At 41.4% G+C, this 132,359-nt stretch overlaps 1 protein-coding gene across 2 annotated transcripts; it reads left to right on the plus strand.

Annotated features, from left to right (window-relative positions):
• The first annotated feature begins 58,603 nt into the window (after positions 1 to 58,603).
• On the plus strand, positions 58,604 to 108,785 carry LOC108276159 (teashirt homolog 2). 2 transcript variants are annotated; one of them, XM_017487592.3, is made up of 2 exons: positions 58,604 to 59,152; positions 104,927 to 108,785. In XM_017487592.3, exons 1-2 carry the CDS (start codon positions 59,113 to 59,115, stop codon positions 107,950 to 107,952), a joined length of 3,066 nt encoding a protein of 1,021 aa, XP_017343081.1. In that variant the 5' UTR covers positions 58,604 to 59,112; the 3' UTR covers positions 107,953 to 108,785. The 2 variants fall into 2 exon arrangements, with proteins under 2 accessions (XP_017343081.1, XP_047016205.1); XM_047160249.2 differs by lacking the exon at positions 58,604 to 59,152 and adding an exon at positions 90,278 to 91,279.
• Positions 108,786 to 132,359: the final 23,574 nt, after the last annotated feature.

Genomic DNA, 132,359 nt, shown 5'->3' on the forward strand with positions numbered 1-132,359 from the left:
TAGGAGCGACTTACCAAAGTGTTTTGTTACCTGGAAAGCATATCCTTATGCTAGTGCAGCTGATGCCAACTAGCCAAGGCACTGCTAGAAACAATAAATGTTGCTGATAAACTCTAAGTTAAACTTTATGTTAAATATTCAGTTTGTCCCTCTGGGGGACCCCTTACAAATTCTACAGAACAACAACAACTGTCTTTCACAGTCTGAAAGGGTTTTGAATATAACCTTTTATGGAGCTAAAATCCTTTAACAATCCTATGAACCCTTGGGAAGTGCTGTTTTCTTCGAAGAGTGCGTTAATATACAGATTAGAAAAATCTAACCAATAGGAACACAGCAAGTAGGGATTTAGCTGAATTTAGTTTAAATTTGAATCAACTATTCATATATACAGTATGTAATGTACTACGGATGCACCGATGCCAATACTGGCATTACTGTGCTCATTAACTCATTAAAAAAAAATGCTCAGATACCAACATGTGCTAGCATGATACTATATGGCGTAAGCCAAGTGAACAGGACACATGAAATGACAATGATCTGGATGTATTTCACAATTAATGATAACAAGCATAGCAAAACAGTGTGCAAAAAAACGTCTAGAGGGAAAAACTCATGAAACATCTACATACAATGCAATACAATACAATACAAGTAACCTGATAAAACATCTTCAACTTAAAACCCAGCATGAGAAATGCATTGCTAGCAGCACACAGCAGCAGGTAACTCTTCAAACAATGCAAGGTGAGTGAAAATAATAACAGCTCTTACCCAGAATGGAGTTCCTGAAGACAAGAACATGCTTTACTTACAGCTGTACAGAAGTGTTTGTATTTTTTTTAAGGAAACAAAACCTGCTCTTCTCCACAACCCTACTCAATAAGAGGTAGCTAATTTACGTTCCCCACTGAAACTGCTGGAATGGCGATTCCTATTCATTTGTTTGCGCTATAGATCAAAGACGTTTCGGTTTGCGATCAAAAGATGGATATGAGATGGAGGATTTCAGCATTTACGTCCTGTTATTTACATCTATTAAAAAAAAACAACATAAAACCTTTTGTATCAGACCACCCAATTTTTAGGTGAGCAAAAGTACAGGAAAAGATAACTCTTGTTGAAGTAAATTAAAGTAAATAACACTTATATTGTAATATTTGGTTGCATATTCCTTGCTTACAATAACGGCATCAATCCTGCGACTCACTGGCATCGGCAAATTGTTGGTTTCTTCTTTTGTGATGATTTCCAGGTTTTTACCACAGCCTCGTTCAGTTGTTGTTCGTTTCAGGGGGTTTTTCCCTTCAGTCTCCTCTTCGGGAGGTGGAATGCTGTTCAGTCGGGTTAAGGTCTGGTGATTGACTAAAGCCTTCCACGTTTTCCCCTTGATAAAGTCCTTCGTTGAGTTGGCAGTATGTTTTGGATCATTGTCTTGCTGCATGTTATAATGAACGAGCCTTGTAGTCTAACTGCATGAACACACATCTACACACTTTTCATGGCCTCTGTGTAAACCTTGAAAACATGAACAGAACTAAATAAAGTGTTCTGCGATGTCCCTGATTGATTACTACTAAGTAGGCTACCCATTTTGGTATCAGTACCAAAACACATGCGCTCATACTCTATCTGGGGCGAAAATAAATGGTATCAGTGTATCCCTAATATTAACCATTAATATGCAAATACACAAGTTTTACAGTATCACTGTAATGATAATAGTACCTCTGTTTATTTTTTCACTCATGTAAACTCTCTCAGATATGAAGTATTTAACTTGTGTTAAGTGAAGCTTATATAATCATATTATGGGGGGGGGAACCCAGAAACCTGCTGTTTTCGACAGTTACCGTAAAAATTTTTGTGTAGACAATTTAATACTGGCCTTAAATCTGACTTAACATGAATACAACCATTACAACATTCAGAAAATGTCTTTATTATAAAATATGATATATTTTGTATCATGCGCTAGTGAGGACCATACTGGAACATATTCAAGTCAACTTTACTAGCGCTAAGGTTACGCACCACTTCCTTTACCTGTACCTAAGAGACTCCAAAGAGTTATAGCTCTGTAAAGGACGTACACGCATTAACTCCCATGTGATAAAGCCATATCATCATATAGTAAACTCAACTGTCCTGATAGCCATTAAAAGGTCAACAGCATGATATACCCTATGGTTCCTCAGTCCACAAAGGAGACAGCAGCCAAGACCTTAAAACAAACCTAAACCCTTCTTCCATTCACGATGAGTGTAATTAGTCTCTTCTGACATGACAAGTGGAACGGTTTTCAGGTTAGCCCTAGTTCCCATCACCACTTCTCTCCACTGGAATGTAAAGTACAAATACAGACAGCCTCTCATGGGAAGTGTAGAGCAGTAAATTTTGCACAAGTGCAGCACATGCACACACACACACACTTTTCAAATAAGAGTCTTTCTCTCATCACTCACCGTTTCCCAGGTGGACACCCACACTGTCCAGAACTGAGCTGATAAGTCACCTTGGAGCTATGTAGCTTCTACATACAGCGGGCGTTCTACGTTAACCAATTGCATCATTGCTATCACTGACTGCATCCCAAGCTGATTTAGTGATCTCATGTGATTTCCGGCTGGCAGGTGAAAGTGCTACATGTCATCACTTATCTCAGAACGGCAGTTTCGTATGTCGTCATTTTGCACATAGCACATGAAGCCTGCGCGCTTTATTTTTGGCAGTTTATAGTAGAGGCCTACTAGTAAATTTCATTCATCACCTAAATTAATTATTTAAGTTTTCTGTATTCTGATTTTTTTTCCTCTCTGAAGCTGATGTGATTCCTCAATTTAAAAGGAGTCTGTCTATCCATCCATCTTCTATACTATCCTTTTCAGGGTCACGGGGAAACCTGGAGTCTATCCCAGGGAGCATGGGGCACAAGACGGGGTACACACTGGAAAGGGTGCCAATCCATCGCAGGGCACAATCACACACACACTCACACACCCATTCATACACTACGGACACTTTGGACATGCCAATCAGCCTACCATGCATGTCTTTGGACTGGTGGAGGAAACCGGAGTACCCGGAGGAAACCCCCGCAGCACGGGGAGAACATGCAAACTCCACACACACAGGGTCACGGTGGGAATCGAACCCCCGACCCTGGAGGTGTGAGGCGAACGTGCTAACCTCTAACCCACTGTGCGCAAAAGGAGTCTAAATATGGATTTTTAATTTTAATTTTTTTTTTTTACAACTTACACAGAACTGAAAAGCAGTAATCCCGATAAATGTACTGTATCTGTGGAATAAAATGTGTATAACACTAGTCCAGACATGTCCCCGTCATCCTGAATGAAAGACCGATTCTCAGATAAAGAACATTTGCCTTTTCATTTCCACATCAACCATCGGCTATGGAAATGCAACCTGCATTTTAGAGCCTAGGCAACCTTTCTTCGTGTCATAAGCTACATATGAACTACAATTTTGCATGGCTTCAGATAGCATATTGTGCCTCAGCACTCCAGAACCTTAGGGCACCAATAAAACCATGCTATCAGAGGCCATCAGAGTGAGTGTCATTCTGATTTATGTACATGAGATGGGCCTCTTGTTTTGCTGACAGCAAGATTGCAAACAATGCGCTCGGTCTCAGCAGCTTGTCAGCTAGATGGAGTTGAAAGGAAGAAAAAAAAAAAAAAAACCATCAAGCTCTCATCTATAAGAAATAATATCTCATTTTAAATAATTCTAAAACACAGATTAAGTTACAGTGTAACTAACTCTGCGATTATGTAGGAACTTGATTACCGGAAATCCGGACCTATATACTAAATCCTCATGTGAGTGTCATGAGCATAATACTCTTAATTAACATAACCATTATGAAAGACCTGAATTTTGAATGCATTGTAAGCTGAAATGGTTTATCTGGAGGAACAGTGAAGTCTTAGATAATCTTATGTACAGTATACTATTGATGCACGAGAAGATAATTGAGGTTTATAGACTTAATTCCAGTACTTGTACTGCTTGATTATATGTATCCGAGCTCTGATAAGACTTCATTGAAATTTACAACAAGTAATCTCCTACCATATGGACTCACCAAATGGAGATCACAGACTGGCAAAAGCAATCAGCTTTTTAATTAACAGAATTAACAGTGCGATGTTAAACTATAATGACAGCAATAAAAACACTTGATGTGACAATGGCAGCGCCGAGAAAACCATCCATAACTGTTATTTTCCTTTCACAGGCGAGAGTGACAATAGACTTGAGCAGACGCGCCTGAGCCCACAACACTCACCCACGAGTCGCTGGCTGATATTGACATTGTTCGCAGGGGCAATAAAACTAGGACCGAGACATTTTGTTTACATTGATGTTAGCGGGCTTTGTTCTGCTCCGACGCTTTGACGTTGTCTTTGTCGTCGTACAATCACGCTTTTGTAGACTTGTTCATCAACTCTCTCCCCGATCATGGTTCTGCCTTCTCCATAATCATCAGACGTGTTCATTGTTATTACTGACAGACAAAAAAGAGATTGGCAAATCACTGATGCAGATCATGTACATATTGTTGCATATACTAGGGCACACAGTATATCTACAATTCTTTTCCATTCATGTCTATATCTATTGTGTGCATTTTGTTTCTGTCCGGACGACATGGTCATTGACCTACTATGAACTACGCCACTGTAAAGCAGCACCAAAGCTGACAGGGCAAGGTTACCTAATCCCTTCTCTTTATACGTGTCATTAATCAATTAAGGAAGACCTGACAATCTGATTGGCTGCAAGAAGTCACTGAAAGCACTACACTGACCCTGTCTACACACACACACACACAAAACTTCATATGCACACACACACACCGTTTTTTGTGACATACACATCTACCACAAAGGGTAATAAAGTATGGCCGCTGACCGCCGCAGCACACAAAAGAAAAGTCGAATTATGAGAAGTAATGAAAAGACATCAATACGAATTCAGCGGAGACTCGTTTCATTCTGTTTTCGACAGCGCTTTTCACTCTGTAATTTTCTGTAAATGTTAACATCGCCAGGCCTGCCTATTGATTCTATTATTTTTGACCTTGCATTAGTGTCGGGCTAATCTCGCATGCCATACAATTTCATTTCGCAGACAGAAATGCTTGTGGACCCTGAGGGTGAGTGAGACACAGGTTGTGGCACCCTTGGGAATTGTAAGTGCACACACAGCCAAGCAAACTATTTGAGTTGATGCTTCTTAGGTGAGTAAGCAGCCATGGAAGTTAGATTACTTCTTAAACCCCCCCCCCCCCCCCCCCCCCTCTTCCTTTTTTTTTTTTTTAAAGTGCCGTGTTGGGTAAATGGCGTATCATTCAAAGATAAATGCTGGCATTCCCTGGCCAGATATTGTTTTTTTGTTTTTTTTCCTCGACTCCCCTCAGTATAGAAGGTGAGGAGGGTAGTTATTTAGGAAAATCAAAGGCCTTCTCCAGTGTATCATTTAGCAGGACCTATTTCTGAGAATGAGCTGGAGAAGTTGCCACAGTCTATCATTCTCTCAATGTGATTTATGAATTTTTATTAGGTTTGAGGGATCCTATGAGCTCAAAGCAAAGAGTGAAGCATTTATTCAAACACCTTATCATCATCATCATCATCATCATCATCATTATGACACTTGTTATTATTTGACCATTTTAACATGCTAATCCTTTTCTGTTTATTAATAATCATTATTATAATACAAGAGACTTAGGATTTTCCAATAAAAGGGAAATGTGTTATTTAACAAACGTTTATGGCAGTTTAATCAATGAAGCTCTTTAGCTAATTGCTACAGTACTATATGTATAAAAAAGTTGGACGGGGATTTACGAGGACCAAATATCTGCATCTGTATTTGCATCTGTGGAAATATCCATATCTGCATTGTATTTAAGTCTGAAGAGGCATGACTTCTTTTTTTTTTTTTTTTTTGCCCATGACATTTTCCAACAAGTAATAAATTTAGTTGGTTCTAGTTCCGAAAATATAAACAAGCCGGTTGTCGAATTTTAACCACTGTGATCCTAACCAGGCAGGGTGGATTAATGTATGTTTCTTTGTTCGGCTAGCTTCATATCTGACCGGTCGCTCACAAGTAAAAACCTTCCACTCGTGACTTTTCTCATTCACAACAAAAAAATTATATCTTAGCAAGTGATAATATCTTGAATCTAGTCATATTTATACACCGTTTCGTATTGTAAGATTACAATAAACTAAAAAGGGGTGCACGGTGGCTTAGTGGTTAGCATGTTCGCCTCACACCTCCAGGGTTGGGGGTTCGATTCCCACCGTGGCCCTGTGTGTGTGGAGTTTGCATGTTCTCCCTGTGCTGTGGGGGTTTTCTCTGGGTACTCCGGTTTCCTCCCCCAGTCCAAAGACATGCATGGTAGGCTGATTGGCGTGTCCAAAGTGTCTGTAGTATGAATGAGTCTGTATGTGATTGTGCCCTGTGATGGATTGGCACCCTGTCCAGGGTGTACCCTGCCTTGTGCCCCATGCTCCCTGGGATAGACTCCAAGTTTCCCTGTGACCCTGAAGAAGGATAAAGTGGTATAGAAGATGGATGGATGGAATAAACTAAAAAATAGATTTATTAAGGCTATTCCTAGACAGATTTATACTATATTTAAGTTTTCATTTTTTCTCATTCTAATGGAAAATAGAATAGAAATAATAGGAAATGCTAGATCGCTTTGACTAGATTCAAGATATTTTAATTGGCTAAGATGTCATTTTTTGCAGTGCTTGCAACATGTGGGATCCCTGTCCAGATGTTCTGTGAACCTTTCTGGCAAGCTGTCTAAAAAAATTGGTATCTGTATTTGTATATTTTTTGGAACACATTATCTGTTCATTCTGAATAATGTGTTCATATTCGGTTACACATCACTAATCTGCATCACTAACTACAAACTCCATTCCGAAAAACTTGGGACAGTATAGAAAATGCAAAAAAAGAGGGCCATTTGAGAATTCAGTTCACCCTGTACTATATTGAAAATACATTATTAACACATTATTTGATGTTTAACTTTGTTAATTTAATTTATTTTTGAAAATATACACTCGTTTCAAATCTGATGACTGCAACACACTCCAAAAAAGTTGGGACAGTCGACTGTTTACCGTTGTGTAACGTCACCTTTTCTTTTACTAACACTTATCAAGCGTTTGGACGCTGAGTGAAGACACCAGCTACTTATGTTTAGCGAGTGGAATTTTCCCCCTTTCATCCATTATGCATTTCTTCAGCTGTGTAACTGTACGGGATCTTCATTACCTTATTTTGCGCTTCATAATGCGCCACGCGTTCTCAATCAGAGACGGGTCAGGACTGCAGCAGGCCATGCTAGCACCCGCACTCTCTGCTTACACAGCCATGCGCTTGTAATCTGGGCAGAATGTGGTTTGGCGTTGTTCTGCTCTGGATGACAGCATCCGTTGCTCCAAAACGTGTACATATCTTTCTGCATTAATGCTGCCCTCACAGATGTGCAAGTTACCCATACCATGGGCACTGACATGCCCACATACCATGTGCACTGAGACGCCCCCATTCCATGTGCACTGACACGCCCCCATTCCATGACAGACTCTGGCTTTTGGACCTGATGCTGATAACACCTTTTCCTCTGTGCCACTGTCCATCTCAGATGAGAACGAGCCCAGAGAAGTGGGCGGAGCTTCTAGACAGTGTTGATGTATGACATCTGCTTTGCATAGTAAAGCCTTAACTTGCATCTGTGGATGCAGCGGCGAATAGTGTTGACTGCCAAAGGTTTTCTAAAGTTTTCCCGAGCCCATCAGGATCTCCATTACAGACTCATGACGGTTTTTAAGACAATTATGTGTGAGGGATCGGAGACCACGTGCATTCAGAAGTGGTTTGATCGGATTCCTTGAATCTTTTTATTATATTGTGCGCTGTAGAAGGTGAAATGCCCGATTACCTCACCAGTTTCACATCACCTTCTCATTTCAACTTGTCACATCACTATTAGTCCTAAAGAGCCCTGACCTCAACTCCATTGAACACCTTTGGGATGAGTTGGAATGCTGCCTGCACAACAGACCTCCTCACCCAATACCAGTACCTGCCCTCGCTAATGCTCTCGTGTCTGAATGAGCACAAATCCCCACAGCCACTCTCTAAAATCTAGTGTAAAGCCTTCGCAGAAGAGTGGAAGTAATTATAATAACAAAGGGGGGGACTAAATATGGAATGGGATGTTCAAAAAGCATGTTCAGGTGTCCACAAACCTTTGGATATACGTAGTGTACATTACAAGTAAGACACAGGAAAAAAAAGTTATTTGCTAGTGTGATTATGCAATTGGGATGACTGGGCAAAGATATGTATTTCGTACTGTTTTGTGTAGTAGTGTGTTATAATTAGGTTCTGTGAATGGGTAATCCAATGGGTAATCTAGTCCAGAATGTATTTTATGGTCATTAAAAAAAAAAAGATGCATTAGATACATGAAGATGCATTAGGTAAAAATGTATTCCGATGTGTTGTTTTTCTGTCTTTTTTTATCCGAGGTGAGAAAACAGGAAGAAGATGTGGGTGACCTCCTTACTAATCTTGATTCTCGCTGTTCTGAGTTTCGTAATCATGCTGAGGGGCAAAAAAAAAAAAAAAAAAGCAGGATATTGCGATAGGATTAAAAGGATTTTGTTCAGGGGATGAAAACTGTTTGACAACAATATGAATTTACTAGCTTCCCAATTTATAGTTCTTTGGAAATCTTTGGAAATTAATTGATGAGATTCCCAATTAATAGTTCTTTGGATCTTTGATAATGTGTGGAATCTTTAAAAAATATATCTTAAAAAAAAAAAAAAATATATATATATATATATATATATATATATATATATATATATATATATATATATATATATTCCTAATATAGCATGTTTATAACTTTTAGTGTGCATAAATTTCCCGCTTTCTGTCACTCAGACGTGTGATTTCGGCATGCCATTTTTGTTTAATAATCTTCTAACAATCCTTCGACGTGGCTGCACATTCCAGAAGCTTCAAAGCATGAAAACAGCTGGCTTTGAGCAGCCCAACTGTCAGGGTCTCCTTCGCTGTCCGTGATGGATATATCAAACCAGTGAGCTGGAAGTGGACGACTCAATCTTCACCATCAACCACCATCACACACCCTTCGCTTCCCTGCATAATTCATACAGCTCTTACTGCATACTGTTTTGCTCTATTATTGTTACCGTTTTCATTTCCTTTCCACAATCCACATCGTGTTTTAAATGCTTATATCTTTCATCAATTTGTACTCTCTTTATATGTTGGCTGGGTCTGAGTTCAGCTGTATTTGTGTATTGGTATGGGGACATGCTGGGAATATTTCATTTTTCACATGGTCCATTATGAAGGCAGAAAGCTTTTTCACCCTCCGTAGCTTAAAAAAAGTACTGTAGATCTCTTCAAACCGTACTAAGACGCTGCACATGAGCGGCATCAACGTAACGGGAATGGGTTAAATATTTCAATGTTGTAATAGAAGCATTAAAGGTCTGACATTTAATTCAGAAAGTGGTCTTTTTCGTCGCAAGACGGACTTGCTCCATTGCTTCTCAAATAATTCGTCCCATCCTAAGGACAGACCAATCAGTTTAATATGAGGCTCTCATATGCTTGTAAATTGTGTACATCTAAAGGTTATATGTAACCCTACAAATATTTTCTGCAGATAAATGAATGAAAACAGAGGAATGGAATTGCAAGGCTGGGTGAAAAGCATTCTCTGTGGTGCGAGAGAATGGAGTGACTGACATGCATTTAGTTGATTTGCCGTTGGCAATGAGAAAATGCTTTTGAAATGAAGAGCATCTGTCCAATCCCTTTCAAAACGCTCATGCATCTCAGCATGCCAGATTTCTGCTTACTGTGGCATGCAATGCAACCACGGTTCCTCTGCTCAAATGGGTTTTCCGTTACTGAAGATCTTATTGTCATATTCGGTCAGAGACTACATGGTGCAAAATGTTAGTCGCTGCATAAATCATCTCAATTTGGCTGATCTGGTAGTGAGAAAGGTGCTACATGCAATTCGTCACAGAGTACACACATATCATTTCTGCTTGCTTTCTGTATATTGATTTTTCTTCTCGAGATGTGAGGCCCTCCTCCTAAAGCGATTCTCAAAGAGATCCAGTATTTTAAAGCACAGGTTTATCTTTTTTGCCAAAATATGTTCATAGTGGTAGTCCAGACACACCCATTCATTCGGAATCAAGGAACGATTCCCAGTCAAGAAACATTTACCTTGTTTTATTCCGTGTCACATCCCACATCCTGGGCCTGGTACCTTCCTCATCCTGAGTCTGGTACCCTGTACATACGGACTATGAGGAGTCTCAACGGGACGGCTGGTGTGATAAATAAATGAGCAGATGAGTGTCTTCTTGATGAGTGAGAGAGTGTACCAGACACATTTTTGATTTTGTAATTCATCTGGCAGCTGTGAATGTTAATTAAATCAGAACGTCAGCTACTTTACAAGACGAGACACAAACCGACGTTTAGCTTTGCAACGCAGCATGGCCAGCAGTGTAGCTCACGTGCCGCACTGGGCCCTTACAGAACATGTCTGGAATCTGCACTGGCACTCCTCTCCTGTCCGCTGTTGTTCCTCCCGTGGAGCAATGACATCAGGTCTCTGGCACAATGCAAGGGCCTTTTTGATCGGCTTCCGCCACTCATCAGTAGTGTGTGTATGTGTGTGTGTTTGAACATGGCTGTGTGCCCTGTCTCACTGTCAGACCTCATGGCAGACAGAGAAGCTTCGCAAGCACCATTCAGGAACACAATTGAAAAGAAATACCCCTGTAATTATATAGCGAACAAAGCCTCTCTATGGAAAGGCAACACAAAGGAGTATCAATGGCAGATCAGACAGAGTGAGAAGACTCAGGGTGGAGGCCTTGCTGAATAGTGCAAGAGAGACATGGTGGAACAAAAATAACAATCAAGCAGCAATGTCGTGGTTGAGTCATGGGTGTTACCCAATGACGGAATCAGTGCCAGCAAAACAGTTAATCGGGACTGGAGTTTCTCTTTGCCCTTTTCGCTTTTTTTTTTTTTTTTTTTTGGTTGGGGGGTGGGGGAGGTGGGGGTGTACATATTTAGTTCCTCTCAGAATTAATTAACGATTCTCAAGGCAATTTGGATGATATTTCCTTATTCCCACAAATTCTTTAAGAAGCTTAATTTGCACCTCCCTAAACAGTTGCACCCCTCAATGCAAAAAAAAAAAAAAAAAGGCATCTTATTGACTGAAAATATCTACAATATATTAAAATTGATCTAGTATAATCTTTTAGAAGATTACAATAAACCATATATGATCATTAAACCCATTTGCTAATATCAAGCATGAATAGTTTTTTTTTTTTTTTTTATCATCTTAAGGTCCCTGTGAAGCGCCTTGAAATGTGTAGCATTATTCAATGTATTGACGTAATTTCCAATGAAAAAAGAAGTCAGGGTAGGACATATCAAGTGGCTCCTCCCCTTTTTTAAATAGCAAATAGCGTTCAGCTTACCTCACAGCCAGGAAAATAATAACTGTTGGGGCTGGGACTCTTCAGATTCTAGACAGCATTTGATTGGACAGAAAATCTGACGAGAAGCCAAAGTGCAGAATGATGTCATCAAAATTGCTGCGTGTATTGATAGTAGAAAGAGGCTGTACATTTTGAATGCATATAATCTTCTAAATGCAAATGGTATCATTGTATTTGAGCTTATAGGTAACCTCAAGACTAACATATTCTTATTTAAAGCCACAAAACTTCCATTTTTATTTCATAGGGACTTTATTTAAAGAAAGCAGTAAAATATGTGCTAATAGTTTAGGGAAACTATAAAGCTTGAAATGTGTAAAAGAATCTAAATTTTAGTAATCTAAAATCTAAAAATAGTCTTTTATTAGATTTTTTTTTAAATCATAAACATTAGATACATTTACAGTCTGGATAATCTCACCTGGATACTGTCAATTTATACCTAAGAAGTGATCACCCTTTCAAAATGCTTAGTACTTTTTGACCAGTATACATTGTATACATTTTAGAAGTACTGAAGTAGAGTAATGATTTATAATCCCAATGTCTGGTGTCAGGCAGAAGAGGTTGCGTTCCATTTTGTGTCTCAAGGTTTTTCCTGGGAGTATTTCCATGCCTCTATCACCTCTGGATTTCTCCTTAGAGATCTGAATCTACATCCAGATTAAATATCTGGCTCTTAAATATTCCTCTGTACTCATGATTACCCAAACACAAGAAAAAATCCATACATATGACTAGGATCATCCTTGCTTTCTGTCTCAGTTCCGTATTCACCTTGTTGCATTTTACAGCCCCCCAACTGAGGTCAGGGTAACATGTACCAAGTCGTTCTACTAATCTTCTTTGTCATTCATAAAATTTACACTACATCTCCCTGCTGGAGGCATGTCATTTTCCTTCCTGCCTTTAGCTGTCACTACACATGGGTAATTACTCAGAGGGTTTGAACAGGCCCTCGATTATTTATGGAGTTGGATGTCTAAAAAAAAAAAAAAAAAAAAAATACATATACACTGCTTTGAATGATTTTATATTTGTAATAATGGAAGGAAATGACGGCCCAAAAGTTCAAGATGATGTGAAGGCTCTCACTGGCTGTAGTAATTATCAGAAAAGATTGCGTTCTAGTGGTTCAAAGGAGTCATATGCATGCATAATCTCAGAGACAGGGTAGAAAACTGCAAACTGCAAATAGTTCTCACTGACATCATGAAGAATATGCTGTAATATTGTAACAAGGCTATTCCCCAAGTAATGAATCCAAGAGCAGAGGCAGCAAAAGGCAAGGAGGCAGAGATAATCCACAATAAAGTCTTTAATGACAAAAAGAACAACAATAAAGAAAAGAAAAAGCAAAGAGACACAAAAGCCCAAACCATGAACTACACAGACTTAGCTTGCAGCAGGCAACAGGTAACGTTGATATAAGACTAAATAATTAGGCATAGTCCAATGCTGCTTAAATAGGGAAAACCCCAGGTGTAACAAATCAGGCCTAATGAGTAGCAGAGTTCAGCATGAGTCTGGAGAGAGCTGCAGTCCATTGCAGTCCAGTGAGGAGTTCTTAAAGGAGTCCCCCCTCTAGGAACGGCTCCTGATATTCCCTTGATGGAGTCTTTGGGTGGGGTGAAAGGCCGTAATGACTGTCGGGTCCAGAATGTCTCAAGCAGGCACCCATGGGTGCTCCTCAGGGCTGTAACCCTCCCAGTTGACCAGATAATGCATCTTTCCATGGACACGCCATGAATTCACCAGCCTGCACATGTTGTAAGCAGGTCATCCATTGATGCTAGCTGGGGCCAGTCTACAAGCTAGGGACAAAGAAGAACACACAACAGGCTTTAATCGCGAGACATGAAATGTAGGGTGGCTCTTCATGGACCTGGGAAGAAGCAGCCAGTAAGATACAGGGTTTATCTTTCTGAGAATCTTAAAAAGGCCAATGTAACGTGGCACCAGTTTGCAAGACTCCACCCGCAGAGGAAGATCCCTGGTTGTGAGTCACATGCTCTGGCCTAGGTGAAACGTTAATCCCAACCCCCAGTATCGGTTCGCCTGGTTCCGCTGTTGCTGAGTAGCTTTCAGAAGAGCTGCCCAGGCCTTCTTCCAAGTCCTTCAGCAGCGGTGAACCAGATGACCAGCAGCAGGAACACATACCTACGGCTCCGGGAACAAAAGAGGAAGGAAGCCGTACTGGCACTTGAATGGGGACATGCCTTGGGAAGAGTGATAAAGAGTGTTCTGTGCAAACTCTGCCAGACTAATCAAGAGTTCCACGTTGTTTAATTGTCTGCTGTCAAACATCCCAAAGTCTTTTCTATCTCCTGATTAACCCTTTCTGTCTGCCAATTAGACTGGGGATGAAAGCCAGATGATAGTCTGATGTCAGACCCGATAAGGCAGCCGAACACCTTCCAGAACGGGGAGGTGAACTGAGACACTCTGTTTGAGACCATATACTGTGGTAAGCCGTGAATTCTAAACATTTGCTGCAGTACGAGCTCTGCAGTCTGGCTTGTTGTGGGAAGTTTGGTTAATGGTAAGAGATGACATGCTTTAGAAAATCTATCCACCACCAGAATGACTGTATTACCTTGGCACTCAGGCAAACCTATGACATAGTCCAGGGATATGTGTGACCAAATACGTTTAGGGATTGGCAGAGGGTGCAGTACTCCTTGAGGTTGAGTTCTAGGCTCTTTGTTCTGGACGCGCACCGTACAAGCAGCAATGAACTCCCAGACGTCCTCATGTAGCTTTGGCCACCAAAACCTCCTCCGGATGAGCTTTTAGGTTCTAGTGGCCCCAGGGTGGTCCGAAGAAAGGGAAGCATGCGCCCACTGAAACACATCAGAGCGTAGTCAGTTAGGCAAAGAGACAAAGAAAAGTCCAGGTGGACCATTACCTGGCTCAGGTTGCTGCCACTGGGCCATTTTAATGGCAGCTTCAATGCCCCACTGGATGACTGCTACTATTCTGGAGGTGGGTAGGATGAGTTCCGGTCTGAACTCCTCCTCTAGGGAATCAAACTGCCTGGAGAGTGCATCTGGCTTTGAATTCTTGGAACTTGGGTGATAAGAGAGGACAAAGTCAAACCATTTAAAAAATAGTGCCCAGTGTGATTGGTGGGAATTTAGTCTCTTGGCCTCCTGAATGTAGGCAAGTGTTCTGTGGTCTGTCCAGATGAGAAATTGATGCTTAGCCCCCTCCAACCAATGCCTCCATTCCTCCAGCGCCACCTTGACTGCCAAAAGCTCCCAGTTGCCGATGTCGTAATTCCTCTCTGCTGCTGTTAATCGATGAGACACACGGGTGGAGCCTGTTGTCCACCCTGACTCTTTGGGACAGAATTGCTCCTACATCCGCATCAGAAGCATCCACCTCTACCACAAAGGGCAACTCTGGGTCAGGAAGGGTTAAGAAAGGAGCCAACTTGAAGTTGTCTTAGCTTCTTAAATGCTTGGTTGGCCTTTTCCATCCACATGAATGCCCAGGCCAACTTTTGGGTGAGAGCGGAGAGAGATTCTGCAACAGAGATGAAGTTCCATGTAAACCTTCTATAAAAATTGCCAACCCAAGAAAGCGTTGTACCTACTTCACTGAATGGGTCCATCCCTGCACAGCATACACTTTCCCAGGGTCCATCTGGAGGCTGCCCTTGGAAACAATGAAGCCAAGAAATGGGACTGAGGACACATGAAAGTCGCTTTTCTCCAGAGTGATGAAGAAGCTGTGTTTAATTATCTGAGATAGAACCTGTTGGACATGTTGACAATGTTCTTCGTAGTTATGTGAGCAAATGAGGATGTCATCAAGATAGACAAAAATGAACCTGTTCAGCATGTCCCACAGGCCGTCACTGATGAATGTCTAGAAGATGGCTGGGGCATTGACTACGCTAAAGGGCATTACGCTGTACTCATAGTGGACAGTTGGCATTTTGAATGCCATGTTCTGCTCATCCTCCTCTCAAATCCTGACCAGATGGTAGGAATTATGGAGATCTAGCTTGGTGAAGATGGTGGCACCCTGCAGGATCTCAAAGGCAGTGGCAGGGGGTAGCGATTCTTAATGATGAAGCTGTTGAGGCCGCTGTAGTCGATGCAGGACCTGAGGTCACCGTCCTTATTCTCAATGAAAAAAAACCCTGCTCCAGCAGGTGAGGTCGAGGGATGAATGAACCCATTATCCAAGGCCTCCTTAATATACTTCCCCATAGCAGCCCTCTCTGGGGCAGAGAGGGAGTAAATTCTACCCCTCGACGGGCATGCTCCAGGGATCAAGTCTTTTGCGCAGTCATATGGCCTATACGGAGGAAGAAAGGTGGCTCAGGACTTGCTGAAGACCTCTACAAGTTCTGCGTACTCTGGGGGAACTCTAGACTGTGGAACTTGAGATGGCTTGGAGTGAAGGACTGGGAACTTGTAGTTGGGAAACTTGAGTTGACCCCCAATTTCAAACTGAAGGGATGGAGTTCAGTGACTGATCTGTCCCAACCCCAGAGGTATGCCATCTAGGGCATGATGGTTAGAGGTCTCTGGAGGGGCACTGACAGAATGCCCCAATGCCTGGCTACACCTAAGTCCAAGAAATTTACAGCAGCACCAGAGTCAACGAAAGCGCCAATCTGGTGATGCCGGTTCTCTTGGAGGATGGTGGCGTTCAGGTTCCCCCCTTGAGTCTGGAGACAGGCTCCCCCTGCCAACCAGGAGGGGCATCACAGTCCAGTGAGGAGTTCTTACAAGTATGATACCTATTAAGCTTTTTTTTCTTTAAAAAAAAAAATATTTCAGCAAGACTTCTCAAAATTTAATTAACTGGGAAAATGAAGTGGGTACCAATATCTATGAAGTGTGTTTTTGTTAGTCATTAAGCTTTATAACTACTTTTAATTCTTTAGAATTTGCTACCAATTCTTAGTAAGCAATTACATAAACCATTTTTAAATATGTCGATTATGATGAACACTTTTTTTATTAGGTCCATGGGGTATGCTGTTATAGGAAAATAATCATTGTTGCAGTGGTTTGATACAAATGTTGATTATTTTCCATGAACAGCACATCTCAAAGTGTTTTATTCCTCTTATACTTCAGCAAATTGCCAATGAGTAAAATCTTTTATAAATAAACAATGTCATATTGTTTTTAAAGTAGTGGAATGCCTGCAATTAGTTCCTGTTATACCTTACCTGCATCACTTTTTTTCTCTCATTAAATTAATGTTTAAAAATGATGCACCTTGTCATGTCATCAAGGAACCACAAACCCCTCCATCCTGAAGACTTTCCAGTGTAAGAAAACTTGAAGTTTTTCTTCTGATTGTTATAAAGCACCAGCCATTTTCTGTATTGCTTATCCTACACAGGGTCATGGGGCACCCTGGACTGGGTGCCAGCCCATCGCAGGGCATAATCGCACACACGTTCACACAGTACCGACAATTTTGAAATGTCAATCAGCCTACAATGCATGTCTAGGACTAGGGGGAGGAAACCCCCAAAGCACATGGAGAACAAGAAAACTCTTCTTACAAATGACAAAATGCTTACAAAGCTTCATAGCAAACAGCTGTAAGCACATCCATAAAGCTTTTGAATGAAAGCTTTGAAGGAAGTGCTGAACAGTTTATAGATTTATTTATCTGATTTTTTTTGTTTACACATATAGCTTATACTTAGACTTAACCGTGACCAAAATCATGATTTAGAAAGTCTCAAAATAATGTTCCATGTAGATCTATAGTTGCCAAGTGTTTTGTGTAGTGTGAGAAGTGAGAACATGGGGCTTTCTGTGCTTCTAGGCGAAACAGGTTTCACTACATCATACTCACATCATTTTATGGCTCTCCCTCGCACAGTTGTGCCTGTGACTGACCTAGTCACTTTTTCCTTTGGAACAATTTCTGGACCTGTCAGTCACTGAGCCACTCACACAATTACACCCATCATCAAAAGTTTAGCTCTGCAGACAGGCTGAAGGTCATGGAAGGAGGCCTTGGATTCCCGGCACATCCATTCATAGCCAGACAGTTGGTAGCAACTCAGATATAATTTGTTGTATTTGATGGGACATAAAAAAGGTAAAAAAAAAAAAAAAAAAAAAAAAAAGTTTGGATAAAAAATTATGTGGCTTGTAAAGCTAACGGTGCTGCGTAGATGCTTCTGAAAATGGAAAGAAATCACATTTTTCCTTTTGTAATTTTCCTAAGTAAAATCTACAGATAGATTCACCCAGATACTCAATGCACAGATACATTTAATTTATTATTAGCTATGCCATCATCTGGCTGGCTCTCTATGTGACTATTTAAATGCAACTGTCCACATTAATGCTTCAATGTCCTACGACATCAACTAAACATCAGAAAGAATTGCGGAGCAATGATGGACAATATGGCCCTATACCATTATCTGAATTGTGATGGCTCATTTGTACTACGCTTATCCTTATCCAGGCCAACAGATGGCCTTGCACATGTATCGGCATTGCGACAAAAGCTATCTCCTTTTGATAGGGCTGGAAATAAATGAACCATGGGAAGAGATATCCCCTTTCTCATACGCACACCGCTGAGCCATTAAACTCTCTTTACTGCCATCACACTCTCTCTGCTGCTGATACAAAATTAAAGTGTGGTGACAGGTGATCGAGTATAAGCTTTCTGTATACAGTGATATGTGGCAAGGGTCAAGAATACAGGGTCTGAGGGCTGAAGGATGGAAAGGGAGGAAATCTAACCAATCGTGTGAGGTGCCAGTAATCTCCAGAGAGGCTAAGGTACTTAAGAGAAATCATCCATGACATATCGGTTTGTTGGTGGAACCTTTCAGGAGACGCAAAATTCATTTCAACGACTTCCATGAAGGAACTTGTGTCTGTAATGTAACGTGCAGAGGGGCTAGGCGAGGTACTTCTGTCTCTCTGAATCCCACAGTGAGCCAAGAAATGGTTATGAATTTACAATTAGCTTGATCTTAACAACTTCTCAAGGCCTGAGACAGTATCCCACTAAAGGCCATGTGTGTGAAACCGTGAATTTCCTGCGACAGCCGCTGATACCCAAGGAACTATATTTAGGGAGGATAACTAGTACTGCGTGGTGTAATCTGACATTTGGACCACGAGGGAGTCCTACTGCATCGCTCGCAAATGACAGTGTCACTGTTGGTTTGCGTCCCCTACGGAATAGGTTAAAGAGAACAAAACATGTTTTTGCAGTGGAGTGCCGGGCTCGGGAAGACAGATATAATAAAACTCTATTTGATTGCATGGGTATGATCTGACTGAGGCTATCACTGGTGAGCAAGCCCCTTGAGGCCAGGCTCAGAGAGAGACAAGGAGACAGAGAGAGAAAGAGAGAGAGAGAGAGAGAGAGAGAGAGAGAGGTATTGAGGTAATAGTTGGCCTGAAGAAGGACAAAACACAGTGCTCTGAGTGACTGACCTGCTCTTGATGGCTGTTGCTTGCAGTCGACATGGCACTTCCCTGCTGCATTGCTGATTCCCTCAGCCTCAAAGAAGACTCACACACGGCAAAGTGCACCTTTGGCTTTACTCTGACAGACAGAGAGAAAACTCTTTAGCATTGCTGAGAGTTCACTTATCAAGAGGACCATAGGAAAGCTATGTTAGTCTCAAGCAATTTCATGCATTTTTTGTGCATTTGATTTTCTTGTAATGATTGTTGTGTCCTGTCTACAACAACAAACCATGATGATACTGCATAACCCTAGGAGACTGTTCATTAACCTGTCAAACATTAAGTCTGTTCACTTGGCATGCTTCTCCCTTCGGTCTTAGGTGTGCAACCAAGGTGATCAGGCCTGCGTCAGCGCACACCTGCCGGTTCCCTGAGGAGAAAACAGAGAGGTTGAACAACAATGTTGAATGAGTTTTATTGGCAGCTCCTTCAATCATGCAAAGATCAAAGATCAAAGCCCCAGGAAAGCATCAGAAAACCCAAGAAGCCAAGGGTGTGCTCCACAGTCTTTGAATTTAACTCACTCACCCACGATGATCAAAGTGCAGATGAATGTTGCCCAATACATTTTGTTCAGCTGGAGGAAAGCAATTCGAAGCTTGACAGTAAATCACCGTTGAGCAACAAGTCTATCTTCTTATTCGACTTTCTTACAAACTGTTTACCTGCCTGTCAGCAATTAGGAGAACTCCCAGCCGTCTCCTAGAGAAAGCATTTCGAACTGTGTACATGTTTTTTTTTTTTTAATTTATTTTTATGCAGAGCAATTCATATACGGTGGTATAAAATACATTCGACAAGGCTGGAGTGTACGCATGGAAAGTTTAGGGATTTGTAACAGGCACATATTGCACTTTATCCTGTGTTTGAATTATTTCTCATGGGTGAACATAATGGCGATATAAATCTCTCTGTGTGTGCAATTACTAAGACTGGCATGGTCTATTCCCCACCGGGTGATCGCCTGCGAACAGTGACATATTACCAGCCGGCCAGCTATGGTCATTAAGACCTGATATGGGACTTACGGCCAGTCTTTAAACACGAGATGGTATTACAGAGATTTGAATACAGGCAAAATGGCACAAAGGAGTCTGTCCTGGCGCAATGTAATGAAGTGTGATGGAGAGGCGTGAGGGATGAAGTGTTATTTTTGGCCCTGATCAATTTAACAATGAGCAAAATGAGTCTCAATTGCTCGCCCTAACTGTCACTCCTGTGTCTGAGTGTCATCATGGCCTGCTTATAATGGTGCAAGGCAACTGTAAGCAGCCAGGCGCAAAATGGCGGGCCTCGTCACATTGTTTTGACACATGAGATGTCCAATACGCCACTGTAATTGACATACCTTTCAAATGGCCCCAAGGTTTGACATATTTAAAATAATGTAACAATGAAATAGCCCATTATATAAGACGGCTGGCTTAACTACACATGCTTTAAATAGATGTTGTTAGAGTGGAAATCATTTTTCGCTTGGAAAAATGGGCTTCACTCATTACCATAGCGACTGTCAATCTCCATATCATACATATGGTCTTATTAGGACTGTGGTAAACATGATGGAATCATTGCATAAGTTGAGCTCTATGCTATTTATTATAAGCAGTGAATGTGACTAAATATGTGAATCATTTCAACAAAGACACCAGATCGTGTTGTTGCCACCACCAAATGGATTATTTAACCTTTACTTGACATTGTTCCATTTTTGCAAGAGAGCCCTGGCAATGATTCGATCTTAAAATATGACTTTGTTTTTGTTTTTTTTCATAAATACGGTTTGATTGGAAGCAATTAAAAATACAATGCATTTTTCCCCCCCTCCTACTTGGCTTGCATATTGGTGACTTGCCGTTCATTGCATATGGCTTGCCATCTGGCTTGTCACAAAACTGGAACGAGTAGCATAGCTGCCCTGTCCACTCTGTAACAGGAAGACATTTTTTCAGCTCATGTACCATTTAAAATCTTCATGAATGGTCAGAATGTAACATTCTACCTTTTTTTTTTTTTTAATTACCAGTTATTTCTTAGTATTGTTTTTACATTTCAGTGACAACTTTTAATTATTTTATTACCCCTTTAAATCCCACTTAAAAATCACAATTAGGTGAAAGTCCATTAAAGAAACATTTCCGATCCTCCCCCAGTGGAATGAGCTTGGTTAGCATCATGCTAATTTCCACTGGCAATTAGGCGTCCGTTCCCGAATGTTTCAGTGAGTGAGACTAAGGAGCTTAAACAGGAGATGTGTTCATCGGCAAGTGCAAAATAGAGCTTTTGCCTCATCACATTAGTGCCAGTCCCTTAAAGTGACTGTTTATCATGAGGTAGTGCGCAAGGTTTTAATGAGCTCTCTGCCTGTACTAGTATAATTCCAATTAGTCCGCTCTTTTCCTACACTGACATGATTACAGTGTGAAGCCATCATTGTTTTGCATTCAGCATTAAGAGTGAAGCCTTTGCTGTCTGAATCTGTTTCTCCCAGCCAGGCACCTGACAGAAATATTATACCTTCTTCAACATAATGGTGCATACTGGTTCATTAATACAGGGGAGGCATTTCAATTCCCCAGCTTCACACCTTATAATAGATGTGATCGAGAAATCATATTCAATCCGCAATCGCTGACAGCATGAAGATGAGCACATTGCTGAGAATTAAAACTGTTTTACCTCATCGAGGTATGTTCATCTGTCTATTTATATATACGGTGCCCTCCAGTGATATTGGCACCCTCGGTAAATATGAGCAAAGACGTCTGTGAAAAATTGTCCTTATTGTTTAACCTTTTGATCTTTTGTTCACAAAAAAAAAAATCCACAAAAATACTCTGCACTCATGGATATCAAACAATTGCAAACAAAACACAGGTTTATCAAAAAAAAAAACAACAACAACAACTTTGTTAAATATAGGTGTGCAACAATTATTGGCACCCTTTTAGTCAATACTTTGTGCTAGCTCCTTTTACCAAGATAACAGTTCTGAGTCTTCTCCTATAACGCCTGATGAGGTCGGAGAATACATGGCGAGGGATCTGAGAGCGTTCCTCCATACAGACTCTCTCCAGATCCTTCACATTTCGAGGTCCACACTGCTGGACTCTCCTGTTCAGTTCTGTCAGGGGACTGAGATGGCCATGGCAGGACATTGATTTTGTGCTCAGTATAACAAGACATAAGATATCGGAACAAAATTGAGCTCCATGTGAAGAAAAGTACTGCATGTATATGTGTATCATGTGTATCATGAATATCATCTAAACCCTCTCGTACTACTTCTCACTTATATATGTATATCATGGCACGTAAAGATAACATTTTTAAATGACTGTATATATGTAAAAACTCTGTTTCATCTATGAGACTTCTACTGTATAAACACTGATTTTAAAACAAAATAATTGCTGGAGATCATCAGATCACTTCTGTGCCATTAGATGCCATTAGATCTCTTTCCAGGCAGCTATTACAGCCATTCTGGCTAGTACATCTTGATGTGTGTAAGTTATTTTTGATCAAAAATGCACACAAGAGGGAAATCAGTCATTAGCAGAAGCCATTTCAGCTGTCATCTTGTTTGGACAGCTTGCAGCTTCCACCTCATGACAGCGCAACTCTCGAGGAAATGGGTGTGCGCCTTTTCTGATGTGTTTTGCAGTGACATTCAACAAAGAGCAGAATTCTGCTGGCGTATTGACTCAGTTTTAATCACATAACTGCTCTGAGGGAGTCTCATGCTTCAGTGTGCAGGTGTACTGCTATAATCAACTGCATTATACGCCACTACACGCTCAGAGACAGACAGACAGACAGATAGATAGATAGATAGATAGATAGATAGATAGATAGATAGACAGACTGACTGACAGACAGACAGACAGCTAAGTAGATAGATAGATAGATAGATAGATAGATAGATAGATAGATAGATAGATAGATATACAGACAGACAGACAGCTAAGATAGATAGACAGACAGCTAAGAAGACAGACAGACAGACAGACAGTTAAGATAGATAGATAGACAGACAGTTAAGATAGATAGATAGATAGATAGACAGACAGACAGACAGACAGCTAAGAAGATAGATAGACAGACAGACAGTTAAGATAGATAGATAGATAGACAGACAGACAGCTAAGTGGATAGATAGACAGACAGACAGACAGCTAAGAAGATAGATAGATAGATAGATAGATAGATAGATAGATAGATAGATAGATAGATAGATAGATAGACATGAAATATGCCTGTTTCTCAGATTCCAGTAAAAACAAAGGCGTATGTGTGACTCAAAACAGACATTCATGTAGGAAGAAAAAAAAAGAACACACCACAGAATTTACCCATGATTTATTCTACAATTCAGACTGCTACAAAGGATAGAGCAATGACAAAAAAAAGGATAATCTAGAAGAAAACCCTTAAAAGAATCAATTTGGCAAGGTGTCTGGAAATTTGACTTTCCCCATGATTGCGGCTGTCTCGCGGCAGAGTGGGATGACTGTCTTTCTTCCTCCCTGACAGGCAGACCGAGGCCAAATTGACAGTTCTTTAAAGCGCCTGACAAAAAGCAGCATTAATTAAGCCATTGCTGGACTTTAATTGTGTTAAGGAATAGAGAAAAAAAATCTAATATGAGAAAAGGTTACCAAGTCCGCTCTGGTGTCAGATTTTCTACTTTCTATGAATATTAATGGGCTTAATGAAGACAATCTCGCCCTCATCTCTCCATTGTTCTGTATTCAGGTGCCAGGCGTCAGGAACCCATGATTTGTTGTTAAAGAACAACTATGAAATATGTCATAGGGAGATGACGGCCACACCTTTATTAGGCATTTATAAAAACGTGTTTCTCAATGATAGTGAGCCAGAGATTCTCGCTTGTGTGTTTTATTTATATATTTTCAACGAGACAGGAGTGTTATTGGATGGCGCGGAAGATTTACAGGCATCTCAACGCACTGTGATTTTGCCATTCAATTTAAAATGGCAAAGCATGCAATCAAAATGGGATTCTAATTTTATCGTATCCATTGGAGAACAATTAGATAGGAGCCTACGCAAATGGCAGCTATTATGGGTCATTGAATGTTTTTTTTGCAGGAGTCTCCTGGGCAGTACTGGAAAGATCTTTCAAATGAAACAAAAACAAGACTATTAGAATTCTGACTGAGGGCCCTGATCAAGCATCGCAAGTTTACTGATGTGCAGCTAAGAGCGGTATTCTTTAATTACAAAAGATATTTATACACCGGAAATACATTCTACACAAACGTGACACTGTGAAAAAATCACCAGTGGAGAAAATAATCAGTGCAAAGCGAATTAAACTGTTAAATTATATCCTGATCCTAGACTTCTTTTTTTTTTTTTCCTCTCTCTCTCTCTCTCTCTCTCTCTCTCTCTCTTTTTTTTTGTAAGGTAAACTTATTAGTTAGCAGCAACGTCTAAGATTCTGCAGGAATGCATAAAAACAGGTCCCGGAAGCACATTTCATTACATGGGATTTGGGTTCATGGTTAATTTGCCCAGATTTATTGCGCCGAAGTCGTCCAGGACAGCCATGCATGAGAGCTTCAAGTGATTTGTGGGTAACATTTAGAGGAGGATGCTGCCAAGTGACCTAGTACCATCTGAGAGCCCTGAATAACCTTCACAGTCTGTTAACGTTCTCTGAATACGCTTCCAAAGCGAGTAGGAAACAACTTTTCAGTCACAAATATTTTCATGTCTATATCTAATGCGTGAAAAATATATACTGTAGAAATCTACCTAGCTGTATAGAGATATGCGTGAGAATAATACTTTTAAATGTAGTTTAAAATGTAGTTTTATGGTAGTCATGTGTTGGTGGTTGGATGTGAAGTATACAATTTTATTCCGCAGTGCTATTGAGCTCTTGATTCTGATTTTGATGAATTTTCTCTAACAGCTTATAATAGTTCCTGCTGCAAGGTGTATGTATGTTAAAGAGCTCGTTCTAATACATTATCACTTCTATAGTAAGAATGTACACAGGGAATTGTATGGTGGTCCCTCCTCATAAACAGAATTAAAAATGTGTGTAGTGGTTAATATGATGGAAGTATTCTGTAAGGAGATGTCTGGCATTTTTAAAAGTGTATGAAAAGGTATAATTTTCTATATATATATATCTGCATAAATATGACCTAATACATCATCAGATATTTCTAGCCGGGAGGCTATTGGAAAAATGATTTGTGGATGGATGAGACTAAAATAGAACTTTTTGATTAAATGAGAAGCGTTATGTTTGGAGAAAGAAAAACACTGCATTCCAGCCTTATCTCATCTGTGAAACATGCTGGTGGTAGTGTCATGGTTTGGGCCAGTTTTGCTGCATCTGGGCCAGGACGGCTTGCCATCATCGATGGAACAATGAATTCTGAATTTTTCCAGCGAATTCTAAAGGAAAATGTCAGGACATCTGTCCATGATCTGTATCTCAAGAGAGAGTGCGTCATGCAGCAAGACAACGATCCTAAACACACGAGTCATTCTAAGAAGAATAAAATTGATGATTTGGAACGGCGAAGTCAAAGTCCTGAATTTAATCCAATAGGAATGTTGTGGAAGAACCTGAGCAAGCAGTTCATGTGAGGAAACACACCGACATCCCAGAGTTGAAGCTGTTCTGTACTGAGGAACGGGCTGAAATTCCTCCAAGTCGATGTGCAGGACTGATCAACAGTTAACGGAAACGTTTATCTGCAGTTATTACTGCACGAGGAGCTCACATCAGATACTGAAAGCAAAAGGTTCACATACTTTTGCCACTCACAGATATGTAACATTGGATCCTTTTTTTCAATAAATAAATGACCAAGATGAATATTTTTGTCTTATTTGTTTAACTGGGTTCTCTTTATCTACTTTTAGGACTTGTGTGTGAAAATCTGACGATGTTTTACGTCATACTTATGCAGATATATAGAACATTCTAAAACGTCCACAAACTTTCAAGCATCCTTGTAACAGTCAAAGGTAAAACTGTAGCTTCCAGCCCTAACTGCAAGAGATCAAAAGAAAGACTTGTGATGGGAACGGTTGTTTAAAGCTGTTACAATGTAAGTGATAACATGATTTGTGGATGTTCCACAACATTAAATGTAATTCTAAATGGATCAAAAGTACACTATATGGCCAAAGGTATGTGGACACCTGACCAATCACGCTGTGGTTGTTGAACATCCCATTTCAGATTTAGTCATCCCTTGTGCAGTTATAATAACCTCTGCTCTTCTGGGAAGGCTTTCCACTAGAATGTTGAATGAGGAGGACTGGGGTGCAGTCAGCATTCCTATTAATCCCAAAGGTGTTCAGTGAGGTTGAGGTCAGGGCTCAGTGCAGGGAACTCAAGTTGTTCCACTCCAGCTTTGGCAAATCACATCTTCATGGACCGTGCTTTGTGCTCAGGCGCATCATCATGCTGGAACAGATTCGGGCCTCTTAGTTCCAGTGAAGGGAAACTGTAACGCTACAGCATGCAAAGACATCCTATACAACTGTATGCTTCCAAATTTCTGGCAACAGTTTGGGGAGAATCCACATATGGGTGTTATGGGCAGGTGTCCTAATACTTTTTGACCATGTGTGTGTGGTACTGTTGTAGGAAAAGAATCGAATCGAAAGTGGCTTTTCATCGGGCCTTATCACACCACCCTATCGTTTATTATTTTCCTATAACATTACGTAACATCGTGTTTTATTCATTAAATATTCCAACTTACGCACACTCAGAAAAAAAAATTGTTCTAATAATAATGTAAGTAACAGTTATGCGAAAGTCTGACAGTTGGCTGTGTTATCACGATTTAAAAAGAAATCATGAGTGGAATGTATCTGCAAATTATTGCATATTTAATCATCTATTGATGGAATGCATAGTTTAGTACATTTGTCGAATAATTTCAATACAAAACTTCTTGACTGATTGACTTTTAAGAAGATTTTTATATATACAGTAAATATAAAGATGATGGTTATAAATACGATATACTTATTGAAACTATTATAGTTACCCATGATAAAGGTTTAGTTAAAGGAAAATTGTTCCATGCGAATGTATGGCTATGCTAAAGTGCAAACGCTGGCCATTCCCGATAGCCAGACACACATGATAAGATGTCTGATGACAAGTTTCGTGTTCTGGATGCACGCTGGAGGCCCTAGAGCGACACAACACTGAGCACTCCCAAAACTTCAATATTAACTCTATGTCATAAATGCTTAGCTCATTGAAGAGACAGACATTCAAATGAACAACACCCACCCTGCTCATCTAACCCCCCTCCATCTCCTCCTCCACCAGCACCACCACGACCATCATCTCAATAAGACAACCTGAGCACTTATGAAAGATGAGCTATGGCTATTTCTGGAGAATGGAGTGCTCTCTGTAGCCACAGGGCAAACCCTGAATAGCCGTGGCTGGAATTAGTTGTACAAGAAAGAGACTGGTTGATGCACTTGGGTCTTGTCATTGAAGGAGAGGCTTTTGTTCCCTAGACTCATAGATCACTGTTTGAAGGGTCTCCTCAAGGTAAAGATGGATTTGAAGCCACCAGTGTGGATAATGTGTTAAGGAATTCCAGTGAAGGAATGATAACCTAGTTTGGTTTTGTGCAGTGAGGGCAATTTGATCGATAATGTGGATTTGTGTATTACAGGGCATGTTGGCTTAGTGGTTAGCACGTTTAGGGGTTCGAATCCTGCCTCTGACCTGTTCTCCCCATGCTTCAGGGGTTTCTCTGGGTACTCGGGTTTCTTCCCCTAGTTTAAATGCTAGCATGGGTATACCCTGATAGGCTCCAGCCTCCCCCACAACCCTGTTAAGGATGATCAATGTAGATGGGTTTTTGGATTAGAAAGAGATTAAATATTTTTACATTTCCACTACATGATGGACTAGCATGTTAAAAGTATAAGAAATTATACTTAAGTGAAAGTACAGATAATGTGTCAAAGCCTTACTCGACTAAAAGTGGACGTATCCAGTCAAGTAATTGTTTCTCGCTGATAGAATTAATTTAATGTCAACTTTTTTTTTTTTTTTTTTTGCTTAAACCGTCTTCTAAAACTAAGATCTAAAAACGAACATCTTCTAATAATTTTTTTTTGAAACGACTATGTAGTTTTGCCTGAAAACATACTTCAATATAATGTCGTTTTCATTCAGTCTCTGTAGATTTGCTGGTCACATGCATACTACATATATAACTACATACGTTGAATTAATGAATTAACAAGACGCAAAATATCTTCTAAATAACCAGTATTTACCATTAACTAGTATTTTTCATTGCTGCCTAAGCTATTACGTTAGTTAAATATAGCCAATTAATGCTTCTTGCCTCAGCATGCTATTTCAAATGAGATGTTCATGCATTCTAGGGAGGAAAAGGAGATTTCACTATTTATGAATCTTTGCTTACTGCAGTGTATTGAAACATTTTACTGAGGTAGTGCCAGGGCACACATCCTCAAGTTCAACACAGCAGCCCGGTACCTTATTCATATTCCAATGCAAACGGATATCTACAGCAGTGAGTATCATGAGAAGGTCAAAGCAAACTGGCATGATTTCGGATTCTTTTCTCCTACGTTGATGAACCCGATTGAACTGAAATTAATTGATGCTAAACTGAGCATAGTGTACAGTCGCTGACTGGATGTGCGAAGAAGAGACCTTTGCGATTTGAAGGTATAAGGAATAAATACATTTTTGTCGTTGTTGCTATTTGCAGTGTTGCAGCTAAGTAAGACTACAAGTGTCAATAATACTGATGTAAAGTATAAATAATAACATGCCAAAATAAATCTTATAAAGTATAGCAATGAAGTACATTTTCAAGCAAGTATTTTCAAACCCTCCCATTTATTCCAACACAAGGACGTATTTGACAGCATTTGCTTGTGACCTTGCGATAAAATGTGAACTTAAAAATACTGCAGACTATTGTCAAAATCAGTTTCTAAAAGGGGCAAGAAAGAACAGCGTGACATTGAGGACACTATAATGAATGTCTCTTTGCCACTTCAGAGAGTGTGTAGGTGTTAAAACGCGTCTACATTTTGAAATCCTATTGCACCGGATGAATACTTCTTAGTACTCTCGACTGACAATTGATACCTCACATTTGCATCATTTTTATTGTCTTTATCACAAAATAAGGAGATTTCAAAGAGAGACAGTGGTGGGGAGAAAATAATATAATATAAATAATCAACAAAACTCGGTGACACTCTTTATACAAGAAGGTGGTGAAGAAAATAAAAATATAAAGCAGAAGGATGAAAAAAATAATAAATAAAGTCACAGAAAGACACAGGAGTGAGCTCGATTTTTCTGCGCCTTCCTGTCGAAAGTCAGTGCAGGTTGTTACTTGCTGGCCCTGCTTGCCTTCACTCCAGATTTATGACTTCCTGGTTGGCAGTTTGTTTGTTTCCTGGTCTCGACAGCAACACAGGAGGCTCGGGAGACTGAAGGCAAGGCAGATTCAGATCAGAGGCGGGCTCTAATGATGCCTCATTCTGCAGCAGGCTTTCGTCTTCCTTCCTCAAGCCTCCTGGATCTGGGATAGCTATTAACAATCCCCTTGAATTATTCACGGTGATGGATAAAACACCTCCACAATTAACGGCATGCCACACCAAACCCACCCACTCCGCCGAGGCCCAGTGGGACTGACGGCTCTCTGTGAAATATTCACACTCTTTCGAGCATTCATGCTCATTTATATACGGAGATGAAGGGCTAAAGGTGGGTGACCTACGTGGAATAGATTAAGTGACGACGCAGGGGATCGGAAGGAGGGAAAAAAACATTTCCCATTAATTCTGTATAATGAAAAATATCGACTATAGCGTGCTCATAAACAAACAGATGTTTAGCTGTTGGCCTAGTAATATAAAGTGACTCAGTTGAGATTAGTTTTGTTCCCTTGAAAATGCAATGAAAGAGTAGACTAAAAAAAAAAAAAACAAGAGTGACAGAGGCTTCACTTTCTGACAGAAACCAAAGAAAGAGAAAAAAGTGTATAATAAAACAAAGGGCATGTCACTCATTAGGGCTTTCCCTCACTGCTTCCTTTCACTGCAAGAAATCCCTACTATGGGAAAAGAAACTTTGCAAGCTTGTAAATTCCGTTTCATGGTCAGAACTTCAGTGCAAATCAGACGCCTATGCTGCACTCCCATGTAAATTACACAGAAACTTCACAAACCTTGTTTCGTTTGATATATTAATTATAAACTCCGCATGTATGCAGTATTATTTTGCTCACATTCTTAAAAGATCCTGCCCTTCGAGATGGTCTGAGTGAGACTCTGAGTGAATTTAAGGTCTTAAATCACACAGCAGGAATTCATGTTTTCTGAATGCTGTAATAAAACCATGTGTTGCGTCGAAGAGAAGGAACGTCGAACAGGCTTGATTTTCTCATGCTTAGCAACACCGTTGAAATGATCATAGAAAAGAAGCTATGTAAGGAATAAATCAGGGAGTGTTGTTAAAGGAATGTGAATTTAATGGCATGGAACATCTGCTAATCCGGTTAGCTCCTGTTATCTTTTACGTTATGACAACTATAAACAGTTCCTTCACCCGCCTCACTTTTTTCTCTTTCTTAAATGTCTCTGTCTTAAACTGTTCCCATGTCGGAAAACTTACAACTACAGCCGGATCTCGGACTGTTACAGAGTGCTGACACTGGAGACTCCTTCCAAAACTAAACTCCTTTGCAAACAAAATCTGTTTATGTGGAGTGTCTGCCATGCATGCCACTGTGAATTAGCCATTATTAGAAATGATCATGTATTAGAACATCTTCTGGCCAATCAGATTTGAGAATTCAACGGCACTGTGCTGTAATACCGTTTATTAAATCTGTATAGAATCTTAATTACTTACCTGATCAGAAATACAGGCCATAAAGGTTAGTGCAGTAAAATACCTGTGCTTCTCCAACAGTATATTTAACAATGACTTCCACACATTATTTTTCACTGTTATCTTAAGGTCACCTTAAGGGTTGTTCCATGACATATTTGGCTCAAATGAAAATGTAAGATCCAGAAGCCTTTCCAAATGCTTTGTGCATGTTGCATTAATTAATTTTTCATTTAGAAATGAGAAAAATGAATTTTCTTGGAACATTTTTCATAAAATTTCATACAATTATATATATATATATATATATATATATATATATATATATATATATATATATATATATATATATGTATACACATAAACATTTTAGATTCCCAAACATTAGTTTTCCAGCACAAAATTAAATGCTGCTGGGTTTTGCTGCAAATATAAGGAGCAAGTGCAACAGTCAACGTCTCCAGCAGAACCGTGGCTGGTTCTGCAAGAAGCTCAATAAAGCTTACAGCTCATTTCCTTATAAAACTAACTACACGTTGTTGTTTTTTTGTTTTTTTTTTCACACCAGAAATTGACTTTGTTTCATTTACTACAGTTTACTGCTCTTTAATCCATATTAGCAGAACACCAACCACTAATCTTAATCTTTACTCGAACCTTGTTGCTACTAGTCACCCATGAAGATCCTTCATTAATTATTATAATAATTAGCCCCATTTATTAAATTTTTTAATTATGAAAAGCAAGCAAAGGGAGAAATATGAGAGCTTTTTGTAGCTTAATATTTACTGTTTTATAGCCAAAAACACCTTGTTTGCATACAGTTGTATTCAATTTTAAAAACGAAAAATGAATTAATGCAATCAATGCAATTATAATATTATATATATATATATATATATATATATATATATATATATATATATGTGTGTGTGTGTGTGTGTGTGTGTGTGTGTGTGTGTGTGTATGTGTATATCTGTATGTATATCTGTATGTGTACATATATATATATATATATATATATATATATATATATATATATATATATATGTGTACACATACAGTACAGTATATATACAGTGTGTGTGTCTGTGTATGTGTGTGTGCGCATATTAATTTAGTTTGCTTGGCTTTTGAACATGCATAGACAGAAATAAGGACCAAGGAGATATTTTAAACTACATTATGCTTGCTGACAAGGGCAAGTGTGTTCAGTTTGCAAAAAAAAAAAAAATTCCACTCCCTGTTATTAGCCTCCTCCCCTGCACTGTGAGTAGTGGCGAAGTCCATATATGGGCCATTCTACACAATTTCTGTCCAAATGTGTCCCACATTTTCATGTCACTACCGAAACAGTGTACGTTTTAGTCCATCGGCTGAGACTTCACCGCATGTTTCGGTCGTGATTGTTTTAGTAGTGACCATTTTAGATACTTTTGAGCCTAGCTCAAAGATGCTAATCTAGCATGGTTAGCTAGCACAGTTCTGAACAGTTGTTCACACATAAAAACTAAATTTCATGGAATAACACCCCAAAAAAAAGTTGTTTGTTTTTTTTAATTGCAGAAAAAAAGGTGTTCGGTAGTGACGTTGCTTAGAGTCACACGCAGATTTTTCCGACTTTTGAACACCTCAAAATGAACGGACCTATCTACTCACCACGTAGCTATGAGAGAGAGCGACACAGGAATATTTCCTGATCAAAAATGCAAAAATGATTTCAATATCATTTTCATAAGTTGAAATTTAGGGGTTAGGGTTCGGCACAGCCACATCCCTATTTAAAGTACCCAATAAATGATGATTTTATATATATTACGCTTACTGATATTTTATATATTATTGTGGGGTTCAATAGATAATAGAAGGATCTTAGTAAACATCTAAGATTTGAATACTTAAATGCTTCTTATATGTGATTTTTGGTTGCGGTTTGCACCAGTTCTGCAGAATGGCCCGTATACTCTCCAGTCGTCAAGGGAAGTTGATGAGAGCAGGCTGAAAACATCTTTAGAACACAGGTATAGTAGAACCAACATCCTGGCATTCTGTATATAAGCAGGAACAGATGACTAGCAGCCCCTAATGAAGCCACTTCACTCAAGCCAAAACATTCATATGGCCCGCAATAAATGTAGAGCCAGAATCCATCTTTGTTTATTGTCTTCATTTTATGGCCTCATTTCACTTGATCTCCAAAGCCCCACCTCCATTCTTTTTTTCTTTTTTTTTTCATATGCAAATGCTAAAATTATAAGCGGAGAAGAGGATATCGTTGTATTTTATAACTGTCAACTATATTTCAGCTGAGCCAGGAGGAAGAGCGCCGGCTCTGACTATTTATTGCCATGCTTCTTTGTTCCAGGCTGGCCCAAAGGGCTTCAAATCATCTGGGAGATTGTTAGGCTTCAGTGGAAATTACAGAAATGTGTGGCCAATGGACACGGCTCCACTCCATAACAATTAATCAGGGCCTGCTGATTAATAAAGTTCATTTTTTATTCTCAATGATTCAGGGGATTATCAAAAGGACACTGTCCTTGTCATTTTGATTAACAAAGCCATCCACGTTCGGCAGCGGGATGTGGTGAAGGGAGACGCTCTCTTGTGCCCATAAAATAAATATTGAATGAGAATATTAACTCGTTAACCTTGACAACTATTTGTAATTTTCATAACAGCTAAAGTCGCAGATTCAGCACATGAGGAAAGGCATCTAAGTGTGTGTGTGTGTGTGTGTGTGTGTGTGTGTATGTGTTTGTGTTTGTGTATGTGGCGGGGGGATGTGTAGGGGTATATGGAGGGGGGCAACAACACACATACACGCAGCAAATTAGAGAGAATGAAGAATGCTACTGCATGAATCCTGTCATTTTTATGGGCTGCAATGATTAATTTGTTTGTTCAGATTCTCAATTAAGCTGGGAGGCAAAGGGAGAATTAGAAAGCTAGGGCAATGCAGTGGTGGGTTATCTTGCCTTTGCCTGAAGCCCCTGGGAAAGATAGCATAGTTTACATCTATATAGGCCCTGAGAAAGATAGCATACTTTACCTCAGCATAAACCCTGGGTCAAAAACTGCTATTCCTACAACACACACTGGGAATACGGGCTTTTGAACGATAGAGGATCAGGAAAATGATCATGCCATGCCCATAACACACAAACTACTATAAAATCCATAAAAGGATTACTTTTCTTGTCCTTTTTACTTAAAATCCAAGTAATGTAAGCTTTTTTGATCAATTCTTCGTATAGATTTTATTTTCATTAGCCTCCTCAATAACGTGAATATAAAGCTCTTAATTAATTTAAATTTCCATTTTTTGCTTGGACGCCTGATTTTGATTATTTCTTTCTTTAGTTAAATAAGAAAAGAAATATCACCCACCAGCATGGCCATTAATTATTGTGTACCACATACAGTATGGCCGTGCGTTCCTCATATATTCTTCAATCTTGCTCTTGTTACGTGATATTCTGGCCTTTCTTTCAGTGCTCTTATAGTGTAATGGAGTGACAGATGTTTCTCCAATTGCCTATGTAGCTCAGCACCTCACGAAAACCTTGAGTTTTTGGGAAATGGACAGAAGTGATTTGGGAACGGAGATCACTAATTGTGCACTTAGATTTTCTGAGAGATATTTGTCAAAGATGGATGAAATATGCCCGAATGTGACTGACAGTGACAGCCGGGGAGATATTTCAGCTATTTCGTTGCCAATTGGAAATGCTCCAAAGTCATTTTCAAGGTAGCATTAAAAAAAAAAACCTCTTGGAAACCCCAGCTGGAAAACAAGAATAATACAATATCCTATAATTCTAATGCATATCAATATTAATTCATTCATTCATTCATTTTTAGTAACCTCTTTATCTCGACTGTGCATCCGGAGCATATGCCGGGAACACTGGGTGTGATGCTGGGATACACCCTGGAAGGGACGCCAGTCCATCTGATGACACCATGCACCCAAACAATCCAACAATCTGACTACCAGCATATGTTTGGAAGGTGGAAGGAAACCAGAGACCCCAGAGGAAAACCATGTGTACACTGGAAGCTGTGATGCTGCATTTATATTATTCGTAATAAATAAATGCAGGCAAATGTACTGGTTTATAGGTACAAATTGATTAATTTTATGCTATTCAGAATTAATATTAAAAAATATTTTGGACTTCAAACTCATTTTTCCGCAGAGAAGACAATGTACTTAATGCATCAGTAGTTAGATTTAATGGTGTTCACTCATGTCTCTCGAACAGAATGTCAGTATTTGAGTCCAGGGCACAGTCAGTGCTTGTGCAGTGAAAATGCTTATTAGTCAAACATTTCCCATTGGAATAAAGCCTCCGTCAGCTTGCAGTGAAGGATAACCATACCTTGTTGACAGTCCGGTGCCCGGGTCCTGCTGGAGATCAGGTCAGCAGCGGAAAAACGTCGGCGGAGGGGGGTGGTCATAACTGATGTGTTTTCACAAACAGGCTTAAAACATAAGGCAGTGGGCCTACTGTACGTGCTGGCAATGTTTAAAGCGGGAGCTATTGTTCGGATCCTTCTAGCAGAAACAGACACAGTGTGCAGCTCGCTTGACAGAAACATAGGATGATGGAAAACAGAATGAAGAAAATCTGCACCTGATCTACACTGGCTACACAAAGGAATTGTGGCCTGCTCCAAATGACTTTCCTGTGTCTGTGTTGTTGCAGGGTTAATGATAAAACCATTCCCATACCTGGCCTCCATAACACTATTGTTCACACACAACTGTAACATCCTGTTGTGTCTAGTTCAATAGCACACCCAAAAGAGCATCTTGCAACTGCCCTGAAATACACATACATTAGGTACAATAGCTAGAGACCAATATTAAAATCCTATGATTTGATGCACATTATTTGTTTTACACAATAATTGTTTTAATGTCATTTTACACTCACTGACCACCTGCTCATTCATGCATTTACCCAATCAGACAATTATGCAGCAGCTGGGCAGTGCATTATATCATGCAGATACAGTTCAACAGCTTAAGTTTACATCAAACATCAGAATCACTCTGACTTAAGTACCTTAACCCTCACTGCTCCAGGGGTGCTATATCATGGCTGACCCTGCGCTCTGACCCCAACTTCCTAACAAACTGGGATCCGCAAAGAAAAGAATTTCACTGTGCTGTAATGTATACATGACAAGTAAAGGCTTTTTCTTTCTCTACTATTTCAAAAAGTGCTGATCTGGTTAAACATCACCTGATCTTTCTTCAATTTTCAGCTGAAGCTCTTGAGCTGTATTTGATTTTATGCCTCACGATGCTAAAACGTGATTGGCTGATCAGATAACTGCACGAATGATCAGGTCATCCCTAATAAAGTGGTTGTTGAGTGTAAACATGGACAATGCTCATATTGTATAATTTTATCAATCTGACAGTTGATTTGAGAGTGGTTTGGTATGTCTAAATATAGCAGACTTCGGGTGAGAAAATCCAAACAAAACAGATGTGAGAGTTCTTTTAACTGGGGCTCAGATGTCTGTATTATAGGCGAAGGGTTAACCGCCAGACTGGTTAATTACACATGACATGTGGTGCATGGAGACAGATGTGACAGATGATGGAGGAAGGGACAGAAGCGGTAGAGAAACATAGCCTGTGCGCTGCGGCTTCTCCTTCTGCTACACCTCTGCGAGCATTTCTCTCATGAAGACCCGGAGATGAGTGAAACCCAGCTCGTCTCTCAGGCCATGGTCTAGAGCATCTTGTGATGACACGAAAGAGCCTGGCTGAGATCCTGTCACATTGTGCCAGCTTCAAATCTCTCCTCCAGGCCTCAGCACTTTTCTTGCAAACATGGCGGCTTTGTAACAAAACTCTGACAGAGAAAGTGATACGGGCAACACGTGTAACTTGTATAATATGCAGAGTGTAGAACCTGAGGAGCTCTTTGTCTCCTTTTATTTATTTATCGCAGCTGGGTGGGGATTTAGTTTCCACATTTGAAAAAAATAATCACTAAGAGTCCCAGTCAGGAATCAGTGCAGTTGGCAGACTCTCAAAAAACACTAAAGGACACTAAAAGACTGCGCACGCATACTGTAATTGTACATTAATATTGAATTTGAACGTACTGTCCCTCATAAAATCTCCATATCCCCAGTCCATAAATGACAAAGTAACGCTATATGAATTCTAAGCATAGTTTGCGTTATATATTGAAATCTATTTAACCTCCTAGACATTCAGCTTACTATTGAGTTATTCACAGGTGCAAGTAACGACTATGTATTATTTACTAATAATAAACATATGTTATGATAAGAGTGAAGAATAAAAGTCTGGACAAATGGACAATTTAAAGAGTTAGAACAATTAAGACGGTGTTAAATTATATATATATATATATATATATATATATATATATATATATATATATATATATATATATATATATATATATATATAAACCTTTTTTGTGAAGAGAGGTATATTTAGCATTTTTAGGGAAGGAGTCTTGGGGGTATGGTGGCTTAGTGATTAGCATGTTTGCCTTGCACCTCCGGGGTGTTCACCTCCGCCCTGTTTGCATGTTCTCCCTGTACTTCGGGGGTTTCTTCCCAGTACCCCGATTTCCTCCCCAGTCCAAAGACATGCGATGTAGGTTGATTAGCATTTCCAAATTGTCCGTAGTGTCTGAATGGTTGTGCAATTGTGATCTGTGACGGGTTAGCACCCTGTCCAGGGTGTCCCATGTGCCCAGAGTTCCCCGGGATAGGCTCCAGGCTCCCTCGCGACCCTGTGTAGGATAAGCGGTATGGAACTTGCATGAATTGATGTATGGATGGATATCCGTTGTGAAAAGATGGATGGATGGATGGATGGATGGATGGATGGATGGATGGATGGATGGAAGGAGCCTCCAGTGTTAGCACTTTGTAACATTTCTTAGTAACATGACAAGCTACATTTTAGGTCAGCTGTTTATATCTGTTAAACTATAAATGAATAAAACGTACAATGTTTTATTCTCTAATAAATGAATAAAAACTGCATCGTCAAATTGCTGTTGTAGAAGAGGAGTAACATCAATTCACATTCATGCTCTTATTAAAATAAAAAGCAGTGACTAAAACTTTAACAAATAAGTACAGACTGAAGCAACATGCAACATATGTTAAAATAACTTTTCCATATGATTTGTCGAGGCAAGAACACTTTTGAGGCAAGAACAACATTTTGTTTCCTGCTTTTCTGCCCCAGAGTGCACAGGCACGATCGTAAATCTGACACATTAACTGTTAAAGACATTCTAGAAAGAGCAGAAGTGCATACGAGCATTAATAACAGCATGTCAGCATGATACGTCTATCTAGTGCAGTACTTTATCATATTGCCATTTGTGCCAGTATTGTATACTGTGGGGCTAAAGGGCAGACTTTCATGTATTTTCCTCATATATGCATCATTCAAGTGCAACTTCCAGGTGCATCAGTTCCATTAACAGGTACTGCTGTCAATTTTATATTGCCATAACGAAAAACATCCGTTCACATCACAGCTGTCATGAATTGCCGGAGGGAGCTCTGGACTTCAGTTCCCAGCAGCCACTGTATCTCTGCATCAAAGCCACATGACCACCTCCACCTGACCCTTATTCCTGTTAACGAGCACCTGTGTGTATATAATCACTGTTTGCACCGCACTCTCGGGCTTGCTTTGTTTCTGCTCTGTTGTCAGGTTACGCTCTCTCACCTCGTATTTATTGTCTCGTTTTTGTTTTGTTTTGTTTTGTTTTTTTCGTCATCTTTATTAAAACTTTAAATATGCATGTGCGTCCGTCTCCGAGTCTCCATAGCCGTGACGACAGCACATATTAGCAACACATTCCAGATTTGAGGCAGTTGGGCCTTCTTTCTGTAACTGTGACTAACCGATGCACAGCTGTTTGATTTATTTTTATTTATTTTTTTCCAGCATAAAAAAAAAAAAAACACTCTGTAAAATTCTTGAATTTGATCTTTAACTTATTAGTATTAGAGTTTTTTTGGGGGGGGGATTTTGTTTTGATTTGATTCTGTTAAATGCTTTGTTGATAAAACATTAAGTTGTAATCGCAAGTTTTTAACAATCCTCAATGATCTAAATTATGTTTGCAAATATGGAATTATGTATTTAAAATAAAATAATAGAATATTACACAATATAGACTACTATAACATTTACAATAACAACCTATTGATAATGATCAGTTAATGGCAATGGTTTCAGATTTCTTTTTTCATTCTATCAATGAAAAACAGTAACAACTTTTTTTTTTGTAAAAGAAATGAAATGAACACTTTTTGTTTGCTACCGAAATCATCAGTGCTGTGCTTAAATACCTCTCCACTTTCCCACGCCAAGTTAATAAAATGAGCTATGTCCCATCACTGCATATTTATAGGGAACATTTTCAGGGTACAGAGAGAGAGAGAATCAATTTTCCGCTCCCCGCTGATTATTTATGGCTATTCTGAGGGAGCGTGAGGAGGGAAAAATGACACGTCAGGTCTATCATATTTGGCGTAGTAGTAAAGCTGCCATAATGTAATCTCCTAGAGCCTTCTGACCCTTCCACAACCTGCCCTGCAAGCAGCCAGAGCCAACAATCGCTAATAAATGAGCCCTGGAATCCCTCCAGAATGTCAATATTATGATGATGGATGTTAATATTATTTTTGTCTGTCTTTAATGTTACTTTATCTTTGAGTACATCTGTATCTACCTGCCTGGCTGTCCAGCCGGGCCTGGCTTTGAAACGACATATTTCACAAACAGCTCAAGAAACGGTATTATGGTTAAGAAATGGATGCGTTAAAAAAAAAGAAAAAAGAAAAAGTTTGCACTAGATTCTAACTGAGCTCAAAAAGGAAGAGGGTGACAGTTACGGTTGGGTTCCCTCAATTTGATACTTCTCAGGCCAAAAGTTTGACCTTGGATGTGTTTTGTCACGCCAAAAACTGTCGTCCTCAGCACTGTGAAATGTGCTTGTCCAGATGGTTTTGTGCAGCATCACCTTGCTAATTGTCAGTGATGGCATCAAAAGGACGGAGCCAAGCTGACAACCTGGCTGAGCGATGAAGCGGAAATCCAGCAGGAAGAAACATAATAGCAATAATAATAATAATAATAATAATAATAATAATAATAATAATAATAATAATAATAATATGACCTTGCTTGTCCTAATCTCTTAGAAATCTTCAACATTAAAAAAAAAAAAATACTTTGATAGTTAAACCTTCTCTGAAAATGAAATACACCTTGTAGAAGGGTGATAGATAGAATTTAGGATTGAAAATAAGAAAATTGTCTGTTTATGTATGGACCTAATGTGCAGTAAAGCCGATCTAGTATCAGACTTCCCACACTTAAACGATTAATCTGATCCTAAATCCACGACACGGACAGGTCTCACGCTATAGAGCTGTGGGGGCGCATTGCATTGACAGAATATGTATATGAATAGACAGACTGAACTCGATGTTGTAGCAGACAGACACAATCCGAAGAAGTTACGTTTCACAACTTTGCAGTTGGACCTGCTTATGATGTTTGATATTTTAAATGCTTTAAGTCTGGTGTATCTTACTGATCTCCTAAAGCACTATAGCCCATCCGTAGCACTTCATTCATCTGATGCAGGATTGCTACTAAGGCAAATCACAGGATTATATTAATGTGCTCTTTCTAATACATTATTGTTTCTATGGTAACAACGTAGACTGGGACTTGTACAGAGGACGGTCTACATGATCAGATTTGGAAAAGGTTTGAAACTGTTCACATGATGATGCTTTCTTTGAAGAGATGTTTCTTTGGTATTTTCTGCAGTGTCAGCGCTTCCTAACAGTCAAAGATAAAGCGGTTCCTTTATGTTTTTTGACATTTTGTCTTATTAAACTCAAGGTGCTGCTATAACATAAGTGGTAACTTGTTTAGCAGACATTAAATGTACACAGCATTAAATGGAGCCACAAATGAAACTTCTCCGTGTCTCTGCAAACATAAACAGGCTTGCAAGTCACGTCCTCACACGGTACGGTATTGCAGGCTCTTTCAAAACGCAGTCTCGGTATTCTGAGTATCCTAAACAATTTCCTGGACCTTTTGAAAATACCCTTGTTATCGTACAAAGTTACTACATGACTAGCAATCTCGTTTGTGTTTGCAGAGAAGAGGAAACGTTTCACAAGGCCTGTAAGTCTGATCATACGTCACGGAAAGCACAAACTTTAAACATGAACTGGGGAACGCTCAAAAAGTTCACAAAAGAGATCAAATTATTATTTAAGTAGTGTAATATGCACAGGTCAGCGTGATTAAAATAGGTATGTTGGTGTAGAATGTTGCACAGAGAGCATTCGAGTGAAAGTTTGATATCTTGCCATGCAAAGTATGCGTATGCAAGAAACCTGTTGTGTTTTATTCTTTACCAGCTCATATTTTTTCAAGTTGGGACTTTTATCTTTTTAGCATTTTTTTTTTTAATTATTATTATTTGTATGTTGCGTACATACAGTAGTAATGGTCTTGCCAAGAACAGAATTGTTTATTAATGGTAACAGTGCACTTTGTATACTTCTGTATAATTTCTGCAGAAATAAAAGACTTTATTTTCTGTATATCTCACTTCAAATGTATGATGTACTGTATATAATAATAGATATGCAAAATATAAAAATGGCAAAATAATTTGCAGTTATATCAAATGTAGTCTTTAGAGAAAAGCAATCAAACTTACTTTTTTAACAAAAAAAAAAATATATATGAAAACACCCGGGTGTTCTCCCGGGCTCTGGGGGTTTCCTCTGGGTAGTCTGGTTTCCTCCCATGGTCCTAAGACATGAGTTGTAGGATGATTGGCATTTCCAAATTGAATGAGTGTGTGAGTGTGTATGCGATTGTACCCTGTGATGTGATGGCACCCCATCCAGGGTGACCCACGCCTTGTGCCCCAAGTCCCCTGGGATAGGCTCCAGGCTCCGTCTGGACTCTGTGTAGGATAAGCAGTATGGAAAATAGATGGATGGATGCATGGATATCCTTAGTGAAAAGTAACCCTAGCATTAAAGGGCTAACAGGAAGTAGACAGAATCTACATCTACAGAAAAGCAACATCTGGCTCATATTTTTCCATTTTCAGAATTTTGACAGGAGGCATACATTACCATCAAGATGTGACATCAGTCTACCATACGCTAGGTTTTCGTGAAATGCTGCCACTGCTGATTAGGGCTTTATTTGAAGTTTAGAGGCATGAAACAACTCATCATCATCATCATCATCATCATCATCTTGGACTTGGAAGAATGAAACCTCACACAACTCCAGCGTAAGCAAATACAACATGATCAAAACCCCAACTTCAGAACTAAGCCGAGCTCTATTTGATGTATGCAGGAGTGAAGAAATTCTCCTCGTTCATCCCTGCACCTGAGTCAGGAGCAAGCCTCTAACGGCAGCGTTGATCTGAGTGGCATGTGCTAAAGTGTATTATGGTTATAGCTGGAATAAAGGTCACATTGTCGTGCGGTACAAATCGGAGAGGACAGCTCCAGCAGACGGGCAGTGTCAAGTGTGAGAGGAAGTGAAGGAAAATCCCAGTGATCTTTCAGGTCACACAGAACACACACACATACGAGCACGCACGCTTAATCATGAACCTAAAAGAAGGAAGCTCGCATTATCAGATAATGAGGTGGCAGCTTTCTCGGACTGAAATGTGAAACCCATAAATCAGAATAAACAGCAAAAGGTTAGCATATGCTGCTTAAACATTCTGCCCAAATGGATGCCTGTGGAAGTACAGTGTTCAGTTGGGTGTTTTACAAATGAACAGAGCTATGATATTGTTTCTCCGGTGATAAAATCAGTCTATCTACAATCTTACTAATTGTTCATTAGTAAAGCACCCAACTGAACACTGTACTTCCATATTTGAATAAAATCTATTCACGCATACCAACTGTACACCTGTACCAACATGATAGATCCGACTGGTTCTTCAAATCTGGCCCTGGTTGTCTACTGTCCTGCAGAGTTTTCCTCCAACCTCAAACTCACAATTTTTACAGCAGAATGCTACTGTAGAGGACTTATTTCTGTCGAAATTTCAGGTTCGTATCTGGTCCCCCACCAGAGATATTCAACCAGAAAGTGAGGGAATTTTCTTATAAAAATGCACTTTCTTTAAAGAGAAGTCCATTTCAAACCTGAAATGCTCTGCATGCATGCTAGACTGCCTAAAAAAATTAAGACTGAGACTCGAACCCTTCCCATTATAAACTGATCCGATATGGGGAACTTTGAGTATTACGTTTGTACTTAAGTCTACGGAACAAGAATGTGCAAAATGTTTATATATGTACACGTACCTTGTAATATGCTATAGAGAGCAGTTTTTGTTCAAAGAAGCTAGGACCATCCTGAGTCGAGATATTGATGTTTCCGTAACCAGCTGTATAACTAAAACGTGTGTGTCATGACACAAGATGGCCGTCATAGTTAAACCAAGTCAAATAAAAAAAATAAATACATTGGAAAAAATGGTGGTTTTGCAATGCCCATACATAGAGGTAATCACTCAAAATAAATTGGAAAATTAAAAACCACCAACTTTTGGTTATTGGACCACTTCAGATGGAATGACCCATATCTTATATATGTGAAGTTTCTGTGCACATTTATACTGTCGGAACTGTTGAAAAAAATGATAAATGACAAACATTTTAAAACAGATATTAAAATTATTTGTCAGAAGGTATGTTACAGTAACTTACAGTTGCAGTATTTCTAGGGGGGGTAAAAAAAAAAAGATGTACAGCATGCACTTTAAGTCAGAGGGTCAGTTAAAAAAATATATCCTGTAGCAGGAAACGTGGACCGCCAGATGCAAGAGATAAAATGACTGTGTGATTAAATTTACGTTTGAAATTTGCGAACGTGTGTGGGTGTGCGTGGATTACACATGCCTGAATGACGTGGACGAGCCCAATGCAGACCAAAGCCATGTGAAAAGCAGCAACACCTGCATTGCTTATACTGGTTGTTAAGCACTAGAGTAAGATTTTGTGCAATATGCATAACCAAATGCTGGAATAATGAGCCATCTGCATGTGTGGTCCCCTCCTCTGAGATGCCAAGTACAGCACCATCTGGGACACAGCTACCAGCTGTTTTCTTTCTTATTACATGTTTATTAAAAGCTGGAGTCGTCCCCTTTAAAAAAAAAAAAAAAAAGAACGCGAAAACACTGAGGGATATGTGTGGCAGTCACCTCCTTCGCATTCAAAGGATGTGGTGCTTAATTCTTTTCTCCAACCACCTCCAAATCAAACCAGTATGTCTCCACAGAACATAAACAAACACATTTTTAAAAAAAAAATACTCCAGTGAAGGAATGGAATAAAAATATTGGGATATTGTGTGTTGATTAATTTTCTACAACAGAAGCTCTGACAGTAGTTCCAGCTGCAAGGCAAATCACAGGGTTATTTGACTCAGTTCAACTTGATTTGTATAGCGCTTTTAACAACAGACAATGGCTACGTTTACATGGACAGCAGTAATGTAATTATTGAGCTTACTCTGAGTAAGATAATAATGTGATTAAGGTGTTTACATGAGCCACTTTTAGAATACTCCTAACGGCACACGTCATTACCTCACCGCGACACGCCGTCCCTCCAGAATTTCAGGTATCGACATACAGTTGGTCTTCGTTATGGGACCGTATACAGTTTTGGGTGTTTTTATTTAATTTTTTTTACGGACGCTTTAAGTGCAGTTAATTATCTGTCATGCTGTACGTGCTAATAGACGACTGATCGAAGCCGTGGGCTGCGTCTCAAACCGCGTACTTACCGTCTATATAGTAGCCGAGATACACGTATTTCTCCTACTACAGGCCTATAGTAGGCAAGTATGCGGTTTGGGACGCAGCCGTGCTCTCTTGTTCGCTGTAAAACGTAAAACTGCCGTGTGTGATCGTGTCCTGTCGCAAAATGCGGTGAAAACTCTCACACGACGTTCATAATGTGATTAAGGTGTGTACATGTCTGTAATACACCTCCATAATGCGACTAAAACAGGAGTACTCCCCGTCTTAATTCGATTTGTGTTTACTTCGAGGATGACCTTAATCAGATTAAGGTCATTAAAAATTGCTGTTTATATGGTAGTTTCTTAATCAAAGTCTCGTCTTAATCGGTTTAACAGTGGATTATGGTTGTCCATGTAAACGCACTGAGTGTTACATTTTTGAATTTATCCTTAATAAGCAAGCCAGAGGTAACGGTGGCAAGGAAAAACTCCCTGAGACGACATGAGGAAGAAACCTGGAGAGGAACCAGACTCAAAAGGGAACCCATCCTCATCTCATTTTGTCTTAACTTTAAAAGCGAGCTCGAAAAAAAGAGTGAATGGCTGTTTCTATAATATAAGTGTATTTTTCAGACATTCCACGACGCTAAATGTAACTATTAATGGATAAAAAGTACAGCATGTCATTGATTGCCTTTGACAATAAATAAGAAATGTAATTGTTGTCAAATTGCTCTGGAGAAGGGAGAGCAGATCACTTCAGGATGTGCGCTTATAGGAAAGTTACTGCACCACATCCCCCCATTGTTGATTATTTTCCAATAACAGCATGTCCCATCATGTTTTATTGTTTTCATATTACATGTTAATGCCTTGTACTCATACAAAAGTCTGACATGTATTGCTCTTCTCTTGCCATAAGTGTATAAGATAAGCATTTTAGTGAAACACTGATCATACTGATGAAGCAAAGACGAAATACTCAGAGTAAATACGTGCATTTATTTCTTTATTACTGATATTTAGACTTTATGTTAGTAATAAAACATAATGGTGTGTCATGGTAGAGGTAAATAATGAATAACGGCATCAATGGTGTGATTCCATTACCACCACAAAAGAACATATAGATAGATGTCACAGCTACCTATAGAAAATGAAATACTTCTGACCAATCAGTGCTGAGGTATAATAAGATCCCTAATTTCCAAGTTACACAAACCATCCGACCACAATCCAATGAGAATAGTTATGGTGATGGAGTTGGCCGTTTATGCATAGCCAGCTGCTGTCAGATCCAAACATTCTTGATGAACTCTGGCAGAAGTGCACACTAACCTCTGCAACTGTCAACAAATTTCAAAAAGGCCGAGCCGGACGCGGCAGCCTAGCTTCCTGGCTCTTGATGGACATGACGGAGAGGTTCCGGAAGCATCTATCAGCATCCGCGTCCACACACACAAGTAGACAGGTCAGCTCTGGACAGACACTGACAAACCTGAGGTTGGACACACTGTCGCTGTGGAACATGCCGGTGCCAAAGCAATGAGTGACGGGTCAAGGCCTTACCTTAGTGCAGCTTGTGCAGAGAGAGAGACAGAGAGAGAGAGAGAGAGAGAGAGAGAGAGAGAGAGAGAGAGAGAGAGAGAGAGAGAGAGGACGGGAAAGGAAATGTGTGTTTGTGACACACATGCACATACACATTCAAGACAACGCACATTGGTATCAAAGAGAGTGTCTCAATCGCCCATTACTACCCAGACTACACATCGTGGAACAGCTCTGTCTTCTGTTCTCAATCAGATGCTATGCACTTGATGGATGCTTGGCACTTTATTATCTCATCCCAGATCAAATCTGATTTGTCTGTTCACACGAGCTGTGCAACGGCTCTACAGTACAATAAGTCATTGTGTTCTGTTGCAGAAACAACTAAGGTGTGGAAATACGCTGGGGATGTGACACTAGAAAATAGTCTGCGGTTAAAGAAATGCTTACGTTTGATATTTTCACTTGCATTAATATTACTTGTATTGTATCTGCCTAAAAATGCACATATCTGCACAAGTTTTCCAATTCTATTCAAACACTATCTCGTGTATGGGAATGATGTCCAATGCATGGTACACTGTGGTATCATCTTTATTTACACATGTGTATGTGTGTGTGTGTGTGTGTGTGTGTGGGTGTATAAAATCAATCACAGGACAAAGTGACAGGGGCATTTATCTTCAGCGTTGGTTAATGGGTTAATGCGGCCTACAGACTGAGCCCAGCGGAGGCCCGCACAGTGTGTGTGCTTGTACAAGCGCCGTTGTGTGTGTCAGTCCTCCTGTGGAGCCATGTTCTAAAAGTGTTGTGTTTCCACATCAAACATGAATAATTAAGCCATTTCAGCAGGCCGATTTAACGATAGATTACATGAGAGGAAATGGATCAAGCACTTCCAGCACTGGATCCTCACAGAATTAAAAAAAATAATAATAAAATAAATTTAAAAAACAAACAAAAAAAAAAAACACGTTTGCCCACTGACAAAGAAATGATCATTCTATAATTTTAATGGTAGTTGTATTTGAACAGTGAGAGACAGAATAACAACAAAAAAATCCAGAAAAACGCATGTCAAAAATGTTATAAATTGATTTGCATTTTAATGAGGGGAATAAGTATTTGACCCCCTCTGCAAAACATGACTTGGTACTTGGTTTAAAAACCCTTGTTGGCAATCACAGAGGTCAGACGTTTCTTGTAGTTGGCCACCAGGTTTGCACACATCTCAGGAGGGATTTTGTCCCACTCCTCTTCGCAGATCTTCTCCAAATCATTAAGGTTTCGAGGCTGACGTTTGGCAACTCGAACCTTCAGCTCCCTCCACGATTTTCTATGGGATTAAGGTCTGGAGACTGGCTAGGCCACTCCAGGACCTTAATGTGCTTCTTCTTGAGCCACTCCTTTGTTGCCTTGGCCGTGTGTTTTGGGTCATTGTCATGCTGGAATATCCATCCACGACCCATTTTCAATGCCCTGTCTGAGGGAAGGAGGTTCTCACCCAAGATTTGACGGTACATGGCCCCGTCCATCGTCCCTTTGATGCGGTGAAGTTGTCCTGTCCCCTTAGCAGAAAAACACCCCCAAAGCATAATGTTTCCACCTCCATGTTTGACGGTGAGGATGGTGTTCCAGGGGTCATAGGCAGCATTCCTCCTCCTCCAAACACGGCGAGTTGAGTTGATGCCAAAGAGCTCCATTTTGGTCTCATCTGACCACAACACTTTCACCCAGTTGTCCTCTGAATCATTCAGATGTTCATTGGCAGTCTTCAGACGGGCATGTATATGTGCTTTCTTGAGCAGCGGACCTTGCGCTCGCTGCAGGATTTCAGTCCTTCACGGCGTAGTGTGTTACCAATTGTTTTCTTGGTGACTATGGTCCCAGCTGCCTTGAGATCATTGACAAGATCCTCCCGTGTAGTTCTGGGCTGATTCCTCACTGTTCTCATGATCACTGCAACTCCACGAGGTGAGATCTTGCATGGAGCCCCAGGCCGAGGGAGATTGACAGTTCTTTTGTGCTTCTTCCATTTGCGAATAATCGCACCAACTGTTGTCACCTTCTCACCAAGCTGCTTGGCAATGGTCTTGTAGCCCATTCCAGACTTGTGTAGGTCTACAATCTTGTCCCTGACATCCTTGGAGGGCTCTTTGGTCTTGGCCATGGTGGAGAGTTTGGAATCTGATTGATTGATTGCTTCAGTGGACAGGTGTCTTTTATACAGGTAACAAGCTGATATTAGGAGCACTCCCTTTAAGAGTGTGCTCCTAATCTCAGCTCGTTACCTGTATAAAAGACACCTGGGAGCCAGAAATCTTTCTGATTGAGAGGGGGTCAAATACTTATTTCCCTCATTAAAATGCAAGTCAATTTATAACATTTTTGACATGCGTTTTTCTGGATTTTTTTGTTGTTATTCTGTCTCTCACTGTTCAAATAAATCTACCATTAAAATTATAGACTGATCATTTCTTTGTCAGTGGGCAAACGTACAAAATCAGCAGGGGATCAAATACTTCTTTCCCCCTCACTGTACATAAATGTATTTTAAAATGGGTGTAATTGATGATACAGTGATTTTTGTGTGTGTGTGAGGACATGGTTATTTAGCTTTTTTTTTTTTTTTTTTGGAAGAAAAAAAGTCTTTTGGACTTTTTATAGCTGCTGTAACATAAGTGATAACAGGAAGTAACTTGTTCATTGGATGCACCACAACATTAACTCTTTCAGCTAATATTCAGCTAAAAAAAAAAAAAAAAAGGGCACCCTAATTTTTTATACTAAGAAAAATGTGTATACTGTATGGTCAAAAGTTTGTGGACACCTGACCATCACACCCATCTGCGTTTTGAACATCCCATTCCAGATTTATTCCACCCTTCACTGTTATAATAATCTCCACGCTTCAGCAAAGGCTTTCCACTAGTTTTTGTAGACTGGCTGTCGAGATTTCTCCATTCAGCTGCAAGAGCATTAGGTGAGAAGGAAACGGTGAAAAGGTCAGGGCGCTCAAGTTCTTCCAATCGAACCCTTGGCAAACCATGTCTTCATGAAGCTCACTTTGTGCACAGGGGTATAGTCATTCTGGAACAGGTTTGAGCCTCTTAGTTCCAGTGAAGGGAAATTGTAATGCTTCAGTATACAAAGACATTCCATACGAGTGTGTACTTCAAACTTTGTCGCAACAGTTTAAAGAAGAACCGCATATGGGTGTGATTTCGTGAGGTGTCCACAAACTTTTGGCCACATATATATATATTCATATAAAAATATAAATGCAGGATATCTAGTATTACCCACAAAAAACAGAAGCATGTACAAACTGTGGAAGTGTGTCCAAGATGCTTGTATAAAAAAAAAAACCTCACCAGCTCTTTTCCCTATAAAACCACACAGCAGTGTACCTAAGAGAACCGATGTGGTTTTAAAGGCAAAGGGTCGTCACGCCAAATATTATGTACTACTATGTACTGAGCTTTATAGTCAATCTTTAATGCACAGAAACATTTCATTTCAATATGTTTTAAGGCGTATTAGCTTTACAGAATTGCATGTACTTGGATCTTGTTGTCAGCTTTATTATATTAAAAACAGAAATAGAATAATTTGGTATGAAACAGCTTCTGGGCAACATGTCAAAAAGCAAAACAAAAAGAGCCTAAAGCCATTTCAGCAGATGCACAGAACTACAGCTTTATCTCGTTGCTTTATACCACTGTGTGAAAATGTTTTTTCTTTTTTTTTCTTTTTTTATTGTCATTTCTTATCATTAAAGGTCATATAGAGGCATGAGTCACTTGTTCGTGATAATGCACACAGGTGTTTACTACCAACTAATCTAGTAATTTCGTGGTGGTTTAGAGTAAAACACACACACAGAAGCAAAAATCTAAATAAAGTATAGTCATTAAAGAAAAGGTCAATAGATTATGCTGAGTCATGCTTGCCAGCCGGGGTAATATAGCGAATTACAAAGATGAATCATAAACTGAGGACTTCTGCATTTCTATTTGCTATACTTTTGCTTCTGCATATAGTTAAACAACATTTCTGTCTTTGGCAAAGTCTCAGTGGCAACATTATGTTACCGAACATCAATCTTTGAAGGACATTCCAAAAATAAATAAATAATCCACCATGAAAATGAAATGAGATGCATCCTAGCCAAGCTGTATAGCATTCAAAACTGTGACTAGTTTGTTATGACACCGAATTGCATTCATTTGAATTACTACAAACAAGGCCTGCACTGAATATTTCAGTCATTAAAGCACCAACGGCTGGCTATTTAATTCCTCTCATAGTTCGCATTTCCCCACACTTTTAATTACGTTATATGTATTAGCTTTTCAAATTAAGCATCTGCTGTTAACAATCTGCATATGTTGTTGTTCTACTTTGAAAACTGCAAGTCTCAAAACTTCAATCACCGCCTGTCCGTCAAATTGCAGCTTTGAATCAGAAGCAGGTTCAGATTCCCCAGGCCTCGGCTCTTTCATCATGGAAAGCACATTTTAATTAGCACACCAGAGTTTGGGCTTGCACTGCTGATTTGCTGTAGAACCAAACAGTCAAAAAAAAAAAACATGTAAATGAGGCCTGTGTCACTTTTATTGGAAACAGTTGCAAATAGAGTTTGGTATAAATGAGGTAGCAGGGCCCTCCCTACCCCTATTCCTATATAAAAATACGTAAAAATAAGGCTCGGTTTTGTCATCTTTTTTTTATGTTAACAAAGTGGAGTATTTTTCACGGAAGTCCTAAGCAGCCATGCACTGTATATTTTTGTCATATATCAAGGAGGTAACTCTGGACTTCAGTTCCCATCAGCCACTGCACTGTACTACATGTCACATGACCACCTGCACCTGAATCTTAATGAGCACACTTATATATAGCCATTGTTTGCACTGCTTCTCTGTCTTACGTTTGTCCTAGACTACCGTGTTCCATGTTACTGTGTTTTGTTTCTTGCCACATTATTTTGCCTAGTTGTCTTAGTTTTGTTGTTTGTTTGTTTAAATAAAACTGTTAGTAAATCTGCGATTGCTTCCGCCTCAACCTTGAATCGTGACCATTTTTTTCCCCTTCTATTTTCTCGTGATCTCGACATAACAAATTACAACCCCAATTCCAAAAAAGTTGGAACGCTGTGTAAAATGTAAACAAGTGGAAATAAAAACAGAATGCAATGGTTTGCAAATCCCATAAACCCATATGATATTCACAATAGAACATAGAAAACACATCGAATGTTTAAACTGAGGAAATGTAACATTTTAAGAAACAAAATGAGGTCATTTTGAGTTTGATGTTCGCAACACGTCTCAAAAATGTTGGGACAGGGGCAACAAAAGTCTGGGAAAGTTTTCTCATGATCTTGACATAAAAAAAATAAAATAAAAAAAAACGCTGCTTTTTCACGACTTCATCAAGTCTGGTGAATGGGACTGGTGTTGCATGCATGTTGGCATCTTCGTCATCAGTATCATAATTGTAATAACTGCCCGCTGAAGAGACGGACTTTATCTGCGCATTAAGAGAGAGGGGTATCCCCTTCTAAAAGTGTCGAACACTGATGTGAAAGTCGTCAATCACTGACAGACAGAGCGCTTTCAGCTTGAGTGAGACACTGATCAAAGTAAAAATGAATCTGTTCGTCCATGATGCTGTGGGATTGCGCTAAGCTTTTGCTGCCTCCAGAACAATAAAAACATGTTATGTTGAGTACACAGAAAAATTCAGTCTTGATCACGAGGAAACAAGAAAGAAAGAAAGAAAAAATAACAATGCGTAGCTACTTCTGTAAATTTTTTTGCTTTTGTGTAACCAAAAAAACAACAAGACCACCAAAGGGTATAATTAAAAAAATACACAGAATGTTAATGAAGTAGAGGCTGGGGCTAATTTCCTTCCAGCCTAGACTGTAGATTCATGCAGCCCATCACTGACAGTCATATAGAGTAGCATCATCTCGAAGGCTAAATTATTTCGAGCCCACTTCGCTGATAACATGTTATCAGCAGTAATTGAGAAGACACACGTGAAATACTGGAGTGTGCGTAATAAACATGAACGATATGGATTACTTTCTCGATCACTGATTTTTCAAAAAGGCCTTTGGAGCAGGAACTGGAAGTAAATAGAATAGACTAAGCACACATTGTGCAATCAAAGTACAGATTACACGAAGAGACAAATGACAGAACTGTAAGTTTAGTGTGGTATGAATGCAAGCACAGCTTGCCATTCAGAAGACGCACACTATGATAATGGAAAAAAAATAAATAAATAGCCATCACTAATGGTGTTAGTGGCCTGTCTGCATTTCAGTAAGTGTATTCCTGTGTGTGTGCATATGATGAGATCTCATGCTATAAGGCTCAACTTTAATGGTCTCATAATAGTAATGCTATTCCATTCAATATCGTGACCAAGCGTAAAATTCATTAGCGATATATGTATGCGTTATCCCGTGATAAGTTTCAAACAGCTTCAATATCATTCATTTGTCTTGGCTGTGATTAGGAGCGTTTCTTTGCGAGAATGTATTTTCTGGACGTTTGCAATCATGTTTGTGAATCGAAACCATATTTACTCTCAGCAAGCACAGAGATGAGCACATTACATTTATGTATTCTGTTAAGGTTTCCTCGGCAAAATCGTTTATCAGTTTATTCCGTGACAGACCTGGTTCAGAAAGCAGAGATGAAAAAGAATGAGCCTAAAAGAAAAAAAAGTCCCAGCGTGCCTGACAAAATACTTTGCTTATTGACGTGTGTACTCGCTACACAAAGCATATAGACAACATACCCCTATATTATTTCAGATGAAAAGCAATCACTCTAAATCTCACACGCCTGTGAATACAATTGAAAATGTAAAAGAAGTTGGAATGTAAGTGGCCATTAAGCTTTCTGGTTATTGCTCACATGGCCAATAAGGGGAACAAGTAGTGGTGGTGGTGCTGGTGGTGGTGCAGAATATGCAAGTGGAAAAAAAGGGAGCCGTGAATGTGTGCGAGTGTGTGTACGAGTGTGTCTGATAGCTGTCACTACACAGAGCTTTTGTACACACAGGCTGTTAAAAGCTGTCAGACAGGTAAGGCCAAAGTGGGAGCATAATACTGATTGATGGACCGAGTTCACTTCAAGTTCATGGGAGGTCTCTACATAATGCCATTCTGACTGGCATCCACATGTCCGACATCAGCGCAGGAGAAAGACAGGAGGAAGGAGAGCGGGAGAGAGAGAGAGAGAAAGAAAGGGGACGGTAATTTATAATAATGTCTTTGCATAATGGTTTAACAACAGCAGTATCATCTTTCAATGGCAGTATCATTTAACACACAGCTATAGATGAGGGATGGTGTATGTTGAGGTCATGCTAACCTGTGAGTAACGGTCAAGCCATTTGTTATTCCTTACTCGCGATGATCAGAGATGGACAGAGGTTGGGACACGGAAACCACGGGACAGTCATGAATGCTGTGAGATGGGCAACTTGCGGCTTTCTGTCAACTCAGTTTAGCAGTTAGACAGTATTTGTAACCCCAAAAAACACAACTGTATTGGTTTATGTAACAGTTTAGATCATGTCTAACATTTCTCAAGATCCTGATACATCAGTGGTGGATCCAGAGCGTGGTTATGGAGTTTGACCTGCTTTGTATCCAGGACGAATGTCCAGTTTCACTACAGAATTAAGTCCAGTGGGTCAGTTGGTGTGTCTCAGGTTCTAACACTATTTGTAGGAATCCACACATAAATAAGGTGGTTTTTTTTTTTTTTAACCAATTCAAGAGTTTTGCTAGAATAATGACATGATAAATTATTTCATTCATCTTTGGTTTATCCTGGTCAGTGGATCAAGAGTCTATCCTGGGAACACTGGGCACAAGACTGGATGCCAATTCATTGCAGGGGTACCATGTACATATAATTTACATATTTATTTAATCCTAGGGGCAATTTAAGGTAGACAGTCCATCCACCGGCATGCCTTTTAGTAATGCCGGAGCCATATCACCCTGTGGCTCTCACCTGGTGTCCTGCTGAAGGTAAGCAGGGGTGTACCTGGATGGGAGACCTCCTGGGGAAAACTAAGGTTGCTGCTGGAAATGGTATTAGGGAGGCCAGTAGGGGGCACTCACCCTGTGGTTTGTGTGGGTCCTAATGCCCCAGTATAGTGACTGGGACACTATACTATAAAACTATTATTTTTTTTTAAAAAAAAGCACAGTGATTCGGAGGAGACTTAAACAGAGGTCCTGACCTCTGTTAATGACCTCTCTGTGGTCATTAAAAAGCCCAGGACACTTATCGTAAAAGACTAGGGGTATAACACCGGTATCCTGGTGAAATTCCCCCACTGGCCCTTATCTACCATGGCCCCCTAATAGTCTACATCACTCTCCTCTCCACCAATAGATGGTATGTGATGGGCGTTCTGGTGCACTATGGCTGCCGTCACATCATCCAGGTGGATGCTACACACTGGTGGTGGTTCAGGAGACCCCCCCCCATACAATGTAAAGTACATTGAGTGCCTAGAAAAGCACTATATAAATCTAAGGAATTAAACCAGAAAACCCAGAGGAAACCCTCACAGACGTGTGAGAACATGCCAAACTCCACAATAACAGTAACCTGAGCTTAGGATCAAACCAGAAACCCTGGAGTTGTGAGGTGGCAATGCTAGCCGCTGCACCACCATACTGCCCCAGTTATGTTATGCTTCACGAAATTTGTCATATTTTCAGGACTGCGGAAATGGCATGGCAGCTGTTGTTGTAAGGATGGTAGCTGTCACCATTGTGGCCACACCTGTGGTGAACATCATAAAACTTCTTAGGCGAGAATGAAATAACACTGAACATGACAGTTGCCCACTTTTCACAATCCTCTCGCTCGACTGTGAGATCTTGTTTTGCAAGAGTTTTATTGGTAGATTCTATTGAATTTGCAGACCTGACCACCCCAAAGCGGAATAATGTGTAGTCCCGCAGAAATGCGGCAGGGTGAGGACATAAAAAACACAGCAAACATTAACCACAGATATAGATACAAATAATTTGTCCAATGTCCGATATCCGGATGTCCAGGTATCATTAAAGTTATTTGCCAGTTTTTTTTTGTCACAGTCTCAGTGCGTCTTTAAGGGGGGAAATCTTCTAGTTCAAGACACCAGTGCAGTTGTCCACCATTTCAGATTCATATGTGGATTGGCTCATCTGCCATTTTTGTTTGTTTGTTTTTCTTGTGGTTGGAAGGAGCCTGGTCTTTTTGAATATATTGGTATATTCCAATGTTAAAAACTATGCAAAATGAGTGATGTGTTTTGAAGTGTTTGACTGAATTACAAAATATCCATTAGCATTGAAGACACACCGCAACCCTGCCAAACCTAAATAAACTTGACAATAACTTGCCAAATCTAAAATCTGGAGAACACCGAAGAGATTAACAAGAACTTTTTTTAAAAAAAGGAGGATTTCTCATTGCCACCTTCACCCACACCTTTTGACTTTAACAAGAATAATATCCTAGATAAGCACGAGTGCCTCCAGGGTTGGGGGTTTGAATCCCACCTCCTGTGTGTGCAGAGCTTGCATGCTCTCCCTGTGCTCTGGGGATTACCTCCATTACTCCGGTTTCATCCCCCGGTCCAAAGACATGTGCTTTAGGCTGATTGTCATTTCCAAATTGTGTCCTGCGATGGGTTGGCACCCCGTCCAGGGTGTCCCCGGCCTGGGATAGGCTCCAGGCTCCCCTGCGACTCTGTGTAGGATAAGCAGTATAGAAAATGGATTGATTGATATCCTAGATTATGAGATGGCGTGTATTTTCGGAGTTACGCAGTACACGCTCAAGCTGTGGTCAACCGTTGGTGACGGTGAGGCACAGGGTCATCACCGGGAGTCATCTGACATGTCTTACATGTCTTACTTACTCTTACTGATGAAAAAGCCCTGATGATGTATAAAGACTGAATCCTGTTCTCAGTCATTCTGAGGTGGCAAGATATTCCGACACTGACCAGCATCAAGTTGGTAAAACACTCTTGATGAATAATCGCCAACCAATTTTTTCTCAAGTATGGGAATTTGGAAAAAGGAATAGTGTGTGGGAAGATCCATCCATCCATCCATCTTCTGTACCGCTTATCCTTCAGGGACGTGAGGAACCTGGAGCCTATCCCAGGGAGCATCTTGCACAAGGCGGGGTACACCCTGGACAGGGTGCCAATCCATCACAGGGCACAATCACATACACATTCACACACCCATTCATACACTACGGACACTTTGGACACGCCAATCAGCCTACCATGCATGTCTTTGGACTGGGGGAGGAAACCGGTGTACCCGGAGGAAACCCCCGCAGCACGGGGAGAACATGCAAACTCCGCACACACAGGGCAGCAACAGAAATTGAACCCCCAGTCCTGGCGGTGTCAGGAAAATGTGCTAAGCCACCATACGCCCTGTGTGTGGGAAGATGAAAAAAATGCTTCTCATAACAAGTTGCTACTATAAAGCAAGACCCAGACTTATTATTATTATTATTAAATTCTGAAACATACCTTTACATGCTGATCACATGGCAAACGTGTGTTTAGTGGGGGTGGGGGTGGGGGGGAAAAACTGAGATAAAGAAGAAGAAAATAAAATTTCATGTAATCATTTAATGCACATGTCTAGAAAGTAACATCAGTATCCTTTTTAACTGAAGACAACAGTTAACAAACAGCACCAGCTACTTCGCACTGAACTGCATGGACTAACATTAGCTTGGGTATTCATTTTTGTTTTGTTAATAGGTCTTTTCTTTCCTTCATAATTGCGAATTTATGATTAAGGGACTTTGTAAGCATTCTTACATGTCCGACGAATGTCACCGACCTTCATCTTCACAAGGTCTTGCAGAAACTGACTGCAAATAATGAGTCTTTACTGGCCACAATTACAGTAGAGCACAGTGAAATTGTTTTCTTCGCATACCCCAGCATGTCAGGAAGTTGGGGTCAGATATGATACAGCGCCCCCTGGAGCAGAGGGTTAAGGGCCTTGCTCAAGGGCCCAACAGTGGTAGCTTGGCAGTGCTGGGGCTCGAACCCTGGACTTTCCAATCAGTAACCCAGAGCCTTAACCGCTAAGCCCCTGCAACTAAATATTAATACTGTTCGTGCAAGTAATCCCACTGGACGCACACAAGACTAGTACAGGATGAAACATCAAACACACCAAACGTTTCATTGTTTTCCCATAAGCAGCAAACTACAGGCTGCCCCAAAAATCTCCGTACATACAGGACTGTGTTCTGTGTTTGCCAGCACCACATGGGTCGCGTCCTCTTCGCTGGACGTCCACGTCTCGCTCGTCCGCAACACGTCCAGTCTTTCTGAATCAGTCAGTAAGTTTGGCGACAATCCCGTGTATCAAGTGCTTGCCATGTTTCTTCTTAAAGTTCATCGCAACCTCGCGACACCTTCCCGATCCACCACAGGAACGGTTTCGACGGGTTCGTCTTCTGTCAAAGGAGTTCTTAAAGGCTATCTTGGGGGGGAGGATACAATATAAACAAAATCTAAAAAACATTGGAAGACATTTTTTGCTTAAAAAAAAAAAAAAAAAGTGTTACTTTCGCATACACATGGAGACTTTTAGGACACCCTGTATAATATCTCTGCAACAATACACCATCGCGGTGTTTGGAAAACTAACAGACAGGCACAAAACCTCTGAAAACATCACATTTTGATTTCAGATGCACTTTTCTTGTTGACATTTTTAGAGCTGTTTTTAGCTTTTTTGCCAACACTGGACATAAGACATGATGTTAGCATAACATACTGGTTTCCCCTCATTATTATTATTATTATTATTATTATTACTACATGTCATGAGTGTGTCCAGCTTTTTTTCCTGTATCTCTGTACACCAAAAACAAACCAAAACAAAAGAACTCCTGAAAACAGGAGGGAAGTAGCACTAATATATTTTTTTTCCTGGCGTCTGTCTCTTTAATAAGCTCACACGTTATCTAGTATAACAAATGTCTAGCTGCCATCATCAAGTCCAGCCGAGGCGGGAGGGAGGAGTTTTTTTTTTTTTTTTTTAATAATGTTCAGTTTGTTCTCGGGATCGATGTTCGCGGGCATCGCCTCACCGTGTCTGAACCCAGCGCGATATTCTCTTACACACGGACGCTTTCTTTCTGTCCTCGTCACTCGGTTCGCTCACTAACCGAATCCGGCGTTTTGACAGGCGCTCGTCCTTTTGGCTTTTGAGAGGGGGAGAAAGAGAAACGGAAAGAAAAAGAAGAAAGGGGGAGTGAGTGAGAGAGAGAGAGAGAGAGAGAGAGAGAGAGAGAGGGAGAGAGAGAACGAAAGAAAAGCGGTCCGCCATAGATCCGAGAAGGCGAAAGAGACACCCCTGTCCTGACACCTGATTTGACAAGACAGCGTCTCTGATACTGGGATTGTACAGGAGGAGAGGAGTGCGGTTACAGCGTTAGAGAAGAACACTGGCTCTTCTGGTCGCTTGTTTGTTTGGTTTCTTCTTCTTTTTACGGACTATTTGAGAAACCTGAAGTCCACACCTAGACCAAATTTGAAGTACGAGTTGAGAAAATGCCGAGGAGGAAGCAGCAGGCGCCGAAGCGGGCTGCGGGTAAGGAGCAGACTGACACCTATCATTCTTCTTCTTCTTCTTCGGCTGCTCTTCTTCTCCTCCTCCTTTCCTCTTCAAACCTCCACGGCTTTCTTTTTCTTTTCTTTCTTTTTTTTTTGTTCCCCCACACCAAAACGCTTTGTTTTTCTCACGGTCCACAATCTTCATTTCAAAGTATATAGGTTCTACAGGGTGAAGTGAAGGAAAAGTATTGAAATGTGTTGAAAGAAATGTCCAAACGCGGGTTTGTTTGTTTGTTTGTTTGTTTGTTTATACTTGTTAAGCTAATGGGTGAACGGCTCGCGCGCGGGTTTGTTTATACTTGTTAAGCTAATGGGTGAACGGCGCGCGCGGCTTCTCGGCAGGTCTGAGGCGATGTGGTGGATTTTGAAGTGATTCCTGGGTCAAATCGGAAAGGTCAGCAAAACGCTTCCTTGTTTGGAAAAACAAAAAACCCTCGCTTCTGAACGTGCAGTGCGACTTCAAACAAAGTTTGAAGTTGGAGACGGGTTAGAGAAAGAGTGTGTGTGTGTGCGGGGCTTGTTTTTGTTTTTTTTTGTGTGTGGTGTGTGTTTTTTTTTTTTTTTTTTTTTTTTTTTTTTTTTTTTTTAAAGATTGATGTGCTGCTTGGCTCCAAATATCAGCTGAACTTCCGATGAACCCTTCATATCTCCAAGAGAAACGGACACACACACACCTTTAGTGTTTGAGTAAAGAGCTATGTAGGCTGATTTCTTACCTGATAAACAATACTCACATGTTATACGTAGAGGTTATTATTCATCATGTAATTATTTTGTCTTAATATAAAGCAATCCATAATTTAAAAAAAAAATAATATCGATGCTTATGCCTTTAAATACATTACTTTGTTTCATTCATTCATTCATTCGTCTCCATTAACGCTTTACAGATGTCATTTTCCTGTTTTCTTTTCCGACCAGGCACGTGATTGGCTTTGCGTGTCACGTGACCTCTACTGCTTAATTAATCCCCACTAAAAGCTCGAATGAATATCATTTTTTTTCTTCTAATTTGTACTATTATACAGGAGCTTTGCACTTAGGTATTGCATTCTCTCTCTCTCTCTCTCTCTCTCTCTCTCTCTCTCTCTCTCTCTCTCTCTCTCTCCCCCAGTATGTGTACCAGTGCTCTATACAACTTCTCAGACATATTACATAAAGAGCAGGTTGTTTCAAGGATTCTTAAAGGATCGGTGTATGTCTCTCCTTTTTCAAAGCTGTGGAAATAGGAGGTTGAAGTGTAGTCTGATTTTTGTAGCTCGTGTGCTGTTTTTGTTTTCAGGTGTCAGTCAACAGTTATGAAGCGCGAGGAAATGTATCCCGAATAAATATGCAAAAGAAGCTGATATATATCCTAACTTGTCTTTCTGCATGCTTAGAACAAAAATATTCTGCAAGGTAAGCATGCGAATGCGGAATATTCCGGAGGAGTGTTTTGCTTTGCTGTATTGCGAAGACCGAGTCATTTAGGACAGCTGTCTGTTCATTTAATAAAAAATTTAAAAAAAAAAGAAATGTTTATGTAAATATAATCAGTGTGTTTTATATCTGTTCTGAATGAAAGGTTTTTCTAAAGATGAGACAATCAAGCCATTACATTTAAAAAAAATAAAAATAAATAAAATAAAATAAAAGAGAGAGAGGCAAATATGTCAACACCCATTCATGTCGACCTCAAACACTCGGTTGTGTTTAGAACAGTTTGGGGAATTTTTAATGTGTTTATAATGGCGGTGAACACAGCTGGTACATGGTGATCCGAGACTTGCCAGCAATCTTCAACCCACCTCGTGACGCCGAGACACTCTCTCTCTCTCTCTTTCTAACCGTCCTTCATTTCCTCCCACCACACTCTCTCTCTCTCTCTCTCACATACACACACATCCCTCCCTCCTCTAAAAGCCCCCTTCCTTGAACAAAGGCGCAGCAATTATTGGGTGAACTTTTTACGAAGATTCCTAAGCGATCCTTTTACGCGCTGCGGGCCTGCTCGCCCCGTAATCTGGTAAATGTGTCAGCCCTATGGAGAAATAAGCCTTCCAGAAGAGTTTCTTCATTGTTGAGGTAATTGTCTCCTCTCTGACAGGCACATTCATCAGTGGCTTAATGGTCAATCAAAAGTTGGCAGGCAGAGTGTTTTCATTCTTTCCTATCCACTACATTAGGAATACTTAATCAAAACGTCTCCCGGTAATGACCGTGAAGAGTTCATGACTGACTGATCCGTTGTCTGTGCCGATAGAAAATTAACAGCTCGGCGCAGGAGAGATGTGGGCCCGCAGATAAACAAATTGTGCATTAATATTTCATCTTCAAGACCTGGGATGTGCTATCAGCGGCGAATATTCCGGGTCCGTGTTGTCATTTCTCTCTGCCTGGCTCCCCCCCCCCCCTGCTCTCCCCTTTTCTTTTATTCTTGAAGGCTTTTTGCAGCTGTAACTCATTTTGCTTGATGACTTTACTGGGGTTATAGAGAGTGACGACAAATTGATTACCTGGCAGAGCAAGAATGGAGCAGGGAGAGATGCAGGCTGACACTCATGTTATAATAATATGCTTAATGATGTGTGGAGGGGCGAACAAGGGGAGAAAGAGAGGGAGGTATTAAAATAAGACCAGAGAAGATGCAAGCAATGAGCTTTTTTTTTTTTTTTTTTTTCTCCCCCCTCCTTCTTTCCATTTTCAATTCTTTTGTGCGAGGCCGTAAAGATATAGCGGTACTCTGAGGGTGAGATGGCTGTTATTGTGTTATGAGTGCTATCTGCAGCTTATCGTTCCACATTGTAAAAATACAGTCACTCGGTAAAGACTAAAGAGCCCCCGCTGCTGAACTACACGATTCGCATTCGCGTGAAGGTCAGATAGATATTTAGCCCGGTCTATATATCTCCTGCATCCGCCCTCGGAGTTAAGGAATAATTCGATAATTAGGGTGTAAACTTTGCTTCAGAAATGAAAAGTAACTTGGGTGGAGTGGTTTCCATCTTTTCGCATCCAAGAGCCTTTGGTAAACTTGGTATAAATCAGGGCACTGAACAGTGCTGACGATGATAATCTCATCAAACAGGTTTCATTTCAACGTAGCAGGTTATTACATTAATGCGGCGGCGCCTGTGCATTGTTTTCCAACCTCCTCTTATCGCTTTTACAATAGCTCCTAGTTTGAACCGTTAGCCCAATTTGCTGTTAACAAGATAAATTGGAGAACAGACAAAGGCATTAAGTGTTGCTGTGCCAGTAAGTGAGTGACAGTGGCTTCTGGGAATTGGCTAACCGTGAGTCCTCCTAAGTGGTCTGTTCTGGAAACATCTGAGGATCAAGGCAGATGTTGTTTGTCTAGTCTAGGTAGAAAAGGCAGTCCAGTGCAGTCATTTGCCTAAGAGCCATTTAAGCTCAAGGGGGGGACGAGGACGAGTTCGATACTCCGGCATTGAAACATCTGCCTTATTTACCCTGGGTTAGTTTTAATTCCTTTTGTTTTGTGCTTTAGTAATTATAATTTAGGCTGCATGTCTGTTTCAGTTACTTTTCAGAAAATTAGTGTTGTTTGGATCCAATATGTTAATCTGATTTTGTTCCAATCCAAACTTGTCGTTACGTGACTGACTTGCGTGGCTGTCGGCCTCGATCAGTTACAGCCATGCGCCACACTACGCGTCCCACTAATTCCGGTTTTGTTTGTTTACGTGAACATAGTAGTTCAACCACAAAGGCTGTCATCCGGTCCTGTGGCTATGATGTCATGGTATTTCCTCTCGTCTGATGGTTTTGGAGAGGTTCGTGCAGTGTGTGGCTGAAACAGCAGATGTAAGATGGTGCTGCATGCAGGTGAGGCGGGGGGGAGAACAGTCGTGTGCCCTGGAGGCGCCGTTCTCTCCACTCCACTCTTGCATGATTGGTCCCGAGGCGGGCATAGTGCTGCCTCGCACCCGTGCCACCTTGCCTTCCCTCAGAGACCTGCACCAGTTTCCAGGCAAATGACATGATTTGATACGCCGGCGGGGGCAATTGGGCCAGCTAATGTTTCCGCACGATCATCCCTGGAAAAAAAAAGTAGAAAAGGCTATTTCTTGGTGAGGTTCTTCTTTTCTTTTTTTTTCTCTCCTTTTCCCCTCGTTCCTCATTAAGTGCGACAATGGTGAGGTGATGGGGAAGACTTTATTGCGGCCGGACTAAAACTCATTACTCCCACCAGACATCATGAGTATAAAAGAAATTACAAAACGACGTTTTTGTCCCCGTCTCCTCAGATAGCCGGCTTGGGAGATTGAGGTCGGAGGATCAGCAGTCAGGAAGAGATGTCGATTCCTCGAGCGAGAACGAGCCGAGGGTGAAAGGGGCCTAACAATGACACAAAACACTTTTGTGCTCCCGTTATTTGATTACTAGCAGGAATTCCGGGCGTTCCGAGTTGCACGACAGCGGTCAGAACGATCTGTACCGAACACACCTGCGCCGTGTGCAAGAGAAAAGCGTCCAGGCCCTTAACGGCTGTCCGAGGAACTCCTTTTCCCTCCTCGAACCCGCCCATCCTCAGTGAGAAAATAGAGAGGAACAAAGATTCGGCGTGAAACCGGAGACATTCGATACTGCGCTAGGCTAATAGTCTGCCCACCTCAGGAGGCCATATGGCTCTGGAGTTGTTCAAAACAATCAGTGTAGGGTCATGTTTCCACCTCCAGATGGATCTCAGATGGAGTGGCTGTATCAGGACAAGTGCCGGGGGCTAGGATCAAATTTCCCCACTTCTGTCATATTTACCTCAGTTCCGTGTGATAGAATCCTGTTCATACAAACACAAAGCTTTATCCGGTCTAAAATGTGTCGCGGTCGCGAGGGGACAAGAGGAACACGTTGTACCCATTACCTAATACCCAAGACGCTTTTCTTCCATAACATCATCTGAATGTCATTTGAACTATGAAACGAAAACTCCGCTTCTCGCTTTAGAACACAAACCGTCCCCGCCGTTTCTCCCACCAAAACAGGCTCGGTTTTCCAGACGCGCCCAGCCGTAAACAAATCGTCGTCCATCCTGGTTAATCCACGATCGAGTCGACCCCCTTATCCCCCCCCCCCCCACACACACACACACAACTCCCACGCCGTACCGGATCCCGACTTCCCTTCGACGGCCACGCGGCGCTGAGAAATAGCGTTGCTCGAAAAGATAGAAACTTCATTAATCTGAAAATGATCCACAGTGTACCTGGTTTGCTTCCAATCAAGTGCTTAATGAGTCTCAATTAAGATTTATTATGCAAATTAACCCTCGCCTGCTACTATCTATGGGTGCAGGAGCTATGACAATATTTTGCTAATGGTGCAATCTGTAACAATTAGACAGGAAAACTTTCGCAAGACTACACACTGATGAAGAAGAAGAAGAAGAAGGTGCGCAGGTAAAGCTGGTGTATTTATCATTTTATTCAGCATCCTGTTCTTTAATTAGGCTTCGCACACGTCCGCTGTTGTAATGAATTGATTTTTGGATGCATTACGGATATTTGAGTGTGTGTGTGTGTGTGTGTGTGTGTTTTTAAATTCAGTTCGATTTCAAAGTATGATACGAGAGCAAGGCCGTACGTCATGTTTAAATTGTATACTATCATTAAGTTTCAGCCCTGACTAAGAGGCACAGACGTTTAATTAAAGCGTCCGGGTTTAGAAAAAAAAAAAAAAAAAAGGGAATAAGACGCATCTCGAGTGCCCCAGCTAAATCTTTGCCCAGCAAGAGTTCTGACCACCTCGCTGGCCGCCGTCCAGACAGCTCCAACCCCCTCCAGTGCTTTTTGCGTCTTCATTTAACATGGCCGCTGATGGCTTCTCGACAGCTTTATTGCCAACATGTTTCGTGACGAGTTGCGCCACGCGATTACACCAGAACTAATTTGATGAATCAACCCCATGTTTCGGCAGTCCCGTCCGAACCTCGCCGCCTCCTACGCCGTTCGTTTTTTTTTTTTTTTTCTTTTTCCCCCCTCTTCCGCCGGAGGTCACGGAGAGCTCGGATCACCCGAGACGTTTTCACCCGTGCACGTTCGGTCATAATGACCGTACGACCTTTCGTGGCGCTTGAAAGTATTTACAAGCGTCTGATTGATCGCGCGTACATGTTTGGCGGTAGGTTTATTCGGAAAACGTTCCGTGAACATTTCTACAACACGAAGACTCGGTATAAACCGGCTAAAATGATATTTTCACTGTATTAAGCTCGGCATGTCTTCTCTGGTGTAAATCTCTATGAAATGTCAGCCTACTTGAGCCCCGATACACTCGAAATGTCAGCGTAGCTCACATTTATGTGATAAACGGGAAAAAATCAAAACACTCTTCTGTACTTTCAAGGATCGCTGAGAAAAATGTTTTGTTTCCCACATCATTATTAATATTTCACCGTAATAACCGTAGAGCTGTTTTCATACAGGACGTCTCACCTGACACCCCCCCCACACACACACACACATACAAAAGCTATAGAAGTTTTTAAATCGAGCGATAATAAACGGTCTTGGTTCGTGCGTGTCCTTGCCGGGCCGCGAGCGCTCGGCTGCATGTCGCCGCTCCATTCTTCTGCAAATAACAGCTTAATTGAAACTCATTAAAAAAAAAAGCAGTGACAGCTTAGGTGTCCTTGTAGGATATATAATAATTCACTTGTACTTACAACTTGATTAAGGGAATTCAATGAACGTATTAATGGTCTGATGGCCTGTACACTAACGGCGAATAAACGTTTAACCGTTTAACGGTGTCCGGAGCCGGATACAGAAACGTACTGTAACGCGGTACGTTATATCGCAAAGGTCACGGTTTGACTATAAAGCAGTATACCTCCAGCCGGCTCACGTCGTGATCCATCCCGGTCGAAAGGTCGCATGGATTCGAACGCACGGAATGACGTAGGAACGAACGAGTCGTACGATACAGGCTCGACGAGTTCCCGCGTTCCTCCGGTCCAGGAGCTCGCAGTTTTTGAATGAACGCATAATCGAGTACTATGTAGAGGAGCTTTGCGTCTTTCAGATTGCGTGCAGAGTTTGTTCCGCCTTCGATTCGCACGTACAGCTAAACGGTCCCATTTAGCAGCAAAGCTCACCGCGAAACTAAACTGAAATGGAGTAGAGCGAGTTATTTTCCAGCCTCGCCTGCAGACGGGGCAAGTTCCCTCCCTGGACAAAGCGACCAGCTCGTAATTCATATGAACGGAAGATAATTAGGCGAAAACGGACGCGAGAATCATCAGTCAGTCATCTGACGACGTGATTGGTAATTAATGAACGGATTTTTTTGTTGTTGTTGTTGTTCATATCAACAGTATTCATCATAAAAATCTCCCACGTTAATAGTGGCGTAAAAGGTTTAAGATTCAAGAAATGTTTCCATGCCTGGAACGTGGAATTCCCAACGAGTCGGACAAGCTGTTTCGGAGCTTTTGAGCTTTTATGCAGCAGATGAAGAGGTTCGCGCAAGAAGTGTAAAAAAAAAAAACCATTCAGTTATACGCCGTACATCTCATACCCCATGTCGCCATCAAAGAGCTAGCCAACAAACATCATCTGGTCTTCAGCAGCGACTCAGTGTGGTCTCTTCTCTCTGAGGACGCTCTACTCTCTGAGATACGCTGGTGCGTGCAGGTACTTTTCGATTAGTTCCAGAAACCTCCAGGGAACAGCGAGTTGCAGGTGTAATAATCCCAGGTATGAGAATAAACAGTCCTGTATGTAAGTTCATTACATGCAATTTGAGGGAATGCGATACGTCTTACTGAGTGGAATATCTTCACCACGCATCGGAGTGCACTTCACGTTCCTGATCCCAAGCACTCCCGGATAAGCATTTCTCCACCGCGTCAACCGGTGGGGAAATCCGATGTGTGTGTGTGGTTATTGTGTGCGTCTGTATGTAGAATGATGAGGAGGATCAGGGTGAATTCGGTACGAAACGGAAAAATCCGTCGTCGCACGGACTCTAAGAAATGTCTCTCGAGTTTTCATGTATTTGATCTGTTACCGGATTTCATCTCCATCAGACGGACCTATAAAGAAATCCGCTTGCAGCCTGTGATGGCTTCCTTTTTCTGCCCCGTCCAGGTGTTTCATACGTTCTCTCCCCCTAGCCAGTTCAGGTGTTTCCTACGTTCTCTCCCCCTAGCCAGTTCAGGTGTTTCCTACGTTCTCTCCCCCTAGCCAGTTCAGGTGTTTCACGTGTTCCAGCTCCACGCACCTGGTCCAACTAGGTGTATCAGGTCTGCTTGAGACAACACCTGTTTTGCATATCTGTGCGGTTGTGAGAGATTCTATTCAAGGCGGGTGAATCATTTTAAAACCGGAGAAATCATAAGTCACGTTTTCAGTTGAATTTCCGAAAACCGCTCGAAGCATGCGTCGTGTCGAACCCTCGCAATCGCTTTGGTTTGATTTGTTCGACGCGACTAGCCGGAAGTCTGTACATTCCGACGACGAACCCGATTTGCACTCCAGGTTGAGTCATTTCGATTGCGGCGGTACCACCGGTAGGATTAAAGTCACACCTGGCTCGTTTTAAAGTCCAATTATGTAATCGCCTCCAAAAGCACGCAGCGCCACCCGTGCGTCCGTGCTCCACGTCGCATCCAGGTCAGTGGTCCACGGTGTATCTTGTACGCAAACGCATCTGTTGCCACGTCTCGCGTGTTCACGTTCACAAACTATATGTGGACACGCACAAAAACACGGTTTTGTACAAGGTTCCTGTGTGCACAGTTGGGATGATCGATGTTGGTTATTGTTATTGTTACTCGTAGGCTATTACTTGACTCGTATACTTGCTATAATTTCTGGTGATATTGTCTTTTTTTTTATATATATATATATATATATATATATATATATATATATATATATATATATATATATTTAATTGCAAATCACAGGTTTATTATTATTATTATTAGTAGTAGTAGTAGTAGTAGTAGTAGTAGTATTATCTTATAATTCATTGAGACTAGGAAAGCCAGTTAAGCCCCAAGTTTCACTAAATGGCAGTTCTTTTAAATGTATAGTTTTATTTTTAATCAGCATTAAAAGGCCATTTTGGATATTTTAACGTAGAGATTAATATAGATGATTCTAAGCAAGTCTTTAGCTGTTTGACTTTTTCGTGTTGTTCGTGCCACAGACTATACACTTCACCAAAGCCAGCTAGCAGCGTTGCCTAATTAAGTGTATTTTTTTTCCCCCGTCTATTCACGTACAGTGTTTTTCTCAAAAATTGGAAATCCTCAACGAAATTTATTCCCGGATGACGGCCAGCAATAATGTTCCTACGCGGGGAAGAAAAAAAACCCAACCGAACAAACGTACAAATCCGATTAGATAGTTAGCTAATCAGTGTACACGTGTAAAGCGTAATTAATGTGGCGTCGTGTAATTAAGCATCAAGACAATCCAGCAACTCGAATGTCCTGGTTGGACAATTCAGAGCATTGTCTGTTTAACTGATTATCGTAATTGATTTGTTGTCTGTGTTTTTTTTTTTTTTTCTTTTTCTTTAAGTACACGGAGCCGTTAATAGTGTCATTTCTAAAGAAAGCACGGTGAAACAGTTCTACACACCCGCCCGATCAGCAGCCAGACTCGTACCCTAATCCACATCATACCTCCAAGGTGACTCGGGGTTTCAGTTTCAAATATGGATTCATATCCAGTGTTGGGTGGAACGTGTTACTGTAATTAAAGTCTTTTATTTAACTGAGTTATTTATAAGGGGTTACTCTTCATTTTTAAGTCGTTTAATGAGTTACTTATGATGTACTCTGCATTATATACTGTATAGACTTTCAGCAGTTCTGTATTAAACGATAGTGAATTTAAGGACGCATGGGGGTTAGTGGTTAGCACGTTCGCCTCACACCTCCAGGGTCGGGGGTTCGATTCCCACCGTGTGTGTGGAGTTTGCATGTTCTCCCCGTGCTGCGGGGGTTTCCTCCGGGTACTCCGGTTTCCTCCCCCAGTCCAAAGACATGCATGGTAGACTGATTGGCGTGTCTAAAGTGTCCGTAGTGTATGAATGGGTGTGTGAATGTGTGTGTGATTGTGCCCTGTGATGGATTAGCACCCTGTCCAGGGTGTACCCCACCTTGTGCCCCATGCTCCCTGGGATTGGCTCCAGGTTTCCCCGTGACCCTGAAAAGGATAAAGCGGTGTAGAAGATGGATGGATGGACAATACTGAATTTATTATCTAAAGATAAAATAATTTTTCTAATTGAACTCTGCCCCTTTAAATGAATTTGCCCGAACTTATTATTGTTTTTCAGTTCTTCACATTTGACTGGCGAGAATGAATCATCTGATCACAATATACAGTGTTATGTTATGTTACATAATACTGTATGACACAATGTGGCCAAATCATTTGTTTTTGCTCCGTCAGCAGAAATCGATCCCCAAGAAGCCACGCTCGCGGATAGCCCGTCGGCTAGCTAGCTCACGACGATTTGTACAATCCCGTTGAAGGTCAATCCCGATGAGCTTCCGGTATTTTAAAGTCGGAAGTTCTACGAACAGTGAAAGCGCGGTCATATTAAACATGAGCAGTCCTGGAGCGTCGCTCGTCCAATCGAACCGGAGGACCGGTACGAACTGTTGCATGAATGGGATTCTGTAATCGTTGACGTGTTGAAGTTGTCCGTAAAGGCAACCAGGGATCTCCAGCGTCAGTGCTTTTGTAACAGTCGGAGGTAAAACTGTAAACTGTACGTTTTCCAATAAGCGAAAAAGGCTTCAGGGTTTCTCTGTAACATAAGTCGCGTTTTCACATCTTACTAATTTCAAGACAACGACATGAGTGCTTATCTCTGCTGGAACGTAAGTGATGCTTACGGGAACTTGCTTCACGGACATTCCACAGCGCACTAAATGAATGGAAAGTGTGGCTGATGTGTCGTTCTTTAACGTAATGTAAGTGAAACACCTCGTCGAGGAATAAAGCGCTTAATACCGCCCCAGCGCTCACAGTTTTCCCATAGCCGGACACGCCGAAGCGCTTTATCGCTCTCGTACTGCGGCAGTTTGCCAATGCGAACGATTATTATGAAATATTAACATGTCGTACTTTAATTCACAACACGTTGGCGTTTTCACTTGCCTAGGAGGCTTGCTAATTGCTAAGAGTTTCTGATTCGTCCGCCGTCGTCCGTTAAGAGTAGTCGAATATTATTCATGTGCGGCGTGTTATTATCCGCTAATAAACGTTCGTGTAAGCACTTTCAGTATTCTCAATCATACAGAGCTGGATGTATATAGAAGATCGTGTTAATCGTGATCATTTTGGCTATGTTGCCAACTATATCAAGAAGCAACTAATCCCATCGCGACAGGGCTTTTTTTCTTTCTTCCCTATTAGAAAGTATTCGGTCATCTATCTTGCCGTCTTTTGTGTACAATAGACTGAATAGTATTTTGACGAATAGGCTTAACCGATATTTTTATCTGGCTAATGGGACTTTGCCACAAATTGATGGCCCTTATAATGAGTATATGACTAATATTGTAATTTAGGATGTGGGCAAACGAGGAATTATGCAGAGTAACACGGAGCTGATAAAATGAGCCCACTAAAGATCTAAAATAATGTCATTTCTCCAATTAATTGGGTTTCTGGAAACATTCTCCTGCTTAGCAAACGATTCAGTCATTTAGCAATCGGTTATAAGATTGGAAATTAGTCCAACAGATTTCCTAATAGCCGACTGAAACCGAACATGTTTCACACGATACGTGCGCCGGGCATCGTTCTAGTTTGAAAAGTCGGCAGTGTTTACTCTCGGACCTTTTCAGCTAATTCTACATCGGAGGCGCTGGGGGGATAAAAACGGTACGGGTACTTTAAAAATAAATAAAACGAAAAGTCTGTGCTATGAGAAATACAGACAGTCAGTACACAACATACATACACGATATCGGCAGCCGTCCAAACTGTAATTATCCCCATTTTGCTTAATATCCGCTTTTAAAAAGTCACTCTGTGAAACTTTTACATGGCACGAAATCAAGAACTGCTTGCGAACCAAATCAGAATCCCCCACACATCTGGCCTCATCCCTCAATATCATCATTCCTCTGACATTTCAACGAGCACGTCTCTCTTCCCCACCACCACCATTTTGTAAATTTGAAAGGGGGAATTTCCTCAAAGGAGGGATTTATGGCTCCGAGCTGGCTTCACATGATTGATAGCGCACAGTGGAGCCTTTGTACAGGATGATGCATGCCTCGATGTGGGCCAACTGTATCTGTCTGAAACAAAACACGATGCCAGGCCTTTCAGTGCACTCTCGATTTGACTCCGCCAGAGGAGGGTTCCTGTAACCTCTGCGTGGGTGTACTTTCTGGATATGAAAGGGTAAAAGTGTTGAGAAACTCACATTAACGTGTACCTCTCAAGATCTAGCCAGGAAGTAGGTAGGGATTTGGACCTCTGTTGACTCAGAGTGGTTTTCACGGGCTCAGCTATGAATCGAGTGTTTCATAAATAAAGCAGTGTTCTTGCTTTTTGTAGTAATGTAGAAGCGTATCGTTTCTGGCATTCTCCGCGGTGACGAGAGATGACCTCTCATGAGTAGCCTTACATCAACTCCAAATAACTAAATAATCAAGTCAGTGCCTTATTCAGATTCCCAGGCATCAATCTGTAGTGACAGAACATGTGGGGTGTTTGTTTGTTTGTTTGTTTGTTTGTTTGTTTGTTTGTTTGTTTGTTTGTTCCCCCCCACTACAAACACATGCACACATTTTGGATTACAAGTCTATTTTTGGAAACCCATATTCATGTTTATTCTCTCATTACGCTGGATTTCATTAAAAAAAATAAAAATAATAATAGTAATTGCAATGGATGCATTTGTTATAAATTTAGCCTAGTAATTATTTTCAATAATAATAATAATAATTATTATTATTATTATTATTATTATTATAAGATTTTTGTGTCCAAATCCTTAACATGAAGGATTATAAAATAATTTTTAAATTTCTTTTTAAGCAAAATAAGGAATCATAGTACGTGAAATGCTATAAAAAAAATTAAAAAAAACAATGTTAGTACAACAATTAATAAATAACATTAATTAAAAACCAACAGTTAGTAAAACAATCCCACCATCACCATGTTTCATTACTGCTAATTATATGCCATGGCTCAGGTTATTATCTATGTTCAACTTTTGCAACTACTATTACCCCCCCCCCCCCCCCCAATCACCACCACCACCCCCCAACAAAAAACCTGTGCCTTTTCAACTCCTCAGAGTTATCCCTGGCATCCCCTCATTTCTGCCCTCACTCTTCACGAGCGTCTCTTGACCCTTCACTCAGTTCCCTTCTCCAGCTGTTCCTCTCAGAGTTGGAATGGCCACCATGGACGACTGCTTGCCTGAGTGGAGCCATGTGTGCCTGTCCTGGGAATGCTGAAGGGCTTGCTGGGATAAGTACTCTAATACCTGCCATTACGCACCCAGAGGGAGTCATTACGGCTCGGCCGATTCGTTGCAGATCACAGACAAATGAGTGCTGCCGCTCGTCCGGTTCCGGACAACTCCCATAAGAGTGGCAATGAGATCGTGTGAGTGCCCTGAGCGTAGGCCGCTTCCTCCCAGCACCCACTGATACAAATCCTCAAAAATTTCTGTTGCGCCAAAAAACACCACCACCACTACTCCTAACAGCACGCCATTAGTGTGTTATATTTCATCTGTTTACCAACACTGCGTAATTGATGCATTATATATTTAAACACATTGGGGTTTGTTTGTTTTTATATATATATATATATATATATATATATATATATATATATATATATATATATATATATATATATATCCATGATTGTGCCCTGCGATGGATTGGCACCCTGTCCAGGGTGTACCCCACCTTGTGCCCCATGCTTCCTGGGATAGGCTCTGACCCTGAAGAAAGGTTAAGAGATATAGAAGATGGATGTGTCTGTATGTATGTATGTGTGTGTGTGTGTGTGTGTGTGTGTGTGTGTGTGTGTGTATATATATGTATGTATATATATATATATATATATATATATATATATATATAATATATGGCAACGTTATTAGGAACACCCTCACATGCAGATACAGGTCAAGCGCTTCAGGTAATGTTCACATCAAACATCCGAATGGGGAAAATTGTGATCTCCGTGCCTTGGTGCCAGAGCAGCTGGTTTAAGTCTTTCATAGACTACTGAGCTTGTGAGTCTCTAGAGTTTACACAGAATGGTGTGGGGGGGTGGAGCCTTCAGAGAGGATCGAAAGAGATGGCCAAGAGTGCTATCGTAACCCCTCTTTACAACCGTGATGAGCATGGAAAGCATCGAGGAACGCACCGTATGCTGAACACGGTGAGCTACAAAAGCAGAAAACGACATCGGGTTCCACTCCTGTCCGCCAAGAACAGGAATCCGCGAGCTACCGGGTCGCCGAAACCGGACAGTCGAAGAAAAATATCAGGGGGTGGCATATTGAAAGTGAACGCTCTGTCCTGTGGCGTTAGAAAAGAACGACGTTTCTGGGCGCAGGTCAATCTTTATACTCTGTACACCGTGAGTTATTGAAAGCAATAACTGCAGCTCAATATCGGTAGGATACAGCCTTCTGCAGCTCCATTAGGATTAACCGTAATAGTAAAGCAGGTAGAGAGCTTTATCACGGATTTCTGAAATTCATCTGCGTCAGTGAAAACTCATGCAAATATCCGCGCTTGCGTGAGGTGGCGGGGGAGGGAGAAGTGACTGAGGTGTGTTCTATTTTAGAGAGGGACTTCCTGGTGATCGCTCTGATATACAGTAACCTGCTAACAGATGGCCTGAGGATGATCTGAGCTTATTAGTGCAGTTCAGCGATGTTGTCTTTCTATCCACGCACCACCCTTGCCCAACATCTGGAGGGCGTGTCATGACACAAACGATTCAGTTGGTATTTTTTTGAGTCGGACGCTAGCAAGCACAAAATATCGAGGGAAAAAAAAATTATTATTAAAGGACAGGGCGTGCTGTGATATTAAAATACGTGTCACTCTTAAATAAATAAAAACCAAAACTCCCTTCCGGGTGGGAACGGGAGCGCTGTTCTCTGTTAACTGTTGGACTTTTCCGTGGCGGAAAAACTTAGTTACAGCGTTACGTGTGTAGTTACAAAGCACTGACACTGGAGACTCCTTCCTCATGTGATAAATATACATGTTTTTTTCTTTGTTAAATAAAACACTCTTTAAAAATGAATCTGTTAGGTGTAGATTATTGTTGAACTTCCGCCACACAGGTCCTCGTGAATTAGTGGTTACTATGGAAACCAGAACGAATGCATTTTATATATATAAAGCTGTGATTTGAATTCCAGACAGAGTTTAGACCTGAATTTATTTCTTAGTATTATTATTATTATTATTATTATTATTATTATTTAAAATCTGAGAATATTTTGTCAGTGCCATTTTTATTATATTTTTATATATTCATACATGAATTTCCATGCCATCTGTCCTATCCATACATACACGTGGGACATCCTGCCCCATGGGACTCATCGCACAAGGCGGGGGACACCGTGGACAGGGTGCCAACCCATCGCAGGGCACGACATTCACACACTACGGACAGTTTGGACATGCCAGTCAGCCTGCAACGCGTGTCTTTGGACCGGAGTACACGGAGGAAACCCCGAAGCGCGGGGAGAACATGCGAACTCCGTGCACACAGGACAGAGGCGGGATTCAAACGCCCAACTCTGGAGGTGCGACGCAAGCGTGCTAACCCCTAACCTCTTTGTAGGCGTACTGTTACTGACTGGGGATAATCTGTTTTTGCCGACATCTTTCAGCCTTCGTCCATCACTGGAAATAAACCATCATGTGACCGCATGTCCAGTTGGATGGTCTGTTCTCAGCCGTGGTTGTTACGGAGTCCCAGTTTCACGTCCCGTCATAGTGTAAGATCAGACAGTTCTCTCAGCGTTGACTTAAAAGAACTGATTGAAAAAAGCTTTTGTGTTTAATCCTGGTAAAGCAGGCTGCTTCACACCTCCTAGTCGTTAATTATTTTCCTATAACGGCACACACCTGCTGTGTTTCATTCCATAGTGAATGTAGACCGTGTGTGCGTGTTGTGTTTGACCTGACTTTGGCCCCCGTGCCCTTGTTTTGCCGGGACCCCCGAGACCCCCTGAAGCCCCGATTCATGACTCATTGCTTCCTGTCTGCTCTGCTCACGCTGATCAATCACACAGATGTGTGTGTGTCTCACCACACACATGTGGCCTCTGCAATAAAAGCACCTGCTTGATGCCCCTCCGCTGAGGTGCCTGTCACTGTGGCTGCTTTTGACTAATCTGCCTATTTTGACTCGTGCTCCGTGTACTAAGGGTTTGTGCATGCATGTGCGTGCAAGCGTTCATCCGAGTATGAATGATGGTTTTCGCAAATGCATTTGTTGTCAAAATTCAGGCACATTTAAAAGAATATATATATTTATATTTCCTTGCATTGTTAAATGTTTTGAGGCATTTTTTTTTTTGCATTTCTGCACATTGTGTGTGTGTGTGTGTGTGTGTGTGTGTGTGTGTGTGTGTGTGTGTGTGTGTGTGTGTGTGTGTGAATGTGTTTCTTGCATGCATTCATGCCAGAAAATCGATTCGTTGTTGCACATCAAGCGTCTTTTGTGCCTCTGTTCATGTTGGTCTGAATATTTGTTGCGTGTGTATCAGATTTTGGCGACGAACATCTGCACATGTCGACTGTGTGTGTGTGTGTGTGTGTGGGTGTGTGAGGTAGCAGTCACTGTCCAGACGCCTCCTTCAGGGAGCTCATCAGGCTTCGTGTTCCCTTCCCCTTGCGCCTCGGGCCATCCATATTCATTTCCTGCACTGATTTAGTCGAGATGAAGAGAGAAGGCTGGCTTTTTCTTCCCTCCCTCCTTCCTACAGCTGCCGTTTTCTTTCTGCTACCTCACATGACAACATAGTAATCGTGTCGGATTAATACGATAGTTCAGTAGACCCACGTCAAATAAGAGCAGCTTTACAGCGTTGGAGCTGTCTACTGCTACTCGGTGGCTTTAACATCAGCGGCATGTCTGAAATGTTTAACATGCACCAAGTCTGTGTAATTCAAAAGTCTTTATTGATTTTATTTGATATTTTATAATTGTTCCACCAAAATGAGACGTACCTACAGTGGCCTGTAAGCGTGAAACGCACTAACAATTTTTTTAAAAAAAATTATTTATTTTTAAACGCAACAGCGACAAATACGGAAAATGCATATCGGCAAAAAATAAATAAATAAAAAATTGCAGAAAACAAATAAACAGAAAACTCGGCAGTTAAAACCAACCCAGATCTATTTCAGAAATGCAGCAGCCAATCAGAACATGCGGCGCCGTTTCAAAACCGGAAACACGGTACGTCAGCAAATCGCGGGGGGGAAAAAACCGCAAAACAAAGACATCCGGAAACACGACAGCCAATCAGAACGTCCGAAAATGCCGCAGCAACCCCCAAAAACCTACAAAACACGGCGCCAGAAATTCAGAAATGCTACAGCAACTAATAATAACAGCTAGCAGCAAATAAATAAAATAAATTAAACAGCAAACTACACACACACACACACACAAAGAAAAAAAATCCTACAACAAATTCAGTAACACAACAGGAAACACTAAATGAGAACCAGGAAGCACAGGTCCTTATTGCTTGTTGGTGGACATTGTGCGTATGACTGTGATCTATGTAGCGTGATAAAAACAATTTAATATAAAGTCATATTATTATAGTGAGTTCTTTCCTTCTGTTCTTTAGGCATGTTTCAGTTCTCGCATATTCATACTAACGCAGTGCAGCGCTGACGGCGTATCTAAAATACCATCAGACAAATGCCCTTCATTAAAAAAAATAAAAAGCAACGTTTCTCAGACTGATGTGTGCTGTAGCCAATCAGCAACGGGTATGTGATGTAGCCAATCAGCAACGGGTATGTGATGTAGCCAATCAGCAACGGGTATGTGACGTTCAACAAGGCGCTCCTCTTTCCATTGTGAGGTTCTGATTTTGCTTGGATTGTCGTCGGCGTCGCGGGTTCTGACTTGCTCTTTCGGCCTGTAGGCGTTGCGATAAACCACCGTGTTCATGAAAAGCCACAAGCCCATCTTTATCCCCGTAAGATCAAGCGTCCAGCGGCGTCCTATTAACATAATACAAAGCCTCGTGTTGACCTTTTGCGTGATCGTGATCCGATGGTTTTAACGTAACGCGCCAAACGAGTTAGTCGTACGGAACTGCTGGCATTAAAAACAAACAAATAAATAAGACAGGAAATCAAACATGTCCGCTGTTTCAGATAGAAGGACAGTAAGGAAGGCTGTAATAATATCACCAGCTGTGCAGTCAGGAGCTGATTGCCGGCGGTGGCGGTCACGGAAACTCCGGTGTTTCTGCAGTAATCTTCACTGCGTAAAGGTTGCCAGGTCTAGTAAAGTGATGTGATATAATCAGTAAACATCACTGGACGTCCCGGATCTTATTTTGTCCACACCACGATGCTTTTACGGTGTCGCGCTAGCAGACAGGAAGCCGACAGGTCAATTTTACACTCGTTTACACTTTAACAGTTTGAGCGAAGTTAATATGAGTCATGTATGTACTCTGGGCTTATTATCCCGGCGTGCCTATTTTTTTTTTTTTTTTTTTGGAAACAGTTTTGTCCCTGGGCTGTCTTTGATGCGCACCGTTCTGAGTGTCTGTCATCTCGAACAAAGGCGAGACATGACAAGGCATTGTGGAGCTGGATGATATCGTTGCATTAGCCGAACCAAAGTGAATCAAACCCGTGATTAAAGCGGTGGGTGTATCTTTTTTTTTTTCTTTTTTTTCTGTTCCGCACGAGGAAATTGACAGTAATAAAAAAGAAGTCAGATGACTTAACTCTGTAATTACCAGAGCGCTTTGATGACGCTGTACGGTTTTTTTTTCTTTTTTTTTATTATTTTTAAGCGCGTGTTCTTTTAAAGGCCGCCACTGTTGAGATTAGTTAAGCCTCTCTAGAAGCTTCCACAAAGCGCTCTGAACTGTGCGGTGTATTAACCCAAGACGCACGTCGGTCTATTTTAAAACGCGTTTCTTCTGTTTCAAAGCCACACACGCAGACCCTGGAACCTCGGGCTTAGATCATGAGTGGTAGGAATGTGCAGCTGCCTACAGGCACAATGAGTAAAAAAAGAAAAAAAAAGAAAAGGGTGTGCGGTTTTACAAACAGCCCACACTGATCATTATTCATGAAAGGCAGTCATATGAGGACTCAGCCTTCTTTCTCTGTGTGTTTGTATTGATGAGTAGAAAGAAATGCTTTAGTCAGACATGCCGCATGTGTACACGACCCTAAAATCTGGGTTTCAGATTAGTAATCAAACATGGCGGTGTGCGTGCTGTTACAATCAACCAGTGCACCTTTTGCGGTGTTTTATTCCTCTTGTACCACAGACACTGATTTTATATATATATATATATATATATATATATATATATATATTGCTGTGGAGCATGACCGGTCGGAATTCCTTGCCGCCGAATATGAGTTTGCATGTATTCGCCTTTATTTTTAAACCCGTAGCGTACGTTTTTAAAGAGTCCCCTAGTCCGTGCCTGCGCCCGGCTCGGCTGTCTCGCCTCCTCACGTAAGTCGGCTCAGGCGAGTGCACTGTGGAATTTTTGGCCCTCGAGTAATTGACCCGTTTTGATAAACGCCCCCGAATGACACGGGCATAATTCACCCTAAAAGTTTGCACTGTCACCGGGATGAGCTAACTGTCTCGCACAAATATATGGGTGCAATTTTCGAAATAGGTTTATGGCGATCCTTGGGATAGGAGGGTGAGATAGTGATATTACCGACTTTATTACTGCAGCCGAACATCATCCGGCACCTTGCCCTCCCTGTATCTCTGTCTCTCTATTCCGTTGTATCTCTTTCTTTCTTTCTCCCCCCCACCCCCACCTCCTCCTGCTTTTATCATACCAGGAAGTGCAGTAGAATAGCATCCAGCCCATAAGCCGGAGATATTTACCGAATGGGTTACAGTAAACATTTCCAATAGTCGTAGGACCGTGTTGGAGACGAGAGTATTTTCATATAACGTCGGTCTGTATGTGTAAACGTTCAGGACGAATCAAATGAGCTCGATTTGTTAGCTCGTAGGCCTTTAGTCCTGGACTATTTCCGCATTAGGCTGACAGCTTTGACAGCGTGTTCTAGTTGAGATGTTGATTTGCTGAGATGTCGGACTTCTTGTTCGAACAGCATGTGATATTTATTTCCAGATGGGGGGGAAAAAAAATAAATAATAAATCAAATTTACCTCGCCAAGACTGAAAATAAAATTAGAATAAGATGACGGTGCTTACAGTAATAATCAAGGGTGAACAATTCATAAATCCATTAGCGAGCCCATTTGGAATAGTGAAGGCTCCGATGTACTGCCCAGTCCTTTCGTAAGAACGTGTGTGAGGTAGCATACTGTGTGTTCGTGCCCTCGATTTAAAAACCTCAGTGTGGCTTTTACCAACATTTAGCGATGAGCTGGTGTTTTTTCTCTTCACATCGCTTATGAAAGATATTATTATTATTATTATTAACAGTGAGGTGACTTGTGTGTTGTCCTAGCAGGAGGGTTATGGTGCTGGAGTTTATTTTGTAAGTATTTTCACGTGCAAGGTTGTATGTTGTCCAATCAATTGGACTAGTAAGCGTCGACGTGCGTAGTTCTGAACGTGTAGCGCATGCTAAAGTTACAGCACTGAGTGAGTCGCACCATTGTAAAGCGTTTTTTTTTTTTTATTATTATTATTTATTTATATTTTTCCCGCCCGCTCTCTCTCTCTCTCTCACGGTGTCGTTTCGAAAGTCAGAAGTGGGATATTGCGACGCGGCGTGCCGAGAACGCGAATGCGTTTAAAAACTCGTCGTAATAAGGGCTCTCCAAATATCCTTATCGGTATTCGTAGTCGTAAGGTCATACGGTTGCGGTCGTACACGCGCAGACAACACCACGTGAGGAGAATGTTCCGGCAAGTGACGTCAGATGCACGTGATGCGACGCCGCTCGCTTTAGAAGGATACCCAGAGTCGACGGAAATGAACTGCTTACATCGTCAGGGTTACGTTTTATGCCCAACGTGACCTCAGTCACCGTCAGGAGGCGTAATGGTCTCCGCAGAATTCCAAAATCAACATCGTGAGTTGTGATTGTTGCTATGGCTGCTGGAAGGGGAAACTTTTAAGGAGCAAAGTGCTCCACGAAGGCAGTAAAGACGTAGTAGTTACGCCTTGATTTAGTGCGTATTGTGTATAAGTTTTCACACTCCCCAAATTTTCGCCAGCGTCCGGTAGCCGCCCTCTCTTCCGCTTCGGCAAAGCCACGACCGTCGAGTACAAGCGTCCATCATTCCACACGCCGATTATTTATTTGTTTATTTATTTTTTTAACTTTTTTTTTTTTTTTTTTTTTTTCTCGGTCGAATAAATGCGTCACCCGGGTGTTTTGAAGTGCGCTCCTTCTTGTTGGGATTTTCAGTGTGAACACGCTACTCGCTACAAAGTGGTGTAAGTTATAAAAAATAAAAATAATAATAACGCGTAAGTGTCCGATCCGGGACGCATCTTTTGACGTAGCGAACTAAATGGATTGCGTTTAGAACAGTTGAGTGCGGTGAGGGAAACGCACCAATCGCGAGACAGGGGCGGAGTCCAGACTCAAATGAAAACAAAGAGCACGTGGATATGTAAACAATACGTGACCCGAACTCCTTTTAGTATATTATACTACTAGAGAAGGACGGTCATGGAGACCAAGAGGTAGAGAGGTGTATCACAGAGCGTCGGTTGCCAGATACGCGAGTGTACGAGTTTGTGAGGGTGTAGAATAGAAGCGGTTTAGTTAAATAAGCTATGCGAGTCTTTAGAGGTTAAAAACAGCAGTTTGTAGGTTGGAATCTATACAAAATGGGGTATTGTGGGATTTATTTACTCCTGAAACCTGAAGCACATGGATTACTCGATCTTTTCGTTATTTGGCGCATTTTTTAATTGAAGGATTCATCATCACACACCGATTCCCACAAGGCGGATCTACTAAAGTCTCTATAATCTACGTCTTTAAATAGGTGTGAACAAAAGGATCACTGTTGCAATGCCATCCAGCTCTCATGCCACAAAAACCCTGCACCACTCCCTTTTTGGCTGCCAGTGAATGTTCCCCTTGAGTAGGGTTGATGGGTGTTGACCGTGGGCTGTGAATGGGCCGTGTTGACTGGCAGCAATCAGTCATGTGCACTGGAATAACCCAATGAAGCCGAGGCCTAGATGACTGTGGGATCTTTCTCGGGAAGGAGCGTGAGATTTCAGCCGTGCTGTTTACTCAACACTGCCGTCCTGTACGCCATGCCCGTGAATGTGATGCTTATTATAACGCACCCACTTTTTATTAAGCGCGTGCGTTTGGGAAGGAATGTCACAGGAACGTGAATGTGGCTTAGGTTAAAAAAAAAAAAAAAAAAAAAAGTCTAAATGTATTAGTTTCACTAGATGACACTCTTTTAGTTTGTCAAGGCTGATGACATTTTGTTCAGGGTAAGATCAAACACGATAGGATGTTTGGCTGAATTTCCCGTCATTCTTTCCGCAGGTAACAGGACCGCACAGCGTCGATATGCGTGTTTTATATAAAGAAAAAAATAAATAATAATAAAAAAAAAGCCTTTCATGTTGCTCTCCACAGTCTCGGAAATTCGCACAAACCGGAAAGTCAAAGCATCACCCGAGTAAAAATATATCCGAGGAGTTACTTTCAACAGGCGAGCTTTTGAAAGCGGTCAAAAGAGTGACCAAATATTTCGGGCGCCGTATTAAAAAAAACGGTCATTAAATCACCGGGTCAGGGAGCAGGCAAGATGATCCAGAGCCGTAATTCAGCACGGGAGTACGGCGCAGACGTCTTAACGCACCCCTTTTACTTTCGAGAGAACGAAGGCGAAGGGACTCGAGAAGTTTGGGGCGCACCAGAGAAAATAAAAATAAAAAGTTTCACAGACAAATGAGACGCAGGGGAGTGAAAAATGCAAAGCAGATGTTTTTTGAGCCATTTTAATGGTGATGAAACATTACCGATGCCATTACTAAGCTCTTTTATGGCTCCTTTTAATCCTCTTCCTGCCTGAGGTAAGGAACCCCTTGTGGTGCAAAAGCAGCCTCTTTGCTTTCGAGCGACAATTTGAAGCCATTTCCAATTCATTTCCTAATCTGCCATAAGGCTTTGCAGGCTTTCCTTTGCAATTATTATTTCTAAGGAAAAAAGGGGGGGGGGGGGGGGGTTAAAAAAAAAAAAAAGTAGTCACCCTACTCAGGTAAATGCATTGCAGGCATGTATGTGCATTTTGTTTATTTTCAAATGGCACAAATACGGTGGAAGAGTATGAAGGAAAAAAAGAAAAAAGAGACCCACAGCATCCTGGCTTTTGGCTTACCGGGGCGTCTGTTTACATTCGCGTCATATTTCCGAAGATAATGGCTTCAAATTGCGTAGCAGGACAGTAGGAGCGTACAAGCTGTTTCAATGCTCAATTACAACGGAGTAATTAGCACGGATGATCTCCGAGTCTAAACATGATAGAAATCTAACGCCTAATTGAAGTAGATTTGTTCCAAGAAAATAAAATGAAAAATAAAGATGTACGTTTAGTACGTTGCGCAATCTAAAAGCTGGTTTCATTTTATTTATTCATATATTTTTAGGCTGCCAAAATCCGTCCACAGTGATGTGCTGCAGGTTTTCCCATATCCTCAAACACACGTTGATCACGCTTTATCTCACTCGGACTGTGACATTTTTAAAAAGATATATATGTACAGTAATAAGATGCGCTGGATCAAGTGCTATTTTGTAAGCTGCTAAATAAGAATGTGTTGCAATGCCATATTGTTAAACCAAATTTGCAGTGATTTTGATATAATCTGCCTCTGCATGGCTGGCTTTAGAGGTAGAAAAATATTTCATTACAGTAGATACACTACATATAGAGGGGGTTTCCTCCGGGTACTCCGGTTTCCTCCTCCAGTCCAAAGACATGCACGGTAGACTGACTGGCGTGTCGAAAGTGTCCGTAGTGTATGAATGGGTGTGTGATTGTGCCCTGTGATGGACTGGCACCCTGTCCAGGGTGTACCCCGCCTTGTCCCCGATGCTCCCTGGGATAGTCTCCAGGTTCCCCGTGACCCTGAAAAGGATAAAGCGGTGTAGAAGATGGATGGATGGACACTACATATGGACACACTACTTTCCAGCTGTGTTGACAGGAGAGTACGTGGACCACTCAAGTCCACGCGTGTGTCCGGAAACAATTCCACTCGGCGAGATCCGTTTCAATAATGACCAACGCTCCCTCCTGCTACTTGATTACGACGACGATGAAATGTAAGACCAGGTGCCTCCGGAGCGGCCGCCTGCGTCTGCTGCGTGCATCAGCCCCGTCCGGCAAAAGCTCACAGGAGCGCTTCGACGGGCCGAAAAAACGAGCAGGAGATGAACTACAAGGCCGTACATCACGCCAGTGCAAACGCGCAGCTCATAAATATCTCCGGCCAACCCCCATCTCACAGGGGCCTCTGTGACGGTGATGGCGAAAGGATGTCGCTGTCGGAGTGATTGAAAGACCCTCGTCCTGGCCCTGGGCATATCCCGGAGTGGGAGGTACACACACACATACGCGCGTTAGGATTGGGACGGCGTGAAAAATTCCTAGTGGGATAAGCGTTCAAAACATTTTATTGTCCATCAGTAGGTGTGGTGTTCTCTTCCTTGTACAAAACAACCAATGGGTGCTAGACGGTCATATGACCTCAGCAACGATGATGAAGTCAGGGATCATTCTTTTCAATAATCGACGTGGGTCATCAGTGAAGTAAATATTAAAAAAGTGTCCTATTGTAAGGGACACGTCATAAGTGAACGCGCTCTACTCAAACAGTGAGTCATCGAGGGGGTGGCGTGGGGGGGGGGGATATAACTGAAATTGATGCAGTGATGAATGTGGAAAGATTAAGAAGTACATAGTGTATAGAAGGGGAAAGAATTCCGAGTGAGAAAGTAAAGAAGCCTGTAAAGGGCGAATTCTTGTATGGCGAGCCAAATCACAGCTTCTTTTTGTTTTCCTCCCTCCTTCATTCCTCTACGCCCTTTCAGAGGCATAGACAGAAGTCTCAGATAATCAAGGGCCAGTAATTAGCCTCACTTGCTTTATTATAATTGGGGGCAGGGGAAGGTTGCTCGTTCGCTGAGTTTTTTTTTTTTTTTTTTTACCCCCTTCGATAATTGCATACTTTTTACCTTGCCCAAGTGGGCTTGCTGATTTCCTCTCTCTCGGAGAGAAAAAAAAAAACGTCGCCATCAGCGTATTTCACCGCTGCTCTGTGTCTCGTTGTTATCCGTCCTCAGCGGAGGGTGGACGCTGCTTTCGAAAACCGGTGCTTTTTTTTTTTTTTTTGCGCCTTTTTGGGCTGTCTCCTTTCTTAGACGTTTGAGCCCTGACGCTGTCCAGGTCCGCCCTAGTTGGTGAGTGAGTACGCCGTCGAGAAAGGGAGAGTTTATTTCCTGTTCTTGTGAATCATATATCAGTACAATTCCCCACTGAGCTGTTTGGCAACGGTGGAATGACGGGTGTCATTTATCACGCGGCCTGAAAGAGGTTGTGGGAAAAGGGATTTGAATTCTTTCGGAGGTGTGTGCGTACGCTGAATCCTCCTTAGTGGGGGATCATTAAATGAAGGGGGTTTTTCAGTGAGAGACTTCTCAGGCTTTTGTGTGTGTTCAAATGGCCGTGCAAATATTTAATGGTCAAATAATGCAGAGGGGTCTATTTTTTTTTTTCTTTTTTTTTTCTTGTTTCTTTTTTTTTTTAAGGTAGACATTTGGGTTGTCGGGAATAAAAAGGGCTGATTATTATTTCATAGATGTCTGTTTTAATATCAAGCGTATAGAAGATGACATGCGCAACGCGTTTTGATTTTTGTCCTACCAGTGAATAAGCCATGATTGAAGCATCCGTTTAAGATTCTGTGCTAAGATTAAATCAGCGTTCGAGGATCGTACTGCGAATCCAACAGTTTGCACAGCTCTCCATGAAGTAGCATCTGCCTAATGAGAAACAGCAGACGCTATCAAACACGGCCCCTTTGCTGACACTCCCTGTCATCAACATACGATTTCTCACATTCCATACATGTTGATCACGTAAAATGATTTCTGATGCACTGTCAGCGGCTCGTCCTCGGCTTGCCACGAAAATATGTCGAGGTTTGATTTTCCCGCAAGGAGGGGGAAAAAAAAAAAAAAGCACGCCGTTCTCACCCCAGCTGTGGCGCACGAGTACGTGTAGGGCACATGCAGTGTTTATTAAGCAGTTTGGAGGGATTTTATATATATCACGCATATACGTGTATCTATTAGGATGACGTCGATAACTGATATTCAAATCTCGAATTTTATTCCGCCAAAGAAACAGGAGTTAAAATGCACACGCAACCTGAGCGTAGGATTGCAAGGTGTTCATATTCAAGGCTCGTTGGGACTCAGTAGCAGCTCCTGAGGTAAAATAAAATATCAGGATGTTGCCAGAATAGTTCGGGTTTCATCCATACCTCGTGGGGAGATGGAAAGGCCGAGAAAAAGCCAGAGCCAGGTGAAGTCTGCTCATCTCCGTACTGAAAGGGAAAAAAAACCCATCTCTAAGCATTTTTTAAAACAGAGCCATCAAAAAAACAAACAAACACAAACAAAAACGAACTTTTTTTTTTTTTGGACATTGTTTGCGTGGAGTAAACGCTCACCTGGCAACATGACCGCATCATAACAGTTCGTGGCTGAATCTGAATTTTGCGCCGTCTTGTAACATCCACATTGACGCTCGAGCCACTCTACACCCTCATTGTGCGGCTCCTCGAATGAACTGCATGTATTGACGTTGTTTTACCAACTCATCCAAATGTTTAATTGCAATTACAGTCCGTGATGGCTCCCCGAGGGGCATATGATTACAATTAGAAAAAGGGAGGAAATGTTAATTAATTAGAGTGCTCATAGAGGAGAGGCTTAAGCCTGACTGGAGGACACCTCTGAGGACTGGCACTTTATTAAGCATGTTTTGGTTATATTTTTTTTCCCTCGTATAGGTGTCATTTTCTATGTGTTCTAGTTAAAAATAAGCTTTTTTTTTATTATTTATTTTTTTTTTAAACAATGCATCTCATTTGCATTTCCTACGATGCACAGTTATTTCTCGCTTTTCATTTGAAGTCATCACCTAATGCTGACAGATTGCGAGATGTTTATTTTTGGATGATGTGCCGCACTCTTAGATCACACCCATCTTCGGCAGCCGATATCGCTAATGAGGCCGATTGTCTTGAACACAATGGCTAAGTGGGTAAAGATGGTCTTCCTTTGTTTTCTCCTCTTAAGCCGTGGAACGAAAGCTCCTCTCTCCTGGACAGAGCAGTTCTTCAGGTTATGAGGCCAGGGCCTCAGCAGAAAACAGTCATCTCATTTGTGACAATTGCCCGTGATTGATGACCCAACCTTTAGTTGCTGAGCTGGTGTGTTTGTTCCCGTGTAATTGTCTTCCAGATGGCTGAGCTAAGTGTTCATTAACACGTTTACGGTCGCGTCGTTAAAATGGATGGCTCGGGCACGGGTTTCTTAAAAGGCACAGGGTGTCAGACTCCTAACTTTTGAAAAGTGAATAAAAACAAAAGACATTGGTGTTACCGATCTAGTCAAAAACCTCCACACTCGGCTTGGGCGGGATTAATTCCGTTTACCACCGTTTACCATTTTTGATTGATCGATTTAATTGTTGGTGGCTTAGGGTTTCGAGTCCCACCTCCGCACTGTGCGTTTCAATTTCTTGCTGTACTTCGGGGGTTTCCTCCGGGTACGCTGGTTTCTACCTCCAGTCCATCAGCATTGTAGGCTGATTGGCATTTCCAAATTGTCCGTAAGGTGTGCCCTGCGATGGGTTGGTCCACCGTCCAGGGTGTCCCCCTCCTCGTGCCCCCGACTTCCCCGGGATAGGCTCCAGGCTCCATGTGCAGGAAAAACCGTATAGAAAATGAACGGATGGATTTAATTGTCTAGAACAGATTAAAAAAATACAACCGAAGCCTATGAGTGGTACTGATGAGTATCGTTAGGTAAAGATTAGGACATCACCGTGGCAGGAAGGAACCTTTTCGACAATCCTGCAGATCTGTAGCGTGTTTTCGTGCTGATTTGTTGCAGAGTTTGCGTCTAACTTTATCCGGATTGAGTGGTCGAACCTCAGTTGGGTTTGAAACCGAAAAAAATGGCAAGATTGAAGCGGCGTTTTCGCTTGCACACGGTCGACCATTTTCCTCCCTTGTCGTTTGCTCGTTTTCAGCGTCCAGCACTGCTACAGCTAAACCTCTGAAACGTTACATACGGTTTGATTGACCGTGGTTAGGAGAAAAGTGGCTAGCTTAACCACAGTCGAGTCATTTTACCTAGCTATTCAATAGTAAAGTGAAATTTTAAAGAAGAAACCAAATCGAGAGGAATACTCCATGCCTTTTTACCATTTAAAAAAAAAAAAGTACATTCATGAGTTAAATGCCAAACTTGCCCAAAAATGTATATAAAATGGTTAGAGTAAACATCACTGGACGTCGTGGCGGTGTAAGATCAGCGGTGTAGAAACGATTAACTCGTAAACCCAACTCCACACCGAGTTCTTCCGTTACCTCGCGATAGATTGTGAAATTCATCCCATCATCCGTCTTTGAACATTTCTCAGTGCAAACACGCGTATTTGTAAAGCCTCTCGCGTTGCAAAACAACATCTTAAAAGTGGTGTGAGGGATGTGTGTTGCCCTCCGTCTAAGTGCAGTAGGTAGATAGATAGAGAGAGGAAGTGAGAGAGAATGGATCTAGGTGGCAGCGGTAGTCATCAATCACGTCCCCTCGAGGGGAGGTGCAGCTAAAGCTGGACTGAAGTGCTATCCGTCAGCCGCTGAGACACCGACGCAGCCGTATCGCTCCGCCATCGGCTTCCAGCAGCACCCACGGCCGTGTAAACACGCGCAGGTGTGAGCTTAGCTTAGCGCTCAACCAGCATCCCTGCTGAGGAGGTCACTGGGATAATGCTTTGGAGCTTAGCATGAGAGATGCGATGCTTCGGTTGGTTCATTTTCTTAGAGACCGTGACATCCGTGTGATTGTGATTGATGGCTGGAAGCGGATGCCAAATACAGTCATCTGGATAGTGCAAATCGGGAAGGTTTCTCTGTTCCTGTAGTTGAAGGTGCTACCGGATGGGCGTATAGGAGCTAAGGTGCCAAATGTGTATATTTAGTTAATTTGACATATGTTTACACTATCCGGATTTCTTAAACCGTGTAGTATAGCAAACATGGGTGAAGAGGCTGAAAGGATGGGACGGTCCGTTTACAAACTCCGGGGTAAAAGATATATATATATATATATATATATATATATACATATATACATACACACGCTGCCGTTAGCCGTGTCTTGCTGTTGAATAAAGCCACCAGGCGCCTCTCTCCCCCTTCTGATGTCGAGCAGCAGCTGTCGATAGCTAGCAAGATGGATAGCCATTCTGCATGCCTATTGATTCGGTACAGGCCAGAGGTATAAGTATCATTTGTCATTTCGGGAATGTTGCGGAGCCCTAGTTAAAACCCAGAGATGAGGGAGATGGCCAGTGCCAACGGGTGGAGGGGGAGGAGGGGGTTTAGGCAGAGGAGCAGGTTGTCTGGCCCTTTGATGAATGACTCGACGACTCTTTGGTTTTGACTGAGAGCAGAGGGAGGACCCTTTTAAGTGGCTGTTTTGCTTTCAAGATCCTCCAAGAACAACAAGGCGGTGGAGTCCGTGGGTCCGAGACCCCCACCCCCACCCCCGTCCTGCGAGCAGGGTGGTCCAAACGGATGGGCTCCGACTGTAGAATGTGTAGCCTGAGAGGAAAAGTTCTGGTCACATCACAAACGCAAGTAAAAAAATAAATAAATAAATAAAAAAAAACAACCCTGCCGTGAGCAGCTTGCAGGATGAATCTTTCTAGTGAACACGTCTGCACGTCGACCACGATGATGTCGGCTGATCTCGGCGTCCCTCGTTTCATCGATGCAGCAGCGCTTCGTCTCCTCATCGGTACCCTTTTATCAACCTGATCGCTCCCAGAGTTCAGCTTTCATGCTAATACCGCTATCAAGCACGTCATTCCGTACGCCACGAACCACCCAAGCTGTAACCGAGTCCACCTGAGTGCAGTGTTTGCGGTTATCCCTTATCTCTAAGATCCTTTCCCCGCTAGCAAACCAACACGTCTCACAACACAGCCCCAACCAACAAACAAACCGTCACCAGAACCGCTAACGCATCCTTCAAGCATGATTCACGCTGGAGATGTCCTTCGAGCGTAAGCTGGTCCCAGACCAGTGTGATGCAAACGGACAGTGATGATAACCTCCAGCAGCACTCGTCCCACCCTGAACCCATTTGCAGAGTATTTACATCAATTAGTATTCAATAACCATTAGTCTGTTTGCCAGAAGAGCGGTACGACAAACCAATAAAAGTAATGTTTGTCAGTCAAACGCGGAGCAGCTCTTCAGAATCCCCAGCGCCTTTGTTTTGATTATGTTGTGTATTTGGGCATTCGGCCAGCGGGAGAGCTGACTTCATTACTATATGGATCATCTTTTAAGACCGTTTAAGATCATAGGGTCTCGAGTCGAGTAAATAATGAGCACTCCAAGACAAAGCGGCTCTGAAGTGTATCGAGTTCCTCGGTTCATTTGGCCGGAAAGACTGCGGCGGACATGCGAATCATTATCCGGCTCGTCCTCGGATCTTTTCGTCTCGAGCACTCTTTCTTCGTGTTTTGATATTTTTTTGTTTGTTTGTTTGTTCGTGCTTTTATTTATTTATCGATTTTTTTTATTTATTTTTTTTTAAAGATACCATCGTCTCGGGGGGGAAAAAAAGATGAAGTTTCTTAAAATACCGCACGGCTGCGCCGGAGGAGAGCCAGGCGGCAGAGTGTTGCGGGGAACGTAGCAGCAAGACATGAAAATCCTCAAACGGAAGAATGACAAGTAATTACTTCAGGTGTCCATCAAGTCGTGTTTGAAAATGTCAGTATGGGATCAGACATGATAGATGTACAACTTCACAATATGCAGAAAATAATTACTCATCCCAACGGTGCAGAAAAAAGTGTGTGTGTGTGTGTGTGAGGGGGGTGTTTGTATGTGTGGCATCGATACCTCACACTAGGCCTTGTGTGTGTGCCACAGCAATTGCACAGCAGGAGCACTATTGTTGCCCGGGTTTCATTTCGAACAGCCAAAATGTCATCGTCCAGCTGGAGGTGGATTTTATGTGTTTCAGCAAGCGGCCACATAGACGCGCACGCATACATGCGTACACACACACACACACACTGATGCCTGCAAGACCGTAGTACAAGGTTACAATCTAAAACACAACAACTAGAAGCCAAGTCAAGAGGAGGTCTGGCCTCTGACGCAAAGCTCCTGTCATTTTCTTTAGAGAGCACGACAAGCAGTGACATAAGAAACACTGCAGCCAGCGTGAACGAGGCATCTGAAAAGTCAATGGCTCATTGTTGACTCTCAGTCATCATCACGGGTTTTGAAGAGAAATTCTGAAAGGAATGAAGCGAAACTCTGTCACAAGCCCTTAAATCCAGGAAAACAGTGCCACACAGATTTATTCTCTCACCCCGTGGTTGCTCCGGCACAGACGTGCCCCGTGAAGAAAGGAAAGAAAACCCGGGATTCGATTGATCGTTAATACCGGCGGGGCGGCCGTCTCACGACGCCTCACGACTCCAGGGTTCCCCGGTTCCATCCACAGCCCATGTGGGTTTCCTCTGGGTTCTCAGGTTTCCTCTCAGCGACCGAAAACATGCCAGGAGGGTGTATCGGAGACCAAATTGGCCACAGGTAAGAATGAGTAACGCTCAGCGGAGTGGTTATCGAAATCGTAACGTTTGCATCTGTAGATTTTGTTCTTCGCTCCATTACTTTCGGCACACAGATTGCTATCGCTTCAAAGCCTCTTTTCCTCTAACAGAGCAAACAGGCCGTGCGCGTTCAGCTCCGGGACAGATGTTCTGGATTACTTTCACCTCGCTGCTCTATTGTGTGCAGTTTGGAGGAGCCCAGCTGATGCAGAATGCCAAGCTCACAGGCTGCCACTCTCTCTCTCTCTCTCTCTCTCTCTCTCTCTCTCTCTCTCTCTCTCTCTCTCCCCCCATATTCCCTTGTTCTCTCCTTCCCTTCGTCTGACATCCATCAGGACCTGGCAGAAGAGGAGATGCTCTGGAAACGACTGTCCTCCCAAAGTTTGACCCGTTTGCTGTTTGCACTTGTCACAGTAACAATGTATTGACAAATGGCCATATTTGAGTCAAACATTGTGTTTGTGTTTGTGTGTGTGTGTGCGTGTGCGTGTGTGTGTGTGTGTGTGTGTCCTTTTGTTTTTTGTCCACTAAGAAGTGCAAAAAGAGCCAAGGATGGTGCCACACTGCATTCTAAACATGACTGATATCACCACCCAAAGCTTGGAGAGAAGGGGGGAGAGAGAGGGAGAGGGAGAAAGAGGACCACATGTTCACTTTTTAATTAAGGCTCGCTAGTGTAACTCGTCAATGTACATTATTGGAAGAATGAGCATCAATGCCATTGCTTTTTCTCCCCCTCCTTTATCTCTGTCAATGATTCAAAGACATGATTTATGGTCGTGCGCCGTCTTTCAGGATCATCCATCAAAAGCGCCGCGGCTCCGCCGCCCAGCCGCCCGTTGTAAATCATTCTGAAAGCCTGTCACTCATTTCCATTAGCCATTCCTCTGTCCCTCCCTCCCTCCCTCTCTCTCTCTTTTCCTCTCTGCTTCTTTCGCTCGGGTTCTCTCTACCCTTTTTCTCTTCCCTTCCCTCCTTCCCCCTGCCTTGAGCCGTTGCGGGATATCTGTTCCATCTCAGCGCCTCATCTGCCCTCCCTCTTTTCCATAAATTAAGCGTTTTCAGCCTGAGAAGGGCCGCACCGCACTCGTCTAATGAGAGGCGCTCCGGCCCACCTCCCACTCCATTATAGCTAATGGACAACCATGCAACTCAATAAGAGGAGATGGAAGAGAGGAGATTTCAGGTAGGTATGGTCGTGAACGCGTGTCCACGGTTTCTGATGAGAAGGTTCGAGATCGAACCAGAGGGACATGGAGGGGTTTGTTTTTTGTTTTGTTTTTTTGATTTTGTTTTACACGTTCTCTTCACGGGGGAATTTTCCCCTTAAACGTTTTTGAGAACAACGGTGTGGTCGACGGAACACATCGAGCGCGCGATGCCGTCCTCGGATTCGCCAGCTCGGCTCCGGATACCAGAACGGACGAGATGTGACGGGGGCAAGCGCGTTCAGTGGCGTTTGAAGGAAGAGAGCGGTTCGCCCGCGTGACATAACGAGGCTAAGCATGCATATACCGCATATTAAACAAACACGAAGTTCACGTTAAACAAAAACGGCTTTACAAAATTAGACATCTGTCTAATTTTACTAATGGCTAAGTGTCTGATTTCACTCAGAGGGAGAATTCCAGCCTGATGGATTATTCACTGTAGCATAATTTAACTCTGATTAAGCACATGTCCTTTACAAATGCGACTACTTACCTTTTTCATCACCATGCAGATCGAAGGCGCAGCACAAATAATGTGTGTTTTTTTTTTTTTTTCTGCTGCCAAAACATCGCAGAAGTGGATTAGTCATTCATGTGCTGGAACTGATTTATCCAGCATGTCAGAATGAGAGTTAAGGAAATGACTCATGGTATTTTCATTGGGTGTTGAGGGATCAGGCAAAATGGACAAGGATGGAACTGACATTTCCGTCTAACCGCCATTCTGGGTTCTAGAGGTTCCGTACACGCTCTGCGCTCTGTAAGGAGTGCATGCAGGAGTAGTCTTTCATGAAGTAGTGAATAGTTTAACTCCAGGAAGGTCTGTCAGTCCCTCACACTTCACTAAGGGGAGCTTTGTGGCCTTTCAGTTGTGTGGCTTCCTTTTTCATTCTAATCAACTCGATATCAACGCGACAAAATATCCACTAACAGCAGAAATGCAGCTCTAAGGGGTGGGGGCGGGAGGGTGGCGCGCTTTTTTTTTTTTTTTCCCTTTTTTTTTTTTTTTCTTTTCCCAGGAACGAGCTTGCCAACCCGTCTCACAATTCGGGCCGCCATTGTGTGCTGTCACGGATTGACAATGCTCACCAGGCGAATCTTGAAGTCAGTGCTTCGCAGCGACTAGCGGGCCTAATCATTACGCCGAGGGTGCCTGACAACAGCTCGCGACAAATTTGCCATTAAAATGAATGCCAATGGAGAGGACTATGTTTTGGAGGCATTTTTCTCTCCCCTTCAGTGCATCTCCCCACTAGCTTTTTGGCGGGACAGCCTTCCTTCCATTTCTTTTCACTCGTGCCACCAAACAGCCTTTGGTCTCTCCAGAAACTGACAGCCCCACGCTTCTGGCGCAGATTTACCTGCGAGCCTCATTGCATTTAATGAAAGCGGGAGAAAGTGGCAATCTCCTATTAATGAACTTGGAATATTAAAAAAAAAAAAAAAAAAAAAAAAATGCCTCCTTTGCTGAAAACTGAACAAAAAATGCTTGTATAAGGCAAAGTGGTGTCTGGAGCCTGGCCAGGATCTAATGAAAGATCCACCGAGGGCTATAGAAGGGAGGGTTTGGTGGAAAGGGGTGTCGGGGAAAAATACAAATTGTTATCTCTCTTTTCCTCAGAGTGCGAGAAGCGCAATGGGTCGACTTTAACGAGCGGTTTCAGAGCCTATGTAGAAAAAGATATTATATACAGGAGTGTCCTAATGTAAAAAATCAGCCCCGCGTCACGACTGTCACTCATACACTGTCAAAGCACTTTTCTTAAGCTGTCACGTAGGCTTTCGGAGTGGCGACCATCAGCCCAAACATGTTGTCTATCCACGGAGTCGGCTCGAAATCAATTAACACTTCCAGACAAAATCTGTGAAAATGAAACATCGAGTGCTCGATGCAGATGAAGGCTGATTATATTTAAAGTAGCTTGCCACACGTTCAGTGAGCCTACTTCTTTGTCTTTGAAAGTCGTCTTTACATCCAGGCTTCTATATGTGTCGGCGAAGGTGACTGAGACCAAGGCCACACAAGAGCTTTGTTTCATATCAAGCACAGAGGACGGACCCGGGAGTCCCAGCGGATGTGCTTCCGCTAGCACTTCTCGTCTACTTCCACCCGGAGCTCGCCGAGGACACTGCCAAGTGCGCACAATGCCTCCGCATGGAGCTCAGCGTGAGCATTGAAAACCCAAAAACAATGCGCAGGTTCTCCCATTCTCTTCTCTCTCATGGTGTGACATTTCATAATGTCATGATCTAGTACTATTTTGATCCGTCCTGAATATCTAGATGTTTAAAATCCATTTATGAACCATCGCGTGCGTTCCACATACGCGGATTTCCCACAATGGCAGACTGTTGTGAGAAATCCATAGGTAAATATCAAGTGGAACAGCAGACAGTGTGTTAGCCTACGCCGAGGTGCTCTTGTTTGTCTAATCCTCTCTGCAGGTGTCGTGAGTTGCATTGTAAACCTCAGCGCTGCTCAGCCAGGCTACACGGGATATATCCTCTCGTTTCAGCTCGTACAAAAAAAAAAAGAGAGAGAGGCTAAACAAAAGCAGGGCTAATCAGGCTCAGAGGAGGAGACTGCTGCCTTAAAAGAAAAAGAGAGAAGAAGAAAAAAAACGCTTTCTATCTCTCAGCCATGCAAACATTCCTGAGTGACATTCGATCAGGGAAATTGGAAGCGAAGCAAGATGGGCTTTTATTAGCGCTGCCCCTGTTTGCTTGACTGGTCAGGTGTGTGTGAGAGGGAGGAGGAGAGACTGGGTACAGTCTGGGATTTTGGGGTTTAAGCTTGATAAAGGTGAACAAGTAGTCAAAGAAGACAGTTCAGCAGTTCTTTCATGCAATACATGGAAAAAAGTTTATGTTGGAGAGAAACGGACCCTGGACACCGGGAGTGACGCGGGAAGGATGGCGGACGATGATGAGTGTGACCTGAACGGTGCATTATTCATTATGAGTAATAGATGTGATCCACATCCAGACTCTCAGTCCCATTCTGAGTGAGTTTACAGGAATCTTAGTTCATTAATGTCTGTCGGAAAGAGACTGGTCATCGTTTACAGTTTCGGTTTATGCTGAGGAGGACTTGTCTCGGCAGCGGGCCTCAGTTTGACAGTAAAACTGAAACTGATTGTAGGGAAGTTAATGGGAGATTTAGCAGGAGTTTAAAAAAAAATTGAATAGGTCAGTCAGTCAGGATTTGAGACATTTTATTGGTAGGATTTTTTATGACTAAATCTCTTGTTTTCGTTCTTTATCTAAAGCTTCTTACACTTTTTTTCCTGAAACATGCAAGGCAGTCACTTCGGCAGCTGGTGCAGTATGCTTGTTAACCCTAGGGGTGTAACAGTCGTAGTCAATGCATGGATCTAAAAGGCAATGACTTGAAATTAACCGATGCAGCAATCATAATTCGAAAAAGTCAGTAACCTGATACTTTTATACGATGCTATGAAAAGGTATTTGCTCATTTCTTCTGTGTAGATCTCATACTAAATTGTTTCAGAAATGAAAACAAAATCTAAGATGAAACAAAGGGAACCCGAGTAAGCACAAAGTACGGTTTTTAAAATGATGGTTATTTATTGAAGCAAAAAAGTTATCTAGTACTGCAACACGAAACTGCACTGATAACGGGGTTCAGCTGGGTTAGACGCAACCAGACTGATTACTGCAAACCCTGTTCAATCACATCAACACTTACATAGAACGTTTTCAACAGCATGGAGGTGGTTAAAAGATCTTACCCAGTAACACACTATGGCAAAGTTGAAAGAAATTCCAGAAATGATGAGGAAGAAGGTGATTGAAATACATCAGTCTGGGAAGGGTTACAAAGCTATTTCAAAGGCTCTGGGACTCTAAAGAAGCACAGTGAGAGACGTTATCTCCACATGGAAAAACTCTGCACAGTAGTGAACCTTCCCAGAAGTGTTGACCTTCTGAAATTCCTCCAAGAGCACAGCGACGACTCATCCAGGAAGCCAGAAAAGAGCCAAGGACAACATCAAAGGACCTACAGACCTCTCTTGCATCAATAAAGGTCACTGTTCATGACTCCACTATCAGAAAGACACTGGGTAAAAATGGCGTCCATGGAAGTGTGACGAAGTGAAAACCACTGCTAACCCAGAACAACATTAAGACTCGTCTGAATTTTGCCAAAACACACCTTGATGATCCTCAAACCTTTTGGGAGAATGTTCTGTGGACTGATGAGTTGAAAGTGGGACTGTTTGGAAGACGGGGGTCCCGTTACAGCTGGCATAAACCAGACACAGAATTCCACAAAAAGAACATCATGGCTACGGTGAAGCATGGTGGTGGTAGTGTGATGGTGTGGGGATGCTTTACTGATTCAGGGCCTGGGCAACTTTTATAACTGAGGGAAACATGAATTCTGCTCTCTACCAGGAAATCCTAAGCATCAAACATCCAAAGCATAGGAGTAAGTCCTAGTCCTAGAAGTAAGTGAAAGACTGATATCCAGTTATTGGAAGCGTTTGGTTGCAGTTATTGCAGTGTATGTGTGTGTGTGTATGTGTGTGTGTGTGTGTGTGTGTCCACATAACAAGAACATAGGAGTGTGAGCTCTTCAGCCACAGATAGCGAGTGGCACAGCTGGGATTCCGACCCGAGTCATACCTCCGCTCGTGCGCACTCTACCTTCTTACTGGGTTGTGAAGTGATCGGAAGCATCCTTCATTCTTTTGACGTGACGAAGTGCGCCGCTGTAGTCGGGCGTTCGTCCGAGAGCATTGCAGCAATTCCGCTATTGTGCACGCCTCTGCAGCTCTCCCTGTGTCCTCGTGGAACTGGGAACCTGAAGTTGATTATATTAGAGCATTAAATATTTAGCGTGCGGTCGTATGAAAGCCAGGCATTTATCCGCATGAACGGTTCGTGTTTAGTGAAGGACGTAATGCACTTTAAGTAACATCTCCTTCATGCATGCAAAAATTAACTCTAATCCAGTGCTTGTCCACTTTCCAGTCTAAAACCTGGAAGAGACATAAACACACACACACACAGTGTACTACAATAGCTTTGTAATCAGCTGTAATTTCTGCATGTATGTTTGACTATTTGGCTTCAGAGCAGAACGCTCGCCTACAAAAACACGTCTGTGGAGAAAGACGTGAATCGAAAATGCCCTGGAATATAATGTTACGCCCTGAATTAGATCTGATTTCCAGCCATGGAATAATGCTTTGTGTAGGTTTTTGGCAGCCATAAAGTGATTATGAGCTTTTTAACCAGTAGCTCTGGCATTTCTCACCTCATCTTGACACATCGCAGAGCTGGCAAATGTTTGCACAGCTCCGTCTTTGCCGGCTGCTCAATATTGGTAAATGGTTTAATTGAGCCTGTTACGGATTAACCAAGGAAGCATGAGCAGTGAAAGCGTATGGATTTCTTAATTAAAAAAAAAAAAAAAAAAAAAAGCTTTAGATAATTTACTGAAAAGTGAAATACCTGAGCCTGGCTTGTTAATTATGGAAATTTAATCAGACGGTGTCAGAAAAGAAAGTCTTGCAAGCGTAATAGATGCATTCACTCATTAATTAAAGCGAAATCACCAAAGAAACAATTGCGAGTGATTGTTAGGATTAAGGTAATTTCTCTCTCATTTTACATTAAGTTTATGGGTTTGCATTCTTTTTTTTTTGGGGGGGGGGGGGGGTTTCCCCGCCCCCTAATGAGTGCACAGTAGAGCTGGGCAATATGACGATAAAATATCCTTATTGTCATCAAATGTCACAGTATGCTATTCTGAGAGTTTGGGATGTTGTTATTATTATTATTATTATTATTATTATTATTATTATTATTATTTAAATAAATAAATAAAAACTAATTACAAACTGGCTGATTTTTGTTCAAATTTTATATGTAATATTTAAAATTGTAAAATGTTGTATATAAATATATATAATATATATAATTATAATATATAATTAATAATTATATATAATATATTATATATTATATTAATATAATCATATAGTATATTTTATATATATATATATATGTATGTATATATATATATATATATATATATATATATATATATATATATATATATATATATATATATATATATATATATATATTTTTTTTTTTTTTACAAACATCATATAAATGTATTTTTGTAGACATTAAATAAAGCATTTTGTGCACAAACCTATATATTGTGATGTATCATAGAAACACCTATAAGAATCATGATATTTTTGTCATATCGCCCACCCCTAGTGCACAGCGACTTTTCATGCCCACTCAGAACTTTGCCCACATCTAACACGGATCGTTTGCATCCGCCGTATTTTTCTTTGTGCTACATAGCAGGAAAGGAAGCAGGCCAGAATAAATGAGAGCCTCTTGGTGCTACTGTGATTTATCAAAGTCTCCTTGTGCTGCAACTCTGCTGGCTGTAAGACTCTTGAACTCTATATAGGGCACCGTCAGGTAAATCCACAGCGGACTTGGCTGTCATAGCTGATGACGAAAATCAATAACCAAACCAATATATCCAACGAAGGTGTGCCTCTGTACGGCGGAGTCTAGCACAAGATTTCACCAATCGCCTGACGCGGGTCATTAGCGCGTGCCTGTGAGTACGTGCGCACTGCATTCTTATGTGAGACACGACATCCCTGTCTGTCTGTTCCGCCATCTCTCTGTCTGTCTCACTCTCTCTCTCTCTCTCTCTCTCTCTTTTTTAAAGCATGGCATAAATCCTGGAGATGAAAATGTCATGGAGCAGGTTCATTTTGCAAAGAGGTTTTGATTGCCATGCGCGTGTAATTGATTGTCCCAAGGACAGGGGGAAATCTAGAAATGTCATAACAGCCTCTGCTTAGGTCGCTCCCACTGCTAGGCAATCAATGAGAAGTAAAAAGAGCTATCGATTGGCGTGAGGCAAAAGGGGGGGGGTAAAAAAAAAACCCTGTAGCCTGAGATGGGCAAGCGAGCCATGGCGAAAGTGCCCTAGACGTGCAGACCTGTCAACGGCACCTCGAAATTAGAGCGTCTCGCGTACAGATAGTGTTACCTCTTGGGCCCTGAATGCTTCTGCTGTCTCCTGGACACAAACGTGCACCTGATGGAAATGTTACAGCTACAGGGTTATATGTTGATGTGGCACACGCTAGTAACCCTGCCAGAAGGGAACTTGGGAAGGACACAGGATTCGCTGAACTCTGATGGTGATAAAAGTAGCTACAGTGTTTCACAAGAACTGCAATGATCCAATGCTTTACAGTGCTGCTTGAAAGTTTGTGAATTTATTATATATATATATATTTCTGCATAAATATGAGTTGAAACATCTAATTTAGTCCTAAAAGTAGATAAAGAGAACCCAGTTAAACAAATGATACAAAAATATCATCGATATTATAATTGGTCAATTATCTATTGAGGAAAAGGATCCAATGTTACATATCTGGGAGTGGCAAAAGTATGTGAACCTTTTGGATTCAGTATCTGCAATTAAACATTTCCGTTAACTGTTGATCGGTCCTGCACATCGGCTTGGAGGAGTTTCAGCCCGTTCCTCAGTACAGAACAGCTTCAGCTCTGGGATGTCGGTGTGTTTCCTCACATGAACTGCTTGCTTCAGGTCCTTCCACAACATTCCTATTGGATTAAAGTCAGGACTTTGACTCGGCCGTTCCAAAACATTCACTTTACTCTTCTTTAACCGTTCTTTGGTAGAACGACTCGTGTGTTTAGGATCGTTGTCTTGCTGCATGACCCACTTTCTCTTCAGATTCAGAGCATGGGCAGATGTCCTGACATTTTCCTTTAAAATTCTCCGGAATCCTTCAGAATTCATTGTTCCATCAGTGCTGGCAAGCCTTCCTGACCCAGATGCAGTAAAACCCGAAACCACGATACTACCACCGCCATGTTTCACAGATGGGATAAGGTTCTTACGCCGGTGTTTTCCTTTCTCCATACATAACGCTTTTCATTTAAACCAAAAACTCTATTTTTGGTCTCGTCCATCAACAATCCAATAGCCTTCTGGTTCGTCCACGTGATTTTTAGCAAATGCAGACAGGCAGCAGTGTTCTTTTTGGAGAGCAGTGGCTTTCCCCTTGCACCCCTGCCATGCACACCATTTGTTGCTCAGTGTTCTGATGGTGGACTGATGAACATTAACGTCAGTCCTTAGTTGCTTAGACCATTAGCTTTTAGTTGCTTAGAAGTTACACTGGTACCTTTGTGACCTTGTGGACTATTACATGCCTTAATCTTGGAGTGATCTTTGTTAGTAACAATGGTGTAAGTTTCCTCCATTTGTACACAAGCTGTCTGACTGTGGATTGGTGGAGTCCAAACTCTTTAGAGATGGTTTTCCAGCCTGATGAGCGTCAACAAATCTCTTTTGTCTGAATTCCTCAGAAATCTCCTTTGTTCGTGCCATGAGACACTTCCACAAACACGTGTTGTGAAGATCAGACTCCGATAGATCCCTGTTCTTTAATTAAAACAGGGCGCTCACTCACACCTGATTGCAATCAATGGGATGACAAGCACCTGACTCTAATTTTGCCTTTAAATTAAATTAAACTGCTAATTCTAGAAGTTCACATACACTCACAGATATGTAATATTGGATCGTTTCCCTCAATAAATAAACGGCCAAGTATAATATTTTTGTCTCATTTGTTTAATTGGGTTCTCGTTGTCTACTTTTAGGACTCGTGTGTGTGTGTGTGTGTGTGTGTGTGTGTGAAAATGTGATGATGTTTTAGGTCGTATTTATGCAGAAATCTAGAAAATTCTAAAGGGTTCACAAACTTTCGAGCACCACTCAAAAGGAATGCAAATCAAGCCATTGACAGATTCACTTCTAGCTCATTCCAAAACACACTCCTAATGTGAATTACCAGCAGTATTACTATAAGAGCAGTTAAAGAGCACTTGTAATTATGCAGACGTCGGAGCAATGCTACAGAACGCTGTAGCTTCCGATGGTTTATACACTCTCAGGCTCTTGATTGACAGATTTACTCCAAACACAACTCGGTCCGTCTAACCGAGAGCGATTAGCCTACAGTGTTGCAATTCCTAAACGCCAGCTCCGTTGAGAATTATATATCGACCACCCTCGGCTTAACTCGGTGTCAAAACGTCTGACCGAGTTGCGTAATTTTTTTTTTTTTTTTTTTGCAATCTCATTACAAAAAAAATAAATAATACTTGTGCTATGGCGTATATAAAAACGTGATCAATCCGACGTTGCATGGATATCCAGAAGAAATCTTTTAGCCACTAAAAATACAAGTCTACAAGGAATTCGTGGTGGTGTTGGTTTCAAAAACCGAGAGCACAATATATAACGATTTACAGCGAGTTAGTTTTGCAAAGCCCCTAATATACAAGCGCTCGTTCTGGTCGAAAGTAATTATATGTGAGTTTAGCAATAAAAGAACAAACACATGAGACACCAGAACACTGTGGCTGCTTCTCTTGGCGCTGTGATGAACATCATATCCAGTAAGGAGCAATATTTTGGTTGGCAATATGTTTTTGTGTTGTGTTTTTTTTACTGTGAGCATTGTTGGTTGTAATAAGTCAGATGCAATGGAACATTCAGTGTTTTAGCATCGCCTCTCTATTGACCGTGCCTTTAAAAGGGAGTAGAGCTTATAGGTTGGGTATTTAAAACTGGTTACGTTTTGAGAAAAGGAAATGGTTGATTAACAATGAAAGCAGACTCTTGAAAGGTGTGTATTCGGCTTGTGTATGCGAATCATACGTGCTCTGCCCGGTGTACGCTCTGCTGTCTAGTCCTGCACGGCCGTTTGGCCGACACCCAGCGAGCTCTTGAAATCGAGGTCTTGTTATGCCAAGAGTCCGTTCCAATGGATTAATGTTATAAACACTTCAAGTGGCTGATTTATGGCAGACACCTTAGGTTTCTTGACCTTTGCATATCTCTGTCTGAAGATATAAATTTGTTTTGACATAGATTGGAGGTTTTACAGGAGTTTATGACATGCTAAATCTCAGCATCAGCATGCCAGCCCCTTATTTTGCGAGCCTATTTAAATCAAAGGCAGCCTTCATGAGTTTGAAAGAGCGCAGAGCACCAAACAGCCTCATATCATCACTTCTACCTGATAGCTATTCCTAAATTCAGCGAGGGTTAAAACACAAGGGTGCTCCGTGCTTGGGCTCGATTCAAATAATATATAGGTTAGTGAGCATTAATAAAAACGAATACAAATGGTCCCTGTCTTAGTTCAAGTTATGCTTTACTTGTTTTATTGACCTAAACGTCAGTGATTGATGGTAGGAGCATGGGATTTCATTGTAATTACCCTGGCTGTGGTATTGTGTCCTGATGTCGCTGTAGCGGTTTAGCACGGCAGACTGGCCTAACTCTTAATGTCTTGAGGGCCTGTGCCCTTGCATTTGATCTTGTATTCTGGATCCCTGCTGCTTGGCAGAGATCAGAGGCTGGCAAAAAGAAGCTTACTCTTACAAATGGCTTAGGGAGGAAATGCTAAGGGATTTTTATTTTTTTTTAAATTTTTTCCAAGACATCCGGGGGGGTTTGAGGTTAATTTGTGCTTTTGATGGCATTAAAATACAGCAGGGCATGCAGCTTCAAAACAGTGCATCAGTGTTCGAAAGAGTGCCTGTTTTATATTTAGTATCAAATCATGATTAGACGGTCCAATCCAAGTTGTACCAGAGAAAGTGCTTTTAAAATGAATCGTTTAACATGTTTGGTTTTTTTTTTTTAAAAAAAAAAAAACAATTGCAATTAATTGAAAAGGTCAGGGAAAAATTCGGATGTAAATTGCCTGAGATTTACTTAGAGTTCAGGTCATTAATAGCTGCGTCTGTATATCCAAGGTGTCAAATAGCATAATTTATTAACGCTTTATTTTCTTCAGCAGAGAATTCACCCTGAGCCTCTGTTTTATAGGTTAAACTACATGTAGAAGTTGTATACTATATGTTCTCCTGCTTGTTCTTACAGGGTAGCTCATGAAAACATAATGTTTTCCTCATACAGTCAAAAGTTCATCAGAGCAATCCGGTGCCTGCATGGAGAATATTTGTAAACAGTTTTGTTCCCACCAGCGCTATTAAAAATGTCACGAACATGCAGAAATATTCCAGTCTGTTTTGTTTTTTTTTGTTTTTTTTAAGACGTGCGAACCTCGGCGACTACAAATAAGTAGTCTTGTTAGAATTGTTCGCTAAAACCGGCCATTGTGTTTTTTGTTTATAGCTATGCAGCATGCTATTAATGCTCTCATTACACATATATACCTTAATCTACCATCACAAAGGAAGAGAGATCACCCAGTTATAGTCCAGAGCTCTTCAGTTAAGTGAAATCTATGTATAGGGTATACAAACATTTCAATGCATAAAACATGATTTCCTTCTCAAGCACCAGGAGATGGTAAGGGTATTCCGTGAAGCATTCACTCATCTTGGTCTGCTGGATGTTAAATCTTGTTGTTGGATCAAGGTCACCACGCACTGGGAGTCCGTTTTCCTGTGCGCAAGGCCTCCGTTCTGCGTGCATTCTCCATGTTTGTTTTCAGAGTCTGAATCCCGTTTCCATCTTCATCCATTAGCTGGCAGCAGTTCACCTCCAGGCTTCCTCTTGAGGCGCCTTTAAAATATTGATAAAAAAGTCTTATTTTCAGAGTCCAAATGCTGAAGGCCTAGAGGGGGCTGCACATGGTAGTACTTTTAAAGCTTACAATCGACAGTTCTCTGTGTTGAGTGTAACTCAAAATGGAATATTAACCAGAGGAAATGCAAGTGACTGGTCATATATATATATATATATATATATATATATATATATATATATATATATATATATATATATATATATATATATATATATATATATATATTTTATTTTATTTTATTTTATTTTATTTTATTTTATTTTATTTTATTTCACTAAAAGCTCTTATGCCTGGAACAACAACTGAATTTTGAACGGGCAGCCAAATGTGTAGTTATTGGAATATAAACTATATACATACATGGTATAGTATATTTTAAAAAGGGAGAATCGGACCAATTTCACATTTTTTTTATACCAGTTCTAATTATTTATTTTTTATTTTTTATTTTTTTTGTATTCCTGTACATTTTACAGTTCTTGGATTAAACAAGACAACCCCCCCCCCCCCCCTTTTTAGATCATTCAAGACGATCAATTCTGTTTACCTCTAATTAAATTTTGGAAGATATTTAAAATGGAATATGCACCCTAACTTTAATCAGTCAGGAATAGATTAAATAGTACATCATCTCTTGAGCTATCCCATCATGTACACAGGACACCTTTTATAGCACTGTCTTAGATCTTTCTGAATCACAGATGCAATCTTTTTTTTCTTTTTCTTTTTCAGTGTATGAGCCAGATGATGATGTTGGTGCCCCTGAACCAGTGGCAGAAGAGGAGGGAGGAAATGACATGCAGAATGAAGATGAGGGGTCTGAAAAGACCAGCGCTAAGATTCCTGAGGACAAGGAAACGGACAACAAGAGCAGCTACAGCTTCCAGAATTCTCCTGTAAGTGTCTTGTCCAACCAGGAGGTCGAACTGGAGTCCCGTCTGAGTGATGGCAGTGATAGACTGTCTGACTTCAAGGCCTCTTCCCCACCAGAGAGCCTGAGGGACAATGAGAATCATGGTTCAAAACCCAAAGATGAGATGTACAGTAGCCTTGAGAAAATGAGGGCAACTTATGTCAACTTCCTCTCAGACTCCTACTGGACAAATATTGGACTAGACCTTAAGGTTGGTAACACCGGCAGCAAGCCAAACTGCGACAGCTCCAATGCAAGCACTAAGCGTGAGTTTGACTGGCATCAGGATGCACTGTCCAAAACTTTACAGCAAACACTGTCCCCAAAACCTGTGTCTAAGCCCAACCTGTTCAGCTCTGTGCACCTGTACAGACAAAGCAGCAAAGCATGTGGTACAGTGTTCACAGGGGCCAGTCGCTTCCGCTGCAAAGACTGCAGTGCAGCATATGACACCTTGGTAGAATTGACCGTGCATATGAACAAGAGCGGTCACTACCAAGATGACAACCATAGCAGACAAGGAATTGCCTCCACTTCATCTTCCAAAAGTCGGAAGAGGAACCTACAAGACATGGAAGGCAAGGAGGATGCCCAAAAAGTGCTGAAATGTATGTTTTGTGGCCATTCTTTTGACTCTCTCCAAGACCTAAGTGTCCACATGATTAAAACTAAACATTACCAGAAAGTGCCTTTGAAAGAACCTATTCCAGTAATCACTCCTAAATTAGTTCCACCAACAAAGAAGCGTGCCTTTGAATCTACAAGGCCTTGTTCCCCCGACTCCACCACCGGTACCATAGGCTACAGTGAAGCCCAAAGGTCATCTGGTCTTACAAACGCTCCAAACAACCGATATGGCTATCAAAATGGTGCTAGCTACACATGGCAGTTTGAAACATGCAAATCCCAGATTCTAAAGTGCATGGAATGCGGAAGTTCACATGATACCCTTCAACAGCTGACCACTCATATGATGGTCACTGGTCATTTCATCAAAGTGACAAACTCCGCATCCAAGAAGGGTAAACAGTTAACTCTTGATCCATTAGCATTAGAGAAGATGCAGACACTAGCGGAACCCACTTGTAATGAATCTGAGGGACAGAAGGCCTCGCCAAAAACTACTGCCTCTGGGGATTCTCAGAAAATGTCCCAAAAGGTAAAGAAACCTGACCAAGAAGAAGAGAGAAGTAAGGATGAGCAGCAAGATGGGGCAGATCAAAAGTGTACTGATGCTAGTTTTAAATATCCATACCTACGAGAGGAGGACCTGGAACAAGGGGCCAGTGGAGGGGGTGATATACTGAAGTCTTTAGCCAACACAGTGGCTACAGCAATTAATAAGGCACAGACGGGGACACCCAGCTGGAGTGCTTACCCCAGCATACATGCAGCTTACCAGCTATCAGGTGTAATTAAGAGCGCCCCTCTTTCTGCGTCTCCCCCCATACAGGTTAAACAGAATCACAGCCACAGATTGAGGCTCATTGCCCCCAAAGGAAAGTTTTATCAGGGACTTCGAGGACATGAGAGTTTCCAGGGACATCACAATCCAGACATCAAAAAGGAGAGGGGAGGTGTATCTGATGACAAAGAGAGCCAGAACAGCAAGTTTGATCTGGCAGAGAATGATGACAGTGATTGTCAGGATGATTCCTCTTCCTCTTCAAAGCTGGATGCAGACTGTGTAAGTGAAGGGAATGACACGATCAAAGGGAAGTTGAGCCCAGCTTTCTCTGACACAGCCAACCCTTCACCAAGCCCTCCTGCCAGCAATGGGCACAGCAGTTCCTCAGACCTTGTCAGCGACTCTCAGGAAGTCCCTACTATAAACCCTTTAAGTGCACTACAGTCTGTCCTGAACAATCATTTGGGGAAGGCAAATAAGCCAAGGCAAGAGGGTGTTCTGTCTCAACGTATCCAACCTATATTCTCAGAACTAAGCCGAGGCCTTGAGAAACCTGGCTCAATGCTCACGTCCTCTGCTGTAATCAGGGCCAACAGCAACTTCGTCTTCACAAATAATGACCAGCCAATAGACTTAACAAAAAACAAACACAAACTGAGTTCCTCTCTCTCGTCACAGTCCTCCACTCCTATGCCTCAGAAACATGCACTGTCTGACATTGCTGATATGGTAAAGGTTCTTCCCAAAGCCACAACGCCAAAGCCCTCAATACCATCCAGAGTGCCTGCAATGAAACTGGAGTCAGACGTGAGGCGGTTCGAAGACGTATCCAGTGAGGTGTATTCTGTCCACAAACGTAAAGGCAGGCAATCAAACTGGAACCCTCAGCATTTGCTCATTCTTCAAGCCCAGTTTGCTTCCAGTCTCTTTCAGACCTCCGAGGGCAAGTATCTTCTCTCCGATCTTGGTCCTCAAGAACGGATGCACATCTCCAAGTTTACCGGACTCTCTATGACTACCATCAGCCACTGGCTAGCCAACGTTAAATACCAACTTAGGAAAACAGGTGGGACCAAATTTTTAAAGAACATGGACACGGGCCATCCAGTCTTCTACTGCAACGACTGCGCATCGCAGTTTCGAATGCCGTCCGCTTTCATATCCCATCTTGAATCCCATCTTGGCTTTCAGATCAAAGACATGAGCAAACTGCCAGTCGAGCACCAGACAAAGGTAGCAGAGCCTGAACTGGCGAAAGCTTTCAGTGTTAGAGTGACAGAAGCACTGGTGACAGAAGAAGACATTGACTCGAAATTCAAATGCAAGCTTTGTAGTCGGACATTCGCCAGCAACCATGCGGTCAAACTTCACTTGAGTAAAACTCACAGCAAATCTCCAGAGAATCATTCACAATTTGTTGAAATGGACAAAGAGTAGCTTGGTTGGTTTCTACTATATATAGTTTTGTTGTTAATAATTGTAATTGCTCTGCTTTTCTATATAAAAAAAATAATAATAATAATAATAATAACGGGTGAAAATTATTTTTTTTTCATGTTACATGTAGCATTAAGTAGTATGCTCATGAATTTAAACTGAAACATTTCATCATGTTAAGGACAAATGGACACTGGCTGGATTTAGAAGGAAGTGTAAGTAAATGCATTGCAAAAGATTTTGAAATGAATCCATTGACATAATTCTTTGCACTCTGCTCAATTGCATCACCAGTAATGAACTGTATTATTGCTTGAAACATAACTGCTGATGTTTGCATGCGATAGCTCTGGCTATGACTATTTATTTGTATGATATGGCAAGTTTTAATTGTAATACTTTTAACAGCAAATTGATGATGCATTAACTATAAGCTCTGATGATGCACCTGAATTGACAAATGTTCAAACAGGTAGCCAAACACACATTTCCACCAAAAAAAAAAAAAAAAAAAAAAAAACCCAACTAAAATGCAAATAAAAAAATCATAATAATAAAAGGGGGGGGGGGATAAATGTACAGTACATTATTCTGTAAATATTTGTGTTGCAATGATAGAACAGAAAAGCACTTTAATAAATGTTTAATCACCAGTTTAGGCTCAGATTCGGTATGTGAGTTAACAGATTTAGACAACTTTGACATAAAGATGTCTCACATCGATGTGTATATATAGCACTGCAGAAAAATGTGTCTCATCAAACCGAGGATAGTGAGACAGAACGTACTGCACCTTTTATACCAGTAAAAAATAAATCATTAACATTTTTCTACCTGCCTTCCTGCATTTATTTTGCGTACGGCAACAATCGTATGAGTTGTTTTCAGGGGAAATAAATGAAGACTTTGGGGGAAAATAATTTGGACAATTGCTCAATGAGCATTTCTTGTGGTGTTTGTTGGCCTGGTATGTGGCATAATGACAATCCGTTAATGCATAAAAAAAAAAAAAAAAAAAGCTATTAACCAAAAAGGAAAGAAAAAAAAAATTCCTGGTACAAGGTTAAATACACACTTGAAATTTTAGCTACATGCAGATTACAGTAGAAGACCATAGTGGTTATTTCATTTCCGCCGAATATTTTTTTTTACCACTAATATCTTAGATATGCTAATGAACCTTCATTTCATTACTGCATATGCTATGAGCCGTGCCTATATCATAACAATTAAAAATATCTCCCTCAGCCTCTCTCGTTTTAGAGCTATTAAAGAATAATTACCGTCTAAGTACATAAACAATTAATGTTTTTTTTTATTATTATTTCTTTTCTTTTTTTTTCCCCTACCAGTCAAGTCCTCAATTACTACTCCCTATCATATGTTTTATAACTGCCAACTGACATTTGATGGCAAATGGGAGGAAGCATCTGTGCTTTGGTGATTTGAGCATTCTGACACCAACTCGCCCTCCGCTGCTGAAAACGAGGAGGCAATCACGCCGTTCATCAGACGACTCCTAATGCAGTTCTAGTGTTCAGCAATAATTCCACCTTGCATTTATAATTGCAGGCATAGATCCCACACCTCAGTGCACAGATTAAAGCCATAAATTATTTAGTGCCTTGCTTCGCCAATGGATCCACAATTCCCCTCTGTCAAGGCATTATCCTTCAGCTTAGCAACTTCTTTTCAAATGGAAGCCAGAGGATGATTTAAGATATGGTTGAATAATATGACAAAATAAATGCGATATTCCGGCCATTTGTGTTCCTTAATTAAAACCGAGAGTCTCTGAAGTGGCTCGTCAAATGGAAGTGTGCCGTGACTGCAGTAAGTCACAGCCGAGTCATTTAGCCTTTTGCGCTTAATGGGGAAATTTTAAATGACCACGCTAGTGGATGGGCATTTGTGGCATGAGGGCATTTGAAATGGCTTTTGGAGGTAGCAGCTCAATGTCAGCGATTCGCATTAAGCCATAGAAAGAATATCCTTTCATCAATGTACTCAGGGCTAGGAAATTAGCTGTTTCTAATATTAATTCAGGCCAATAATTCAAAGTCATTCGAGATTTATTGCCACATTAAAGGCGAGCTTGAATCGGATGCACGATCATGAGCTAAAACAACCCAACAATTAATTGTGCCTCATATGTTTGCGCACAAGGGGGGGGGAACGGACTAAACAAATAAATAAAAGTGCTGATTATGATACTAACAGCACCATCATGCCTAAGAAATAAAAAAAAAAAAATTATTAATGTTGCATTTCGAGAACCTAATCTTTGCATATGTAAACAGCTTGAGAGTATGTGCCCATGCATTTGTCTCATTTTCTTGCAAATAGATCAACACAGACAGATTATTTTCGAATGCTTAATCCAGCAAATGGGTTCCACTTCTCTTCTTGTTCTTCTTCTTTTTTTTCTTTTTTTTTTTCTTTTCTCCAAGCCTGTGTGTATCAGCTTGTCAGGCTGCCACTTGAAAAGTGTCAGTCCTCCACCTAATTAAGTCACCGTGCTGGAAAAGTGCTGTGTGCATCTAGACACTGATTTAAAACCACGCAGAAATAAAACATTTTAACTGCACTAACTGGACTGAAAATACACCCAAATCTATTGGGGAAAATGTCATGGAGCAGTTAAGTGTCACATGTCAAATGAGCAGCAAAATAATAGGAAGAACCCAGAGAAGGATGTAGGAACCAAATGATTTTATTAGGACATTTCGCTGGTTTTTACATATTCCCCAAGACAGATGCAAAATTGGTCATATTGTTTAACCTTGGCTGTCAATTATTGTGAACCTTTTTTTTTCCCCATCTAAGTGTGCACCCATCACAGTCTCACTAGCTGCTGAAGATTTTCTCCCACATCATGGTTAAGATTACAGCTCTTCCTGTTGTAAATCCTTTTTCAGTTTCTTGAACTCAAAACCATCACACAAAAAAAAAAAACAGTTGGCCTGCTGAAAGCGCTTCAGAAGTACAGAACGGCGCCGTGAGTCTTTCGGAAACGGTTGGAGGTGGGAAATGCAGGGCTCGCAGCTGCAACCTTGGCAGACGGGCCATGTTTGAGCTTTAGGTCAGCGAACTCTGGCTGTGTTTACAGGACGAAGGGGAACGGCTGAAATCTGCTGGAGTCGCTGCTGATTCATGTCACAGTGAGTGGCAGATAACCTGGAGGCGACCAGAGCCTGACAGCCAAAGCTATTACCGCCCCACATAAGACCAACATCCCTCTGGTGTGCCCGGATGCTCTTGCTTTCCTGCCTTTCTGGCTGTGCACCCCAACAGAGCCAGCAGATGCCAGGAGGATCCAGCATCACGCTTACAGTACGGGGTCGAGCACAGACCCTAACAGGAGTGTCAAAAATAGATTTTCGGGTTCGGGTTAACCTTTGGAAATAGCCTTAATATACGCTCATCTCTTTATTAGGAACCTGCTCGTTCATGCAACTATCCAATCAGCCAATCGTGTACCAGCAGCATAATACATAAAATCATGCAGGTCCAGGTCAAGAGCTTCACGTCATTGATCTCAATGGCTTTGACCATGGACTGGTTGTTGATGCCAGACAGGCTAGGTTGAGTAATTCAGAAACTAGGAATAGAGCATATAAGCAAATATTATAAGATAAGCAACAAGACACGTATACATATAGATAAGTAAGTGGGGGGAAAATCGACTATCCGCATGTGCAGTTTCAACAGGCCATTAACTGTTTTCGGATGTGATTACGTTATCACGTGTAAGAGGTGTGAAAATTGAATTATTCTAGAATTTGTGGTAAATACTAAGTATTGTATTGGGGGTGTTTTTGCCGCACTGCTGTGTGTGGCAACAGGCCGTGTTCTGGCTCTGCGCTCCGCTAGCTAGAAGCATCTGGAGAGCTGCAGGCTGGCGGCAGAGCTCATTGTGGCAGTCATGATTGTGCTGACGACAGCACAGGGGCCCGGCCGGGAGATTAGGGCCCGACCAAGGAGTATGATTTGTTGCTTTCATATTTTGGGCGATGTCAGCTTCAATCGGAGGCAGTGCTGTGCCCCAGGCTAGGCACACTGACACATCTGAGAGACCTACTGATGAACTGCTGGCAATCAAGTGTGAGTTCTGCTCTATCCAGCCTGAGTACACTTCCACTCTCTCGCTCTCTCTCTCCCCCTCACACACACACACACACACACACACACACACACACACACTGTTGTTCAGCTGTAGAGTCAGCATGCCTCTGCTGCTTTCCAGATAGAGTATTAAAACTCCTACAAACTGATGTAATAATGTTTTGGCACCTCAGATGAAAAGGAAAGCACACTGCAAAAGTCTGATAGTTTTATAAATTTATAAATGATTATAGGAATCCACTGGTTAATGCAGTACCAGCACCAGTCTGCAGGGTGCAGCAATTCCCGACTAGAACTGCCATTGACACCAAATTATATGTAGCATGTAGCAAATGTAGCACGTAGTTTCTGGCATTGCAAAGGTGACTGACTCAACCAACAGTGTACAGAGTCTGTTATGTATTATGTCCACACTGATGTCCTGTGTGTGTGATCAGCTACATCACAATAGTAATACAATGTTCTTATTAATAACCCCTAACACCACCCGCACACCACTTTTTGTTCTTCTTCTTCTGCTTTTTTTTTAATAATATATATAGATATGATCATTATGCAATGTGAGTGAGTGGATCCTTTTCCAGTTGCTCATTCAGAATTTGTTTATTATTATTATTATTATTATTATTATTATTATTATTATTATTAATATTCCTGAACTTCTCTTCCAAAGTAAGGTGAGTACTTCGAGCCATCTTTCAACTATAGTTACATCTGGCAAAGCGAGAAATTCAGTCCCTAATACGGTGACTGCAACAGAAAAATCAGAGAATCAGTAGAATTAGAAAGTTGTTAGGACCTGATTACCCCCCAAAAAAGTTATATTACTGAAATATTATATTATATTATATTGTATTGTATTGTATTATATTATATTACTTAAGCTGTTTACAAATTTAACAGGAATGACTGAAAAAAGGAACCATTATATAAAAACATACTACGAACTGCCAGAAAAGTGAACAGAGTGATTATTCTTTGAAACAATTGAAATGTAACATTCAGAAAACGTTCAGAAAATGCTCAGAAAAATGCCCAAAGAACCCCATTTATGTCCATGGAAAACGGTAAAGGTGAAGGGGTAGGTGAGACAGAGCCCCACCATAAATATCAGCCATTCATCAAATTTTAATGTTCATAAAATCCACATGTAAAACTCCATACATTTTTAAATTAAGTTGAAATAATTCTAACCACCTTTGAGTGCCAAAAAGTTTTTAAAAAATAAATAAATAAATAAATGTTATTTGACAGATATAATCTGATTTACAATCTTGGGCTAGTTTAAAAATGTGGCTATGTTGCTATTTTGCTTTAAAGCAAGTAATGTGAATTAAATCGAATCCATTCTTGCAAACAAAGGCAAAGTGTAAATGCAGACAGTGTGTCTATGATGCATAGAACCATCCATCCATCCATTTTCCATATCGCTTATCCCACACAGAGTCACGGGGAGCCTGGAGCCTGTCCCAGGGAACTCGGTGCACAAGGCGGGGGACACCATGGACAGGGTACAAACCCATCACAGGGCACAATCGCACACATTCACACTCTACGGACAATTTGGAAACACCATTCAGCCTACAACGCATGTCTTTGGACTGGGGGAGGAAACCAGAATACCCCACACTCAGAGCACAGGAAGAACATCCAAACTCCACGCACACAGAATGGAGGTGGGATTCAAACCCCCAGCAGCGGCAGTGCGAGGCAACAGTGCTAACAACTCAACCACTAAGTCACCATGCCCCCCATGCACAGAACCATTTGGCAAATATTGGCAGAGGGCAAGGGGAATCATGGTAAGAAATGCGTGTGCACCTCAGTGCTGCTAGACTATATGCTGGATCACTTAATGTTGTAGTATCTCAACTGCCTAGTATGGGGTTACTCAAAAAATCACTACATAGTAGCCTATAGCTTAAGTTCTGCCTCAAAATCTATGGTGACGAATGTTGAAATGTTTATCCTTGTGTCAAGCAAAGAAGGAGAAATACCAACATTTCCTGTAGTTGTCCAGTATCCTGTAATAATGGTTTGTTTTACAATGCTATTCTTGGGTTTCATGTGACATTACACTGTATAATGGTTGCCATTTTGGGGACATGTCAGCGACTGCATCAGTGATGTTGAGTTGGGTTTCTAAAATAACTCCTTGGGAATACCCCAAACAACAGGTTCTCTAGAGATCTATTGTTAAAATGAATTCTCATAAGAATCCCCATAGCAAATAGGATGTCTAAGTGTAAAGTCTACACACATAGAGTATTTCCTGTCTGGTTTGTGTTGCTGTCTCTGCTCTTTGGCGTTGCCCTCTGTTGCTGACGGTGCAACATACTTTGGGAGTCTCACGTTTGAAAGATTACTCGAATTGAGTGATGCCCTGCCTCAGCCTTTCAAACACTTTCTCCCAGCTCGACGATATCAAGCGTGTCTTTTTTGGGTCTGCGCAGCGATGACCGTAGAAACGAAACGTAATGAATATTTAAAGATCGCCATTACGTGTCGAGCTCACCACAATGGAGACATAAAAAGAGGAAGCTGCAAGTGGAAAATAGCAACTGCCCTGAAAATTATCACCCTGACAGTTTAAAATAGTATGATGAAGAGCTGTGAGGAAGAACCTGAAGCTCAGCACTGCCATTATGAGACTTCCTGAATTTGAAACATTTTATTAAGGGATTTGGGTGGGTTTTAGATTGATAGTTATGCGATGGCGGTTGTGCTTCTTGGGCAAGATTCTGCAGATTAAGAGAGGAAATGAACTTTTAAAAAATGTCTAGCTTTGGATTGCAGTGGATAAGTAAGGAATAAAACACGATGGGTCATGCAGGTTACAGGAGAATAATCAATGTACACTGTGTACATATAACAATCGGTGTATAATGTGGTTTAATCAACATCTAATATACCAAACGACTGCAGCTTTAAATGTATTGTATCTAACTAAGAAGCCTATGTTCATGCATTAGGATATACCTTGACTTTAAAACCTATTTCCTGAACATAAACAACATACAGTAGCTGTGAGGACTGTTTAAGCCATGTTAACATATGAAAGCACATTGTCATCTGGCTCAGAAAAGAACCACAGTGAGGCAGACAGGAAGTTTCAAGTGTATTCAACCAGGGAAAATTTGATGCCTATTTGTCCCATTACAGCACATCAGCATCAGAGACGGAAGCGAGACACTGGATTTGTCCTTATTTCATAACATGTTTAATGACAGATTGACAGAATTTGCAAATGCAATCTGGCATGAATGTTGCTAACTCGGGCGCTCTGTGAAGTGAGCATGCTTATGTGCATCATTCAATTTTGCATTGCGCTTTGTATGACTTTAAAACCAACTCGAGTCATGCTAATATTTCGAAGCCATCAGACAATGAATAATTATGACACTGAAGCAGCTTCACGTGATTTAAACACATCACAACAGTTGTGCAGATAAACAGAAATTATGTGATGGTGTAGGCAAGCTGTTGCTTCCGATTGCAAAAATAAATCCATCCAATGTATAATGTTTCAGAATATGCTAAATTAATTTATGTTTGAATGATCAGGATACATTTTGTAAATTCACTGCACGATTTTGCCTTCCCACAAGTACACCACAAATTGTTGCTTGGAGCGCTGAGCTACGTATGTGGACAAAAACTACATAAAAATGAATGTACAGTATATTGTAATATATTAATGCTGAGTTAGTGATCCTATTGTTGCTAAATAATAAGAGACCATTTTTATTGGAGATATTGTATATAATGAAGATGGGCTATAGTCAGTCATTTGCACCTACAGGCTCACTTATATGGTAGATTTACCTGTTTGAAAAAGTAGCAGTGAGCGTAGATGTAGGTAATAAACTCTAAATTCAGCGTAAAGAGTTTATAATAATAACAGGTAAATAGCACAAATACAAATTGAGTGCAGTTGTCATTTTCTGAAGGAAAAAAAGTAATTATAAGTTCAAAATGGTCACTACTGTTTTACACGTGATGTATTTTTGACAATTTTAAATAATATAATAATAATAATAATAACAACAGTGTCATGAATCAGGCCTCCATGGTTCCTCCCGCTCACCACCAGAGGGCACCATCACCCGAGTGCTGACTCCTTTTCTCATCTGAAAGATGGAGGTCTCCGCCCATGTATTAATTATCGTGGACGAAATGAGGTCACAGTCAAGATTCGTTACCCCCTTCCTCTGGTGCCAGCTGCCCTGGAAGAACCGCGGAGAGCCAGGTTCTACACAAAGCTCGACCTGCGCAGCACCTACAACCTCATTCGGATTCGTGAAGGAGATGAGTGGAAGACGGTGTTCTCCACCAGCACTGGGCACTATGAATATCTCATCATGCCAGTCGGACTGGCCAATAGTCCTTCAGTATTCCAGGCCTTCATTAACGATACGTTCTGTGATATGTTAAATCAGTTTGTGATCGTATACATCAACGGCATACTCACCCACTCGAGCACACTTGAAGATCATGTCGGACACGTGTGAGCCGTCCTGAAACAATTCATATCCAACCAACTCTACGCCAAGGCTGAGAAATGAGAGTCTCACCAAACAGTAATATAATTTATATTCTATGTGATCAGCCAACGATGGAGGACAGTAAAGTAAGGTCAGTACTACAGTGGCCACGTACCATTACGTTAAAGAAGCTGCAACATTTCCTAGGATTTGAAAACTTCTACAGACACTTTATCAGAGGTGTCAGTACAACTGACATCCATGCTGAAGAAAGGGGTCTCTCGGCTCACCTGGTCCCTGACAGCTGTCCAAGCCTTCAAAGACCTCAAAGCTCGCTTTACCACTGCACCCATCCTCCATCATCCTGACCCAGACCAACCATTCATTGTTGAAGTGGACGCTTCCAATACGGGCATCGGAGCTGTACTCTCCCATCATCATGACACTCTTCCCAAGCTTTTCCAATGTGCCTACTTCTCCCGCAAGCTCTGTGCTGCCAAACAGAACTATGACGTCGGCAATCAAGAATTAGTGGCGCCACTGGCTGGAGGGAGCTAAACACCCGTATTTAGTGCTCACAGACCACCGAAACCTAGAGTATCTACGCACCACAAAAAGACTCAACCCCAGGCAGGCTAAGTGGGCTCTGTTCTTCCCCCGCTTTCACTTCACTGTCATCTACCACCTCAGTTCAAAGAACACCAAAGCCAATGCTCTCTCCCACCAGCACGAACAGTCCAACAAGCTCAGACCAAGGAACCCATCATATCTCCCACAACAATCATCACTCCTGTACAATGGGACATCATGACAGAAATAACCCACACTCAAACTCATGACCCACCACCCCCTGAATGCCCTCCTAGCAGCACTTACGTCCCACTCATGCTCCGCAAGAAGGTCACCCTATGGGACCACTCCTCTCTCAGCTCTGGCCATCTCGGAACCACCGCCACTCTCCAATTATTATATAATCAGTTTTGGTGGCCCATCATGCAGGCAGACACCATCTCATATGTGCAGAACTGTTCCACTTGTAACATCAATAAATCATCTAAACAACTCCCAGCCGGGTTATTACGTCTGCTACCCATACCTCAGCACCCTTGGTTCCACGTAGCCATAGACTTCGTCACAGACCTTCCCAGTTCCCAGCGTCACACCACCATACTTACCATCATAGACCTCTTTTCTAAGGCCTGCCATCTCATCCCATTACCCAAACTGCCCACCACCTTTGAAACAGCAAAGCACTAATGTAACTATGTATTCCAATTCTATGGCCTACCAGAAGACATTATCTCCAACTGAGGACCCCAGTTTACCTCTCATTTATGGGCAGCGTTCTGACAGCAGCTCAACATAAATGTCAGCCTAACCTCCGGATACCACCCACAATCTAACAGTCAGACCGAACGCGTGAACCAAGAACTCACCCGCTTTCTCAAATCCTGTTGTAACCAGAATCAGGAACCGCTATCTACTCTGGGCCAAATATGCCCAGAACTCCCTCCGTAAGCTCTGTATAGGCCTAACCCTGTTCCAGTGCACGGTTTCCAGCCTCCCCTATTCCCCTGGTCAGGAGAACACACAGAGCTACCAGCAGTCAATGACTGGCTCAAAAAAAGCGAGGCAACCTGGAACCAGGTTCACGTTCTTCTCCAATGAGGACTCAGAAGAAAGAAGGAACAGGCCAACCACCATCATCATCACTGACTAACCCAGAATACAACCTTGGCCAATGGGTCTGGCTGTCCACCGTGACCTCTGACTCCAGCTGCTATGCAAAAAAATCCATCCAAGGTATGTGGGTCCATTCAAAAGAATCAGACAAATCACACCTGTATCATACAGTCTTGCCCTGCCACCAACTTATCACATTTCTCCAACTTTTCAAGCCCCCTGGTGGTGCAAGATGGGAGGTGGAGGAGGCCAGCCAAGTACTTACTCCTTCCCTGGACTCCATTTCCTATAACCCCACACCCGGAACTGGATTACACACACACACACACACACACACACACACACACACACACACACACACACACACACACACACACACACACACACACCTGTTTCCCATCTCTATGGACTATTTAAGATGCTCCCATGTTCTCCATCCTTGCAAAGTCTTTTGCAGTTTATCTTGCCTGTGTTTGACTTTGGACTATTTATGTATGTTTGAACCTTCGCTGCCTGCCCCGACCATGTACTTGTTTATCGACTACGCCTCTGCTCTGCCTATGACTGTGAGTTTGTCTATGATTGATCTGTGCCTGCCTTGGATCCTCACTCCACTGACCCTTCTTTACAGACAAGTGTCATGCCTGGTCAGAAGCCATAATCAGGTCTGTTTGAGACAACTTGATGCTGTTTAAGTTCCGTGTATAATTAAGGCTTGCAGTTTGCATGATGCTAAACTGGAGACTATAAAGTCCTCTTTTTGTTATCAATATTAACCTTGCAGTTCCTGTGACAACATTTTGGTTGAGGGGAAAGTTGTCTACATTGATTTTTTGGCTAAAATATGTAAGTGAAGCAACGTGGAGTTTCCCACCACTTTTACGATCGCAAAATCACTCCACGATGTATGGTTTTAGATGTACATTTGTTCAACTGTGTTCACTACAGCAGGTTCCTTTTCCATCACCATCGAAGAGCACACAGAAGAACTAATCATCATTAACCAGGGTTGCTAAGTTTCAGCAAAACTTCCAGTCCAACGACATCTTAAACACCACACAAAAGACCTGAAACTAGCACAAAAAATCCAGACATTGGAAAAAGGGAGTCACATGTTTCTTCTTTTTCTCAGCCTTTGCATGGGAAACAAGATTACCATGGTGCAACACACATTTCTCATGTGGAGATTTTCCTTTCCACAATCCTCCTTTCCCTCTCCTAATCGTTGCAACAGAATTGAATCTTACAATAAAATTGGTTCTGTACATCATAGACACACTGTCTGCGCTTGCGCTTATCTTCTGTTTCAGGAAATGTATTCGATTTAATTCCCTTTATTTGTTATAGATAATTTATAAATTATTATTTTTAAACTAGCCCAATTTGCCACAAACATTTTGATAACCCTGTCATTAACTGCCGTTTCTACTGCTCCTCCTTCACTGAAACTGTTCATAGAGTGAGCATGGGCCTCTATTAGTGCTTGTTGTAGTTCCATTTTTGACCACTAGGTGCAATAATAACTATGGAGCTATGTATGGAGCTAAATGGGGCTGTGAGCATGCTGCCCTATGATTGCACATCTAGAAAGAACAACTAATCTTCAGAGTCCTTGAAGTCCTCATTCACAACTACACACATTTTAAATTCCAATTATAAAAATTATTTTAAAAAAAGCTTTTTAAATTTTTATAATTGGAATTTAAAATGTGTGTAGTTGTGAATGAGGACTTCAAGGACTATGAAGATTAACATTTGCAGTGTAAATGAATTAGCAGTATATTGATACACACACTGTAGATTTACAGATGTACACATATAGTAGGAATATTTGTATATTTTATTGCCTGCAACAATCTCAATTTCAATATATAGCCGTATATATTTCATTTCCATGTGAGTGAGCGAATGAAAACGCTCCCACTTTGTCTCATGCTCAGTGCACAGATTGCTGCAGATGAAGGTTAGGAGGAAGAAAGGCTGTAATTAAGGAGGACATGTTAGATATTAGATTAACTATATTAATATAAAAGCACCTGAATTGAATAAACATGAACCTTCAGATAAATTGCTTGCCAATTGCTTGACACTCATTTGACAGAGAGATTTGCAGAAGTAGTGAATTTATGGGTTCTTATAATAATAATAATAATAATAATAATAATAATAATAATAATAATAATAATAATAATAGAAATTATAATGTGTATATATTTAATGTAAGCTTTAAATAAAGTCAATTTGAAGGTAAAATAAAAGCATGCATCGAACGCTGTAACTAAGAAAGAATTGTGCATGCTATGGAGTCATTAAATTAAAAAAAGAGAGAGAAAATGGCAAGGAAACCACTATAACATTTTATTATCCATCTTTATATCAGCATTTAAAGAGAAAGATTATATGTCAGGCCCCGGTCAGACCGGACCAAAGCAGACATATGTCACAGTAACGAATATGCGGCCTTTTGCGTGTAAATCATGTGTCACATGGTCAGTAAGTTCATCCTAAGGCCACGGAATACATTTTGAATGCAAACACAGGTCTCCATTTTTCTCTTTTGATTGGCTGCTTCCTGCAGACTAAGTAGATTATTTCACAGCAGTGTATTTCCCAGATATTCATTGCCATCAAACTGGGCATATTTCATACACTGACTTTGGAGCCTATCTGTTGTGCTCATGTAATGGGTTCATTTTTAGAGACCATTACAAAACATGAATCTTCCTGATATACAAATAAAGGAAGATATCGTTGGAGGGTGGGGGTAAGAGTATTACTGCCAGAGGAAAATAATAATAATAATAAAAATAAAATAAAAAATAAAAAAAAACCCTAGTCTCAGAGCATCTTTGCTCCTTCATCTAAACCTTTGTACACAAAAGCATTGGGGGGAAAAAAGACTTTGCAGATATGGATCACTATGATTCGTGCAGTGTATTAAAGGTTAAAAGGTGAAAATAAGGATTTTGCTTATTTGCCAAAAATGCTCTTGTCCACTAAAAAGCCCAAGAAAATCAGCGGAAAATGCAACTACAAACAAAAGATGAGGGAGGTGGGAGGAGACTGGAGAACCTGTAAGAACCCCTCATGGACAACATGCACAGGGCAGTAACTCAAGCCCAGGATCAAACTGAGGACCCTGAAGCTGTGATATTGCAATACTATCCACTGCACCACCAAATGGTCAAGCAAGAAATATACTATAGATATAAAAATCTGCACACCCTGTTGCGGGTTTCTGTGATGTGATCACTCCAAGGTGGGAGGGTGAGGGGTGCAATATCAAATTATAATAAAGGGCTCTGTTCTTCAAAGAAAAGACATGGAGTGGATATAAAAGGTCTACATACCCCTGTTACAATTGCAGGCTTTTGTGGTGTAAAAAAAAATTAATCAATTTATATAGCATATAGCAACCAACAAAATTCAAGTGAAAAACAGGTAGAAACATTTTCCATCCATTTTCTGTACTGCTTATCCCACACAGGGTCACAGGGAGCCTGGAGCCTATCCCAGAGGATTTGGGGCACAAAATGGGACACCCTGGATGGGGTGCCAATCCATGGCAGAGCACAATCACACACACATTCACACACTATGGACAATTAGAGATGCCTATCAGTCTACAACGCATGTCTGTGGACTGGGGAAGGATTCAGAGTACCTGGAGGAAACCCTCAAAACACTGGAAGAATATGCAAACTCCAGGCACGCAGGATGGAGGTGGGAATGAAACTTCCAACCCCGGAGGCAAACGTGCTAACCACTAAGTCACCGTGCCCTAGAAACATTTTAGGAAAAAGAAAAACTTACAATAACGTGGAAAAAGATTTGATTTACTTTGATTTCATTTTTTTTTCATCCCAAATAACTGCAACTGTAACAGGGAGTGGACACGTTTTATATCCACTGTAGATCTTTTACCACAAACTATCTTTTCTTTGATGAAGGGACTCATATATTATAATTTGATATTGTGCCCCTTCCCCTTCACCACTGGACATGACTGTACTGTATGTAGTACTGTTTGTGCCACAACACAACATAACATCCATAACTTGCTCCGAAACAATCACTTTGGTGTTTGTTTTTCCACTGAAAACTATCACACAGAAGTGCAGACAGCCAATCAGATTGCAGCTTTCAACACACTGCATTGAATAATAATAATAATAATAATAATAATAATAATAATAATAATAATAATAATAATAAGAAGAAGAAGAAGAAGAAGAAGAAGAAGAAGCAGAAGAAGAAGAAGAAGAAGAAGTGGCTTAGTGGCTAGCACGTTCTCCTCACACCTCCAGGGTCGGGGGTTCGATTCCCACCGTGGCCCTGTGTGTGTGTGTGGAGTTTGCATGTTCTCCCCATGCTGCGGGGGTTTCCTCCGGGTACTCCGGTTTCCTCCCCCAGTCCAAACACATGCATGGTAGGCTGATTGGCATGTCCAAAGTGTCCGTAGTGTGGACTGGCACCCTGTCCAGGGTGTACCCCGCCTTGTGCCCCATGCTCCCTGGGATAGGCTCCAGGTTTCCCCGTGACCCTGAAGAAGGATAAGCGGTATAGAAGATGGATGCATAATAATAATATACTTTTTCTTTGAACATAAAATGGTTCCAAAAGGCAAGTACAGATTAGGATGACTTTCTTTATGCATGCACCGGTGGGGAAAACAAAATTAACCATTAATATCATGTCATCTTTCATCTTTCCACCTCCCTCACTATCAGCTATCACACTGGGCCTGTTTCACTATGGGATTGTGAAAGAAAAAAAATGCTGTTTTTATTTCACTTTGCCTATAAGATATAAGCTACCGCAAAAGATTTAGACATTTCACCCTCACTGCCTCTTTAAATCCCTCTTTGCTCCTCTTCATAGAGTTTCCTACACATGCAGGACACAAACTGCCGAGAGAGCAATCACTCAGTGTTACAAGTGTCACCACAATTGTGTTGAAAAAGGAGCTTACAAACTGAGTCAACTCAGTCGGTTTTGAGCTCGAGTCATCACAGTGCTGAAAAAGTCGGCGAGAGCTGTAATTGGCAGCCTGCTGCAGCTCTAAAGCATCCTCTATTAAATTGAAGTGTGCTGCAAAGCACTTTCATTTCGATTTAATGAAGTTTTTAAAAGTTTGACTGAGCTGGAGTGTAAGTCATCGGGAGCAGCAGACCATTTGTGTTCAGCTCTCTCTCTTTTTTCATTATCGGTCTCTCTGTTATGATTCTCTCTGTGAGCTTTGGCACGGTTATATAATAAAAGATAGGGGCCTCTCTGTCTTCGTGGCTAAGGCCCAATGCTTTAACACTTTGTCTCCACTCACCTATGTCCGTACAGGAACAACGGCAATCCTGATGATGGGCTCGGCTTCTTCGTGGCGACTTGGGAAAACTCATCACTCTGGCCAAATTTAAACAATTTTCTCCTGTACGTAGTTTTGAGAACTACACGTTTTCATGAACTGAAATAGATCAACCACAAGTAATGTCATTTTAAATCGTGAAAAGGGAGAAAATCAAATCACGTTTAAAAATGTATCCAAACTCCCCTCCTCTAAAATTATAACCTAATCTATTGACAGAAAAACTGCATTTTGAAGAAAGTACAATGGGAAATGCATTTTTACTTTGATTATCAGGATCATCCACATTAGTCTCATTACCTGAGGTGAGTCACTACCAGCATTTATCACCCCCACCATGGACAATCCCGCTACATACATTTGTTTGTCCATCCATCCATCTTCTACACTGCTTTATCCTCTTCAGGGTCACGGGGGAACCTGGAGCCTATCCCAGGGAGCATCGGGCACAAGGCGGGGTACACCCTGGACAGGGTGCCAATACATTTGTTTGTGTATTGTTAAGAAACACAGCTTGTTTTTCAAGAAAGAGCCATCCATTGAATTTTCCCAGCCCACCACACTGTCAGCAATGTCAGCAGGGCATCAACATCACTTTTCTTATTGGCTCACATGATTTATGGCGGTGTGATGTCCAGAGCAGATTGATTTAAGTCTGAGAATATTGGTACGAGGCAGAGAACAATTGTCCGAAATCCACATTCACAGATTGAGGCTTGCGCAATCTGCATAAACATGTCAATGCTACAATATCGACTACAGTCCATCTGAATGAATACTCGATCATAATGAATATGAATATATTGAAGCCATGGAGGCTTTCAGCTGGCAGATCATGACGCAGAAAAGAAAGGCATCTGAAGGCCTAAAGGCTTCCACTAATACAAAAAGTCTAATCAGACCAGCAATCCCTGATGTTAATGAAGGTGTCACGCGTCGCACAAAGAAAGTTGTGCCTGGCAATCTTCCATTTTTCGGCTGCCTACACCAGTGACATTTCATCTCACATTCAAAGAGCGCCCGGGCCCTTAATGAAATGCATAATTAACATATTCTAATTGTGCTGAGCACCGTGATGGTTTTGACAGAGCTCACTTTCCATGTCTAATTCAATGCTAATTTAATCTGTTCTTTTCCCGCCGACATGACCTTTCTTGATTGAGTTTCACCGCGAAGAATTTTTTGATGGATTGATTTATCAACCTCACGGAATGCAACAAAAGTGTCGCCTGGAGACAGGAGAGGAAGGGGAGAAAGAGAGAGAGAGAGAGAGAGAGAGGAGGAAAAAAAACAATTAAAGGAGTAAAGTCACGCTGCCTGAAGAGTGTGTTACTGATGTTTTGCTGTGCTATTAACCCTCTCACAGGTAACGCATGGATTCATTTTTCTTCATTCAGACTGAATGGCGAATTTTACCCAGCTATTTAATCTTGCTTGAGTGTGGGGAAGGCAATGCCGATGCTTTAGCATGAACATCTGAGTATGGCTAGGAAAGACTGAGCGAGTGTCGGGCCTTCAGCTGGAGAACGATGAGCTGAAGCCTCTCAGGACCATACGTTTCATTTTCAGTGTCTGGCGTGGAGAAATGCAGCACCGCGAAAGAAATTCACAATAATATTGTGATACATTATGTGACTCTTTTATAGCAAATGACTGGAAATAATTGTGGGATTGATACTTCACTGGTTTTACCTTGTGTGCATGAATGCTGAGATCATTAAAATTTGCTGAAAAGAAACATAACTTTAGTATCTTTCCAGAATTTTCTTTTTATTGTTGTCACAGTGCAATTTTTTTTTAGTTTTCGTGTATTACTGTCAGCGTGAGTTGCCAGTACACTCTGTATGAAATGTGATTGATTAAAAAAAAAAAACACATATCACTACAGTGTATTATGGTTGTTTTCTTGAACTGTGAAATCACAGCATTTTGCACTAAGTATGTTATTATAATTACTTGAAGTTTTTTGTTTTCTTTTTTCTTTCAAAAGCTTGTCATTTTTACATTTGCTTTCTGCCAACTTATTCTTATACACTGTATATGGTCAGAATATACTGCGCAATCGACAGAATATTTTTTTTTTACAGGAACATTCAAAAAGAAGTTCGTTACAAATGCAGAATGTGTAGTGCAGCTACAGTTGCTGCGTCTCAATTCGCCTACTCTCCATCCTAAATAGTGTCCGACTTTAGAATTCGTGTGTCCCAGATCATAGTCTGCTGTAATGAGTATCCGGATGATAGATCTTCAAAGTGTTTATCCATGGACAATTTTTCAGGTAATATTGACCACAACTTCTTGCAGGTGGGAGGAGTTCTGTGACGGTTTGCTTCACTGAGTTCAACCTGCAAACACGGAGGACGAGTGTAACATGTTTAATAAAGAGGTGCAAATCAAATGTGGGAAAATAATAAATCAAGGGAATGAGGAAGAAATGAAGGAAAGCTTCATTCAGTGAGGAGTTTGTTCATGGTGACAGTGTGCGTAACTAGATATCGGCCTTTTCATCCATTAAACGATGTGATAGTATGTCCCAGTACTTGCATGGTATTTTCACAAAAAAAGAGTACAAACTTTTAGTGCATGGTATAAGTAGGCGAATTGTGACACAGGAAGTGTTTGAAAGCTTGATGTTTTCCCACATTCAGCCAATTTTTCCAAAGTGGAAATCTTATGACACGCCACCTGAGAGAACACGTGTATTTGCATTCAGTGTGAAAATCACATGATGCTTTATTTCTGCTGTGGCAGGTTATTGCTATAATGATAGACCCAATTACTACCGACTGTGTATGAGCAGCGAAAGGCTAAAAAGTACTTTTAGACTTTCAAAGCTCACACATTTCAAAAAAAAAAAAAAAAAAAAGCCCTATTTCTCTCTCTATTTCAGAACAACAGGACTTTCCTCTAACACCCAGCTAGATTTTACTCACCTTTAGATTCCATCAACAAATACTGCTGCCAGGACAGCTGACACCTGCACACAATAGTGCATAAAGCACGAAAAGCGTGAGGTTCAGCTTCGCTTCTAATTCCCTTCACCTGTCTTTCTGCTTACTGCCACATTTAGTACGTGGGTTCGAGCTGGAGCAAGCCTGGGGAGTTGCATTAGAACTGCAGCTGTCTGTCATCAATGGAGACAGGGTACCAGTGCACCCATACACACACACAGACACACACACACACACACACATACACGTGCGTGCACACACAGCTGTACATTACCCACCCTTCATTTGCATTGCTCCCTTCTGCCGGCTTTTGATTGGCACCTGTACATGAAATGCCACAGAAAGTACGTTGCAAAGCTGGCACTAACAATCCAGTGGCTCCGGGGAGACCTGCCATATTGTAATTTGGTTATCAGGCATGAAGGAAGTAATTCCAAGTGCCAGGAAATGTGAGGCAGAATAAGTGCTTCATTCCTGTATGTTGCCCAGGGTGACAGTTCTTATTTAATGTACAAGAGCGTCCTGTTGTCAGACGGATTTGGGGAAAGGATCAAGGGAAAGTAAGGGAATTGGGTGTTGAAGCAAAGGGGAAGGTAACCGCTTTAATTTTTTAAAGCATTGGGAGAAGAAAAGAAAGGAACATTGGAATTCCAGTAGGTTTTCAATGCTGAAACTTGGTGCATGAGAGAATGCTCTTTTTCATTGAGCTGACAGGTTTACAGAGAGATCATCCCCTTACGTTTACATTCATTCAATCAGCAAACACGGAGTACAATCTGAGCATATAGCTGAGCTTGTGAAACTTAATGGCCTCACACAAGGCCTTGCCAAACATGGCTCTTTGACCTCACAATGTTAGTGGGAAAATTTCTATGCTATCACTGCCCACATCATTGACTTTGAGAGATTGCACTGAATTGCGTGCCAGCCTGGAAAAAGGGCCTCAGTCTTTGCCATACTGCCTTCCAAGACAGGGAGCGTGACTGCAATGGATTAATACATGTACTCTTGCATCACTGGGCCTGATGTGTTGTGAAGAGGAGAACAGGAGTTTATAGTTCTTCTGTCTCTTAAGTGGCTGGAGCTTTATTTGGTTTGAAGCACTGGTTTTGCATGGGAAGGCAGACCCCTGGAGACAGAGCTGTCACACTGCAAATGGAGGCCCCCCGATGCTGGCAGGAGCCCTGTGGCAAAATGAAAATAAGTAAGTGGCACAGATACATCATGCCAGCCAACTGTATTTCTGAAGAATCCAGTGAGACTGGAGACACGCTAGAGCAAATGGGTGTAATGGAGAGTCAAATGGCAGTAACCTGAGAGTTTACTGCCATGAAAGTAAGGTGTATGGATGGGTGGATTTGTGGGTGGGTGGATGGATGGATGGATGAAAGGAAGGACAGATAAATGGATGAATGGATGGATTCTAAACGTTTATTGGGAAACAGTTGTGTTTTTCCAGAGTGTTAATGTATTCTGAATATTTCCCTTTTCATTCAGTACAACACAGGAACAGACAAACAGATAGATAGATAGATAGATAGATAGATAGATAGATAGATAGATAGACAGATACACAGATAGATAGACAGACAGACAGACAGATAGGTAGATAGGTAGATAGATAGATAGATAGATAGATAGATAGATGGTTAGACAGACATAGTGGCAGACATAGATAGATGGATGGATGGATGGATAGATAGACAGACAGACAGACAATAGATAGGTTGATAGATTGATAAATAAATGGATGGGGGGATGTATTCTGAAAGTTTCTTGGACAATAGTTGTGTTGTTCCATAGTGTTTGAAAATGTTCAAAGTATTTCAAACATTTCCATTAATTACAGCACAGAGATAGATGGATAAACAGACAGACAGACATAGATAGACAGACAGACAGACAGACAGACAGACAGACAGACAGATAGATAGACAGACAGACAGACAGACAGACAGACAGATAGATAGATAGAGTTGCTACTACTATACTCCTGCTACTCAGGTATTCAGATGATGTCTGGGATTTGGTCACCCACCGCTTCTTCACACAATTAAGCTAATTATTAATGAATTCACAGGTTAAGAGAGCAGGCCCAGCCAGCACCCTTCAGGTGAGCTGATTGAAAGTTTGACATTCCCTGGCAGAGCACAGATCATTTGTCCAGGGGGATCAGAGGCGCTCTGTTCCAAATGCCATGAGTGGGGGGCCACACACAATGGGCCCAATGCGCTGCTATTATCTCTGGTGTCAGCCACTGGTGCCCTCCTGCTTGAAGAGGTCCCCTTCATCTGCAATTGTTACCACTCAGGAACACATCATTATCCAGTCTGTCAATTCCCCCACCGCATCTGAATGCTATCAGAGCTGCTATAAATACAGCAGATAAATACAGCACAGGCATCCCAAAATTCCTTCATAGCCGTATTCATCTATGTGAGTGTTTTCATGTGGTGCTTCATTAACAATCTATATGGGGAACATTCAATTCATGTACGAAGTTTCAGTTCAGTCTTACATGGATGGAAACCTGTATGGAAAACAGCAGGATTCAGTTACTTTGATTTTATATGCCATTTATGCTTGTTATGTCTCTTGAATTTTTTTTTATTAGAAATTTTAAATATCGCAAAGTCTGTATAAATGTAAGTAGCAAATTTGGTTATTTTTTAAATAACCTCATCCTACCAACGTATTTAACATACAAGGACTACCATCTAGCATCCAGGAAGACCCCAATAATCAACTGCTGTAATAAACAACAACATAGCAAAACGTGAACTTATTTCTGCTTAAAACATTACTAGTTATGTAATTAATGTTATCTGGAGAAAAAACAACAACAACAACAACAGAGTATTATTATCTTAGGAAAGTTACAGTCAGTTTGCATATTGTGTAACACAAAACTATATACTTTTCTCAAGTGCATTCCACATTCGTACTTAAAAGTTTATTTACCATCCTTTGATTCTGCTATCATTTAGTTTTCAGTAATTTCAAGTAAGCATTATATGTGTTATATTTATACGGTGAAACAACCAGGGTCATTTTGACCCCAATATAAAATAACTGAAGTAAACCCATTGTCATTCAAACTTTAACATTTTTAAAAAAAATTTTATTTGTCTTTCAGTACAAAAGTAGATAGAGAGCTTGGTCTCAGTATGACGCCCTGTCAAAATAAATGTGGAATGTAATGTAATTCAAATGGAAAATTTTCAATTTGTACATAATGTAAAATGCATGGTGTTTACATTAAACTATGAACACCACACACTACAGGCAGTTATAGCACACGATTTGGCTCATGCTATGCTCAGGGAATACTGGCATATGACAAGAGGAGCAAACATTTGCTACCTTCCTGTCTGTGTTTCGGTAGCAAAGGTTACACCTTTTTCGAGTAGATTTTCCAGCCGATCTTTGGACGTCCACAGCAGCAGGTGGAGTTTTCCTCACTCCCACTTTCCACCGTCATTGCTGCTCGGATTGGGGCTTGGAGCATGGCAGTATCAGCTCTCCTCTTCATATGTGGCATGACCAGGGCTGAAGGCATCTGCGTCTGCTGCATCTGTGTCCGTCTCTTTCAGAATGACTGACAGAGCACCCCTACCTCCTCTGATAGTTTGTGATACTTTACATTATCACCTATGGGAAACATGAACTCGATAAATAGTTCCATTTATTAAAACCGCATAGGTGGAAACGAGTGCTTTTGACTGGGATCCCCCAGGACCCCAATACATTGGTAATTTAAAAAAAAAAAAAAAAAAAAAAAAAAAAAAGCACTAATTAAAACAGAAACTGAAAACAATGAAATGAAATAATTACGAACAAATTGATTGACAAAGCCATGAAAAATAGGAACGTTAGAACAAAGCACCTGTGAGATTTGATGAAAGGTACACCTCAGGGGTCTGCGGGTACCCCAGTCGGTAGAATGAGAGTTAATCAATTAGGTTATTTTTGAATGGTCCATACACTAGGAAATGACATAAAACTTTTCTTTTTTTTTTTAATTTCCTCAATTAGAAGTGTTTCTAACATAAGGTCTGAACCAACCGAAGGTGAAATGAGTGCTACCTCCATATAAATCTTAACACAATCTCTGGTACCTATTATTTTCATAATGCAGAGATATCTAATTTAAAGTAAATCTGCATAAATGTTCCCTAGTTAGACCATACTTTTCTATCCCAAGTCACTTTATGTATTCCTTGATCTGAGAAAAAAGATTCTTTCCCTTAAGCAAAAAAAAAAGAAAATGAAAACCTCAGACCAAATGACCTCACTCCCAGAGCCGGACTGACTGGCATATAAGAAAAGATGATTGATCTGATGCCAGACTGCTCAGAAGCTCAGCGCTCGCTTTGTGGTTAGGGGCGATATCTATGGTGATCACTAAGCTGTTGTGCATGGGCACTACCTGATCAAACAGACCCCATGAAGTGCCCTCGCTCAGGACATCATTAACAGGCTGGGTACCAGTCATGCTTTGTTGATGCCTGAAGAGATGCACGGCTATGTGGGTGGTCCACTATGCGATCCTTCATCTCAGGGGAAGCAGAAGGCTTCTTATTAGCTATCAGACAAGAATGTAGATCAGCCTCGGTATAAAGAACCGTATAGAACCAAAAAGATTTGGCTAGTACTCAACAGATGTCATGTTTTCCAATTCTACTGATCCCAAACCTTTTTTTTTTTTTTTTTTTTTTTTTTTTTTGGACACTACATGGAACCTTCTATACAATGCCAAGTGGTAAACTCATTAAATGTTACACAGTCTTTCACTGGCATCCACAAGCCCTCATATTTATGACATCTCATATACTTTTAGTGAACTGGCAAGGTATACTAGAACATGACGTTAGCAGCGGAATGACGTACTGTACATCTAAGGTTCTCCTATATGGAGATATGGAGCACATAACACACGACAGCTTCTCCATACTCATTCTCACAGGAAGTCCTTGTTTTTCTCATTGGCATTGCCAGACTGAGTTATGTGAATTTCTTGAGATGGGGAGCAGTGCAAGCTTTCCGACAGCCTCATGGGAAATATCTTGTAAACCATCATCTTGAGGGAAAAATAGACTTCGCAACCAAGGGTTTTCGAGATGCAAGACCATGTTTACATTCTAGTATTCTCTGTAACTCTGAATGATAATCAAAACCAGGAGGAGTCACTTAGGATTATCCATCCATCTTCCATACCACTTATCCTACACAGGGTCACAAAGAGCCTGGAGCCTATCCCAAGGAACTCAGGGCACAAGGCGGGGAACACCCTGGATGGGGTGCCAAACCATATCACGACACAATCATACACACATTCACACACTACCAATCAACATTTGGACCGGAGGGGGTACCCGGGGGAAACCCTCAAAGCATAGGGAGAATACGTAAACTCCACCCACACAGAATAGAGGAAGGATTCGAACCCCCAACCCCAAACATGCTAATCACTAAGCCATTGTGCCAGCCCCACACTTATCATTATCATATAAAATAATGTTAATAATAAATTAAGAGCATCAACAGAGATGATTGATTGTTGAAACTATAAGCACTAAGAAACATTTCATTCATTCCTTCATTCATTCATCTTCAGTAGCCACTTTATCCTCATTAGGGTCATGGTGGTAAACTGGGTGTCAGACAGGCAACCCGTCGCAGGGCAACATCGCAGGAGAATGTGAGAATGTGAGAAATATGAGCTCAAGACTGAACCGGGGATCTTGGAGCTGGGAGATGGCAGCAATACCTGCAGCACCACCATACCGTCCTACAGAAACC

Source organism: Ictalurus punctatus, chromosome 15 (assembly GCF_001660625.3).
Source record: "Ictalurus punctatus breed USDA103 chromosome 15, Coco_2.0, whole genome shotgun sequence".
NCBI lineage: Eukaryota > Metazoa > Chordata > Actinopteri > Siluriformes > Ictaluridae > Ictalurus > Ictalurus punctatus.

Coding starts and splice junctions, on each gene's coding strand:
- LOC108276159 (XM_017487592.3), top strand. CDS start 59,113: ATGCCGAGGAGGAAGCAGCAGGCGCCGAAGCGGGCTGCGG. Junction 59,153..104,926: donor GGCGCCGAAGCGGGCTGCGG/GTAAGGAGCAGA, acceptor TTTCTTTTTCAG/TGTATGAGCCAGATGATGAT.